The sequence below is a fragment of the Drosophila serrata genome, unplaced genomic scaffold, assembly GCF_035046125.1.
Source record: "Drosophila serrata isolate PLE 108 unplaced genomic scaffold, ASM3504612v1 contig_359, whole genome shotgun sequence".
Classification (NCBI taxonomy): domain Eukaryota; kingdom Metazoa; phylum Arthropoda; class Insecta; order Diptera; family Drosophilidae; genus Drosophila; species Drosophila serrata.
In genome coordinates this window covers 754640-898818 of record NW_028257257.1, presented here as the reverse complement: position 1 = coordinate 898818, position 144179 = coordinate 754640, and the positions used below count along the sequence as shown (strand labels likewise).

Sequence of the window (144179 nt, the reverse complement as noted above, 5' to 3'; positions counted from 1 at the left end):
AATGACTGCCATGGCAGGGTCTTTGCATGTCACACATCGTAATAATTACGGAGGGCTATTGATGGTCCTTGTACCTTTTGGGCCATAAGGTGCCAAGGCAGACGCAGAGGCAGTTGTAGTCCCTGGTTGCCTTATAAACAATTACGATAATAGCGTCCATCCATAAGAACTATAGCGTTTAATGGACTTTTAGCTAAATTAACAAAACCAACAGTGGGTCAGAGAGGCAGCAGCCACGCTAATCGCTGACCGACGCGCCCCTCTTTCGCCTTTGTGTGTGGGTTTTGTGTTGTAAGTGTGCTGGTGTGTGTTGGTGTGTGTTGGTGTGTGTTGGTGTGTGTGTTTGTGCACCGCCTAATGACACAACATTTCATTAAAAATAATTTCACAAAACATTTGACATATTACGTGCAATTGGCATTTCTAATGACAAAACTCGGCCACAAAACTGACAGATGTAGATAGTTGTCGGGTTTGTAGCTATCGCTATCGCTCTCTCTGGAGGTTTTTACACGGAAAAAATAATTTTAATTTATTTAGTTTGTTTTGTAAGATATTTTTTTAAATAAGACAAACATTATATTATTGAAAATCAGAAAATAAAGCCTAGACCTGCAGTCTTATGGCCTGAAATATATATAAAACATCCCTGGAAAATTCGTTTATATCCCAAAAGGCGATGCCATTCGGCTTCAATAGCATTTATTCCTAAATTTAAGGACTTAGACAACGTTTTAATTTGTTTATTATATATATTTATATTTAATTTAATTTAATTTAATCTTAATTTTTCTATACTAAAAAAAATATACTATTATCACTACATATGTTTTTAATAAATTACCGCTGAAGAAATCAAATCTAAACTTCATTTCAGGATTAAAAAAAATCCTAAAAAATTGTAAATAAATTTTAATCATTTCCCAATTTATCTTTAATTAATTATTGCAATTTGTTCATGGTGTAATAATTTTGTTTGTTTTGTTGTTAGCTCGTTTTTAGTTTCATTTCATTCTTATCTCTGGCAAAAATCGCTGTTAAAACGTTTTTTAATTTTCCAATCGCCGCAGCACAATCGCTTAATTATAGTACCCGATGTAAATAACAACAACTACAATAAAAAAAAACTAAAAATATTGATTTACTTGTAGATTTGTTATCAGGCTTTTCAAGCTTAAAACCATTTCCCCCAGCATATCACTTTAAGAAAACCTGTTTGGAGGCACAAAAAAACAGATCTTTGAACTCCATTAGGCATCTTGCAGATAAAGCAATTTTTGTTGTTGTATTTTGCGAATGGCTGTCAATCAAGTGTCAGATGGGAAAAACCATCAACAATATCGAATTTCTGGCCTCCGTCAACTAATTAAATTTCGAGGAAAAACTAAAGAGTATCTCTGATGCTGCATTGGCTAATTTTAAACAAGTTGAAGTTTGCTGGGTAATATATTTTAATTTATGCTCAGTTGGCAAATACTTTTGGCTTCGTAAAATGGTGCGTAACTAAACATTAATTTTAACTTAATGAATTAAATTCCAACAGAGAGAGAGACAGTGTGAGAGAGTGACTCACAGCAAGAGCAGTTTTTTGCTTTATAAATAAATATGTAAGAGGTTTCCCCTGGTCGATTATGCGCATAGTGCAAGTGTTTGTCACTATAATATATACAGATATATATAAATATATATATTTGTGGATATATCTGTGACTATATAGTACAGCTGATGCCTTGCACAAATGCACAGAAAGTTTTGTTGTCATTCATAGAAAGTGTCAATGCAGTTCATTGAGGAATTGAGTTTAATTGAATATAATTTTGTACAGAATTGATAGTATTATTGAGGGATATTTAATCTTATTTCTACTTATTTATTTTAAAGCAAAACAATTTAATTTCCCTGTAAATCAATTTGGGATTCTCCTGTCTAATTGATTTAGGCACTTGATTGAGTCTACCTTTAAATTAGCCAGCAGCACTCGCTTTGGCTCATTAAATCAAAGCAACCACTGCAATAATAATGCAGCATAATTAAATATGCAACCAAAAACTATGTACAATTAAATTAAGCTCAGCTTTGTTGCAGCCGTAGAGCTACCGTTGATGTTGATGTTGGCTCTTGTGGGCTTATCAAGCCATGCATCGCCTGTTGCAGGTTGCAGGTTTGCTGGTTGCAGGTTGCAGGTTGCAGGTTGCTGGTTGTAGGTTTGCCACAGTTGCTGGTATTTCCTGTCAGAGATTTTGCATAAATAATTTTTGATAATCAAAGTTTGCGACGGCCACATAAATTTAATTAGCGGCATATGTTGCATTTAATTAAGCAGTAAGCTCACTGACAACGGGGGGAACCTGGCACTTGGCTGACTTAGTGCGTTGTCTAACTTTTGTTGCTGTTGGTTTGCTGCTTTAATTAAAATTCACACGATGTGAAATGCTCATTTCGTAGGCCAACTGCGTGCCTCGGTTCGTTTGCCATTATTGCAACTCTCTCGGATTTGTATTTCTTATATATATGTTTTTCCTGCCTCCCCTTCATGATTTTGTTGCGGCCAACGCTGCATTATTATTATAATTTTTCGCTGTTGTTTTGTATTTTATTTGTTAGCATTGCATTGCATTGCATTGCATTGGATTGCATAAGCAGCCTGTTGCTGCCGCTGCCGTTTTTTTTTCTAATGCAAACGCATCGTGTGGATGGTGCATATGCGGTATGCATAATTAGCAGCCTCACAGCTCTCGCATTTGGGTTTTTCATTTTCATTTTTATTCATTTATTGCCAACAATAAATTTGTAATAAAAAAAAAAAAAAAATGAGTAGAGAAGGCGGAAAAGCAACAGTCTTCTACTCGCTCTTCTCGCTTTAATGAGCCATTAAGCTTTAGATTTCTGTGTTTAGATACGCCCCAACTCGCTGCCCATTTCCTCGAATCGAATTAAGTTATTAGATATGCTTCAGCTGGATACCATAGAAATGCCTCTTGGAGAATTCATGGGGATTATATATATGAACGTATATATGGATCAGATATGGAAGATGCAGTTAGGGGAAATTGTGTGGCACGCATCTAAATGAGGCAAAGATATGGCAATCTGATTAGAGATGCGATTCTAGTTTTTAACTGTGCCAATCGGGTTTGCTTTCTATTTAAATTGTTAAATATGGAAATGGTTTGATTTTAATAATTAATAAAGAAATTATTCCTTTATTTTATGAGTAGAAAAAATATATAAGAAGCTTTAAAACATTTTTTTGTGCTTAGAAGAGGGATTTTATTCATGTTCTATACATTACATGATAAATATTTTATATTCTGAGAAGAGAACATATTGTAGGAAGCTTTAAAACATTTTTTGTGAGTAGAAGAGGCTTTTTATTCATGTTCTACACATTACATGATACATTTAAATAAAATCCTTTAATACAATATAATATTTTAAACCAAATAATCCCTTTTCTTGATAAAATTCATGAAACCAATTAGTAAGCTCATCAATAAAACCTTTCCCTGTGCTTTTCTTTGTTCAAAATGACACAAAGTCCCCAAAAAATGTATATACCCCTCAAAGACTTAACTTCTCATATGATTTTCCCTTGGAAAAAATATATATTTTTCCTATATGAAAAACTCCCTTTCCACTTGTCATTCCGCCAACTGACAGCTATTTAATCCAAAGCAATCAGTCCGACAGTCGAGAGAGAACTTCATTAAATATTTCGCCACAATTACGAGCTAGAAAAAATACAACAAAAAAATTGTGGCAAATATTTTAGCGCTTGATTTTCAACTGTCAAAGTTTGTTTATTCCCCCCCCCCACTCCCCTCTCGACACTTTCTGTGTTTGTTTTAGTTAATTTCAAAGAGTTACTTTTGTTTTTCTGTTTGCGAAATGTGTTGCATGTGAAGATTTGAGCTCAAAAAAAAAAAAAAGAGAAAGAGAGTAATAATAAAATAATCAACAACAAAACATGAATTGTATTACAAATAGCAGTTAGAGCGAGTAAACAAACGAGAGGCGGTGGCGTGGAGACCCGGCAGACGGTATGACGACAACATGTGTGTGAGAGTATCTGTGTGTATCTGTGTGTGTGTGAAAAGTCATGCAAACTAACTGTCAGACTGATATGTAGATAGATAGACATTCGGAACCAGAGCAGCCAGAGGAGGAGCGATAGCGATAGCGATGGAGGAGAGATAGCGATAGGGAGAGGCACTTTCGGTGAGACAACAGGCAAGCAAGCAAACAAATAATAATAAAATAATAATTGTTTGTCAACATTCGTTTAGCATGTGGTCTGGGTCCCTCTGGCCCATACAAATATCAGTACACTGAACCCCTCAATGATGGGTTATATTATATTTGTTGCTTTTTATTTGACAAAATATAGAGTAAATATAAAAGAAAACATATTTTTACCTTTTGTATAGTTAAAGAAATTTAACACTAAAAGGAAGCATTTATTTTAGTTGGTTTTTATATTAAAAATTTAACCTTTAGATAGGGTAATATATTTTATCTATGGCAATATGCTTCAAGTTTAGAATTTGTCAAACAAGAAACCTTAGAAATATTTAAATAATTGTTTTCCGGGTTCTTTATTTTATTTTAATTATATATATTATATTAAATGTGCAGCATTGTTAAATAAAAATCCTTAAAAATATTTTTATAAGCTATTTTGAAATTAGGGGATACATATTTATATATTTACTTGAAAATTTCTAGGAAACTTCCTATATTTAATTTTATACAAACAGAAAATTTAACTAAACAATCTTTCCTTTATTAAAACCACACTTTCACTATTAAAGTACTTTATTAAAATTAAAAAAACTTGAATTTGTAATATATAAATATATAATATAAAGATTTTCCCTCTCTGTACATATATAGAAAACAAAACAGGAGAAAAAAAGAACTATAGCCAAGAGAATTGAACTGAACATGTGGAAAAAGGGGTGTAGTTGTTACAATTGACAATTGTCTGCATTTTGGCATGAAATGTCATATGGACGACTAGAGGTAGATGGCATGGTTTCCATTTAAACTGCGTTTTGTGGTCGGCAAAAAAGGCCGGGAGAGTATGATAGAGAGAGGGGGCTAAGGACTGGGAGGGTGAGGAAAGGGCATCGGACTTGGAATCGTCGTCATGTTTGGAAAATTTCAGTTTCAACTGGCAGTCAGCACGTCATTTGCTTATTCAATTTCATGACACATGAATGCTTGAATGAATGTTGCGTGTGCCTCGAAACCTGGAATAATCATTCTCCCACTGCGACACCAGCAACTTTGCGATAATTGATGATAAATGTTGTATAATTTGACAAACCCAGCTAACAGAAAAAGTATACCTAAGAAAATTCCCCCCTCTAGAAGAATGGCTATAAATGGTATATATGGTATGGTGCCACCGGCAATTATCGCTTAAAAAGCATTTCCAAATAATTACACCACCAAACGGGAAATTCTAACGCAAAACAAGAAACGGGGAAAAAAAGAAATGAAGGAAAACAGGAATGACAGAAAGAATTATTATAATAATATGCAGTTTAAAGCATATTTCACCTCGGACTTTTAGCTGGGTGGGCGTGGCTGTCGCGTAATTATGGGAATAATATGCATATGGGATATATATGGGATAGTACGTATCGGGAATATAAGAAAATATATTATCTGTCAAAGTAAAGTAGTAAATAAATCAAGATAAAGACCAGAAACAATATATTCTTGAAGATAAGATAGTAAAAATGCAGAAAAACAGAGTCTTGGTATAGAGAGAGATTTTTATAATATTTATTTCCTAGTAATAAGATCTCTAAACAACACCCTAATTATGTGTCCTGCACTGTACCTGCTGATCTGAAATTATTTGGGCAGTTTGGGTCACTCGACCTCTTTCGAGGAGGTTTCTAAGGGCCAAAGGGAGGGGCATGCCATGCCTACCCTCCTATCAATGAGCTATTATTAAAATTACGCATACGCCATGTTCCATTGATTCGTTTTGCTTCAACATTTTCTAATGTTTCTTTTATTTTCTATCGCAATTTATAAATAAACTTTTAAGGCAAACGAAACGAGAGCATCCGAGAGTAAAAGAGAGAGAGAGAGAGCGGGTGTCGATGAGTAATTGCCTCATAAAAATTATGTGGAAATTAATTTTTAGTGTTTATTTTTTTTCTATCCGCCTTTGCATTGCACCTTCCCCGCTCTCTTTCCCCATCTCTTGAGTATACCTTTCTATATATTTTTCATGCTTATTTGTTTTTCAGTCATTTCGACTCTCTCTCCCTCAGTCTTTCCACACTCTGTTCTTGGGTGATGGCTATTTTTAAAAGTGGCCAACCGAAAATATTGAAATATGAATGCAGTCACTGCATCTTGCTCCGCAGCATCCCGCTTCATCTTCACCCAAGCACTTGTCGTTCATTCCACCTGCCAAAAAATTTATGAAAAAAGCCCCACAACTTGCCTGACACTTTTAGCCCTATTCTCCTGCAGTTCCACACGGTGTTCTTTTTTACACAGAAAGTAAAACTTGTTAAATTTATAAAAGTATTTTGAACATATAGGAAATATATTTATGTATTGTATTTTGCTTCATTTCATATTGTTAAATATTGCTTTTAAGCCTTTCTTGGATTTTTCTAATGATTATTGTTGAAATTGTTGAACTTCATTGTTGCGTTGTTGAACGAATAAATCAATTGTAGACATATTTTTCGATATGAAAATACTAATATTATTAAAGATTAATATTTCCAACATTTTCTTAAACTTTTTTCCCATTCATGTTGGTGTTGTTGAAATATATTTTGTGTGTGTGTGTTTTTTTTTTCCTGTGCACACGTTTTTGATATTTTTGGCTGGCTTCAAAGTCGTCCGCGTGTTACGTATTAAAATTAGTATGCAATATTTTTGTTTCAAATGAGGGACAAAGAGAGAGAGAGCGAGAAAATGAGAAAGGAGGTGGAGAAGTTCAGGTTGCGCTTTTTCCCCCTTTTCACCAACACCCCACAAAGCACACCCCCCTTTTGCTCCACGTCACTGTGTGTGCGTTTTATTTTTGAAGTGTTGAAAATAAACCGTAAATAATCGCGTCGCTCGGGCAGCTTTACAATCAATTCACTTGCACACATGCTTCTCGGGTATATATATACCGATGGATATGAGTATGCACATCTATATGCGTTCATAAGTATCTGTGTTTATATTTATAACAAGTTGCTTGCACCCGTCCAACCAAGCAGAAGCAAAAATACAACAACAAAAAGGAAAAAAGAAAGGAAAAAAAAAATTATAAATAAAAATAAAGCAGAAGCAGCAGCAGCAGCTCGGCAGCAAGGCAACAAATTTAAAAATTATTGGTAATAAAAATCCACCTTCACTCCCTCTCCTTAGCCCCCTTCGCATTATTATGCATCGTAAAATCTTGATATTTAATATATGTTTTGAGTGCGCCTCGCTTTTGTGTGACTTTAAATATTCCGAAATGAATTATATAAGTGTGCATAAGTTAGCGTTTAAGTGATCACAAAACTGACATTTAGACGCCCCGCCAACGCAGGTGATTCGTTCGCTCGCCACAGGTGATGGGGATGCTGTTGACCCCCCCCCAATATGGTCCAGATGATTAACCCAAAGATGGCTTTTATATTCATGCAATTAGGCATTTTATTGACTTGTTTAAATCGACGGAGATATCGCTGGAGATGACACATGATGATTGCAACTAATTAGGGTTATAAATTCTTTCGGAAATAACTAGTTTCATTAGTGTATCTTCTAAGAAACCTTTATTAAATTAAGTTTGGGAGTTTCCCGAAACATATGGCTTACAAGTAAGCTTGCACTGACCAGACCTTTTCCGGTTGGACATTCTGTTGTTTGTTGTCTCCATTTTTATGACAAATTGTCACGAGTGCATTGATGCAAAAAACTTAAATGAAGCGACATGCTGTTGAAATGTCTGAACCGCCTTTTTGGGCCCTAGACATTGCATGGCCAGCAGATACAGATACTGAGGGGATACAGATACAGATACGGGACAACAACAGAGTTGCGTGCACTTGCAGATACTCGAAACGGGGGCCGTTTTGTGTATCTTTTCGGGGGCAGCTCGTCGTCACTCACATACATGATATATATCAACACAGAGCACAATATATAATATAATGCAAACGGGTCGGGGTCCGTGAAAACTAATATGGCTGGAGGACGTTACCCAGAAGTGACTAAGCCCGCAGCATGGCCTAATGTCCCCCCGGCCACAGTCTCCGGTTCTCCACACAGACGCAAAAAATGTCTGGGACATGGCTCTCGGATTACAACAGGGCCCAGAAGCAATTGAAAACTGAGCTTGACAGTTTTTTTTATTTTGTCGTTTTTCTGCTACGTTTTATTTTCGGTTTATGAATTGCCCCGAAAAAAAGAACAGGAGAAGAAATTGAACTTGTCTCAGTATTTGGCACTGGCAGAAAATTAACACCAATGGTTGATGATTATTGATGACTACTTTGTTAAATAATTAAGCTAAGACATCTCAAATCCTAACTTTAACTAAAAGAGTCTCTAAAACTATCTGCTATAAATTCTTCAAGAAACTCTTTTTAAAAAAGCCTTCTTGGTTTTTCAGAATTTAAAAAGTGTTTAGAAATACTTTAACCTCTTTGAACTTTCTTGTAATTTATTATATTATTTTCTCTCCGTGATCATTCCCCATGCCCAAATAATTCCCTTTTTTCGGTTATTTTGGGTTTTGTTATATAGCTGCTTACCGTTAGAACGGAGTCTGAGTCTTTTGTCTGGAGCATTTGTGGGTCTTCCTGGAACCGTAAGCAATATGCCCCGAAAAATGGGTTTCATTTGAGGGAAATGGAGAGAAAAGAGGTTCAGCAGAGGAGCAATTAAATGTGCAACCAGAAATGGCAACAAACGAAGCGAACTCTCTTCTTTTGTTGCAATAATTCAATTAGCACTCTTTCGGTTTCGTTCGTTCGGTTTCGTTTCATAAATGTATTAGCTGTGGATCTGTAATTTCCACTCCCTCTCCGCTTTCTTTATATATTTTTTAATTAATGTGCAGTTATCATGCAACCCGATTAACAGTCGAGTGCCGTCGCTGGCGCTGTAATTGCAACTTGTTTGTTATTTGTAGTCCAAGTCAGCAGTCAGCAGTCAGCCGGCACTCGGCAGTCGGCAGTTGCCTGTCACTGACTCTGTTCTTGTTGTTGTTATCTGCCAGGAATGCTAATTATAAGATTAGCGCCGTAGCCCAATCTATGCTCCACTCGCATGGCATATATTATATTATATATGTGTGTATATATTTCATCTGACTTTTTCCGTTGGCGGAGTGTATGTGTGTGTGTAGTTGGGTGTCTGCATATCTCTGTATCTTTGTATCTCCATCTGCGGCACTCGGGTGATAGTGTACACGCACATGACACTTGACAGTGTCATTGGAGGATCTGTTGTTGAGTGTTGGTGTATAGTTGGTGTGGGTTTTTGTAACCCGTTGGTGTGTTATATATATATTCTTGTGGTTATTATTTTAGTCAGAAGCTTATAAGGCTGTGAAGGAATCATTTACGACCCTATAAATCATATATATTCTTCCTTTTCCGTTAAGTTGTGATGTTGTTGGTGGAATTGTTGAAACTATAAGTTCATAAATATTATGTTGTTGAATAATGTTTATTGGAGTTTACTCTTTACTTACTAAATTGTTAAAAGGTTGTAGAACATCTCTGTTCCTATTAATGTTTTTCATTAATAATTGTAGAAAGTTAAGCTTATATTGAGGTTTTTTTTTATCACTGTAGTTGTTGTTGATTTTCTAACTGAGATTCAAACCCTATTCATTGTGGTTTTATGTTCAAGATCTACAATCGTTGTCGTGACCCTGCCCCTGACACATTCTAAAACTTTCCCATCATCTGCAGGCCCCAACCACAGCTTTAACATTTCGTATGCGGTTAATCAAAATAATAATATTTTCCAGAATTCTTCACTTGGCAATTGTTTTTCATGTTTCTGTGCCTGTGTGTTGTGCCTTTTGTTATCAGCATCAGTCGCTCCTCAGTAGCTCAGCAGCTCTGGCCGCAAAAAACTATGCATCAAGCATATATGCATTCTCAGCATACAGATACAGATACTTATGAACCTACGAATGTATGTATGGATGTATGTATGTATAAATGTATCTGGGGGATTGCGAGAGGCCTGGACTGCTCTCCCTGTTTCGTATCTGTCGTGTGCATCTCTTGAACTATCAATTTAAATGTCAGTTTAAATTGTAGAATTTTTCATTTCGTGGACTTCGTGCATGAAAACTATAAAAATGTTTTCATTGTTTTTTCTCTGTGCCTCTCTCTTTGGTGTTGTTTTTTTCTTTGTTTGTTGGTTTGAAGAACTTGCTTAGAGAAGGTTAAGGAACACACAACAGGGCCAAAAGGTGTGCACATATACACAGCAAGGGTTAAAATTATAGAAAGGGGTTAATGATTAAGGAGAAAGTTATTGAATTTTAATGGAGTTAGCCTTAATATTTTAGTTATATGAAGTTGCTTAAATATTTGATTTTTAATTTATTTAATAAATCAAAATCTTAAGGTTCCTATTGCCTTAACCTAGGCTGTTTTTGCCCATATATGTGGCACTATAGAGATGTTTTGGCGATATGCTTTGGGACCCCAAAAAGACTCAAAAGACTTGCAGCCTGGCCCTGGTTCTGATTCAACTCCGACTCTCAACTCTTCGACTCTTTCGTGTGTGACTTGTTTTAGATTTGTGCCGGAATGGGAGCTGGGGAGCTGCCTTTCAGCATTTGACAGCAGCTGTCAAAAAACGAAACTTGAAAGCGAACCGACCTCGAGGCCCAAAGACTGTGAGCCCTCAGATCCAAAGTAAAAGTTGCAATATGTTTGTTTTGTTTCGTAAGTTTCTGCTGCTGCTGCTGCTGTAGCTGCTGCCTTTTTTGGCCAAGTTTCTTACCTTTGAGGGCCCCAAGAAGTTGTAGTTTTAGTTTCCTTTCCTATAAATAGAAGAAGCAAAGAAAACATTTGTTAAGCTTGTTGCCAAGGCTAGGAAAAACTTATTTTCTATGCTCTAGACATATATATCTTTCTCTCCAGGTTGCTTTCTTATATCTGATATATTTTTGGTGTGAATGGATACATCCATCAATCGAACAAATATTTTTATCGAGCTCTTGAAAATCGTTTAAACAAATCGAATACATTTGCCCGACAGACATGGCCCATTAATTTCACAAAGAGGAGCTCCGAATCTGGTTTCCATTGCGGCGGCAATAATTATAATTCAGCTTTGTTTTCGCCAAAATATTTTAATATCTGACACTAATTGTTGCCACCGTTTTTGGCGATAATTGGTTGTGACTGGCCCATCAATGGCCCGAATTAACTTGTTTACAATTAAAGTGTCATTAAGTCATTATCTATTGTGCCGAGGTCTCGTTTCGTTTCTTTTTCGTTTACGGTATCGGTTTTGTTCCCCTTCTCCTGGTTTTGCCTCCTTTTATTATTGTTTTTATTGCTTTTATTGTTTTCCCTCCTTGTTTTTTTATTTTTGGCAAAATTTTTTGGCAAGCGCCCTTGACACGAGGGCGCCGAGTTTTTAGGGTCCCGAATCTCTTTCACTCACACTCTCTTCAAAAGTGGCAAAGTCAATATGGGTTGGGTTTAATACTCATGTGTCGAAAGTCGAAAGCAACCCCTGTGTCTGACTGTGTCTTTCTATAGCTTTCTTGTTGCAGTTGTTGTTGCCATTTCAAATTGCCAATTATCGATGAATTTGCAAAAACACAAACAGACAGCCGAAAAGGGGCGCGGCTGTTGTGCAGCTTAAGCGGCTCTGTGTCTCTTTATTTTCTCCTTTTCCCTCCAGGTCCTGTCAATATTTTGCTAGTTTTATTTCCCTTTGCTTTTTTTTTTTTGCATTAGGGTTGGGTCTCTCTGGTCTTCCTGCAGAATTATGCAAATCAAATGGCACATATCGATGTCGATTGCAGTATTATTGCTGCAATTCAGCAGTTTTATCCCCTATTCAAAATGCAATCAACATTTGCCGAGCTGTCCATTCAATTCCAAGCAGGCAAAGAAGGCAAATAGAAAAGTTGTAATAAATCCTGGGAGAAAGGATTATGGCTTGATTTGGTAAATTTGAAATTGTATTCCTTTTGAAGGGGTTTTTGTGTCTTTGTGGGGGTTTCTTTTGATGTTGATGTTTTCTTTTGTGCAAAAATATTTAAGGAAAATGGTTAAATCTTTTAATTGGTGATTCAGATTTTTATGGGAGATTTGTTTTTGCTATTTTGTAGGTATTTTTCAAATGAAATAACTTGAGCTGTGATTTTAATAAATATATTTTCAGAAATGTTAAATAGATAAAATTAGAATGCCTTGAAATATTTACATTCTTGAAGTTTAAATACATTTATTGCTTTAATATATTTACATACCTTCAAACCATAACTAAATTTGGGTAATTTCTTTTCCCATTTTCTATCCAAATTTCCATATTGTTTTTCCCATATTTTTCCTAATCGAAAAAAGACCGTTAAAACTAGTGAAAAACATGTTTTGTGCCTTCGCCCTACTTAATCTTTCCCTTTTTTCTTTCTTGTGGCTCCCTTGAATGATTTCGATTCTGAAATCGGAGACCAACGGCAGCTGGTTGAGCCACGCCCTGAGATTTACATATGACTGCGCCTGTCAATTGCCATTAAGCCGAAGAAACTTTGCAGAAGAAATCGGTTTTCTTAATAGATTTTTTTTTATAGATTTTTCTTGAGAGACTTGAAAGGCAGCGCGGCGCGAATTGAATGGAAATGAAAGGAAACCCTAAGCAAACGGGGCAAGTCCTTTCGGTTTCAGTTCGTTTCGTTTTTTTTTTTTTTATTGAGAAAAGTAAGAATTAATTCAGCAGTAAATACAGTTTAGAGAAATGGTGGAGGGCTGCTGCTATTTAACATTCAAATTACAAATCCTTTTTATATATTTTTTGTTTTTTTGAGCAAAGAAGAAAGGGTTCTGCGGAACAAATCGTGGTCGGTACCCTCGTCCTTGTTGACTTCAGCCGCTCGAGCTGATGATGATGATGATGCTGATGGGGATGAGAACGAGGATGAGGATGAGGAGAGGATGAGGGTAAGGGAACCCTTGTCCTTGTCCTTATTTGGGATGCAACTCATTTGCATTTCTATCTCTCTGTTTGGTATCTCCCAAGCCTTGTATCTTTCGAATTCGTGAGAAAATTGTCAGCATATTGATTCGACAATGATTATCAACAGTTATGCGCATATTTAATTATTGTCCTTCTTTTCCGCCAGCGGATTTTATTTGAATTTTGTTGCATTTGCATTTGCATTCGCAGTTTACCTTAAGTTGAAGTGCAAATACACGAGAGTGGAGTATAGAGGCAGGGATTTTTTTTGTTTAAATATTTGAACAGCTTTCGGTTGATTGACAAGCCGCAAGTTTTCGGCCCTTTAATTCCGGCAGCTGCCTTGGAATTTTTGTGATTCTGATTAGATGTGTAATTAGGCGTGACCCCGAGACCTGGCCATTAAAAAAAAGGATCAAATGCTTGCCCGGCACATGCTGCTATCTAATTTTCTTTTCCCCAACTTTTCTCCGCCTTTTCCTTTGAATGATTCGCTGTTTTTTTGTCTCACCCGCTGGGCGCTTTTTGGCACCAAAACAAATGGGGGACGTGGCTCTCCATGCGGAGAAATGCCAACGTTGATGAATGTCGTCCCACCAGAAGAACATGGGAAAACCTCACGCCCAGGACACGGAAAAGAAATTAAGGAGAGAAAAGGAGTAATCTAAGGAAAATATATATATTTTCATAGGGAAATTTATATAAATTTAACCAATATTTTTAGAACTACTTCTGTTATAGAAATAAGTTGTTTTTTTGCATGATCCTAGCTGGATTTCTTTTATTTTTGTTTGAATTATAGATTATATATTTACAGTTGATCTATTAGGTATATCTTTGTATACTTCTTCTTATTATAAACTCCCATTTTCTCTCAGTGCTTGGCTAAAATTCCAAAAGCAGACCGAAAGTTGCCGTTTGGCTGCTTGTGGCATGTTTGCTTGTTTGGCTCTTTTGGCCCCGGCATTAATCAGTCCGGTGGTGCGTCTGACATTGTCAGAGAAAGGAGAGAATTAGAGAAGCCCAGCAGAGAGAAAGAAAGAGATGGAGAAGCCCACAGAGAGAGAGACAGAGTGATGAAGAAGCGATTGCTAGAAGGGTGCATGTCGGAGGGATCTACTTATTATTTCACTGTAATTAATAAAGATTAAACGTTGTGACACGGCTAGACTGACTAAACTGCTGCTGTTGCTGCTGTTCCCCTCTGGAATGGGAAAACTTTCTAGTTGCTGCTCTGTAATTTTCAACATTTTCTCTCTAGTATATTCGCTTGATTTGTCCTGCTCGTGACAGTTGCCATATTTAAGCGTCTAACAAGCCAACTTAAGATTAATGGCTCAAAGTCAACAGGGAACAACAACAACAACCACAAGTCCGTGCAAATTAAATGTTAAACTTTAAAGTTTTTAGAAAAATATGAAGATCGAACAAGAAAAGAAACTTCATCTGGCATTTAAAATTTTTGTTCAACCATAAATATCCAATGAACCCATAAAAGAAACATAAAATCGTATTATGTTGATCATAAATTGTCAGTCTGAGAGATCACAGCTCTGATCTTTTATGCATTTCATTGGGATCGGATCAGTTTTCAGTCTTCTCAGTATTTTTTTTTTCTCCTTTTAGTTTGCATAAAATTTGATAAACAAACTAATAAACATAAACTAAGATTAATGCATTCATATATCACTCAATAAACTCGAAATTTGGGTCATCAAGTGCAGTCCGGGGTCTGTTTTCCATGTCTGCTTCTGGTATCTATGTTGGCGAGGGTGCCCGTCCCCAACCCCCACTCGTACTTATGCTTAATTGCAATGGTAATTAATAATGTTATTTATTAGACAAACATGGGCCTGCTCCTCGTTGCCTGGATGACCTCACCCAAAAAGAATTGTGTGTTTGTTGTTGCACGGAGAGAAAATTAGGGAAGCCAAAGTAATACTTTATTCGAATTTGTGGGAATTTTTCCGAGTATGAAGACTTAAATGGAGGGATTTAAAATTAATTTATTTATAACAAGAAAGGAATCTAACTACCGTAAGCCGATGTTGATATACAGTTAAATTTAGTTCCTATTGAAAATGTAGGATCGAATAAATCGATTCTATGAATACATATTTATAGATATTTTTATTTGACCATTTTTTCGACAATTTTAAATTTTAAAAACTCATAACTAAGCCAAAAATGTATTAATTTTAATTCGGAATGCAGTTCTGTGTTAGTTTTTATTAGGCTAATAGATCTGCATACTCAATTTAAAATGTAAAAAAAATTATTTTTTTTATCAATTTTTTTTGACAGTTTTAACGATGTTCAACATGTTGAAAAATTGAAAATTTTTTTATTACGCCGGAAATGGCTAGATCGATTCGGCTGTTGATGCTGATCAAGAATATATATGACTTATAGGGTCGGAAATGCCTTCGTACAGAGTTACGCTTGTCTGAATATAATTATAATACCCTTCTACCGGGAAATTATACAGTTTATAGAACTCTTCATGTAATGTTCTTTATAATATTTTATATAAAAACTCGTGTTCTGTTTTATTTAAAAAATAAATTCAAGGATTTTTCAATATTCTTTACTTAAAATATATGGCTTAATTTATATATTCTTTATTATTTTATTTAATTTTTAATAAAATATTTCTCGATTAATAGATTTCTTGTTAATATCACAATTATGTACTAGATTTTTCTCCCTGTGCTCAATTGTGTGACTCGTGGCTCCTCTCTAGATGTGTGTCATTAAGTAAATTAAGTAAATAAACATATGCCCGGGCTACCAGATATAGGAGGGGGCGAGGAAAGAGCAGGAGGAGGAGTAGAGTAACAGAGAGAGAGAGAGAGAGAGATACCATAGACGAGGACGGCAGATCGAGTGAGTGAGAATGAGCGACTTTGGGCATAATTAATTGCCAGTCAGCCGTTGGCCTCGTTGAAGTTGAAGTTGAATTAACCCCCTCGCAGGCATGGACAGCTGCCACACCACACCAAGTTCCCTTTCTGCCACCGCCACTGTGTGTCCGTCCGTTTGTCCGTTTGTCCGTCTGTCCGTTTGTCCGGCTTTATCTTTTTCGAGGCGCGTTAGTTTTTGCGCCCTTTAAGTTGAGTTTTTCGGCCAACAAAACGAGAAGGACTCACTCCTCTTGGCCTTATGCGCATTTCAACGCCTTCATTTGCATGCGTTTTATGGCTTAATAGTGCCCCGCCTTATCTGTTGCAAATTTTCAGTCAATAGATTACCGATAAGCCCCCCTCTTTCTCACATTTTACAACATTTGCATTTCATTTGCACCGAAAACAGAACGTCCGAAACCAGTTGAAAATTCCTTGGGGGCCTGGCCAAAAAAAAAAAAAAAAATACATATAAAATATAAAGGTAGAAAGTTGTGTTCTTGTTGCTTCTTTTGTATCTTTTCTGCTGCATTTTATTTTTTTGTGGCAGCTTCCGCGTAAGGTTTAGCCTTTCCTTAACCTTTCCTCGGGCCATGTCTGCGGCACCTCATCATCAAGGAGCAGCTGGAATCCTCTGGATTGGCATCGCGGCACCTCTCCAATTCCAATTCTAGTTTCTGTTTTTGGTTTTGGTTTTTTTGGTTCCACAAATTGAGACACAATTCACGAAAAAAGAGTCTCGGAAAACGTTTAATTTCGTTTTATTGCCCTAGCACGATTTATTGAAATTATTTCTCGATTGCTTCTGTTGATTTCATTAATTTAGGCCGCGCATTTCAGGTAGTGCATATATTTTTATGATTTGTATGAGAATAAGGCTTATAACTTTATTGTTCAACTTTGTTTATGACCATTGCATGTTAAATAATAAAATGTAATTTCAGTTTAGCAGTAAATCCATTATTTCTGTAAATTGCCAACAATAAATACGGAATAATATAGTTTTTACTGGGAAAACATTTAATCTTTTAATAGTTTAATGGCTTGTACAGTGTCTTGTTATCTACTTATTAATTCCTTTTCTTAACTAAATATTTTTTAACAACAAAAACAGTATTTTTTATTCAGAATTTTCTAAGCTCCAAACACTTATGTTTAATAAAAAGAGTTAATCCCAACCATTTTCCATAAAAATCATAAACAATAAGATTTGTTTCTAGACTAGTTCTAAGCTGGCTTTTATGACTTTGCTGGCATTTCACAAAATATGAAAACTCATTACCGATTATGCAAATATATCAGAAATAAAAAATGTTTGTCGCTCGTGCCGCAATCTATAAAATCGAGTAAATATAACCCTCTCTCTTAGAAGTGAAACTGAACTTTACGCGTTACTTAGATATATGGATTTCAATGGCAGATTTGTATCTGCAATCCGTTGGATCGATCGATGGAGTTTTTTCTGTAATCGAAACTGTTTTGCATATTTATAAGCCTTTTTCTCTCTGTCCAGTTTATGTTAATTGCATGGGGTCTATGAAATTAATACTTTTTATCGCGTTGCTCAATCGCCGCGAACTTGTAGCTCACATGTTAGCTGTAAATTAAGTTGACAACTTGCCGCTGCCTCTGGCTGCTGACTTGGCTCACAAAACTGGCCAGCAATTGAAAGTGTTCAATGGTTATATTTTCTTTATGTATTTTTTCTCACATGTAAAGTGCTTAAAGCTGTTGCATAGTATTCTAAAGAAAAATATGTTCTTGAGTTTGGTACTTAAAAGGTATTTGTCCAATTAAGGTTGACAATATTATGTAAATTGTTTTTAAGTGTTTGGGAAATTATTAGTGGATTCATAAGGAAATTTAGTCTTGAAAATGGGTAGAGAACTTAAGGGGTTTTTGTTGAGTTTATATATAAATTGTTTTATAGATATAAGTAAGGAAATTTAATTTCTTATTAATATATTTTGTTCTGTTCTGTATAGATTAATTTAAGATATATAGTTTAAGATTTTTTCTCTGTTTAAACATTAAAAAATATTAAACCTTTAAATAATCAAGATACTTTAGGAACTTCTTCAATATTTTGATAGTTCAAGGTAGTTTTAGAATCCAACTGAAAGCTTTCTATTTCATTGTGTTCTTTGTGATTTTTTTCTAACCTTTTTCTGCAATTACTTTTTCATTTTTTATCCATTAAAAAACAGTACCTTTCGCATTCGGTTTTGAGTTCGAGCTAAAGTCTCTTGTGGTCCCTTGGGGACTTAACTTTATTTTGTTTTCCCATCGTGCGATCGCAGCTGTGCCCGTTCACAAAAGGCGACCCATCAATGCCCATCAAGTGCTCCCCACATACAACATCATAGCCATCATGTGTGTGTTGTGTTGTGTAGTGTAGTGTACTGTAGTGTAGTGTACTGTGTGTGTGCCCATATAGTGAGCTGTCCGTACACTTTACTACGCAAATAGCCGTGGCTATTCAAACGCCAAAAGCAAAGCAACTGCCATTAGCTTTGGCTGCGAGTTGGCTCCGTTTGTGTCCGCGTTTCGCCGGTTTTGCCAATGTTTGTCTACGCCTGACTGCCTACTCACTAAAGACAGGTCTCTCCCCTCTATAGCTCCCTCCTCTATTATTTAGCAAATATTTAGAATATTTGAGCAACAGCTAACGGGGAGACTTGACCACTTTGGCTACTGCATGCGCTTCGGCAAACAAATCATGTTTGAAAAGGGGGGTTTTGGGTCGGAGAGGGGGGTTTATATTGCTGGGTGGAGGGGTGGTGGGGGGGGGGGGTGCTTTAAGCCAAACTGCATGTCAAAGTTATTGTGTGTGTGTGTGTTTTAAACTTTCTATAAATATGGACATGACTTTGGCTAGTTTCGGCCAACAAATATCATCGTCATCTTGGCCCCAAAAAGGCGGAAGAGGGTTTCAGTATATTGATTTGGGATGATTTTCGGGCTTAAGTTTAAGTATTGAAAGGGTTTATATATTTTGTATAAAAATGTGTTATCTATAAATATATTTTACATCTTATTAAAAATTGTAAATATATATTTTTTATATTTTTAAACATTACGTTCTGAAACTATTTATAACCTTGTAGTCACAGTTGAAATTCCTTCATATTAAAATTATTTTAACTTAATTTTGAACCAAAGTATTTATTTAAATTAATTTGGAGAAATAAGAAAAACAAGTTTAATGTTTAAAATATTAAAAATATCTTGCAAATATTTTCTTATATTTAATGGTTTATATTACGTTAACTGAAGTCAAGTAAAAATGTTTAAAAATATAGGTTAGGATGAGGTATTGTCAGTATTTAAAGAAATTGTTCTTACCTTGGCTTGATATTTTCCTTCTTTCTTTCTGTGCCTGTTTTTTTAGAACCGCAATCTGCAAATAAATAAATAAATGATTTAAAAGTTAGAAAATATGTCTTTAAAAATAGTTATATCTAAAGTAAATCTATCATAAATCTATTTCTAATTAATAATTAATTATTGAGTAAAAAAAATGTATAAGCTAGCTTGCACCTTCTTCTCCACCCAAAAATAAAAGTAATAAAAGTGACATGTAGAAATTTCGTACAGTGTTGGCCATCATCATTATCAACATCATGGACACATCGGCATGATTGCGGTCGTTAAAGCCACCTGCTGTCTGGTATGTTGCGTCTAGCTGCCGTATTTTGGCCTTTAACCTTTTCGTCTTTCGTCTTCGTATTTGGTTTTTTTTTTTGCTGCTTTTTTTGGCCAGGCCAAAAGCGCAGGCTTGTAGCTTGTGGCGATGGCGTTGGCCATCTGCATATTGCGGCTGCGATTTGGGAAGACTGAGACTGGGACGCTTTTTGGGCCGGGCCCCAAATGCCGATGCGCAGAGCGGACTGTTGTTAACAAGCTTGTTAATAAATTACCAACAAAATGGCCATAAAATGTGCCAAGCATAAATCATGGCGCGCAATCTGTTCCCAACCCCTGCATACATAAATAAATAATAGCAAGTGTGTGGACACACACAGCAAAAGGACGACGACCGGGGCAAAAATTAGCGACAAGAAATACTATATGTATATCGCCAAAAAAGTTCGAAATTGAAATTGATAGCGAAAACCAAAGGCAACAAAAACAATGAAAGACACACGAAATTATGAAAAACTAAATAAATTCAAATGAATCAAACGGCGGCAGCTGCATAAATCAACTCAATTAGCGGGGTATTATAAGCCGATCGCATAGATTCGCAAAAAAAAGGAAATAAATAAATAAATGGTAGCCAGAAGTCACCAGGAGTTGTCGTTGTCTCAACACGTTTGTGCCAAAAGTGCCAAAAGAAATATTAAAAAAACCAATGAGTTCACTAATAGGTTGAAAAATCGATGCTATTATATAACTTAAAGTCATAATCGTACAAGAAATATGAAAGAAAATGTATTTGAATTCAGGAAATATCTTAAAATATGGGATTTGGATTTTAAATTCAATTTCAAATCAACTTATTAGCCTTTAAATAAAGCTTATGCCAGTTAAGTCTTCTAAATGCCTAACAAAATTATTTATATCTTTCTCTTGGAAGATCTGACATATACCATTATCCCCTTAACTTGCAACCAGGTGGTAAAGACAAAAAACATAAGATCGAAGAAGGAAAAGAGCCCCCAGGAAGGCTTATTCCCGTCATTATAATGCCTTGCTCAGTTTTTGGCTTAATTTTTATAGCTGCGGTTCATTTCGTGTCATAAAAAAGGCATTTTCAACACATTTTTTAACGACACAAGTGCTGGGGCCAGACTGGAAATTGTGGCCAGCATTTGCAGCTTTTTTTTTTTTGTTTTTTTTTTGTGGCCCAAAGGCGTTGGCGTTTGCAGCTATAAACCGATCGGTGGAGAGGGATGGGGATCATAATGGACAAATTATAATAATGATATGGGAGGAATATATGTACATGTGTCACTAAATACATTCACAATTCAAATGTCAAGTTGGCTAGCATCTGCTTAAAGATACAACCGATTTGGTTAGTTGCTTGTGCTTAAATTAGTGAAAATTGCTTTAAATTTATAATGCGATGCGATATGTGAGGCAACCGTACACAAAACAGACGCCATGTCATGTCAGATCATTAAGAAAATATGGTCAAAAATGTTTCAATTAAAATACAGCACAAAACTAAGAGGCAGCTAGCAGCAACCGAACTCTCAAGCTGAAAGGAAACTCAGAAATTGTAGGCGGACAAGTTTCGTTTCATTTCGTTTTTTTTTTATTCCAAACAGTATTTTTTGTTGTTTTTTGCCATAAATTGTGTAGGCTACTTTACTGTCAAGTCATTAACAGCAACAACAATACGGCGGCAGCAAGTGAATCATTAGGAACAAAAGCCAAGGGTATAAACTATAGAAAATGTGAAATAACTTTTTGTTGGATTTCTTTTTTTTATAGCCTTAGCTTGGGGGATTGATCTGTTGGGGGAAATTTGTTTCACGACTTTCGATCATAAACATTTTTCCATTTTGGCATATTTTAATGGTCTGTCGTTAATTAGTTGAATTTAATATAGGAAAAATAATATATATATATTGTTTGTCTATGAATATCTTGTATTTTAATTAATTCACATATTTATTTCATCTTGTTTAGCTTAAGCAGGTGACTGCCTATATTATACAGACTTAACTTAAGTGCATTTTCAAATTAGTATTAATATCCGTGAGATCCGCTTAAAATAGTTTTAAGCTTTACTGAATATTTTATTAGAATTTTAATAAATTCTAATCGAATTCAAAGCTTTATATGATCTTGTTTTGAAATTAGTTATGAATGTATCAATGGTTTTATATTAAATTTATATTTATTTAGACTCTGATTTTATATGATATTTAAATAAAAAAAAATATAATTTATTTCTAACTAATATTATATTATATATATAAATTAATTAATAACTCTCTGTATCTTTCAATTTCAGAATTAAAAGAGCCTGACTTGTGGTAAGTGCAAAATAAAAACATTTATTTTATGTAATATTTTTTGCAATTGAATCTTTATTTATTCTGTTTAAAAAATACAGAAAAATTCTCTTGAAACTCTTTTAAAATAACTTTAAGCTTGGATATCATTAAACGCGGTAAAAGTCGCGTTGGTTGGTATTTATTCAAGGTTATATCTATAATTGACTTATCAGCCCACACTTTTGACTTTCAATATTTTACTCATACAAACGAACGACTTTAAGACCGCTTAAGCCAAAGTTTAAAACGAACAAACCGTTTTAACTACTTTATTTAATTATTTTTGAAAAATTCTACTAAGCCGAAAAACGTTGCGCTGTTAAAACCGCCAAAAAGTCTGATCGAGGCGCTGTTTAAACCGCTTCGGCAAGCGGTGCGCTGTTTAAACCGCTTAAAACCCCCAAACAACTTTTGGGTTTACTTGTTTTTTTGGCCCGTCATTCGACACCCACAATGCTGGCAAAGGCATGCCATAATGGAAAAATAAATCTTCGATATGTTCGGGAGGTACGGCAGAACTTAAAAGCCAAAAAAAGAACCAAGTTTGAAAAGGCGTTAGATTCGTTGCGGGCGCGCGCGTTCTCCTCTTAGTTTTTTTTTATTTTATATACACATTTTTTGTTCATCTCCCTGTATATTGTTGTTGGTGTCGGTGTTTTTTTTCACTTGCTCACATCAAAGCGTCAAAAGCCGCTAAACAAAAATGCCCACACTTGGGCTACGGCCACATAACAAATGCCTAATTGTCTTGGCGGCACTCGTAAAACCTACAAAATTATTACGGCTGCAAGAGAAGACAGCGGAAAAAAAACTATAGAAGAAAGACCAGAGCACAGGAACCCGAGAATTAAAGGGAAAAAAATAGCAGCACACATAAAATAACATAAAACTGGCAGAAACAAACGCGCCACTTCACATGTTCTTGGCCAGGCCGAAAGCCATCTAAAGTGAACTGGTTATGACGGCGACAAAAGTGCCAAAGGGTAAACTAATGACAGTTTAATTTACTCCCATTGCGATGAAGTGTAACGACGCTCAAAACTCAATTAGGTCTCCATCTCTATTCCGCGATTAATGCCACACCTGCGGTCAGGTGAATAGTTGCTAGTTGAAAGATAAGTGACTTTTTTAGGTATATTTTGTAAGAAGAAATCAAGGAATAAGTGAAAATAACTTTCGGGGAATTTAATATTTAGCAGGTTTAAATTTTACTTAAAGATTTTCAAAGGGTATTTAATAATGTTAAATATTTAGTAGCTATTTTTTAGAGCATTTTCTTAATGCTTTTAGCGTATACAAAGAAATATTTATAGTTTTATAAAGATATTTCATATTGAAAATATTTTAGATATGTATTTAAGCTACAAGATTTTTCCCACCATTTTATTTAACCTCCAAAAAGGTGGAAACAATTCTTTAATACGGATTATTATGTTTCATTCTCATTAATATTTCATATCTAATTTTTGATATCTAATTTTTGTATTCATTCTTCTTATTTTGTAGAGCATTTTCTTAATGCTTTTAGTATATACATATAAGTAATTATTAAAACTTTTAAAATATAGTTCTTATTGAAAATATTTTAGATAGATATTTAAACTACAACAATTTACACAACATTTTATTAAATTTCCAAAAAGGTGGAAATAAATAACATTCATTTATATTTTATATCTAATTTTTGTATTCATTCTTTAGAAATAAAACCCTATTATTTCACCCTCTTATGTAACTGCTGTCTCAGGTAGTAGTATTTGGCACTTTGGCCAAATGCCGCTCTAATGGGAGCCGAGTTTTTAGTCCGGTTTTTAAGGTAAAGTAAGGTTTCACTTGGCCACGGGGCAGGTGCAATCATCGAAGGTAGTACAACCACTCTTGGGGATGGCTCATGGACTTAAAAACGCATAATTTGTAGGCTTTATGAGCCGCTCTATCGGCCATATCTCCCTTCGTTTTTTTTTCTCTCTGCAGCTCTATCTCTTTGTCTCAATTAATTCGCCTAGTTTATGTTTATGACATTGGGCTCTACGCATATTTCTGGGCCATAATTTATGATAAGAGCCGCGGTTACGATGGCGTAGAGGAGGATGCATTGGCCAAACACACAGAACTCCTTCTTTTTTCTCTCAGAGCCAATGCCGCATTCTTTATTATAATGAACTTTTACGCAGTGCGTATCTCATAGATATATACGAAAAAAAAAGAACTGCATAGGATATAAAGGTTAGCCGGAGACCCCTTTTTTTGAATTTATGTTATTAGCCTCGTAATTTCGTTGAATATTATTGCATTTATGTTTCGTAGGCGCTGCGCCTAATGAGTTTTTTCGCTGAGCTCCGTCTTTTGGGTTGTTGTTCTTGAAATTTATGCATTGCCATTGTTTTCCCTCGCGAAGAGCAGCGCAGAGTTTGCCAGTGGGCGGGCTGTTGTTGTTTGTGGCCTGGTTTTGGCCTTTTTGGCCAACTCCGCCCATCAAACACAGAGAGAGTTTGTCAATTGTGTGGGTTGCCCAAGCAAGTGCCACAGTCCCAGCTTCGGTTACAGCCTCAATCTCAGGGATGCCGAGCTAATTGGGCTGCGGCCAAGCACTTGAAATACGGTTTAAGATGCTGTCTGCAGTATGAGATATAGTTGGGTTTGCTTTTGAGAATAAGGAGCGAAAAAGATACTCTTTTGGGGGGTAAGAGATACTTGTAAAAGGGGTAGAAGATACAAGGTAAAGAGTTACTCTAAGAACAGTGTATAAGATAAAGGGAATAGAATCTTATATACATGAGCATTTTCTTGTATTTTTAAGTAAACATACCATTGAACATAAGTATCTTAAGGGGTAAAAGATACAAGGTAAAGAGTTACTTAAAGAACTTTGTATAAAATAAAGGGAATACTATCTTATACTAAGAGATACATGTGCATTTTCTTGTATTTTTAAGTAAACATACCATTGAACATAAGTATCTTAAGGGGTAAAAGATACAAGGTAAAGAGTTACTTAAAGAACTTTGCCTAAGATAAAGGGAATACTATCTTATACCAAGAAATACATGCTTATTTTCTTGTATCTTTCAGTTAACTTACTACTGACCATAAGTCTCTTATACATTTTGAAACATTCCCATTGAAAGGTAAAGATAAACCCCAGTAGATACCACTTACCCAGGCGATCCCTTAACTATCCTTTCACTATCCATCACAGACATCAAAGTCAACCACAAGGCAGGGGCAATCCATCAAGCGACTGAAACTTGTCATGCTCCAATTTGGAATGCTTTTCAATGGCACCTTTTTAGGCAGAGTCCCCTCTTTGGCCTTCGGAATACCTTTCACCTTCCTTCCCTTGAAGCAAATTCAATTAGAAGACAAAGGAGGCCCAAAAACCCAAGCGATGCGATACGATCCGTTGGCATTCTAACTAAATAGCATTCACCTGTCCAACGAAATAACTTCACACACAAACACACAGAGAGAGATATTTCCTCAGTAGATACAAAGATACACCACGAGCAGCTGTCAATATGTTGGCGCCAAACAAGAATGTTTTTTTCTGTTGCGGTGGAGTTGAGGAGCCGAGGAGGCTCAAGTCAAAGATCCACGGCCATCCATTAAATGCCTACCGTCAAATCATAATTCATTTTTTTCCCTCCCGTCTGGGCTGATATTCCTCAGCTATTAGGCACCGGCCACTCCTAGACACGCAGCCTCAGGGCACAGACCATAAAGTGGCCAGGTGAGAGAGGAGGGAGCAGAGGGGAGGGGAGGGGGCAGGAGGTACACGAAACACAGGTGAGAGGATCCCAAAACGAAAAAGGTAGAATACACTGAAAGAGAGAGAGGGAGAGGAAGGTTTAGGAAGTTTAGAATAGATTTTAAGGAAGGGATAGCTTTGATAATTAATAACTGAAGATCCTTTCTTTACTCTAAGTATCCTTTTTAGGGTCAAATATAATTTCTTTCTTATCAAATATATATTTCTTTTCCTAGTAACTATAGTTAATTTTTTCCAGTGCCTCTCCTAGACCTGCAAACAGGTAAAGGTACCAAGAGTCGGACATTATATAGTTTTCTACCTTCGATGCTGCGGCAATCTGGGCTTGGGAATTTGCACCTTGCGCAACGATCAGGATGATGAGGAGGAGGAGGAGGAGGAGGAAAGGGTGTAGGGAAAAGCGGATCCTCACTTATTCGGTTGCATGGCCCACGGCGATGGGAAACTCTGGCTGGAGTTCATTGATACTCTGTTGCAGCTCAGGTGCTCAATCAAATGCAATTAAAGGCGAGTAGATGTATAAAAAAATACAATAATAATGGGGGATTGAATATATAGCCAGCAGAACGGAAGTTCGGCTGGATTATATAAATGTTGTTGCCATTGAAATGTCAGCTTGAGTTAGTTAGATTAAGTCAGTGAGAAAAATCAGAACAAGATAAAAAAGAAACCCAAAAACACTCTAGTTAATAACTTCATGAAGTAGTAAATAATCTAAAATATTATAAAAGGTTTTAGCTCTTAATTAAAAGTAAAAAAGTTCCCAGATTATCTTAACAATGTTTATACCCTTGCAGGGTATTATAATTTCAGTCAGAAGTTTGCAACGCTGTGAAGGAGGCACCTCCGACTATATAAAGTATATATATTCTTGATCAGGATCAACAGCCGAGTCGATCTAGCCATGTCCGTCTGTCCGTCTGTCCGTCTGTCCGTCTGTCCTTCTGTCCGTCTGTCCGTCTGTCCGTCTGTCCGTCTGTCCTTCTGTCCGTCTGCCCGTCTGTCCGTTTCTACGCAAACTAGTCTCTCAGTTTTGAAGCTATCTGAATGAAACTTTGTAGTTAGCCTTCTATATACTCTCACTCGTATATATGTCGGAACGGGCCGGATCGGACGACTATATCATATAGCTGTCATAGGAATGATCGGAAAAGTTTTACAACAAAAATTATAAAATTTTTAGTTTTCAACAGAATTTGATCAAATTTAAGATATAGCCATTTCATATTATTCTACAATTTTGTGTAAAATTTTATGAAAATCTGACTACTATATCATACAGCTCCCATAGGAACGATCGAGAAATTAATACAATTAGATTTATAACCTTTTTAGTTTTCAACTGATTTTCATCAAATTTTAGGTATAGGCATTTTATATTAGTCTTAAATATTGTGTCAAATTTCATGAAAATCGGACTATTATATCATATAGGTGCCATACAAACGATCGCTTGATGTAGAGGAAAAATGCAAATCTTTGAATGTAAAACTGCAAATATAATATGTATAGGTGAATACAATGAAAGCAGGTATTACTTCATTGTTTTTTAACACAAATATATATCATTTATATTGTATGGTTTTTTATTCATAGAAGTTCTATCTGCAAGGGTATATAAACTTCGGCGTGCCGAAGTTAGCTTCCTTTCTTGTTTTATTTTGTCTTTAATCATAGAAACTACAAGTTTTAGTCTTTCATTGCCATTTAAATGAACAAGTTCTTAATTTTCCAAACATATTTTATAGTTTATTCTTGAATATATATAGCCATAACAAGTATCTTTCGGTTTTTAATATGTGATGACATTTTTCCATCACAGATACAGCCAATCAGACAGATACAGATACAGATACATTTATATGTGGCTAAAATCAACTTTGTCGTGTTTGCCAAATGCCAAAATCAAAATAGAGAAAAAAATATATAGAAAAAATGGCAAAAATAGTGAAAAAGTATATAGAGAAAAACGAGAGCTAAGCACACACACAGCAAATGCCAAAACTTTATTAGCCCGTTGACGCAAATTAACGGCGACCGCTTCCATTTCGCATTTCAAAGCGTCAAATCGCTGATGTGGTGCAGAGTGGTGCAGTGGCACCACCGGAGCAGCAGAGCAGCAGAGCAGCGGTGGTGCAGAGAGACCCGTTCGCGCTGCCAGCAAAATAATTTGTAAATGTCAGAGCATTTTGACAGTTTGCGGTGATGTTTTTCAAATTACAATTTACAACAGCAACGACAAACAGCAGCGAACGGGGAACGACAACGACAACAAGCCAAACAAGCAAAATAGCAAAAAGTTAAGCCCCAAAAAAATAATAGATATATACAAAATAAGAAGGAGATTTGGGTGATTTTTAATTTGTTTTCCTCTTTGTTTAAAAGGGTGAAATACAGGGCTTACTATGGGAAATTATTGGATTGAGAATGAACTATTTTTTAACTCTCTTATTATTGAAATAAATTCCTTCATAAACTTGTTCTAAGCTGTTCTCAGATCCTTTAATGTGTATATTTCTTCCTTTTTGATGTATAAATATCTAGTTTCCAATACATATTATTTTGAAAATGTTTTCTATATCACCAGCATCACTGCTGATATTTTTAATCCCTGCTCCCGTCTTGTTATTTTTATTTTCGTGTTTGGATTTTAATTAAAATCCACAACACTTTTTTCTTGCCCCAAAAAATCCCCATGGTTGTCAACTCTTTTCGACTAAATCCAGCATCAAAAATAAAGAGAGAGATATGGGTATAAACATCTCCATTTTATCATGGGACTTTAAAGCCGCCAAAAACCAGCACAACTAAATATCTCGTAGGTCAGCTTTTATGTACGTTTTATGGGCGGACTTTATGCTTTCCCCAACTCCACTTGGACTTTTCGTAGTTATAAACAAAACGTCGAACTGTTAACGACTCCCATGCCCATAACTTGGCCCATAAATTTGATGTTTGATTTTCATGGCTTAAAAAAAAGAAAAAAAAAAACTTAAACTTAAACTTAAACTTAAACTCCGAAACCAGGCGAGGCTTTAACGACTCTTTCGCTGAGATGGCTAATCTGTTAATGTGAGAAGACTTGCACCGCGCACAGTGAAAGGTGAGCCGTAATCCCTCAGATTCTGTGGCCACTTTCCCCTGAACAAAATAAAATAAAATAAAAAATAGATAGAAATAAAATGGGAACAGAGTCGCCAGGCTTTTAATTTAATTAGCAAACCAAACTAATCAAACCAAGCTTTTGGGTGGGGCCCGGGCCTCCATGGAAATGGAAATGGAAATGGATAGGAAAATTAAAGGTAAAAACTAGACTAGGAAAATTAACTTCCAGGTGGATTAGCTGCAAGGGTTGGCAAATGGCAAACAAATGCGATAATAGTTGGCAAAGTCATTGGCTAGACAGACGACGGGATGGTCGACTTGCCATTCAGCCAGCCAGCCAGCAAAAACCCACAACAACAATGCGAAATTGAAGAAAATTACACTAAATTGGCTTCAATTATTGTATTAATTTGGGTTCCGTGTTGCTTTCCGGCTTATCCCTTTTGGCCTCGACTTCAACTTGTGTTTTTCTTCGGTGTCTTTCTGGCCGGGTCTGTGTTTCGTTTTCTTTTTTAGGTTTTATTTCGGTCCGGTTGCGATCTGCAAGCAAACATTTTGTTTTTCTAACTCGAAGCTGGCATCTTGATGAGCCACTTCTGGTCCCGGCTCTCTTAGTTGAGTTATTCGAAAACGAAATTATATTAGACAGTCCAACAAAGGTTGCCATTGTCCATTGCAAATGTGAGTGAACAGTGGTTAAATTTTCGGTTTTTAAACTTAGAAATAGGATTGCTTAGAATTTGAATTGCTCAAGGAACAAAAATCTGTTTTAAAACTATTGATGTTGCAAATGTGACTGAATAGTGTATGAATTTTGGTTTTTTAAACTTGAAAGTTAAGGTTTTTTGAATTGAATTGGGAATGCGAATTGAGGAAAGAGAGGAACTTATTTTTATAACTATATTTTGAATGTAAAATGATATATTTATTATATAAATATTGTTTCACATTTCTTTGGTATTCATTTATAATTTATTTTTACTTGTTTTTTTGTCTGTATTATTACATGTGGCAAGTATTATTGATGTTGCAGTTGTCGGTGTCGTGCAGGAAGCAAAGAAGTCTCGTCTTGACTTGGCCAAGAGGAAACTGACGATTATAGTCAGTAAGCCCCTAGATGCCTGTCTTACCAAGAGTCTCATTTTATAAAAAAAAGCAAAAAACTGCCGGAAGAACTTTAGCTAGGAAAATATACCTCATCGTGTTCATTTCTTTTTTAAATGTTACTGATTCTAAGGGAATATTTTACTATTACTTAGACACAAAATCCATAAAATTCTATTTTATATATTTCACATATTTAATCGGGGTTCTATAGGCTTTTCTTTAAGACTTTTTTAAATGCTATCAATAATTCCTCTTCTGACTCTTTCATAAGTTTCCTTTTAACAAATTTTTTGACATTTAATTTAATAACTTAACTCCTAGAATATGAATTTTGAATGGAAAACTTTTTTCTCTACCAATTTGCAATTAAAAATCCACAAAACTCACCAAGAAATTGAATCTGGAGTGGCAATAAAAACACACAGAACACACTGAGAATTGGCACAAACACTCAAGTCCACTGGGGGAAAATGTTTCTTTTTATTTTTTACTCATTTCAAGCGAAATTCTTGTTTCGAATTTCTTCTCTGTTTTCGTTTCTGGACACACGAAAAAACAGTTAAAAGTTGATTGAAAAGTTGTAGCATGAAAAGTGCGGGAAAAGTGGGTTAGCGGCAACGTCACGCACTGTGAAAAGTTTATTAAGGACACCCACCACGTGTGGCAAGGAGAGGCTCGACTCTCCCTTGAGGGATTCTTCTCCCCACAGAGCGTGTCTCTGGAGAATCCAAATGGAGCTAACTGTTCTTTTGGCAACCCGAGCGGCTTCAAAGCCGAAAAGCGAATGCGGCAATTGGCAAACTGGCGGCTAAAAAGCAGCAAACACACAGAGCAACGCCGGCGTCGGCAGCAACTTTTGGTAGGCAGAAAAAAAATGTAAGAATTGCACATATAGATATAGATATATATATATATTCGCACTCTCTCCCTCTCTGTCCGGTTGGGCCTCTCGCTCCGTTGCATGTGTACTGCGAGCTGCAGCAGCTGCAGTCAACATGTTGCTGGTGTGCTTTTGTGGCTTTGTCGCCCACCACAAAGGCGCACAGAACTCACCACAGTCTTGCGAATTCGTATCCGTATCTGTAGATGTAAATGTATCTGTATCTGTATCGGTGAGTTCGCCAAAGGGCCTGAGTGTGTGTGTGTGTGGTGTGTGTGGTGTGTTGCGTGTGCTGTGTGTGAGGGTATCTTTGTGTGGGCATGCACGTGTTTCTGCCAAAAGGATTTGAACCCGCCATCCGTAGGACCAAGCTCAGCTGTGTTTTTGTTGGCCAAAGGCACTGGGAAAAAATTCAGTTAACCTAGGAAGATTTTCTGTTATTAATATATATAAAATAATCAGGTAGAAAATATTTTGTGATATTTACAAAAATATTTTTTCAGGGTAGTACAATTTCAGTCAAAAGCTCAAAACGCAGTGAAGGAGTCGTTTCCGACCCTATAATTCATATATATTCTTGATCAGCATTAAAAACCGAATCGATCTAGCCTAATTTGGGAGAAAAAACATTTTCAAAATTATTTTCGAATTTTTTATGACAAAATTTTTTATTTCAAAGTATGAAAATTTGACAAAAATTTAATGTTCTTTAATTTAAAAACTAAATACGCAGATTTTTTAGCCCTATAAAATCTAGCACAGAACAGCTTTCCGAATTGAATTTAATGCATTTTTGGCTAAGTTATGAATTTTTAAAATATTGATTTGTAGCAAAAATTGTCTTATAAAAGTGTTGATAAATTTTGCTTAAAGAATGGTGTTATAATTTTAGTCAGAAGCTTAAAACGCAGTAAAATAGTCGTTTCCGACCCCATAAATCATATATATTCTTGATCAGCATGAACAGACGAATCGATCTAGACATGTTTGGTAAACATTTTTTTTTTTTCAAATTTATTTTCGAAATTTTATGACTAAATTTTTATATTGTTCACCTATCAAAATTTGACTAAAATTTAATTTAATAAAATTTAATAACTCAGTATGCAGATTTATTAACCTATCAAAAACTAGCACAGAACAGCTTTTCTTATTGAAATTGAGGCATTTTTGGCTGAGTTGTGAGATTTGAAAAACTTTGATTCTACCAATAAATTGACATTTTATAAAATATATAATTATCACCAATAAGCTTTAGCTTCACCTCAGCAAAATACACTTTTTGAGACTTGCTAATTATTTTTCCCAGTGCAATGTTGCCGGTGTTGCCTGTTGGTATTGCTGTTGCCGTTGTGGGCTTGTCGCCTGACTGACATTTCCTTTTGATGCGCCTACGTGCCCGCTTTGGCATATGCATTAGTTTGGATCCAAAGGGGTTAAGTGTGGGCTGGAGGGGGGGGAGGGAGGTCTGGGGGCAACTTCAATGATCGAACGTGACATTTTAGCCCCACACAACCAGCAGAACTCAGAACTCAGAACTTGGAACTCGGAACTTGGAGCTCGAAGCTGGAAGCTCAAGACTTGCGCAGAGCAGAGCAAAGTAGCGGCAAAGAAAATCGAAGGGGAAAAACACACACTGAGGCTTGAGTGAGTTTTTCCCGCCTCGAGTCTTGTTTCTTTTTTTTTTTTCTCACAGTCAATTGCATTGTTTTTGTTCAACGCCAGCACTCCGCTAATTGTGGGTGTTGTTCTTGTTTTTTGGTGATGTAACCACAAGTTATAATTTGTGTGTGTGGCTAACAAGGCAGCAGAAAAAAGCATGTCAGAAATGTCTATTAGGCTTGTATAAATTGATATTAAGAGTTAGGGGGAAGTATTAAAAATCTAGGTAAATTCTCTATTATAAAATCTGAATCATTACATATTATAAAGTAGAAATAAGAGCTTTAAAAAAAAGTACAATCTTTTCAAACTATCAGGAAGTACCTTTCTAAATCCCAAATTCAATGACTAATTATAGCCTTTACATTTTTCCAACACCCACATTTCCCAGGCAGATAATCTCAGCGTTTGTTAATGACAGGAAATATCCTTAAAAGGACCAAGGTCACGCCCTTCTTTCCCTAAGAAGTCAAAGAGTGATTACAATGCACACACCTCGGGGTCACACACCACACACACTTGTTGTCTTGTTGTTAGCTGGTTATCTTTACAACATAATCTGCTCCTTAGCGAGTGACCACAAAGTACGGTTTCTATTCTACCCCAAAAATTGTTTTTCGATTTTTCCCACTAATCAACGAGATTTTCCCTCAACTCAACGGCAATTTATGGCCAACAAAACGAGGGGCGCAAGCACATGTTCTTTCCTTTTGGCCACATAACAAAGGCCAAGTGGCAGACAAAAGGCAGGGACAGATGCAGATACAAGATACGGATCTGGGGATCACAGCAGCAGCAGCAGGAGCAGGAGCAGGAGCAGACTCTTGGTATTTATTACATCATAGCCAGAAGGGTGAAGCAATCACAGAACTTGAATACTTAAAAAACAAAACCGAAAGTGCCATGAGGCAGTGAGACCTATAGACCTACATATAGCCACGGTCTCAGGATGAAGAGGGGCCCGTCATTGTTTCCCTTTCATTCAGACTGAGACTCCTCCGATTCCGATTCCAGATTCAGATCCAGAGATTCCCGATCCCCACGAGAAAGGAAGCCAAAGGCAGGGAGCAATAAATCAAAGGCATAAAGTTGAATGCACCAGAACCAGAGGTTGAGGTTGAGCCAAAAGGCGGATGCAAAAGTCGTCACCAGGTTGGGAACCTGAAAGCGAACCTTGAGAACCAAACCGAACCGAGCTACCACCAGGTCCTACCTCAATGAGAGATCTTGAAAAACAAATCTGAATGAGTAATACATAAAATATAAAAAAGGAGGAATATAAAAAGAGGAAAAAGGAAGCGGACCATGTGACGTTTGTTTTGAGAAACGTCAGCTGAGCTGAGAGCCATGGAAAGGGTTTCAAAAAAGCGGGGAACGATAATTCTTTAGGGTTTTTTTTGCTTACTTAAATCAGGGTTAAGCGGCTGGTTTCCCTTGTATATATATAGTATTTATTATTAGTAAAATATCATAAAATATATAACAAAATTCTGGGTCGAATCTATTGTATAGTTATATTTTTCAATTAAGATCTTCTATGGCTTGTAGCCATCCCATTTTTCTTGTCTCCCCCATAAAGGGTTTCAAGATGGTTTTGGTGGAGGACAGGGAAAAAATGGCATAATTTGCTTAAGGAAACTTTTCCAATTTATAAATGACAAACACAAAAAGCGACCGTCTCGGGGTATAATGAGTAAAACTTGGAAATGAACGGCATTCTAACTCCTCCTTCGATGGACACTCTTCTGTTTCTGCTTTCTGCTTCTGCTTCTGCTTCTCTTCACTTCTTTTTTTTCTAATTAAAGAGCTTTGGAGATTTGCATAAAAGGAGTCCTCCATCCGTCCGTCCGGAGCACAAAAAAGGAGCAAACGTTTAAGCATTAATCAAAAAATCAGCTGAAAATTAAAAACGAAGCCCGGGAACAAAGTGGAAGGAAGCACAAAGCAAAAGGTACGACAGCAAAGGAAAAGGATAAAAATGTGCTGATGAAGCGATGGTTGAAAAAAGTGTACACAAAAAAGAAAGGATTGTCTGGCAATGTTTCGGGAGTTTTCCAAAAGGCAGACGATGGTGGGATTTGGGAGAGGTGGTGGGACTTAAAGTTGTTTGCCCGGAAAGGGTTCTTTTACAAGGAAAAAATCCCTTGAAAAATATTGTCCACTAATAGCTAAAGTTTTGAGTAAGAAAAAGAAAGCATTACAGAAGAAATATCTGCTTATGTTTCTCCCCAGTCTTTGTTCCATAAAATATTTAATCTCTGATTATATAATTAAGTTTTGTAATCAACTCTGATGGAATTTTAGCCTTTGATATTTTACATTAATTTCATATTCTTCTCCTACATGAATTTCTTAATTTGGGTCACCTTTTCCCACATGTAAAACCCGCCTGCATGGACTGCCAAAGTTTCAGATGCAGATGCATCCCATGCAGATACAGATACAGATGCAGATACAGATACATGTGAGGCAGCTACGCCCAGACACGTGTAAGCCTCTTGCTGTCTTCCCCCCTCAAGCCTTTCAACCTCTCTCTCAGCTTCATAAATATATGAAACACATTTCACTTGCTATTATTTGGGTTGGTTGATGTTGCTGCTGTCGTTGTTGTTTATGTATGAAATGAATGGTCTCGTTTTCTTCTTATTTTCGGTTGTTTTTAATGATGAGAGACTGGGAGTGGGTTTTTCGGTTCCCGTCAGTCCAGTTCTGAATCAACAGCGATGAAGCTGCCAATCTGCACTTCAGTGAGCTCCACATCCTACCCGATGCCACCTTTTATTTCAAGCCAAACCGCAGAGTGCAGAGAGAGAAATTAGTGTGTTTTTTAATGGGTATAAAATTGCAGATGATTCTATCTTTTAATATGTCAGTAAAAATAAATAATAATAATAAGGTTGCTTCTTGGGGGGTCTCTCGTCTTTTTAAAAAATAAGAAGAGTTGAAGATAGGGAGTCTATCTTAGGATATCAGTTATATTTTTCTACTCCTATACCAATTTTCATATCAATTGTTTTATTAGTTGAGGAATTAAAGATATTTTATATGATCTTATTATGAAAATCCCGGGTCGCTGGAAAGTATGCAACATATTTTGCGCACTAACTCATTTTAACTTCGAGATCCTTTCATCTAACCTTGTTTGCATAATTTGGAATTTTAAAAAAGAATTAATATCTCATATTAAATTAAATTAAAATTTTTTTAAAAAATCCCTCCTTTATGCAAACAATTTTATTTCCCGTGCAAATTCCCACCGACATTGACTGAGTACAAAAGCAAGACAAAGCGCTAGAGTTCTCCAATGAGAAGGATGCTGTGGATGCTGTGGATGCTGTGGATGATGTGAATGCGAATGCGAATGCGAAATTCTCGCAGTGGGTCGGCGGTTGTTTAAGTGGTCCTTGATAAGCGGCTGCCAGCTTAAAACCGTAATGCGCTTTACCAACTTCACTTCACTTCAGCCTCCAGTAGATACATATAAATGAGCACACATTCAAATATATACATATATAAACTCTGATGAATATATATTTAAAGTAAACCCTTCGAGCTGCTGATGAAATATCAATATTGAAGCAGCGGCCGAGGAAATTTTAATTCGATAGTCGTGAGAGACGACGAGAAAAAAATAAAAGGAGTATAAAAAAAGGAAAAAAGAGATTGCATTCGCGTGTTGTTCAGTTAGTGGAAGCGTTAAAAATGCCACCGATTTCGCCCCGATTTTTGTTGCTGTCTTTTCATTATTTATTTAATGGCGGACAGGTGCAGATTCGACTCGATTGCACTATTTTCCCATTAAGGAATGAAAAGAGTTAACGATTGGTCGCTATGCAGGGGGTATAAAATATATAGACAAGTGTTACAACAAAATAAAATCCAGCCTTTGAATATGTGTAAATTGATATTAATAAATGGCAAAAAATGGTCAATATTTATATGCATTTGTCAATTAGTTGAAGGTCTATTAATTTTAATTCAATTAAATGGCTTTTGTGGAGCATATTTGCAGTCTAAACTTAATTAAAATAAATCTAATTTAAATGGAAATTGTTTGGGTATTTTTTTTTAACTTTTAATAATGAAAAGAGGTGATTTTTTTGTATTAGTAAAAATAGATTAGAATGATTTTTTATAGAGTATTTAATGTAATTGAAATGGATTTGTTAAAGAAAGAAAGAATCAATTAATGAGAGATTGGTTTTGAGAAATGTATTTAAGTTTATGAGTTATTTTTTAATGTAATATTATATTTTCTATTTATTTTTCATTGAACTAAGATTTTTATATATTTGTCATTGAACTAAGTTCAGAATAAATAATATGAATTATGTTTATACCTACAATATAAATAAGATCCATTATTTGGATAAGAAATATTTATTAAAAAAAAGTAAAACTATAAGTCTAAAAACTAAAAATGCTTGCTTCATGTCTGTATATTTTTGAAGAATTTTAAATTCTTTGCATAGATTTAATTCTGACTTTTATTTCACTTTTCTCCAAACTTAATTGCTTATTCCTTAACAAATCACTTCTCAGCAAATGAAAATTCATCTACAAATGTTGCCTAAAAGCCCATTTAATTATTCACCAAATTTGAAAAAAAGCTCAACCAAAAAGTTTAAATATTTTATTTAGCAATTTGTCAGAGATAAACGTGTGGCTTCAAAACTTACTTGCTGTTGACCCAACAAAGGCTTCGCTAACTTTTGTCCCGAGTGTCGTTCTCTTATTATTTTTTGTATTTTTTGTTTATATATTTTGTTTTTTTTTCCGGCTTGCAGCGAAAGTTGTTACAGTTTTGTTTCGAGTTGATATTTATGCTTTGAGTTTTTATACATTTATAATTTATACACAAAAGTTGCACGTGAGGGGGGGTGTTGTGGGGGGTGGTGGAGCAGCCAAAAGTCAATGTCACACACATGACACGCGCACGGTACACACCAACACAGAGAGCGGCACTTTCGACTTTATTTACAGTTAGAGCGGCTAGAGCAACAGCGACTAACAGCGGCTAACAAGTTGGTCAACTGGTTCCAGACAATAAAATTTGCGCCATAAATCAATTCAGTTTGAAGTTGTTGTCGTTCCGCTACAAGTGTCACACAGCAACTGCGACTGGATTCTGGGGACTGGATTTTCATCCCAAAACAGCCATAGACCAGGCCCGATCTTGGCCTGCCGCCTGCCTGGCTGATGACTAAGATTTATTTGTCGCAACTGCCAACTGCCAAAGTAAGTGGTAAACTGGCCACTGGCAACTTGCAACTGGCAACTGGCAACTGGCGACATCGGCTGCTGGCGGGTAACTGCACAAGGACGACTGGCAGGATGAACCACGGAGCCTGCTGTCCCGGCAATTTTTCGCAGCATTTCAGACCAAAAAAGGGGGTGGCATTGGCCATGGCCGTGGTTACAAAAAAATACTCCAGTACTTTACGGGAGAAAAAATACAACAAAAATAAATAAAAATCGCTACGGATATATATATCTATATATATATATATATATATGCATACATATAGCCGCAGCACTAATACGTATGCAAATTGAAAAAGGGAGTTGAAAATAAAAATGGAGCAGCAAACCATCAACCGCAGAGACGTCGACGGCTCTTCGCTGCCGGCTGCAATATTTTTTTCTAATGAAGCGCGATTTGAGCTCAAAAAAGCGGGGAAAATGTTGTATTTTTTTCTGAGCTTCCCTGATTTTTTTGTAAGTGATTTGGAGTTGTTTTGTGAGCAAAAACAGTCCAGGGTATATTTTTTGAGAGGCTAAGTTATTGGGTTTTTGAGTATTCAAATTGAGTAGAATTTTATATAAAAATCTAGAATTATTTAATATATACTTTTGAGTTATACATCTATGTAAACATATATATATCTAGGAAAATTCTATGTTAACCCATGTATATATAGTTTTTAAGATTAAATTTCCTGGAACATCATTTGTTTTCTTAGTTATTAGTTACTGAAATAAGTTTTAGAATTAGGTTTTCAGTTTTGTTAGGTTTTTCAAATATTTATATAATTTTAAAAATCATAAAGAAAATCTGCTATATATTTCCTATTCTTTTGGATTTTTTTAAATTATATCATTAAGTCAAAATTTAGAAAAATCAACAAACCTTATAAAGTTCAGTCCTTGCTCTCTCCTCCCAAAAGTTGGGGAAATATTTCAAGATTTTACTTAGCTTTTCCTTGATTTTTTCTCCCCCCTAACTTTACTCTGAGTTCTCAATATTGAGTCGAAAAAATCGCAAGTAAATCAAAGGCGCGATAAAAGAAATTTTTACCTAGCAACAAAAACTCACCAATGCCAATGGCCCATTCTACCAGAAACAAGCACTTTGTGCCACCTCCCCCTATTCTATATACAATTTATGTGCCTGCAAAGAAGAAAAAAATGAGGAAAAATAGAGAAATCAACGCTTTTGAGCCACCCTGCAAAATGAGGGTGAAAATATAACTCCCACAGAAACCGCCGGCATTTCAGGCGAGGCGGAAAAAAAAGTGCTAAAAATCCAATATGGCCACAATTTGCCAAAAGAGAGAGAAAGACAGGGAGAGAGGGAGAGAGAGAGAGAGAGAGCGACAGAGAGAGGCACAAGTAGTGAGGAAAAAATAAGGTGGGAAACCTTTTTTTTTCCTTGCCGCTTCTTGTTCTGTTTTTCTGTGTTTTTCCTTGTTTTTCCCTCACTTTTTTTTTTGCCTACTTTTTAATATTATTTGCCTTGGCAACGCAGCGAGACGAACTAAGTAAGCGGGTGGTTTTTTTTTTTTGGGGGGGTTGGGGTAGCGGGTGGGTGGCGCTCTCTATGTGTGGGTGTCGCGCTGCCAAGAAAGTGAATAAAAAAAAACTCCGCCCCCTTTTTAAGACGAGCGTCTGCGCGAAGGTGAAGCCGAAACGCTGGCAGAACGCCAACTGAGGCAGCGAGAGCTCTCTCTTTCTCTCTCAGTCACACAGTCACACTTGCAAGTACTCACACACACACACACACGCCTCTCTTTCTCTCAGAATGAGTAATTAAATGCTTATTAACGGCTGGCTGAGTTTTTTCGCTAGTCGCACGCCATAATTAAACTCAGTGCTCGGTTTCTCGAGTGGAAATATCGCCGCCGTCGAGTATTTGTAATTGCAACCAACCCCCTCAGGCGAAATATATATATATATATATATACATACATATTGAGCCAAAGTACTGGAAAAAATGCTGATATACCCAACCCCTAAAAGTATCCCGAATGCAGTTCACTAATTTGCGGTTCTTTTTGCAGTTTGAAAAAAAAAAAACAAAAAATACTAGGATGAAGATACCGCCTTCATGTTGCGCCATTTTGGAAAATGCAATTGAGGGATTATTGGAAAATAATAAATAAAGAACATGATCTCTTGGGAAAATATATATACGAAACACTTAGGCTTGATTTAAGTTAGTTAAAGTCTTAGGGTTCCATGAAAACTGTCATTAAATAGGTGTATGAAATGTATGTTAACTGAATAACATTTTAAATACAACTTTTAATTAGAAACCTTATATTTAATCCCATGAGAACTCCTTAATACATCTTTATAAACCCTATATTTAATAAAATATATTTTAAATCATATTTATAGAAGATAAACTTGATCTAAAATCTATTACAAAACCCTTTTCAAAACAATAGCTTAAAACTACTACCATAAATAAACTATACATAAAGCCTAAGGGCCTCTAAAAATCCCTCCTTAACTACTTCCTGATTATAATTAAAATAACCCAAAAGAGTTCAATGACCCATTAAAACACACCTATAAATAGTTTTCCATCAAAAACTAAAACCCCAAACTAAACTTAATTTTCTCTCGTTCAAATTTTGTTATTTGTTACATCTTTAACGGGCTTTTGGATTTTTGGGGTGTGTGTTCCATTCCACCATAAACGTAATAATTATTCGGCCGATCAACTCCAAACGAAAATCGTTTTATAATAGGAAACGTATAAATAAAATGCATAAAATGTATTTAATTAAGTTAATTGATTTTTGGACGAAATTGAACGCTTATTTTGCGGCTCATTAAAATGCCATTAAAATTAGATCTTTTGTTTTGTGCGGTTTTAGTTTTCAATTCAAATTAGTTTTTTTTGGCCCTAAAACATTTTTGTTTCGATTTTAGGTGGAGGTTAAAAGGGGGTAGAATTTGAAATAAACCTTTGCCTGTGGCAATGTAAAATCAATTAAAATTATAGCTTCAAGGAATTATTAACATAAACAGCTGCTAAATCAGTTTATGTTTGGATTTGTAATTAATTTGTTGGCTTCATGTAGGGATTTATATTTTAATAAATAAATTTCAGCTATTACAGATTTATATTCTTTATTTAATTGCTGCATTTAATTAATATTGATTTTATTTCATTAAACTCACCTCGGAAATTCCTCGTTTAACCATAAAAATTTTTTTTTTCTCAATTAACCATCGATGCTGAGCACTTAATTTGCCTTTTGGCCCTTTGCCCATTGAAATGCCATTCGAATTCCATTCCCGCGAATGACTCATTTTTCCAATTGTTTTTCTTTTTTTTTTACTTTTTTTTCTTTCTTCTCTCCGAAAATTGACATTACACAGATTTGCATAAAAACGGAAAACTTCTTGAGGACAAGGCACAAACACACCGATATGGGAATTAGGGAAACTCAAGCCTTTTCAGCCTGAACTCTTCCCTTTTTATTTTTTTGGGGTTTTATTTTCTGAAGGAGTTTTTCCTCACAGTTCCCCGCATTTTTCCCGCTCAGTGTTCGAGGCGAGCGACGCGGACAAACTGCCGGCGTAAATGTGGAAAGTTGGCATCAATTTTTCGGAGGAGGAAAAGCAAGACAAAGGCCGAAAGCTGTGCGTGTGCCATAAACTCAGAACTTGTTCAATTCGGTTAGGCGAAAGGGTTGAGAGAACACACAATTTTAGTGGGGTGGTGGCGGGGGGATGAGAGAGAGAGCAGGGTTGGCAGCCACTTTCAAACACCAAAATGCGAAAAACAATAACACAAAATGCGTCACGCACCACAATAAAAACAGCAGCGGCAGCCGCGGCGTTGGAAAAGTGCGTCATGCCAAAGGACACTCGGCAGGAATGGCTCTCCATAAGGACACTCTTCCTCTGCCTCTGTGTGTGTGTGTGTGTGTGCGAGAGAGTGTGGTCAGCGTGGAAGTGTCAAACGTTTAAAGGGGTTAGAGGTAAAAGGGTTGCCATTCCGGTTAGTGGGGGATGCAAAGTGCCACAGGAAGCAACTAAGTGCCAGCCAGATAGAGATGCACATGGTTTGGGGTACATCGCGGCGAAGTGAACCCTATTTATGTACAGTGGTTGCAATGGAAAATGGGTTTCTAATTGGCAGAAGGACATCTTTTGCAAGTATATTCTACTATTAAATTTCAAAACTCTATGCTTTAATACCTAGTTTAATGCAGAAAATTATATTTAAGTTGAATGTTCAAGTTACTTTTGAAGATATTGTGCTGTGATCTTATTTCTTCAATATAGAATATGTTCTTCAATAAAATAGTGCACTTAATATATATTTAACTAACTTACTATAATCCTGCATATATTTTGAACACAGTTTACCTTAAAAAAATAAAAAAAAATAGTTTACTTCTAGAAAACCATTTTCCCATATTCTTTTTATTTAAAAAAGATTAGTTTAAGCTTCAACTAATATATTTATTTATTTAGAGTTTCTGAGATATTTTATAACCATTTAAAACTTAAAAAAGCATATAAATTGAGGTTTAATTACCTTTAAAATATATTTTACAGATTTTTTAAACATAAAATAAAATAAACTGTAATTTATAATTTTTACATAATTTATAATTTTCTTCTCTTTATTTTCTTTCAATTCTTTTAAATTTTCCTCCTAATTTTTCGCAACAACCACTGTAAAAGTAAACATCAAAACAAATTTAAGTGAATTTATTTATCTAATCTTGTTAAAACACAGAAACAAATACACTGCACACTCGCCTAAAGCAAAGTATATTTAACCCTTTTTGAAGATGTTCACTGATGATCGTTGATCATCTGTTGTATTTTTCTCTTTTTTTAACAATTAAACGAAAACCCGTTCTGCCGCCCGATGTTAGATATATAAGGAACTAAAAGGGTTAACTAAGGGTTGGGTTTTGTTTTTTATCTTTTTTATTTTGGGTATTGAACTAGAAAGGTGGTCGCGGTTGGGTCAGAAATTTTAAATTCACATTTTTCTCAAAAACTCACTCACTCAAAGTCAAAAAGAGGGGAAATTGATTTATATTCCACTCACTGGCGATGTTTTGCGATGTATTCGTGTTGAGCGTTTCCCTCGTTTCTCAGACTCCGCCCATTTTTTGTATTGTTTGACTTGCTTAACTCACTCGTCGTGCGATGTTTTGAGTGTGATTGGAAAGAGTGATTCAGGGGCAATGTTTTGAGTGAAAAGAAAATGATGTGAAGGGGAAAAATCTGATGCGATGTTTAGCTGTGGCACTGATTTTTAATAGAATTCTATGAGTGTTTTACTGTTTTTTAGAGGGGAAACTGTTCCCAGATCCTTGTTGCGTGATTTTATAAATTGAGATGAGGATGGGATCTGGGCTAAATAAATTTTGAAGGATTTTTAAGTTTTCAAGGAGATTTTTAAGAAACTTTTCAGTATTTTATTGAGCTGGTCTTTAATGTGTTTTCTTTTGTAATTTTTAATGATAACAATTTTCAAAGTTAGAATTTGTTCCTAAACCGAAATCTATTTAGCTATTCGAAAGACTTCTTAAGGGATTTTTTCTGGGTACTTTTGTAAGTTTTCATACTTGTTAGTTTCTTTAATAATAGATATTCGATGTTCTTTTGAATGATTTATTTTTTTAGAGTTGCAAAAATAGTTTGCTGTTGCTCAAACTTAAAATCTTTATAATAAAACCCTATATTGTTCTCGTTTTTTGGTATCTCTTCGATTTTCTAAGATTTCCCCAAACTCTTCCCACTTAGGGCTAAACTGTTCCCACATCCCTTAACCCTTATTAGAAAACATCGCCTAGGGGATGAAATCTTTGCTAGATAAGCAGTGATTCTCAGTGGGTTTTGTCTAGGCTAAAATTTAAATAATTAAAAACTTCATTTGGTTGCCTTTATTATAAATCTTAAACAATGGAATAAATAACCCTCCAAGGCTTATTATCTCCTAAGAATGCCAAAATCCCTGAACCTTAAAAAGACTTAAAATCGCATAGTTTAATTTTAAACTGCTGTGTAATTGCTGCGCTAAATTAACATAATTGATGTGCTGTGTGTTCCGTGTGGCCCCCGAGAGAGCTTCTGCTGTGCTGGGAATCCCCCCAAGTCTATGACTTGTTCTCCCCCATTCCCCTCTGTATTTTTAATGGCCAACAAAAGCCCAGCAGGTGGCTTATTCAAAGTCGAAGACGAGCCAGCAGGAGCAGTCGCATTGATTCTCATTTGCTTGTTTACTCTCCCGTCCGTCTGCCAAATCCAATAAGCATTGAACAAATTTCGCAATATCGCAATATGCGAATCTGCAGCATCACTCCCGGTTAATTGATTTTTATTTGACGCGAGCGCCGCTCGCTTTCCCCCAGGAAATTGCCATCAAATGGAAATTAATTTCTTGTACGCGGCCATTCAACCCTTGGGCAAGGACATTTGTGATGTCCTGATTTTTGCCAGCGACCTCTGTTGGGCTAGACGAGAGGGGAGAGTTTAGCTCTCCTGGCGGCAGGCATGGGAATTATTAATCCCATTTGAAGGACATTAGAAATTGGTGGGGAACTTGGCTATATGCAGGAGCACAGTGGTACAAAATTTAATTCCTACAAAAGATAAGGATTTTCACATAAATAAATACGGGATTTTTCTTTGTTTTATTTTATATTTATTAAGTTTCTTCATTTTTGTTTTAAATAAATAATAAAATACAAATACTAAAAATCGCATAACTAAGTCAAAAAAGGCTTCATTTAATTTTGGAAAGCGCTCTAATGCTAGTTTTTGCAAGGTTAACAAATCTGCAGTTTTTTTGTATAATATTTTGGCAATTTTACACCTTATAAAAATGTCAAAAAATGTATAAATTTTTGTTTACCCCTGAGATGGCTGGATCGATTTGGCTGTTCATGCTGATCAAGAATATATATGATTTTTAGGGTCGGAAAAGAGTCCTTCACTACATTATACTCTGCAAGGGTATAAATATTCGCTTTTTATAGGTCGATATTTATCTATATATTTATATGATGATTTTTCTATAGCACACAGCTTAAAAAACTCATAACTTAGCTAAAAATTCATTAATTTCGATTCGGAAAGCTGTTCTCTGTTAGTTTTTAATAGGTTTATAAATCTGCATACTTAAATTAAATATAAATATTACAATTTTTGTCAATTTTTTAAAGTGCCAACAATCAAAAACTTGCTATGAAATGTTGAAAAAATTTTAAAAAATTTAATTGCTTTCCTAGATGTCTAAAAAGATTCTCCTGTTGATACTGATCAATAATATATATGAATTATAGGGTCGAAAATGACTCCTTCACTGCTTTTTAAGCCTATGACTGAAAGTGTAATACCCTGTAGGGGTAGAAATATTCGCATTTTTTATATGACGATTTTTCTACAAATTTTAGATTAAAACCCTTATAACTAAGACAAAAATACATTAATTTTAATTCGGAAAGCTGTTTTGTGCTAATTTTATAGGGCTATGGAATCTGCATATTGAGTTTTAAAATTTTAAAACTTTAAATTTTTGTCAAATTTTCAAAGTTTAAAAACATAAAATTTTGTCATAAAATTTTGAAAATAAATTTGAAAATTTTTTTTTCTCCCAAACATGGCTAGATCGATTCGGCTTTTTATGCTGATCAAGAATATATATGATTTATAGGGTCGGAAACGACTACTTCACTGCTTTTAGACCTTTTGACTAAAATTATAATACCATTCTTTAAGCAGAATTTATCAATATTTTTATATGACAATTTTGGTAAAAATCAAAGTTTAAAATATTCATAACTAAGCCAAAAATTCATTAACTTGAATTCGGAAAGCTGTTCTGTGCTAGTTTTTATAGGGCTATAAAATCTGCATACAGAGTTTTAACATTTTGAAATATTAAATTTTTGTCAAATTTTCATAGTTTGAAAACATAAAATTTTGTTATAAAATTTTGAATATAAATTTGATAAAAAAAATTTCTCTCAAACATGGCTAGATCGTTTCGTCTATTCATGCTGATCAAAAATATATATGACATATAGGGTCGGAAATGACTCCTTCACTTAGTTACAAGCTTCTGACTGAAATTATAATACACTACAAGGGTGGTATTATGAATATATCTATATTATTTTCTTTCTATTCATTTTTGATTCTATATTACTTAATTTATAATGGAACAATATATATTTTAAATGGTATTACATTAATTATCATTGATTACATTTTATTGTGACTTATTTAACTATGCTTAATCATAAGTCAAAGCTTCACTTGAATTTTTATTTTATTTTTCCCTACAAGTACCCTATATTTTATACGGAATTTATTCAAACCCTACCTTTACCTTTACCGTTAGGCAAAGTCGTTATGAAAATCCGCAAAAAATAAATGAACCGTTATGAATTACGTAACGGTTTGCTCATCCTTGCACACACAATATTTTTCGCAATTAAACGTGCCCAATGCAAATACCAGGATATAGATAAAATGCCAGCGATATGCGTATAATACAAAAAAAGGGTTGCAGATCCTTGCGTTGAGTGCGTATCTCTAAGATGCATCCGTCAGGTCGTTGAACTTAGAGGGACGAAGGATATACGAGACCCTAAGGAGGGTTTTTATATCTGCCTCAAGAAAAGTGTCCAATTTGATGCGATCTTTTCCTTTTCCCTTTTGTAAAAAGAGATCTGTTAAGATTAAAGAAAATGTTATAGGAGGTTGCAAGGGGAGTGAAATAAATATGATTTTCAGCTCTTAAAACTTAAAGTATAGGTCAATACAATAGATTAATATAATAAACTAAAGAACAAATGTATATTAAATAAATAAAGCTTATTTAGGCTTCAAAGAGATTATATATATGTATATTCGTAGTATATAAATTTTTTTTGTTATATTAATGTAAATATTATAAAATAGTCTATTACATAATATTTCCTTTAAATACTATATTCACTTCACTTTTTCTATATTAAACTCGAATTATTCTTTAATTTGAAACACTTTATGTTGGTCGACAGCCCTCCAAGAGCACGGTATTAAGTTCCTACGACTATTTAAGGAACGTAGGAACTCTATACCTCGCTGATGGCAAAAAGGCTTCGTTTGTTTTGGCTTTTTGGTCTTCAGTCGTTGTTACACTGCACTTCATGTGTCTACTTAGGTGGCTATTTTCGGCAATGTTTGACTTGTCGCCAGACATAAGCTGCAATTAGAGTCATAAACGGATTATGCCTTGCCAAGATATTGGCTTGGGCTCAATCATGAAATTGGCTGCCAATACTTTCGGCAAATATCAAAGTCCCAAAAGGCACAGACTCCCGGATTTTCCCATCCTTTCGCCGATCCATCGCTTCCCTTTTCGGCAGCGTCTTAAAATTTTATGTTTGCACATTAGCTGGCGCCGTTGGCTGCAACAAAAAATTGGTAAAAATAAAATAAAAAAGAAAGGCAGCAAAAAAAAGGGAATGTAAGTAAAGTTGTAGATACTTTGGCTAATGCATTAGCCACAAAAAGTGAGTGTGTGTACTTGTGTATTCCCAAGATACAGATACCGCATATATAGTATGTCTGCCGCCATGATTATCGACTTGAGTGTTGGCATTTATTTGATTTGCACTCGATGTCGATGGGAATCTGAAATGAAGACAATTTCAATGGCTGAATTAACCTTGAATTGCGAGTGCAGGGAATAACCAGAGAATAAACCAACTGATTTATACACAGGAAATAAAAATAAGAAATAGAAATGCATACTTACGATATAGAAGTAAACTTATAATCACTTAATCCTCAAATAATATTAAATGGTATTCAACTGAGCTTTAAAAATATAAAAAGTATATTATTCTTGTAAATATATATTTTTACAACATTTTTAACACATTTAAAATGTATCTATGATATGGAAGTTACTGATTTTGAGGCGATAGAACTCTTAAAATATTTTTAAAACAAGTTCCCAAGCTAAATAACTATGACAAGGGTTTTCTTTCTATTAAATTATATTTTTTTTTTGCTCTTAAAATCAATTGTAAGTTATTATTTCAAGTGCACAGTACTTGTTCCTATATAGAGTCACACCCCACACGCTAATTATTGACTGCGAAACGTTAAGAAACTAATCAACTTGATTGATTTATCTGACAGAACTGCACAAGTTGACATTTCGAAAAGGCGACTCTTTAACGCCCACAAATAACTACAACTACAAAAGCACTTGACTGCACACAAATTATCATTTGAATTATATGCAAAATAAATGCATTCGATTGCAGGCAGCAGCAGCAGCACCACCATCATTGTATCCGCTGGATACATTTGCTTTGCCAATGATTTGCATTTAGTTTGCTGCCATTTCAGATTTGACTGCTCCCGCTGCCCCCTTCAGCCATTTGTCTGCCAGCGACGTAAATCAATTTGGTTTTGGCTTTGGTCTTGGCTTTAGCTTCATACAACCATCGATGTGTGTCTAAGGTAGCCGAAGTAAATGTTTAACCACCCGCTGAGCTAACACACACCAGATACTCGAATATATGTGAGTGTGCTCCCTGGGATGTCACAAGTCTGGCAGGCTGGAAGGCGAAGGTTTCACTGTCGCAAAAATAAAGTGACATCCAAAGACACGGTAGCAGAATATGGGATAATATAATTTAAGTAGGAAATTAACTAGGATTTATCTAACAAAAATATAGGATTGTTTTATATTATAATTGAGTATTTCTTTGCTTGCTGAATGTCCAACTTAATTCCTTTTCTGTCTAATTGTTCAGACTTTTTCCCCAGTGCCTTTCCGCCTTAAAGATCCTCCCCAAGATCGAGCAGCTGCTACTGTTCCCCGTGGACCATAATGGCGCCATAACTTTGAACCCTGGACGGGTACATAAACAGCCAAAGTCCTGGGCTGATTAGCATCGATGCATTTGCTGTTGGCTTCTGCTGTCTTTGATTGACAGTTTTGCATACAGAAAAGCCGAGAGGCAAAGCCAAACAAAACTCGCACATAAATCGAACCTCGGAACGCTTGGCAAACTTTCGGTTGCAGCCGCAGGACTGAGTCTGAGGTTGAGAGGTTTATATGAGAGTCTTGGATTGACAGTTTTATCGCCGAGCTTGAAGTGTTGACGTTGGCATTGCCTAATGATCTCAGTGATCTTGATTAGCCGGCTGCTTTATGAGCTGTTTAAATATAGTGAGAGTTTAGGCTTAATGAGCCTGGGAAAGACAATCGAAGATGGTAGGGAAATCGTGACTTAAGAGGTGTTTTAATTGTTTTTGTGACACTGTGATCTTTGATTTGATCTTCAAATGAAATTATGAAACGTATATGAACTCTATTAATAAGTTAATTTTCTAGGAATGTATTTTTGTATCTTTGGTATCTCCAAACACATCTACCGACATCCCACTTAAACTGAATTCCAACGCGATAGCTGAGCTCTGCCCACAACTGAATTGACTGACTGACTGACCTAACATGCTTGAAAGCCATTTCAACAATCACTTTGATTGATGCCAACGGGCACAGACAACCTCCTCCAAGCCAGGCAATTTCTCACTTAGCAAAGAATTAATTAAACCACCAAAAAACCATATCTGTTGGGGAAAAATCTCAGTGAAATAACTGAACGAACCAAAACCGAAAATTAATTAAAGCAACTAAATTAAAATGTATCAAGCTGGATACACGCCCAGACAGCGGCAAATGTGCCACGCCCCCTCCCATATGGGAGTGTCGCAAAACGTGCAGTGAAATTTTGATGAAACTCAAACAAGTATCTTGTATCTGAAAGGGGCTTTGGGGATAAGCTTATACAAAAAAAGATATAATAAAATGTAGAGGGAGAACTTTGGAGATCAGGAAATTATTAAATATAAAAGAGGAATATAATACTTTTGTATTTATAAATTATTGTATTTAATATTTACTTATCCGAATGTCCATAATCATATTCAAACTTTGAATTTGCTTGCTTAAAAAAAGTGTTGTATAAGGAAATAATGATTAATTTATCAAAGTTGCTTTACCATTTTTTGTTAAATTTGTTGTATAAATTCTTGTTACTGTTTTTTATACAACTTCTGTTGTACTTTTTTATATAGTCTCCCCTTACTGTATTTTAATTGTTATTGGGTCGGATGTTGGGTCTGGCGAGACCCGTTTTGTCGCTCATTTGTCCAGTTTCCTTAAACAATTTTTTCTTAGCCTTACCATTTTTACTGAGGAAGCTCTGCCCACATGGCTGCTGGAAACTGGAACTGGCACTGGAACTGGCACTGGAACTGGATGGAATGATGGATGTGCCCCACTCGGGTGCCGCAGATAAGCTTAGAGAGAGAGAGAGAGAGGAAGAGAGGTTCGAAAATAAGAAAAAAACTTAATTAATTCATATGCATTGAACTTTAATCAAGTGGCCGAGCTGTGCAAAAGTGAAGGCCTGACCATGGCGACGAGTTCGGCGCCAGGCCAGTCCAGCGGCTTCGGATACAGATACATAGATACAAAGATACAGATACAGGTACTGTGGTGCGGCGCTCACCTGCTGCGCGTTTTAGATACTTGTGCTATTAGTGTAAACGTGCAGTTTTATGTTATGGCAAATTGCCGTTGACAGGGCCGGCGCACATAGAATGCCAGAGCCATAACTCTCGGTACAATCCAATCTGCAATCTGCAAGATACATTCTATAATTGTTTTTTTTTTTCGCTGCTTTTTTGCTGTTTTCGGTGGTATTTTGCGCGCTCTCTTGTGCAATCTGCATGTGTGCACCGGAAGAAATTTATATATTGTATTATAGAAATATATCTAAGGTTGCAGTGATCTTTGGTTGATTTTTCTCAAGCTTCTAGCTTAATTTCCTCTTGTGTATCTCATAGATTGCACAAGCCACACAGCTGCATCCTATCCATCCCGTGTGTGTATCTTTTCAGCTCGCACATCTCTCAAAATCGTAGACATTTTCATTACGTGGTCATTACGATGCTGCCGCTATTACTATTATGCTGCATTTTTATTGCTTTATAAGCGCATTTTAATTTTTGCCTTTCGCCGGGCCACGGCCACAAAATTTATGTAGCCCAGGTTTATATAGTGCTCGTGATCTCCTGGAGTCGATCTCTTTTTTTGTTTTTATTTTTTTGTTTCTAGTCGCATCCAGCGGCCGCAAAAGCGAGCCAAATGCTCGTAAAAAATGCATAGCACATACGGACCGATGATGACCAACTGTCGGCAAATGGACAGAGCGGTAGAAACAGCTAAAAAAAAATACAAAAATAAAAAATAAAAAATACAGCAACACCAACAATAACAGCAACAGCTACGTATCATGTGCCATGTCCGTTGTCAACGCCGTCGACGTCGATGTGTCTTATGTCTGTGTCTGTCTTTCGGTCCGTCTGTCCGTCTGTCTGCGTCTTGGCCACGTCAAGTGTCTTTTGTGAAAGGCAACCAAATTACGAGCACACACAGGGACAGGTGCACAGTGAGAAAATATGTGCTTCCGAGCTTTATAATGGTTTCAATAAAAAAAAGTAGAAGATCAAAGATCACTTTCAGGATTTGTAAATCCTATTTTAAATATATAAAATACTTTCATTATAAGATATATATTTTTGATAGATTAACTTAGGTTTCAACTAGTGATTAATTTCGGGGGGAAAATTCTTTTCTTATTAATCGAAAATATTAAAAATATACCCCTCATATCTTATGTTATAAAAAGATCAATATCTCTTATATATTAAATTTTAAAATATCGAAAATTATCGTAGTTTAGCTAAACACATTAATCGGATCAAAAATATCGATATTAGTAAAATCGTATTTATTTTAGTTGAAAGTCTTGAAGAACTGGTTTCGATATATAAAATAGAATATTGGTTTCGATATATAAAATAGAATATTTATTAAGTAACATACCTATTATTATAAATAATTCGTAGTTAAGAGAATATAGTTGTAATATCTCTAAAGAATTAATATCTCGGTCAAAAACTTTGATTTGAGCCATAAATATTGTATATCTGAAAGATTAATCGAATTGAGACTCAAAGCTCTCTAATTTAATTCTCCAAAATTATTTTATAATAACACTATATATTAGGTACACATTATTTCCCCCTGTGTAGATGCTCAGTGAGTGCCACGTTTGCAATTTTGTTGCTGGAAAGGAAAGGCTGACTTTTTTGTTGCACTTGCCACTCGTCGACTGTTGCTGTTGTTGTTGCAATTATTAGCAACTCTGACAATTTAGTGCGGCTCGCCTTTGACGCTGATTGATTGCGTCTGTAAGTAATCTGTACATTTATTGAGTTATCTGCCAGGCATTTTTAATTTGTCCACCGCCTTGTGGCGCTCCTCTCTCCCATCCCCCATCCCTCCCCCTGATGATGACCAATTAAAAGCAAACGGTTTCTGAACCGCAATTAAACGGCCACCAAAACCGGGTAACTTGCAGATGCAAAAATTGCCGCGGCGTCTCGAAATCGCTTCCTCATGGGCAGCATAGAGCGCGCCCATTAAAATTCCCAATGCCCGGTGCCTGGACAAACATAAATATTCGCACTGATTTCGACCATTCCAACCTGTTTTTTTTTTGTTTGTGTTTTTTTACGGGGCTCTTTTACGGCTTGGAGCGGCGCGAAACATGTTGTGGCAGCACTTGGACACCGAACATGGCCACGCAGCACGCAGCTTATCAATCGCGCCACTGAAACTGCATTCAGGTCCTACAAGTTTGCTATTAATTTGCTCCCCCTGCTGGTGGTAGCTCCTCTCTCTTGGCCAAAAACCTAGAAACCTTCATAGAAAACCCCTTCTTGGCGCCCCCCCTCAGCTGCCAGACTTTTCCCATCTGCTTTGCATTTCAGCAGCTGCCTTGTTGAGCTGTCAGCCAGACTGGAAGTCAGAACACAGAGAGAAATTTGGGTGTGAAAAGGGGTTATTATATCTATAAAAAGAGTATAAGAGGAGGGAATATAGATTGGTTATTTTTTAAATTGATAACATACCAAATTTCAGTTTAATCAGATAAAAATTAAGGTTTTAGAAGACTTTTTATTGACTTCTGTATAATTGCACTGAAAAGTAGGCTATACTTTTAAGGTTTTAGAAGACTTTTTAATGACTTCTGTGTCACTGCCCTGAAAAGTAGGCAATACTTTTTGGTGACCATGTGTTGGGTATTTGATTATTCAAAATTTCTTTTAATATAAGTAATATACATTAATGTAAAACAGTTTACAAAATATATTTAAGTTTTAAACAATTTTCTATAATTTGATTTTAAATGTTTCCTTTGTGCCTGAGTTTAAAAATAGGGAATACCTTTTATGAACTGTGTGCCTGATATTTTTGATACATTTTTAGTCTGAAGTCTTAAACATTTTTCTATTTATAATGTCTAAATTATAGTTTTCAGTGCATCTAGACCGACTGGCTGCCTCTGGTTTGTTGTTATTGCCTGGGCGCGTGGTTATTAATGAAGTCAATCAGCAATTTTGACAGAAATTTATCTATAAGAGTCGGCATTCTGCCAGGCAACATGTTGCACGGTCTCTCCTCACTCACTTTGCTAATTTTGTGCGGCACTCAGACATGTTTTCTTGCCCCTCCCGCCTCACCCCACCTTAACTGTAGTTGCTTATCTTATTTATTTAATTTTTGTTTAATGTTAATTTGGAACCAGTTTAATTACCAGCCCGGCCAGGTTGTGCCCCGCCGCCTGGCCATTTCAATTAAAGTCCACTACACACACACCACAAACTAAGCTAAGAGACCGTGACGTGTCTAGGAATATAAATATTTTATGCTGTTTTATGTTTAATGCATCCTTGTAGCTAAATTACTTGTTTCTTAATGCAATTTAAAAAAAAGTAAACTCTGAGGAAGGGAATTAAAGAAATAGGAACTGTAAATGCATAGCTACCGCTTTGTTAGTTGTATCTCAAGATTTGTATCTGGCGGCTACCTCTTCCTACTAACGGTTCATTTAACTGCCGCCATTTGTCTGCTCGCACCGACTAATGAGCTAAATCAATTTACAGTTCAATTTTTGTTGCTTGTTTGCTGAAATTAATTTTGATATCGCGACGAAGGAAGTTTGTGGCCAAATCGAGTTTGAATAATTAATGGCGAGTCGCTTACAAAGTAGCCCCGGCATTATCTGGCGTTAATTGATGGCAAAATGAATTCAAACGGAGTTTTTCAGATAGCATTGAGAGGGGAAAGAGAGATGGTTCAATAAAGTAATTAAGTTATTTTTCGATTTCTATCGGTTGTTGTTTATCTATTGAATGCGGTTTGGTGGCATCGTTGAGATTGATTATCCCAAGAGGTAATTAATATTAGAGAGAGAAATGTTCTCTAGAACATATTTCATTGCTTCGTTAGCTTTATCTAATTTGATATCTTTATAGTTTAGGATTTAGTTAACCAGATATATTTATTTAAAAATTCTTTCTTTGAATATATTAATTCTTTTTTGTATTTTTAAAACCAAAGTTTAACGAACTAACCTTGGTTCAATGACTTTCCTTCCCACTTTGACCTTGCTCATTTCTTTTCCTACCACTAATTTCCCTGCATTTGCTTTTCTTTTTTTTTTTGTTGTACGAGCAAAGTTTCCTTCCTTTCTTTTCATTTTAATTTCACTTTTCACGGCGATTTTTTTTTTGCTTTGCTTTGCCTTTTCTGTATATTTTCTTTTTCTTCATTTCGCGCCAGACGAAGGAGCCGGGAAAACTTTTTAATGTCGCGCGGCTGCTGCAGCTAATTTAGCCCGAGGGGTGGCCGGGAAAACAGGAGGGGAAGGTGGGTGGAAAAGCCAGGCAAAATGGGGGAGGGGGAGAGGAGGTGTGGGAAAACCTGGAGGGACAGAGAGGAAAAACTTGGCGCTCAGACTTTGGGTGGCAGTGTCTTTGGCTTCATTTTCGCGCTCGCTCCTTGAGGTTTTCTTTCTCCTCTCATTTTCCCGGCTCTCAATTTTCCTTTTGCAATGAAATTAAAAACAGCAAGGAGTCGTCCTTACACACACACACACACACAGAGTAGAAAGAGAAGGCAGAAGATGGCGATGGAAAAGTTTGCTGAAGGTCCTAAATGAAAATGAGTAAAGTTCGCACCCACAATTTTGCTCTCTTGTTGATTATGCATTTCGCCGGCATCGTCATCATCGTCGTCTGCGTTTTGCTTATTAACCCAGTTGTGCCTGTGCCATCTCCCTGCTTCTTACCATAGATGGGGGATTCCCCATATTTAACCCACAGCTGCCGGCTGTCTCCTTCGCTTTCTCTCTCTCAGCTTGGGTCCTGTGTCTCGGCTTGGGTGCGGGCGAGGACGAGGACGATGACGCTTTTCTTTTGATTTTTTTTTTTTTGCTGTGTGTCCTTGTTTTAATTTTAATTTTTGTTTGGTTCGCTTTTCTTTTCTTCGTGTCCTGGCCTTTTTGGTGACGTCGTCGTCGTCTGCGGGTCTGGTGTCGTCATCGTTTTGTGCCTGCCTTTGTTTCTAGGTCAAGAACGTATTCCGACCGGCATTTCTTGGCGGTTTTTCCTGTAGGCGGAATACAAAAAAAAAGAAGCAAGTTGGCATTGAAATTTTAATTGGATTCAGAGAGGGAAATGAAAGGGAAATGTTTGGCGGGTAACTTTGTTAAAGGGAGAGCTTGAGAAAGTAGAGATTTGAATGAATTCAGAGAGATAGGGTTAGAGGAATAGGAGTTTAATTAAGAGTATAATTAAATCTTGACTTTAATAAACTAAGATCTTTACAAAACTAGAAAAATATCAATAAGATGTTTAAATTAATTCCTCTAAAATTCAAAGAGAACCTGAGGAAAGCCAATAATGTCCGCTGAACACTTAGTCCTTAGGTCCTTAGGTGCACATAGAACTCCTGCGACAAAAAGGGATATCTACTTATATATATATCGCTTAGAGATGTAGATACTTTTCGCTTAGCGTCGCTTCAGCTTCATCTTCTGGCTCCTGGCTCCCTTTGGATGCGCAACTGTCATGCAAATGACATCACGCACTATAGTCATCAATTTTGCTCCTGATGCTCCTGCTGCCAGAAAGCTGAAAGCAAATCCCCAAGCCGAAAAAAGGAAAGGAGGAGCTGGGGCAGGAAAGCTCAGGGATGTGTCGTGTGTTTGAGTTTGAAATATTTGCAATTGCGAATCCTGTCGTATTTGTCACAGGATGTACATATCTCACTCTATCCCTATATAATATACAAGTATATATATATTTCGAGTATGTATTGAGCTCAGGGTACATTATTATGATGGAATCCTATTTGTTACAAAGCGTGTAGCCGCCGTGTCGTGCCAATGACAGGACGTCAGGATGTGGGAGGATGAGTACCAGGATACTCCCCAGAGTAAATTATGCTAATGTCAAAATAATGCATATTCGATGATGTGGGTGTGTTCATCTCACAAGAAAACTTTGCTGCCTTCGATGCAGAGAGAGAAAACTAAGGCAAAAAGGATAACAATTTTAAGAGAAACTGTTATCCTTTTAATAATATTTTTCAAATAAATTCTTCTATGGGTTTCGAGTTTTAGCATACTTTCCCTTCCCTCTATATATCTCTGCTTTCCCGATTGATTATTTTCTTCAAGTGTAGGTTTGTGTGAAGCTCCAAGAAATGGAAGAAAAAAATCTTTATAAATCACATTTATGTTCAGCTTCAAGTGCCAAAACTAATGATGGAAATAAATTCACGAGAGCGCAGGACCAGAACAAGGACAATGCCGACTGCCAGAACCAGTCGCAGCCAGCAAATTCTGTACACACACAGCAGCAGAGGAGCTGGCAGAAAATCCATATAGAAGAAGGGCTGGGAAAAACTGGGGGAGAGTGGAGGAGTGGGGGTGGGAAAAGTGGAGCCTTTTGGGGATAGCAACGCGCAATTTTTGGCTGCTTTTGACGCCGGGCCAATATGCAGTAAATCTGCCAGAATGTGCCTCTAGATTTGGCATCGCCAAGCATCAGTCCCAAGTACACGTCCCCCCTACTCCCTCAGCTTTTCCAAGATTTTCCCCATTTTCCCTTTTGAAATGGGTTACATATTTTATGCTTAATATTTTGCATTTTATTCAGGCGAAGAGCAAAAGGACGAAGGACGGGGGGCAATACTGTTAACTGTACTTGAGCTTGAGTTGGCGCGGACTCGTAACGTTTGCTTTGTGAAAAAAAAATTGAAAATGCTTTTCCTTAACAGCACACAATTGTTTGTTATAGTTTTTCCCTCTTTCCCTCAATCTTACTCTCTCTTAGCTTACAAAGGAATGCAGCAAATTGTTTGTGGAAAAAGCCAAAGGAATGAAAAGCGTTGAGAGGTCTATTTTTTAGATGAGAATTTTTTGTGATTTCTGGGATTAGGGTTTACAGATATAGTTTAAGGAACAGGGCAAGGCTTAAAATAAATTTATTTTGAAACAAAATTTAAAGGAATAAAGGGAACAGATTTTGGTCTTTATACATTTATAATTAACACAAGAACTATTTGAAATTACAAGTTACCTTTAAAATATAAATCAGATACAAATCCTGACATCTCCAACTAGATTTCCCAACTATATCTGTCTAGCTTTTCGGCATTAGAAAATCAATAACAAGATTTCGCTTTGCGAATACTATTCATATATATATATGTGTATATATTTCCCCGATCAACCCTCAAGGCCCCGCGGCAAATGTGCAACCCTAACAACTTGAGCTTCATTTGCATATTTTGCCAACTCGCCTCGCCTCACTTTGAATCCTCCCTCCTTCGCAGGGAAAATATAAAAAAAATCAAATTGCAAAATTGCAGAATGTAAAAATTGTAAAATGTCGAATGCGTTCGCAGAAAAACTAATAAAGGCAAAAGCGAATTTCCCATTTCCCTGCTGTCCGTAGGTGAGTGTGGAAATTTATGCAGATTTTTTTTCGTTCGCCTAACTCGACTCGATGCTTGTTATTGATTTTGCGAAAAAATAAAAACTTGTTCGCCGCTAATTTGCATAATCTGTCCCGTCTGCCTCGTTAAAGGATTTATTCAGCGCGAAAACCTTTCACTCTCACTCACTGCAGTGGCATTGTTGACTTTGACAGACTGTCTGTCGGTCTGTCTGTCTCTCCAACTGTCTCTCTGGGTGTGTATCTGTGTTTAGTCAAGCAAATATTTTGCCAATGAAGAAAAAACCAAGTGAAAATATTTGAAAATTGGTTTTGTCGGCACACCTGACAAAGGCAAACATTCAACGAACTTTGGAGGTCACAGAAAGAGCGAGAAATTGAATGGGAAAATGTTGGAAAATAAAGAAAATGTTCTAGGAAATCTAGAAAGGCAAAAAAAAAGATGTATATGAAAATATATATAATATAATATAATATAATATATATAATATAATATCTTAAAAAGGTAATTAACTTGCCTAAACTATATATTCCTTCGTTCTTTAAATTTCCTTTTGTTCCTTAGATATTTCATATATTTTCCAACTCTGAGAACAACCTTTTGCACATCCTTTTTGAATATCTTCAAGTGTAGAAGCTTCTGGTAAAGGAAACTTCATGTATGTCTGACTATAATTCAATTCCCTTCAAAAACCCGCGACAGTTGGACAGAGAAATGGATGGCAACGGAGTTACAGCGTCAAGGATAGAGACATCCTGGAGCTAGAATGGTGTCAGACTGGGGGGTTAAAGGGGGATTTTACCAAAGGAAGAGCTTGTCGTCCTGTCAGTTATTTTCAACATTTTGATATGTATTTTTCACTGGTAGTTTTTTTTCTTATTTTTATTATATATTTTTTTCTACACAGTATTCGCTTTTTTGCTAAAAAGGATTACGCTAACACAAAGCAGAAAAGCAAGGAAAGGAGCCACAAAGGATGGAAAGTGGGTAAGTACACTTAAAGAAATTTTTACTAGAGAAAATGGGAAATAACTTTAGATGTAAGACTTATTTATCTCAATTTTTTGGCGATAAAAAATCGCACTTCATTATAGATTGTTTTACGCATTATTCCTTATTTAATAAGTATTTTTTATAGTGTAAAACTGTTGTAAAAGGGACCTGTTCAAGAGCCTCGACAGCCGCAGATACAATATTTGGTTTATTTCGCTGGCTGGCGCTGTCTCTCATTTTTTACCAATTTCATATGTATTTTTTTTGCACATGCCAATATGGAAACACGAGGCACTGAACCAACCCCCTGGAAAAGTCACCCACCCTCGCTTTTCATGTGTGTGGATCTCGTTTTTTCTATTTTCCTTTCTTTTTTTTTTGTCGTGGCTGTTGTCGTCTTCACCCTCACAACTTTCGTGTGTCTGTGGCTGTTGTTGTTTGTATTTGCATTTGTATTGGTACAGCAACCATCAAACATTTGCTCGTGTGTTGAAGAAAACGCTCCCAAAAATTTCGAGCATGTGTGTGCGAAATGCCAAAAGAAAATGGCAGTTTTCCGTGAGGACATGTGTGTGTGTATTTGGTGGGCGGCTATTTTCCCTTTTTCCATTTAGTTTCTGGGGGCGGGTGGGAAAAACCGTTTTTGGATTTGAACTATGGATGCGTTGTCATAAATGGCCAAAGGGCGGAGGGAGCCTTATCTAAAACGATTTCACATCGCGATTGATGGCGAAACGAAATCGCGAAACGCATCTGACAAAAGCCGGGTGTTAAGATATCGATTTGAAGGGTGGGGTCCTTACTTGTTTTTTGGGAGCGGTTAGATATGGGGTTTTTGTGGTACTAGAGGGGATATAATGTGAGGAGTTGGGGCTATACATATCATTTATTTAAATTATGAGTGGGTTGTTGAACGTCTAAAATGTATTGTTTTATTATTTGAATAAGTCTTGGTATAATTCGGAGTTCTTTCCAATATCTTTAGCTTTATTTTAAAGCAAATCTTTAATTTAAAGACTTTATACTATTCAAATACTTTGAATAAATGAAGTTTACGTTAGATGAAGGAGTTTGAATGGATTAACCTGAAACTATTTACCTTCTTTTAATGTTTTTCACCCTTTTACATCTCCTAAATTAATCAGCTTTAAATTCCAAACCTTGATTGACATTTTACAACCTCTTCTGAGTAACAATTCTAACCCCCAATCTTAACTCTCGTTAGTAAATAGGTTTTAAGCTTATAATTGGCAGAGTAGACAACCCTACCGCAAAATGAGATGGCAACCCCCATTCGCGAAAATTTACTCGCAGGACAAGCACTCAAGCTATCCACATCAGTCTGAAATCTGAAATCAATTCGGTAATTGACAGCAACGACAACGGAGAGTTACCCGCGGAACATGATTTGCAAATAATGCACTTGAATTTGCATAAAGAATTCCGAGCGAAATTGCGAAAAATTTATGCAAATTAGCAGGCAACTGATGAACGGATATGTGTGTGTGTGATGTGTGTTGCAATTAAATCCCAGCCAGCTGCAGCAGACCCTAAAAAAAAGAGTATACCCTCAGGTAAGGACCCCTACACACACACACAACACAACAAAAAAGAAGCTCATTTGCATAAAAAAAGAGGCAAAAAATAGAATTAAACTAGAAAGCGAAAGGGTGTAGCTATATGGGGTTGAGCTATAAACCCGACACTCATTAACATATACCGGAATAAAATCAAGCAGCGAAATTCTGATGCTCTGTGTGTCTAACAGCTGCTCTCGCTCGTCCTTGTGTCCTGTGTATCCTGTGTTTTTCCCATTCAAGTTCAACGCCCGTTTGTCTCACTAACCCAAATTAAAATTATGTTAATGAACGGCGGGGCAGGGGAGTTGGCCTCACGAACATGAGACCAAAATCACGGCCAAGGACAACGGAGTCCTGCGCTTCTCATTTGAGTAATGAGCAGAGCCCCCGGCAGAGACGTCAACGGAGGCAGAGGCAGCGACAGCGACTGCGGCAGAATTGCTCCTGTTACTCATTAATTTTGCCGTCGCATTTTTGCATATTTTCCGCAGCGAGCCCTCATTTCCGCCCAGCAAATTTCTCCTCTTGTTTAATTTTCTCTTTCTCTCTCTCTCTCTCTGTTTCATTTTTCATTTTGTACCGCGCTCATTTGGTGACGTCACAGCGGAAAGGGAACTGTGACTGAGAGCAGCCGCAGAGCCACCGAGAAAGAGAAAGAGACTCTGAATCGCTCTCTGTTGTGTATGTGGCCCGGCATAATTAAGATTTTAATTTATGCAATTATTTTGCCGGCTGCCTGGAAGTCCTTGTTTTCGTTTTCTGTTTCGCCTTTTGCCTTTGATTTTGCAGGATGTGAAGTTATTTTGGCGCGTCGCCTCGTTCGGTGCGGTTGTGTTTTTTGCTTTTTAAACGGCAAAAGATCGTTAAAATGTGATCGTAATTTGTGGTTTTTTGGAAGGTGATAATAACCCACTGAAATTAACTAAAATTGAAAAAAAAAAATATCTAGAAAATAAAACAATACAGATATATGCTGAAAACATATTCTTAAAAAATGTGAAGCCTAAAACCAAGTGACATTTGAAATTTAAGTGGCTTAATTACAAATGTAATGCTATATAAGTACAGAAATTGAACTGAGTACAACCATTTTTAGAAACAGTTCTGTAAATTCTAATACAGTTTAAATTTAATTTCATTCATTTGCATAAAATATAATCACATTTAAATAAAGCTTAATAAAGTCCTGATATTAAAAATAAAAATGTATCAAAAACTAGTTTACACAAATTTCCTATTTATTTAAATATTTTAACTCTTGCCTAAACAAATGATATCATTTTCAAACAATATTTACATTTATTTTCAAACTTTAGTTATGATTCAATCACACACCAAATTTCACAAAATTTACATTCACCATTTTCAAAAATACATTTAAATATAATAGATTACAAATTTCCTTTTAGAGCCTGATTATTTTACCAACTAAAATCTCTCGATCAAAAAGAAATAAACTATGGGTCGAAGGAAGTCGAAAAGGAAGCCGCCACCGAAAAGAAAAAATATTGAACCACTTGATCAACAATTTAATTGTCCTTTTTGCAATCATGAAAAATCCTGTGAAGTGAAAATGGACAAAGGCAGAAATACCGCAAAAATAACATGTCGAGTGTGTTTAGAAGATTACCAAACTGGAATTAATTTTCTATCAGAACCGATTGATGTTTATAATGATTGGGTGGATGCTTGTAAAAGTGCCAATTAAATGAAATATAATACATATATTCACATAATTTGTATAATATGAACTTCATAATCAAAAGTGGAAAATACAAATCCTTTGGAAATAAGAAAATATATTTTATTTAATAAAATATATAAATGTACCAATTCTTTAAAGTATTAAAATAAATTTGACAGATATTTATTTATTTCAAAGAAAATATATTGACTACCAAATTTTTATTTAATGTAAAGCCTGAATATTCATATTTTAGAAACATGAATAAAAATGTTTTAAAATTATTTTCCTATGATAATTGGAAGTAGCGACTGTAAATTTTTTAAATCACTTTAATAATGACAGTTGAAAGTGGCTACTTTGTAAATTTTTTTTATATCACTTCAAACACTATTTAGAAATACGTTTTTTACATTTTTATGTGGTAGTCGAAGTAGTTTTAACATTTTCAGTTCTAAACTAACTCTCAAAATAAATATATATTAAAATCACATAGACTGCCTATGAATTTTAAAGAATTATAAAACAACTCAATAAATCCAAATAAATTCTATATGTTTATTAAAATTCTTTAAAATATTATATTTTGTAAATTTCACTTTTTGTAAAACACTGTTGGTCACAACTTAAACTTACCCAAGTAATTTTGGATTTTTGTTAGAATTGTTGTAATTTATTTTTGATGTTTCCATTCTATATTATTTTTATTATCTTGTCCAAGAAAACAATGAGTCTTCAGTGAGTGTCACAATATTAATCCACGGATGTTGTCAAGTCTATAATATGTGTTTTTTTATTATTATTTTGGGATGAACCTGTAAGCACAACCGCACCGAGACGCGTCGCGTTAAGGAATGATTCCGCCAGCGACTCCAATAAGATACTTTGGCTTTGGTCCTCGCCGAGACTTTGGCATTTCTTATCGCACGCAGACACGAATTGGAGTAATCGCGAGGCGTCGGCGTCGACAGGATATTCAAGGAGAGGATGGACTCTTTTGGCGGGGGAGTGTCCCAGAGACCGAAGACCGAAGAACGAAGACTTGCCGGGCGCAAGGCCCAGAAGCTACTGCCCACAGAACTTACTTCTCGGTGGCATTTGTTTTTGTGGTTCAAACACACACACACTAGCACACCCTCAACGGGCACTGGAAGACCAAAAGCATTGCCACCCCCAAAAAAAAATACAATAAAAAAAATAATACATACGAGGGAGAAACATCAAGTGCTACGTTGGCAGCGCTGCTCATAAAGTTGAATTTAAAGCGCCGGCGCACTTGCTTCACGCTCTCTTTTTCTCTCTCCCATATACCCCTCTTTTTCACTCTGCGAGACCACCTCTCTTTCTGCCCTCAGGTGTTGGGTCTTTCTCCTTCGCAAAAAGCAAAAAAAGAAACTGGAAAAAAAGATGGAAAGCAAAAAAAATACGTTGAGGGGTAAAAACTTCTCTAGGCGAGAGTTTCAGGGAAAATTGAAACACAAAAAGTGCGTGAGATGCGAGTATCTTTGCCCCTCTCAGAGCATGGGATCCGTGAGATACTTGCACTTCGGGATACTCACCACGGTTTCGAAACGTTTTCTGGCCATTTGTTGAGCGGGCCTTAAAGCAAGTGGAAGCCACGTTATCAGGCAAATGCCAGGCCACGCATTTTGTCAAATTCAAAGACAAACAGGGGAAAAGAGAAAAGGGGAGAAGTGGGTAAGGGGGAAGAGGAGGTAGTGGTTGAGATACACAGAGAGAAACTAAGATACATTATGAAAATATTGAAGGGAAATCATAAAATAAGCAGGGGTGCCTTAAAAGTTTCTAGGTATTTAAACAAATATCTTATAGTTATCAATTTATTTTTAATTTAAGTATTTTAAAGACACGTTTTCAGGTAATTTAATAATAAAAGAGTGGTTTTTAGTCTCTATTTTCTTTAAAAATGATTATTTTAAAGGAAAAACTGTAGAATAGTTAAAAGAAAGCACTTAGATAATGTTGGAAACTAGAGAGATAAAATTATTTAGATCTTATTCCTTATACTAAATTTGAAAATGTTCTAAATACTCCTATTAGTTACCCTTTAAGATATCACTTTCCTTTAATACCCCATTATTTTTTCTCAGTGTAGTTCGAGAGAAGAGGTAGTGGAAATAAAAAAAAGCGGAGCTGGGGAGCCTGCTAAACTGAGCAGCGACTGAAGTAGAAATGCTTATACGCTGGGGATTTGAGCTTTACAAGCGTAACAAAATATGTAAAAAGAAATAAAGAAAAGCCCCGGCATGAGAGGTCCTCCTCCCAGGAAAATCCATCCTCCATCCCTCAGCCCCTCCCCCCCCCTTACCATTTCCTTTGCCGTCTAATATGCGTTGTATCTGTATCTGGGCCTGTAGGTTGGCGTATCTATGAAGTTCCTTCCGCTGGCGGCAAGTGTTCGCCGCCTGATGAATGATAGATGGATTATGATTTTGTTTGGCGTAAATTGAATTTCGCATATTCCCCGTAAATTCCCAGACCGCGCGTAACCAAATATTTAAACTTTAAGCGCGACTTCGATCGCTTCAAGCTGTCAACTTTTCGTTCCCTGCATTCATTTGGCAGCGGAAATCAAGTTAACGAAGTAAAAATGTAAAATGCAGCAGCTACATGCCAACAGCATTCGCCAACAAGGAAATGTCCTCGGGTAAATGGGTGGCGATTCCGGGTATGGGTCCTGCAGCTGCAAAAAAAAAGTAAAAAAAGGAAAAGGGGGTAACGAACGGATTCGAAAACCAGAATCGATAATGGAGCCTGGACCAATAACAAACAAACCAATCGAATGGGGCAGCCAAAGAGTTGAGGGATTTAACCGGCGATTGGCATACGTCAAAATTAAGGGTAAGAGGTTAATCGGGGAACTTAAAGAACTAAGGGATAACTTTTAGGATAATCAACATATTCCTTCTTTTCGAAATGATAGGTCAAAGTATATTTTAAAGCAGTAACTAGGTTAATGTTAACTTTTTAGCTTCTCAAACAAAAGGGGTTTATTAAAACTTCATTTTACCCTTTATTATTATTGTCGAAAATGCACTTTTATTTAGAATTTCAAATACAAATTGTAACTCTTTGAATTTCCAATCAAATTCCTTAATTCTCTTGCCAAATCTAAATCCTCTCAGTTTTCTAAAGCGATTTTTTTGCACTTTAAACTAATCTAAATTGCATTCTTACGCAAATATTTGCCTAAGCTCTTCAGGCTGCTTCTCAATTTTCTGTACATTTTTATAGATTTTGTGTTAGTTGTATTTTTACGTCGTCTTTTTTTTATGAGCCACAAGCTGTAAGTAGCAGTACTCGAGAATTTGTTGTTGCTGCTCCTCCTGCTGCTGCTGTTGCTGGTGGGGCTGCATGCAACATATTTTCATGGATCAGCTGCAACTTCAATTCAAAGGGATGCCAGCGTTGGTTGGAGGATGGGGGAGGGGTTTGGGGGCTGGATGCTGTGATTTTCTCGAGCCATGTCTCTCAGCCTTGGCTGCCATGCTTATTGCCATAGCTTTTGTTATGCCATCTCGCACACACTTTCACAAACTCACATCCAACTATGCACTGGGAATAAAACGTAAGATAAAACAAGAAAGGAAGCTAACTTCTGCACGCCGTAGTTTGTATTCTAAAATTCGATCACTAGGAATTAATACATTATTATATATGTTAAAAAACAATTTTCCTCAATTTTAAAATCGTTTGTATGGCACCTAAATGATATAGTATTCAGATTTTTATAAAAATGTACCCTAAATTTTAGATAAATATTTAATGGTTAGATATAAAATTTAAAGAAAATATGTTGAAAACTTGAAAAGATATCATTTTTTCTTAAAATTTTCCTATTGTTCCTATGGCAGCTATATATATGTATATATATAGTCCACCGATTCGCCAAGCTCCGACTTATATACTAGTAAAATTATATAGAAGAATAACTCCATAGTTTCACTCAAATAGCTTAATGTTGTTCCAAAACACATCTCGCACATCTGTGCATATGATTCTCAACGGGTTCTAACATCCCCGGAACGAAGTGACTGCTGCCGGCCCGGTCTCAGAAATGTGTTGTGTTACAAAAGTTGCAAGTCATTGTTTATTAGTGTTCATAGATACTTACTGGTCACTGATACTTACTGATCATAGCTGCTTACTGGTCATAGCTACTTACTAATCATAACTACTTACTAATCATAGTTACTTAATATTCATTGATACTTACTTATCATAGTTACTTGCTGTTCATAGTTACTCACTGGTCATAGATACTTGATGGTCATAGTTAATTACTGATCATAGTTCTATAAATCGTCAGATTTTTCCTATGTCAGCTATATATATGTATATATATAGTCCACCGATTCGCCAAGCTCCGACTTATATACTAGTAAAATTATATAGAAGAATAAATCCATAGTTTCACTCAAATAGCTTAATGTTGTTCCAAAACAAATCTCCCAATTCTGTCCATATGATTCTCAACGGGTTCTAACATCCCCGGAACGAAGTGACTGCTGCCAGCCAAGTCTAAGAAATGTGTTGTGTTACAAAAGTTGCAAGTCATTGTTTATTAGTGTTCAAAGTTAGTTGCTGATCATACATACTTACTAATCATAGTTATTTACTGTTCATAGTTACTTAGTGTTCATTGATACTTACTGATCATAGTTAATTACTGATCATAGTTACTTACTGATCCTCTATATTTATCAACCATTTCTCTGGCAGGCTGATATATTATAACATATAGTATTCCGATTTAAAGTCTGAAACATACTTCATAGGATCAGGCTTTTCTCAGCTATTCTTTACGTAACTTTCCCCCAGTGCATCCTACTATTCCTATATAAAAGTTGAAATCAGCTCGGATATGTTTTTTGTGTGTGTGTGCGGGTGGGTATGGTTATAGTTACCGACTTTTATAAGCAGCAAATTCTTATTTTCTTCCCCATACTTTTACTTACCATTCGCATGCGTCATAACTCAATAACCAGCTCGCAAAAAGGACGAAAGGATGGGGTTGGGCAAAAGGGGGCGTTGGCAAAACTGTAAGCTAACTGTAATCCTAATGAAACTACAACACACACTCACTCGCATTTGCATGCAACAATTTGGCAAAAAAAAAGGAAGGAAAACAGGAGTAGTAGGAGAAAGTTTCCTTCTTGCTATTGAGGCAATCCTTGTCGTTCGTCCTTTTCCCATCATCCACAACTCGTCTGCCCGTACTGGAATTTATTATAAGATCCCTTTCTTCATATATGAATGCGAGAAACTTGTAGTTGCTGCCAGCCAGCAACATGAATATTTCTACAACATCAAAAAGGCATTTCGAGTTATTTGGCTGGAGTAAAAAAAATATAAATATTTTTTATTATTATTTCCCTAGTTAGCTGCCGCATATGAGTATTTGGAACAGTAGAGGGTAATAGAGGAGGTACTCTGATTTTATTGTGATGAGAAGTTGTTGGTAATATATCATGAAATTTGTTTATGGAAAAATTGGATAGTTCCTGAAGGTCTAAAAATAAAAAAAAATTTATTAATTCTGCTTTTAAATTCGATTTAATGAAAATTATTTAAATTTGTGTGGATAAACACACCTTGATCTGATATTTAAAGTTGGTTAAATGGATTAAAGACCTCCTTAAATATATTTAATATATTTCAAACCATAAACACTAAGAAAATATCTTGAAAAGAACTAGAAATAGGAGTCTCTCATGTATCTTATTCTATAATATTGTTACATATTCCTTTATAATCTTCTTCATTTCTTTAAACCCTTTTTAACCTATATTTTATTAACCAGGCATTGCTATTATTTTATCCTTAGCTGTCTCCTTTAAGTTTGCATATGTTGGCAACTCTTGGAATTTCATAAAGCCAAATTCCTACTGAGCAAACGACTAATGACCATCGCAAAAAGCTAATCAGGTTGGCATGAGGCTGGTTTTGGTTTGGGTATTTTCGATGTTTTGGGGCTCCAAAGGGGGGAAGAGGTGTACCCGACTTCCTTCTTGTATCATTAATCTGCCACACTCGTTCAGACATCAGACGTCAGTTTCAGGCATCTTCCCGGTGGGTTTCGCTCCGCCCCAAAAAAGGAACATTAATTTCCTCCGCTGCGCTGCTTAGGAGACATTATACATTATTTGTAGTACCTAGGCTTCGATCGACTTTTGCGATAGCTTCGCCTGATTTGCGTAGCTGCACATCATGAGAAACCGCGCCCGAGAAAAAAAAAGCAACATCGTGGTTAATAATAAAAAACTCGACGAGTCTTTCGATTCCTTTGAGACTTTCAGCCGAAGCTGTCTGCATTACGTATACGCCGCGTGTGCCCAGAGAAGTTGATGCCCGTTTGATGTTTCCAACTCAGCTGTCAGCCGTGCGTGTGTGCCTGCGAGTGTGTGTGTGAGTGTGTGGTGTGTGTGTGCGGGGTCTAATGTGTGTGTTAAGTGTGTGCGAGTGTGCGTGCCTGTGTTGCTTTATGATGACATGCCAAACATTTATGCAAAATGCTAATTTAAATCCAAGCTCAAAGCCGCGGAAGTTGTTCCAGTTGCACGAACAGTGGCCAAAACGTTTTCACTTTTAATTAAATAATTAACTTGAATACAGAGTAAAGAGTAAAGTAAAAGGGTTTCTGGAAAATGTATAGTATAGTGAATTATCACTTTATTTTTATCAGAAAAATTTTGTATTCCTTTTATGAATATTCGTATAATCAAAAATAATATATAGGAAGAAAAATATATAAATTTGTAAGTGAAAAGTTCTCCTTTTTAGAAAATTTCTTTCATTAAATATAATAAAAAAATATTTAATATAAAAAATGTAAGAAATACAAATCTTGATATTTATTATTGATAAAATTAAATTTATTCTTAATCAAATATGCTGCTGACAAACCATATACAATAAACTTAATAAAATTTTTGATGACAATAATTTTCTGCTTAAGTTTTAGGCTTTTTTAATATAACTCTTAGCCTTTTATGTAGATTTTGATTGATGTTTTATAAAAAGACTACATATTAATATATATCTTAACAACTTTTTTTAATATTTTGATTATAAAAAGCAATATTATCTTTTGTTATTATTATATTGCTTGCATTTTTTTTTTTTTGTTGTTCCTATGTCAGCTATATATATGTTTATATATAGTCCACCGATTCTGCATGCTCCGATTTATATACCAGTATAATTATATATAAGAATAACTCCATAGTTTCATAGCTTGCTCTGAAATTTGCTCCAAAACAAATCTCGCACTTATGATGCATATGATTCCCAACTTGTTCTAACATCCCCGGAACGAAGTGACTGCTGCCGGCCAAGTCTCAGAAATGTGTTGTGTTACAAAAGTTGCAAGTCATTGTTTACTAGTGTTCAAAGTTAGTAACTGATCACACGTACTGACTTATCATAGTTACTTAGTAGTCATAGATACTTATTGTTCAGAGTTAATTATTGCTCATAGCTACTTACTGCTCATAGTTAATTACTGGTCATAGTTAATTACTGATCATAGTTCTATAAATCGTTCGATCGTTCCTATGGCAGCTATATATATGTATATATATAGTCCACCGATTCGCCAAGCTCCGACTTATATACTAGTAAAATTATATAGAAGAATAAATCCATAGTTTCACTCAAATAGCTCAATGTTGTTCCAAAACAAATCTCGCACATCTGTGCATATGATTCTCAACTGGTTCTAACATCCCCGGAACGAAGTGACTGCTGCCGGCCGGGTCTCAGAAATGTGTTGTGTTACAAAAGTTGCAAGTCATTGTTTACTAGTGTTCAAAGTTAGTAACTGATCATAGTTAACTAGTGATCATAGTTACTTACTGTTCATAGTTACTTACTTGCTGATCTTAGTTAATTACGGATCATAGTTACTTACTGATCATAGTTAATTACTGATAATCTCAAATACATGACAAATTTTATAGTTAACTTTCGTTTAGGTTTCATTTACAGACAAATGTTGTATTTATATGTTAATGTTTGTTATATTTTTTTATATTCTTATTCCATAAGTCTTTTCTGAATAATTTTCTCCACCTTAGTAGACACTTGACTCTGTATTTAACCCACTGTGCTGGTGTCTTAAGCGTAAACGCCTCTTCATCAGCATAACTCGTCAGGCATGACATTCCATGGCTCTGAGTCTGAGTTCTGGTTATGCTTTTGGATGTGCTAATGTCTGTCCAGGAATGAGTGACTGAGTGAGTGACTGAGTGACTGACTGACTGAGTGAGTGACCGATGGAATGATGAACCGAAAGCTTGGCCACACCTTCAGTGCATTTTGGCCATCTTCGTTCCACTTCAGCTGGCTTCCTCTCCTTGCTCACCTCACCTTTCGAAAATGGCTGCTACAGGAAATTACAGGAGATATTCGAAACCGATATGAATGGGGGGATATATCTCGGAATGGGCTTATCTAACTAAGACAAATCTTGAGGGGAAATTAGCTGCGAAAATGCTTAAAATTGGAAATTGAAATGTGAGTTTTGTAGTTGTTATTGTATTATTGTAATTTGCTAAAGTATTTGTGGAATATGAATTGCGAGCATTTGCATAAATGAAATGTGTATGTAAATGTCGAGCTCGTAATGCCAATCAATCACCCCAAAAAAGGAACTCACGCACACATATGCAGGGCGGCTCCTCCCACACACACACTCACACACACACAAAACCAATAAACTAAATTCGCAAGAAGCGAAAAAAAAGGAGGAAAAACTCCAAGCAGAAATCGTCAACAACATACATGATGTAGAGCGTGGCAGGGGAGGGTCCTTTTTGTGCCCCAGTGTGTGTGTGTTTGTGTGTGTGTGTATTCCAACCCTTATCCTTGGCAGGATATTACATGCTTCAACAATGTTGTAGCATTCCCAATAACAACAACTCCTCCGCTCAGAGCATTCCTGCCGAAAATGAAATTCTGTTTTGCATTTTATGTCGACATCTCCTGAACCCAAAATGTATAAAAAAACATACACACACACACACAAACGAAGCGAAAAAAATACGTATAGAAAGAAGAAGCAGTCAAGGAATAAAGAGAAAAAGGAGCAGGAGCAACAAGGACACACAGCGAACAACGAACAACGGGGAAAAAAATGAAATCTAAACAAAATGCGTTCGAGCGTGTGTGTTCAATTACAATGTGTGTGATTGCTTGGCTTGCTAGGACGGGGGTTTTGGCATTAAAAGAAGGGGGGTTGAGGGGGTCAGGACCTCCCACCCCCTGCTTTAGCATAAAAATTTACAATGCGAAATAAGCAAGCGAAACGAACGAACACAAAACGGTTTTTATTTTTTGTATATATATATATATTTTTTTTTTTGTTACTTCTTCTGGCTGCTGGTTTTCCAGGACCTCCGCAGGACCTTTAGGACCACGAGCCCGGCATCCTTATGCAAATAACATCAGCCCAGCGTCCTCGACACTGCCACATAAAAATAAAATAATAACAATACAATATTTTTTGATGACAGCCGAGGACGGCGGCCCCAGAAAAGCGAACAAAACAAAAAAAAAAACAAAAAACTCGCACAGCGAACACAATGAGGGTGAATCCCCCGCATCTATATCCTCTATATATCCTCCACACTTTTAAAGACCGATTTCGGTTCAAGGTTCGCCCATCAAAGAAAGGTTTAATCGATAGCTCATTTCGCAAAATGTTATCATTCTCTTTATTTTTTGTTTGCCGCCTTTTTTCTTAGTGATCATTTTTTAGGTTTCATGGATTTATTATAGGAGTGTCATCAATTTTTGTTTTATTTTTATGGATAATATACACTTTTAGACTCAAATTATATAATGGTAAATGGAAATAAGAATAGATAGAGGGGGAAAATGTCAGTAGATTAAATTGAATACATTGTATGTATCAAAAAAGGTTTCTTCAAAAAAGGTTCGTTATTTGTTTAGGTTTTTCAAAAAATATTCAAAATATATTGATATGATTTTGAAACCAGAAACAAGATAAAGGTAAAAAAAAATATATAGTTAAAAGGTTCACACTCTGTTCAAAAAAATATATTAAATTCTTTAATTACTTCTTACATTAAACTTGCTTAAGAAAATTCATAAAATCACTTCACTCTCTACATTAATCTCTTAAAATGTCATTAATTTGGCATTCTGAAACTGAAACTTCACATAAATAAAGTTATTCCGACATTAAATCAAAGATACTTGTCAATTTCTATTTCGAAATTCATCAATCTTCATTTCCAGGTATAATTAAAAATTCTAAAAATTTGCTCTTAGCATAAATTTGGCAAAACCTTCTCCCATTCTTCTCTCTCAGGATGCAACAATATAAATAATTATTTTTGCATACAGAATGTAAAGCAAACAACACGATAAACACACGGGCATGGCACATGGCACAAAGGATGCATGGGAATGCGAGGAGAATAAGAAGAGAAATCACATTTGAATAACAATCATCATCATGCGAGTTATTTCAATTGACTGGAAGGGAGGCAGGGACAGGGAGCCGAGTTGGTGAAGATATTGAAAATATGAAAAGACACGAGAGCAGAAAAAAAAACACACACACGCGAAATCACAAAGAATTCATAATAAGCGTCATTGTCGATGCGAGTGAGCGGGAAATGAATAAAAATCAAAGTACAGTGGCGGAGTCGGCAGGCTGACAAAGGTGAAAAAGGGGTACGAGTGTGGAGGGGGCGGGACAGCTCTGTGGAGGAGGCAGGATAACAAGGGGTACGTATAGGAATGTGGAATTGAATGTGTCGCACAGGATGCGTGTTTATTTTTTGTAGTTCCACAGAGAAAAATATTAAATACAAACTTAACAAACATTTTAAGATAAAATTAACAAAAAGCAGCTAAACAATCCTTTAATAAACTTCCTTAAAAAGACAATAAAACTTAATGGAACAAACTTTATAAACTTGCTCAAAAAGACAATAAAAACTTAATGAAACATTTCATTTATCCTTTAAATTTAAATAAATAATTCTTCAACTTTGATAAAATTCAAGTCTCTCTTCTTTAATAAACCCCCAGAATCAAGTACTTCATTTCATGAGAAAAAACCATTAGTTCCAAAAATAGCTATCCATAAATATAAATCACTCAATTATTTTTCCTACTGTGTTCAAGGATTTTTCCGTGGGCTGAAACCATCTGCATGTGTGAGTCGCGAGTTGAGAGCCTGCCAAAGGATGTTCCGTTCCTGGAACCGCCTGCGTGGGCTGCATGAATTTTGAATGACAATTTCCAGGCAGGAGCAGCATCACCAACCAATCCCCGACTTCAGTTATTGTTCGCTTATTGAAATTTCAGGCAAAGGGAAACGGAACGAGCCACTTGAAGAGCAGGAAGTGAGCGAAAAAATCCAAGGACAGGGATAGTGCCGCTGTTGTGATGTCCTCGTGACAAATTGTGGCAGCTAGTAAGTGGCATTTCATTTGCCAAAGCCACCAGTTGCTGCCTACTGCTATCTACTTTTCAATAATTGATGTCATTAAATGGTAGACAGAGCAACAAGTTGGTTAGGATTCTTATATTCTAAATTAAAATAATAAAAAATAAATTATAGGGGATTATAAAATTTCAAATGCTTATGGTTGCAATAGGAACAAAGGGAAATTAGGCCGTGAAATCTTAATTAAATACAATTTTTAGGAGAAGTTTTAAATTAATTATAAAGTATTTATATTCACTTACTCTTGCATACTTTTTCTGCCTCTTTTCCTGTTGAAATTCCACATCAGAAAAGCTAAACATGACTCAAAAGTAATTTCTGTACTTATGAGGGAGTCTAAATACTAATCTATTATATTCTTAACCATTTTTATGGTTTTCTAAACAAAATTCAATATTTCTTAGGTAATTTTCCCTCACTTAACCTCCCATAACTTGTCAGTAACAAATTGCGGTGGCTAACAAGTGGCACTTAATTTTCTCAGCCACCAGTTGCTTCTTCCGCAAGCAGCTCTTCATAATTGATTTCATTAAATTGCTGAGAAAGCAACAAGTTGTCAGATATAAAAAAAAAAAACAGAAACCACCCACAACTCACACCACCGTCTCTGAACTGAAAGTAAAAACAAATTAAGCTCTCCGACGACGTCGACGACGACGGCAAAATAATTGGGGGAATTCCCGCAAAACGCCCCAGACAAGCAGCGGGAGGAAAATGAAAATGAAGAAGAGGATGGAGAGGACGGAGAGGAGGAAAAACTGAGCCAGACACTTTGACATAATTTCCCTGGCAGCAGACGTTGCCGCCACCCGCACAAGGACACGACCATAACCAACCCCAACAAAGTTTTAATTAATTGCGCCCGAGACTCGCTCTCTCTCTCTCGCTTTTCTTTGGTCTCTGGGTAAAAGCCGGGGAAAATGAAAATGAGTCAAGCTGGTAAAAGTTGGGCGAGCACACACACACTCACACACACATATATATCCACATACCGAAAATGTTCATTTTCACGTTTACGAATTTCTCAGGGGGTTTCCTGAGTTTTCCATAAAGACACAGGACCTCTTACGAGGAGCATGAGAGGTGGCAGGAGCAAGCAGCAGCACAATGTGGCTTAATTTCATTATGTGTTGCCAAAGATGTTGCGCCTGCTACCGGGTTTTATTGTTGCTATAGCTACAATTGTTTTTTTTTTGTTGCCAAAAGAAGTTATTGTTGCTGTTGCAGGTGAACTTTGTTGCTGATTTTCCTTATGCAACTTGGGATATCTTTACAGGTGTAGATGTTGCAAGTTTGTGTTGCTAATGCAGGTGGCTGCTGTAAATGCCAGAGCCATATTCTTATTGAATTTTCATTTAATAAGTCAGTTTTGGGGTTTATTTGAAATATTTTAAACATATTCAGTAACTAAAATATAAAGTTGATTAATTTAATAAGAATAAAATTGGACTTTAACTGCACAGGAAAAGGTTTGACTTTTTGCTGTTCAAATAAATGTCTTTAAAATATAAAAATTAATAGGTTTTCTCATGCACAACTTTTCGTTAAGGAGTTTCCCTCATTTCAGTAGCTTTAATAAATTTTAATAACATTTTAAATTTTCCCCTCCTTCATTAAACACTCGGAAAACAAGGTAACTGTCAAGTGCTATGCTAAAGTTTTGCCTCTTAGCACTTTCCCTTTTTAATGTCTGGTCCCTGGAAAAAGTTTTCACAGAAAATCTAGACAAAAACAGAGGCTAAAAAATCACCAGTAAGATATATATGCAGAGATATATATGTATATACATATTCCAACTTCCTAAAACCTCGGTTCAATGAGGAGAAGCTGCGTAAAATGATCGAATGCAAAGCATAAAATCCTCAATCAAATTCATGATGCGTGAAGACAAAAGACAAAAGCGTTTCGAATTCGCTTCAGGTAGCCAAGGAAACGATGATATTGATATGCGGGCCTAGATTTTGTATGCAGATGAGCACATTTCGAGCCCATCCCACATCAGCAATTTGAGCATGAAATGTGTATTGAAAGTTTGGCATAAAAGTCTAATTAAGTGCAGAGCCCAGTAAACCCAGAACCGCAAACACTCGGCGAATGAGTTCAATGTTTTTTGTGGAAAGTCAGGTTCAGGTATTCCCTTTACATATCTTTTTTTTACTACCCCTATTGTCCATAAATATAGGAAAACAAAAACCAGGAGGAGGTATAGAGATAGGATGCTCTTGAAACCCTTTTTTTCCGGCTCCGGCTCATTGTCTGCTGTGGCATCCGAAGGCGATTTATTGCCGATTTGCCCCTCCGAACAAGAAAAGTGCTGAATGCACTGGGAAAAATAATAGAATAACTATTTATATATAAGAATTTATAAATAAGTTGAATGCAGGAAAAATAAATCCATTTTAGCTAGCAATACTATATATTTTATCCGTTATTGAAGCTTCAAATATTAAAATGCTGAAGTCGTTATAAATATTTCAGAATGTAAATAAAATATTTAAGGAAAAGAAAAGGACTTAAAAATAATATAATTAAATATCTCGTAGAATAGGAAATTGTACTTATTGACTAATATAAGTATTCATTACTTACATTACCAATATAGATAAATATAAAGGTCAAATTACAATCACTGCTAAATTGTATAAATAGGTTCTAATATTATTTTGAAATTCCTTCTACTTTGACCAATATTTCCTTCTATATATTTTTGTTAATAACTATATACCCATTTTTTCCCAGTGTCCCCATAAAGATAGAACATTTATCTGATCAGCTCAGGGGTCTTAGGCTAAGGGGGTGCGGTTACCCCTTTTGTGATCTACCATTGTCCTCTGGCTCTCGGGCATTATTATAAATTTGCCTTTTAATTTACGTTACGCCGATTTCAAACAATGCCCCGGCCTATGAATATTCATAATGCGCCGAATCACTACCGAACTGACAATCGCATGTTAATGGGCTGGCATATGTTAAAGATTCCCCCTTCGCCTCCTCGCAGGATCTGTAAAGGGTATATATGATAGTGCTCTGCTATGGAAATTGTTGATTTATGCCCTGGATTTCGGATATCGGCACAATGCCAATATTTCTTTATGTCGCTCTGGCATTTAACAACACATTTACATGCTGTTTTTACATGTGTGTCTCCTCTATTTTTATTTTTTATTCAGAGTTTATTTTTTTATTACTGGTATACATAGTTCTGGGTTAAAGGGTTCCGGCACATTGAATTGCCCATGAAATTTCAAGTGCTGTTTTTGCTCGGTGACATCGAGAGAGAGTTGGGTGACTCTTTCACAATAGGTTAAAGTGTTTGGATAACAAAAAATTCTATATATGTTATACGGAAAAGTTGTGGCATTCAAAATAAACAAATAATATTGACAAAGGGTAATTGAGCTTGTAGATGAGGTATTCATAGGTTCTTTTTTCTTATTTATATTATAGAAATTTATTTATTTGGTGACTATAAATATCTATAATAAAGCCTATATATCTTTAGTCAGAAGCCTGAAACGCTGTGAAGGAATCATTTCCGACCCTATGAATCATATATATTCTTGATCAGCACAAACAGCCGAATCGATTTAGCTATCTTAGACAGAAAAAAATGTTTGACAATTTTTTTTGTACATTTTCTATGAGTTTAAATATTGAAAATTTGATAAAATTTTTAAATTTTTAAAATTGTAGATTGAGTGTGCACATTTGTTACCCTGATAAAAAACTAACATAGCACTTCTTTCCGAATGGAAATTAATGCTTATTTGGCTTACTTATGAATATTTCAAAAACATAAATATGGAGAAAATATCTAAAATTACATTATGCTTAATTATGATCGATTTCCGATTCTATTTTATACTTCATTACATACTGCAAAGGTAAATAAACTTTGGCTTCCCGAAACTATTTTTTCTTTCTTGTTTAAGAATATTTTCTGTATTAATATTTGTTTTAAATATCCCTTCTTGAATCATATGTGTCATACATATTTCTAAAAACATTTCTGCTTTTTTCAAACATCGCCAAAAACTTGAGCAATATTCATGGCCTTAACAATCGTCAAAAAATAAATAATAATCAAAGGAAACAAGAGATACAAAAAAAAGGCTGCTTTGAGCCGCCACAGACGCCGGGTCATCAATCAAGCGACCGAAGGTCTTTACCAAATTTGTCAGTTTATAAGCCGAATGAAATAACCAAATGCGTGAATCTCCTTCAAACCCCGCGAAAATCCCCTGCAGAACGCCTTCCACAGAGAAGAAATCAGACGGCAGACGGCGAAGGAGAGGACAGATTGATGTGGGCATTACGTGACCAGTGCCCAAAAGGGGTTTTGATCTTTTGAGCCAGCCTTCGAATACCGCTCGCTGGGTAATTTATGCGCCGGCGTAAACGCCTCACTCAAAATAAAAAAAATAAAAATACGGAAAGAATGAACACTGAGAGCTGTTCAACCTTTTATGTTTTTTACCTGGGCAAAAGGGCATCCTCCCCTCTGATGATCCCGGGTTGAATAAATTAGAATTTATGTGCGATTTGCATGACTGAGGCAGCGAACCCTTTAAAGATGTTCGTTCTGAGGATCCTCGGAGCGGTTCAGTTTGTGAGTGAAGCTTGAGCGAGATGGTTCAGATGAAGGATAGATATAGGAAAGGAATTCAGGAACACAGGAATATAAATTGTGGAATAATAACATTAATATAAAGTGAATAATATCATTTACAATGTGTGGAATTAGTCGTATTTTATTTAAAAAGATATTTTAAAGATTTAAATATCATAAATATAAAATATAGATTTAAAAGCAAGCCGCTTTTAGCTTAAAGCAAAACCCATCTATTAACCTCTCCTTAATTAATTGTTTCTACTAAATTTATTGCCTTGTTTATAGCCAAAGATAAACCTGGGAAAACTATATTTTCCCCCGTCACTGTGTAAATCCCCTTTGGAAACAACGACCCTGTTCAGGCACGCATGCGTGACTCCTCCTTTACGGTCAAGTGGCAGTGACATGGCCATAGCTTAAAGGGGAAACCCCAAGATCTGGGAATGCTTTTGGGGAGGTGCTGCCTCAAGTTCAGTTCTAGTAGCGCTCCTCCACCGGTGGCCACTTCACATGAGCCGACTCTTCAAGCCGAAGTTAATAATATGAAAGAAATCACTTGGCAGCTTTGGTGCATTGTTAAAAGTTTTTAAGCCGCGCCTCAAACATAAGGAAAAAAAAATGGTAAAAAGGGGATACGAGAAACGCCGCCTCATATGTGGCAAACAAAGTTATTTGTGGTAGCGCTTTTATGCTGGCATTTTCCCTTACTCTGCCCCTTATTATACCCTGACAAAAGGTACTATAGATTTGCAATAGCATTTGTTAATCTTCAAATATTTTCTATATTTTTCAGTGCCTTGAAAATGAGTCCAGGCATTAGACTTAGGCTTAGTAGAAGATACAGGATACTAACTATATAGATTTTATAGTTATATATTGTTATATTTTAAAGCCTTTTAAAATTGTATTATATTCTAAATATTTTCTTTGAATTAATTTCCCCTCAAGAGTATTTCAGTCTTCAGTAACCTTTCCTTTTTTTTGGATTTCTTCCGACAAAGGTAGTGCTCATCGGGCGCCAGCAAACTTTGCTGTTTGCAAAAGTTTTTTTTTGCTCGTCGCTTTTCCTGCATTTTTTACTCAATTTCTTTGTTGGAAAATACGCAGTAGCGGCGCAGCAGCCGCTGCGTAAAACTTTTCACTTTGACTCGACTTTATTGTATTTCTAATACTTTGCCTTTTCAGCCAAGTTAGTGGCTGTGATGCCTCGTCGGCGGCAGCATGTGAACAATGTAAGCGGCCAACGGTTGCCAAACTGTAAGCGTCCATAAAAATGTTTGGTCTGGCTACTTGAGGAGATCTTCCAGGGACTTCCCCTCCCTCAAATCGGTTCACTGAGGTTCAAGCTGGAGAGCCATACACAAACACACACACACTCTTTCGCACACACACAGATTGTAGACAATTGAAAATTTTACATTTTATGACGCTGCGCAATTTGTGGCTGTTGCCAAGACTTTGGCAAATTCTTGATTCTTGAATAAGGGAAAAGTTACAGAGAGGGTTTTCTTTTGCCTTTATTTTTTGTGCTTTTTTGTTACCTTGCTACACAGCATGACAAGCAATCTTTGGGGGCAGGGAAAAGATGATAGTTTTTAGTTATTGAATGGAAGTGTACTCACACCTCTTTTATGGTTTCGAATTATTTTACAAAATATATTACATTTTAAAAGGAGTTTGAAGCTTTAAGCTGCTTAGTAATTATTATAAAAATTCAAAATTGATTGGAAATATTTTCTTTAATAAGTTTTTAAGTAAACCAACACTTTTCTTGACTTAAAGTCACAGTTACCCTTCGTAAATTGACATCCTTCATGGCTCTAAAGTTACCTTATTTATATGTACGCATATCAAGCAATTGGATTTAGCAGCAAATTGGGTAGACAAAGCCAGACGCATATGTAGGAGCTGCTACTACCTCGTGAGTTTTCCAATGGCACAAAGCTCGTTTGGAAAGCCTTTGTCGCAAAGCCCATTAAATGCTGGGGCCACCAATTTTCCTCAGAACTGAGACGGCAGCAGCAGCGGCAGAAACTGAAACCGAAACAGAAATAGAAATATAAACACAGAGAGGAAAATTGTTGAAGAGTTTATTAAAAGAAACAAGAAAGAAAGTAAGAATATAAATCAGAGATGTTACAATCTAAAGTAATGCATAAAAATAGGCTATGATATATTTCGAATCCTTTGCTTAAAGTTCAAAGCATTCTTTTAGCCAACTTAAAAAGTTATTTTTAGTAACTTTATTTTGTGATAGGCTTTTAAAAACTATTCCTTTACCTTATCTGGATTGAAAAAATGTCACTATAATTTCCTCAGTGCACGTGTGGAGGACAGCGTTTCGTCCTGGATCGACTCTGCCAAATGAAATGTGATGAATTGTATGTAATTTGGCTGGGCGACATTTGCATGAGGAAAACTCGGTCCCCCGTACTGTGCGTTCGCTCGCTTTTTTCCCGCTTTTCCAAAATGGCAAACTGTCAGTTTGGAGTTCTTCTTTCGGCCCGAGCGGTGCAGAAACTGTGTGCGGCACTCACATCTCATTAATTTGTGATTGATACGCTGACTCTGAGCTCTCATCTCCTCCCGGATCCCCCTTCTAAGCCATCCCCCTCCCCCTCCCCACACCGTTGCTTCCCTTTGGGTTGACAGTGTGTTTGTGCGTAAAGCGTCACAAATGAAATTGAAGTGTGTTTGTGATCCCATTACAAATAAGTAAAGGAAGCTTCCAGGACGAGAGATGGAAGGGGGCGGGGTGGTTCTACACATTTGATGGATTTGCATGCGCTGTGACACAAGTCACTAAAATATCTTATTACACAGACACACATCCACACATCCACACACACACATATATATATGGGGGGGGGGACCATGTGTGTGTGCTTCTGCCTTTGGCAGCCATTTTTTATTTGAAACTCATATAGGCCGCATAAACAAACAGGACCCGCCATTGGACTCAACCGGAGTCACAAATCCATCGAAGGTGCACAGGAAAAGAATTTATAAAATATTATTAGCCTAAAAAAATACAGCTTGGAAATGTGTTAATTAACACTATTGGGTTACTATTTCAATTATTTAGACCTTTGCTAGTTATTTTATATCATTTTCAAGTTATATAAAACAAGGTTTACACAATTCCTGTAGCTTTTCTTTTTCAAAGAGAACAACACATTATCAGCTTTAATCTCTGTATAATCTTCAAATACTTTATTTTAAAGTCTGATATTCATTGAAATCATTCTAAAAATAGTAATCCCTTTATTTAATGAGATTTATATATTGATACGAAAATTATACAATAAATTTGCCACTTGTTTTTATAAACAAATGTGTACAATTATTATTAATTTTGACTATTGCAAGGTATTATAGTTTTAGTCAAAAGCTTGAAATGCCGTGAAGGAGTCATTTCCGACCCTATAAATCATATATATTCCTGATCTGCAAGAACAGACGATTCGATCTAGCCATGTTTGGGAGAAAAAATATTTTCCAATCTATTTTCGAAATTTTATGACAAAATTTTATATTTTCAACTATGAAAATTTTACAAAAATTTAATGTTCTTTAATTTTAAAACTGAATATACAGATTTTTTAGCCCTATAAAAACTAGCATAGGAACGCTTTCCGAATGGAAATTAATGCCTTTTTGGCTTAGTTTTGGGATTTTAACATTTTGATTTGTCCAAAAAATATTCATATAAAAATATAGTTAATATCGATTAAAAATGGGATTGTACCTTCGGTCAGAAGCTTAAAACAAAGTGAAGGAGTCATTTTCGACCCTATAAATCATATATATTCTTGATCAGCATCAACAGCTGAATCGATCTAGCCATGTTTGGTAGAAAAAAATTTTTTAATATTTTTTGCTCAAAATTTTGGTATTAATTTGTATATTATTCAAATGGCAAAATTTGATAAAAACTTATTTTAGTTAAATTTTAAAACTTACTATGCATATTTATTAGCCTTATAAAAACTAGCACAGAACAGCTTTCCGAATTAAAATTAAAGCTTTTTTGCCTGAGTTATGAGATTTTTAAACATTGATTTATCGAAGAAATTGTCATATAAAAATGTGGATAAATTTTAATCCAAAACTGTGAATATTTTAAGCTTAGTTATGTCGATTTGGCCCTAAAATTCATTAGCAAACTGCAAGTTAGTTTCCGAAATAGATCATTTTAATACTAATTTAGAGAATAAATATTTGCTAAATTACAACCTAAGCGTAGGAATTGTATAAAGAAGCTTTTTGTAATATTCCTTCTTTACAAATATTTCTCCCAGTGCATAAGTCCTCCCATCATTTTGTCCTGACGAAATTGTCTCCCATTTATTTTTCAACTTCGATTTTTGCCTGTCGCGCTTTTGCGTATTTCCATTTCGTATTTTTTATTTTTTGTTTTCATTTTTTTTTTTTTGTATTTTGCAAATTGACACCCTCACACGCACGCACGCACACACATACAAACACACACACATTCGGCTTGTTAGTATGGTTGTTGTTGGTGGAAAGCACTGTACTTGTTGTTGTTGTTGTTATGTCTATCTGGCTGTCAAGCTGCGGCTGCCGCTGGTTTTTCAACATTTTCCGCTGCCGACTCCTTCAGCAGCTTCATCAATGCCGGAAGCGTGAAAATCTACCGCCAAAAGAAAGGGAAAAGTTCACAAATGGAAAATTACGGGTGCACACGTGCACATACACACTCGCACACATATCCATCCACACCCCCCACACACACACACACACACAACAAGCGAAATATTTCCCAACCCCCTGGACTCTGTCTCGTTTGTCATTTCAGGTTGTTTTATTCAATTTCGAGGCAAGAGAAATTCGCAAAAAATAAAAAAGGAAAGGGGGAGAAGGGAAAATGGTAGTGAGAGCCTGCGAAAAAAACTCTTTGAAAATTCAACGCGCTGAATGTCATGCGATATGTCACACATGTAGACCGCCGCTGCCTTATCGGCTGCCATATTAATGTACTGGAAATTTGCCATTTTTCCTTCTGGGAAACACCCCAAAAACAATTGTGGGCTGGGAAAGAAAGGACCGAAGCTTTTCATTTAGTTGTCAATGTTCTTTAATCTCATTTAGAGCAAAGAGCAGAAATAAAAACCATTAAGCATAAATATCATTGGGAATATATATATATATACAATATATATTTGCAGACAAAAAATAAAAAGTCGTCGGAAGAAATATTGTGTGCCAGAGGAATATGTTAAATTTGTAGAGAAAAATATATATTTAAATTGAAAAAATATTATTTAGAATGTTATAGAAGCTTTGATCAGTGAATTTTTCTAACTAATAATATAGTATAATTTTTTCTTTATATATTATTGGTTTATATATATTTATTTGTGCCAAAAAATTATTACAAAACAATTTGTTAGGAAAAGTAGCTTGGGTTTATTTATTTCCATAATAAAATTATACATGAATGGAAAGTTTCTAAGCTCTAAAAATGTCGAAGAATGTAAATTAATTGCAATATTTTTAGGAAAATAATTTTTAGCAAAGTTCGTTACATAGTTTTTAATATAAAACCCTACCAATCAATTTTATGAATACTGTCTCAAAATTGCAAATAACCTGTACTTAAATGATCTATACTAAAAGGTCTCCATAATTTCACTTAATCCCAGGTATTTTTTTTTTAATAAAAATTCCTTTTTGAAGTACAAGTTATCCCTATTTAAATGCCATCATTTGTATCTGCAGAAATTTGTGTGTGTGCTGACACTTTGGGAAAACCTTAAGCCATTCAATGGCAACGATGCGTGTCCACAGTCGATTCTAATCAGAGAACGCCACTCGGGCAGCAAAAGGCAACAAAATGGAGACCAGAATTTCCATTCCATTTTTCTTTTTTTTTTTTTTTTTGTCGGTTGCACTCGAATGAGTTTCATTCGCATTCGCAGGCATTCGGAGTCATTTCAGTCAGGGAAAAAAGGGTCAGTTTCGGTTGTCCACTTGGCTCCTGCTGATCCTTTTGTCAATTGCTTTTTCTGGGCTTCCCGCCCATTTTCCCCCCGGCTTTTCTTTCACTGATTTTTCAGTATTCAAAAGTCTCGGGGCAATGAGATTGCGAAATGTATAGATTGAATGACTGCTGATATTGTCGTCATTTTCTGGTTAAGACGATTGATTGTCCTTGTCAATGGATACGGGGTGCTTCAATGGCCATGAGTGATTGTCCCAGCCAATTTGAGATATTTGTGTAATTAAATGAGCAGAGCAACTTAGGAGAGAGATGAGATTATTTTATCATGTGATTGGGTTTAAATGGAATTAAATAAAATTGATTAAGAATAAAAGAATATATATATAGTGATGTTTTAGTGATATTTCAGGCCTTTCTTTGGGTATCAAATCATTATTTTGTGCGTGACATTTGATATGGTTTATAAGTAATTTTTTATGTCCTTAAACATTCATATTTTTGGCTTCAAATTTGGTTTAAGTAACATTTAATACTTTAACATTTAATAACTTAAAACTGTATAATTTACCGAATATAGGTTAAGCGTAATTTTGTTGACCTAAGAGCCCCTGTTTCCTTAAGTTTCACATCCTTTTTCAAGCTTTCGCAAAATAGTTCTTTCTTCCAGAACATCATAAACTTTACCCATTTACCTAAAAATGTCTTTGGTGTCTCATAAATCCTGGAATATAAATAGGGTCTCAGGTTTCCCTTGTTTTATTTTTTTTTTCGTCCTCCCACGTAGCCCATTAATTTCTTGTGCCATTTTAATTTCGCTTTCATTTCGGTAGACGTTGCAAGGCCAACTGCAACAGCAGCACCAACAACAAATATCTAAGGCTGCGTCTGGGGAAACCCCATGGAAATGAGTTCACCAAAGCAGGAGGAGCACTGGGAAATGTGGGTGGTGAAAGTGGCAAGGAAAAACTGTTGCATTAAAAGGCAACGGAGGCTACGTCATCGCTGTGGAGTAGCACATTGCGAAAATGAGCCAAGTTCGTAGTTAGTCAGCTTGCCGTTCGCTTTTCCTTGCTGCTGGGCTCCGCTTGTTTCATTTCATTTATTTCAGAGCGGCGCCGGCAAAAGTTCCACTGAATTTCCCAGTCACTCCTCCTCCTCCACCTCCTTTGGGGGCAATAATTTCATTCGCCCATTAAAAATTTACTCTGCCAGCCAGCTTGGCGCAGTTGTTGCCACTGCTGCTCCTGGATGTTGCAAGTTGTTGGTGTTGCGGGTCGTCCTTCGTCGGCGTCGGCGTTCGTTAGTTTGTTTTTGGGGCAAAAAGCCGCAAGAGAGCGAGGTCCTTTTTATTTTCCTCAGTCCACAAACTAAGAGGGACTGGCTGAAGGAAAAGCACAGAGAAAAATTAAGAAAATGATAAGCATTTCAAGGATTTAAATGAAATCATAATATGAGAGAGGTCTTTCTTTATTCAAAATTTGAGAAATAAAATTAATAATAATTCATTTATTTATTTTTCACAATTCTCATTAAAACTCCTCCAACTTTTTTATTACCGTGTGATAATGAGAGCTTTTCCAGCTGACGCCAACAGCGCTGCCTCAGCCTCGGTCGCTGCGTTGGTGTGGGAGGGAAGCTGCGCTCATTTTCATTTTCATTTTCATTTTCGTTGATGAGATAATGGTTTTGGTGTCTCTGTTTTTCTCCCTCGGCAGCGTAAGCGTGATGATGATGAAGCTGCCGCCGAAGCCGCCGCCACCGTCGCAGCCGCAGCGAGTGAATTATTTTAAAAAGTGGGTTTCAAGGTCAAGGTGACGCCGGTTATTGTTTTCCTTCTCGCGTTCTGCCCGCGTCGCTGTTGCGTTCATTAAGCGGCGACGCCAGAGACCTCCCTTCTTGTTTTTCTTTTTTTTTCCCCCCTCGCTTTTCCTTTTCTTGATTAGCATAATGAAGAGGTGAATGAACTGCGGGTAAAGTCAGCAACTGGTGGTTGTTGTTGTCTGCTTTTTTAATTGTCCTGTGATTTATCCTGGGATTTTGTTTTGCCTTTTACATCACAATTTTTTGATGGAATAAAAATAAAAAGTATTGCCTACTTGGCGAAGCCATTTTCCTGGGAAATTCTCCCAGGGCGCATTCGATAAAATTGCGAAAATTGCCGAGGGGCAAAGCGGCAAACGACAGTCAGTCGGTGAGTTGGTGGCACCGTCGAACGTCGACGACGCACATCAAAATATGCAAATTGGAATTTCAAAAATACAGCAATATTGCTGAAGCCTTCAGCTTCCACTCCACACTTCACTTTCCACCCACTGCCACCCCCTGACTCTACAAAAGCACCACATTTCCCACCCAGGACACTCGCCTTTTGTATGTGTACACTGATATCTCTGCGTGTACAGTAAACACTCGGGAAATTTTAAAGGGAAATGGGTTTTCTTAATTTTATCATAATAAGAATTTATTTTAGAATATTTCTTATAGAAAATATGGATTATTTTAGATGAAATTTGGGTTATTTTGTCCCCTTATATCAAGATACTATTACAGAGATTAAATAAATTATGATTCCAAGACTAAAATCACTCTTTTGAGTATAAAAGTGTTTCAGTTTCATGTGAATAATCTTCATCAATACCCAGTAAATTAAAATATAACAAAATATAGTAGAAAAATTAAATTAAAAGTACATTTTTATTAAAACTAAGTTGAATATGAAATATTACTTTATATTCCAATTGTCACTGTATCTTCGTTATCTATATAGTTAACCCGATTTTTGGGCGCATGCAAATTTCGTCGTCGTTGCCCTACGGCGTCGACTTCGCTGCCAGCGTCTCTGCCCGAGGTGGAGAGAGCAATAGACTCAGAGAGTGAGAGAGAGGGATGAAAAGGAGTCTCCCAAAAGAGTGTGAGAAACAGGAAATGTGGTGGGGGGGACAGGAAGAGCGAGACAGCCATTATTCCTTCTGCTCCTGTATTCCTTCAGCAGGGGAAACCCTCGTCGCTGCTGCGACGCCGGCAGCTACGTCGACGCCTGTGGCCAGTGCGCATGCGCGCTGCTTTCGTCCATCTGGCATCCCGCTTCCACACACTGTCCTCTCGCTGGCAACCCCCGTTCCATTGCCAATGTTTCGGCGTGGAAAATCGCTGGGGAGGGGAACGCTCTGGCAGTGGGAACGAGGAAATTAACGCCGGGTAATGAATGAAAATGAAAATGAGAAACAAAGACACAGGCACAGAGGCAAAGAAAATTACCCAAAATGAAGTTTTCCAGCAGCGGAAAATGCAGCTACTGCGCAGCAGTTCGGGGTTTCCCTAATGACGTAATGCGGCGGTGGCAGAGGCTGTGACGACGCCAACGTCGTTGCTTCCTCTTCCGATTCTGCCAGCAATTAAGCAACAGTTAAATTAAACGGGTTTCTAGTTCAAGGACACGACCCAGCGAGGACGTGCCGGCAAGCAACAATAACAGCAACACAGCAGTGGCACTGGAAAATGTGTGAGTGGGCGTGTGAGGCGGTTTTTGTGTCCTGGTGTCCTTGGGACTCTCCGATTTTAATTGTGTTTCTGTGGAATTTTTGGGAACTTAAGGAAAAGGAAAAGGAGGAGGATAAGGAGTTTTATTTAAGACTTTTGTATCTTAAAATGGGGTATTTTTAATAGAAATTGATTATAGATTAATTAAAAAGGGTATTTTTCTTTAATAGAAATGATTTAAAAGGTTGCTTTCGTAATGCAAATAAAAATAGGTAAAGAAAAGTAATTAACATATGAAAAGACTTAAATATATTGTATAAAGATTTTTGTATATTTATTATTAACATTTTTTGATTAAAGTATAAAATTCACTGCAAAATGAGAATTTAAATTAATCTTTCTCAGTAACTGTAAAGATTATTCATTGAAATTATGGTTTCAACTATAACTTTGGCTTAAAATCTAACAATTAATATATAAAAGTTTTTGCATGATGCAAAAATATATTCCAACTTTATAAAAACAGCGTAATTATTTAATAAAACATTTAAATATATCATAAATTAAATGCCTTAGTCTTTTATTTCAATTTCAGTATATAATTTTCATTTACAGCAATTAATAACCAGTGTGGCATAATTTTCCCACTCTGTGTTTAATTTTCCGACTCTCTTCTTACCAATTTGCTAGCCGGCAACACGTGCTTTTGGCCACGTCCAAAACACCGGCAACGTCACGATGCTCGACGCTCATTTTCATTTGTGCGATTTTCATTTTCATTCATTGCGCCCACACCAACACTCAGACAAACACACACACACACACTGTAGGAGGGATTTTCCTCTCCTCATTTTCCACCCGCGAACTCATTGCTCTCTCCACCTTTCCTTATTTTTTCCACTCTCCCGCTAATGACGATGGCAGGAGGAGGCAACAGCTGATGACGTCGCGGCACTGCCTTTACTCATTTTCTTTTTAATTTTCCGCGACTTGTTTTCGTGTGCTCTCTCCTCTTGGCTTTATTTTTATCGTTAGATTCGCGGCCGGCGGAAAAACAGCTGTTCATTAGACGGAAAAGCGAGGGAAATTAGAGCTCAAAGAGTTGAGCTTGCCAACAGTTTTTCCCGCTTAATTGTGATAGGGAAGGATAGAAAAGCTCGAAGAAGGTTGGATTGTTTTTTAGCCAAGGAAATGGAAATGGGGATTTTCACAAAGAAAAAAATTTTTAAGGTATTATTAGATATTATTCTTTAAAAATATTTTGTGTAATAAGAATGTTACGTATAATTAAAATTAAGTTATGGAAATAAGGTTTTCTTAAGATTTCACAAGTTAGTATATAAATAGAGTACTATGATTTTTTATAAAATTTATATGATAAACATTATTCTTTGATTATTATTATTAAAACCACTAATTAAAGTTTAAGTACAATTTTTAATAAAGTTCAAATTAAGACTGACATTTATGCTGTTTCAAAAATATATTACAAATATTTGTTGACATTTTTTCTGGTCGTGGAGTTGATTGCTTTCCAAGGAAACCTCTCTCAACAATCGCAACATAAAAATGTATAAGTATGCATAAAAGAATTTTCCTTTTCTTATACTTCCCCCCCCCCCCCCTCGCGTACAGCTTGCCCCCGTCGCATTTTACATATATTTTTATGAGATAAAATAGAAAATTTTGTTATCAGGCAGCGGCGGCAGCAGCAGCGGCAAAAAAAAAGGATATAAAGCAGCGGCAGATAAACACACATTCTAACACATACATGGGGCACAAAGGCCCCACTTGAAATGGCAGTCAGCCACCGCCCGAGCCCTCGCATCAACCACACTGAGTTGCCAGTGCCAACGGAAAATGTCTTCGGGTTGAGTGCTTTTCCGGGGAAAATGTAATTTTCTCATGGCAGGCCAACCTTCTTCGTCGTTCGAGGTTCGCTCACCCGTCGCGCTTTTCCCGCTTTTCCAGCGTCGAACGTGGCACGATTGAAGTGTCGGTTGGGTACCTAGGCGAGAGAAAGGAAACTTAAAGGATGCTTCTCCTTGCCGGTTTTCCCGAACGGCAGCAGCAGCAGCAGCAGCAGAAGTCCTCCTCCATCTTGACAGTTTCCTGTTGCCCTTTTTCGCCAGCGCCTTGCAAATTGCTCACGCTTGCCAAGTGTGTGCCTGTAAGTGTGTGTGTAGGCACTGAAAGAAATAGTTTTTAAACTTTAAAATAAATTTCACAATGAAGGGGAGACAATTTTATAAGTTCTAAAGTCTATAAATACTCAATCAGAGTCCTATTTACTGATTTTAAAATCTTGTTATTATCATTTTTGAGGAATTTTTAGTTTCCTTATAGTTCTTTTAATATATACATACAAATCTCTAAAATAAATTAAAAACTTAAATAAAAATCTAGCTAGAAAAGGTATTTTTTGTTTCCTAAATAGTAACATCCTTCTTCCCAGTGTTTTGTGGCATTGTCCTGACTGCTGCTCTGGTTGTCGTGGCCGCTGCTTCTGCTGATGTTGCTGTTACTGTCTTTGTCATTATCCTTTTGGGGTATTGCGACGTGTCAAAGCAACAACTTCAGCTCACCCTCCTCTTATGGGGTGGGGGTCCTTGCCTCCTTCTCTCTATATCCTGCCTCGTCCCATCCGCTATGTATGCAGTAGCATCCATCAATTTGATGGATAAATATATGCAAATTGTGTATTAGCTGTCGTTGTTGTTGTTGCTGTAGATGCTGTAGCTCCTGTAGCTCCTGTAGCTTCCACTGCTGTTGTTATCCTTTAGCAAACAGACACACAGACACATAGTAAGTAAGTAGGAGAGCGGGACAACCCACAAGAACATCAATAGTCGCCCACAAGGATGGCATGGAAATGAATTTGGCACACGTGTAGTTGAGCACTTCTTCTCTAGCGTTCTACAAATTTTCTCACAGTGCACTGTGGAAAAAATTATTGTTAAATCTATCGTTTCAAGGATAAGAAAATAAATAATTCCCATATATAAAAGTGATTGGAGTATTTTGTTTTCACTTTCTTTTAGTTTTACAATTTTAAATCATTTCTACATTAACTATTATGATATCCTTTCGTTTTAAGTAGTCGTTACTTACTCTAAGGACTCCCTTTTTTATTTGTGTATCTTTGTGTGCATTTGGCTTGTCCTAGAAAAACCTCTCACGTCCCATCCTGTTGGCCTCGACATGCCGGTTCAATAAATCATCCTAACTGCCTGTCGAAATGGAATTTCTCAAGAGCAACTTGAGGAGATGAGAACACATCCTCGCTGGCAAAAGGAGTTGCTTTCCAAACCTTAGAACCTTCTAATTGAATTACCCACGACATTCACACGATCCGGGAAGAGGGTAACTTAGCCCTTTCACTTTTTATTTTCATTTCGGGATTCTTTCCTTTGCTGCTCACATGCAAATTCCTTGAGCGAGAGGGTTGCAAAAGGAAACTTGATTTATATGCAAAATCATCAAAGACAATGGCCAGAGGATCGCTGTAGAGTAACAAAAAAAAAGAAATATTCGAAAAAACGATCAAATGTCGGCTCGATTGTTGCCTCATTTGCATGCAAATGCCGCTGCAGGGGAAAAACCTGAGGGAAGGTGAGGGAAAACCTGAGGCAGATGCCACTGCGACATGTCAAACAGCGAAAATTAATATTTTCGCTTGTTCTGGTTACTCGCACAGCTTCACAATTTCGCAATTTTGCAATTTGATGACGCTGCGCAAAAATTATGCAAATTTATTTTCGCACCGCACAAAAGAAGTTGTAACAGTTTTCCATCGCAAGGACAAGGTGTGAAAGGGTTTTCCTTTTGTTTAATTAGCACACAAAGGCCAAGGGTTAAGGCAGCAGCACGATCATTTGTTTGGGGTGCGAAATGGTGGGTTAAGATATAAAAGCTGATTGCTATGAAATTGTAGATTAACTGAGATTTAAGGAAAATTTTTAAAGAAATTTTCATTTATTATAATATAAAAAATATAGTCGTTGGATTCTTTAGTCAAATATTTAGACTTAGATTACTTTTTTCTTTTTATAAACATGAAAGTTAGCCAGGAAACCGAAATACTATATTTTTGCAGAGAAAATCCACCATAACCAAGTCAAAAATGCATTAATTTCAATTCAGAAAGCGGTTCTGTGCTAGTTTTTATAGGGATAATAAATCTGCATACTGATTTTTTAAATTTTAAAATATTAAATTTTTGTCAAATTTTTAGAATTAAAATATATAGAATTTAGTCAAAAAACTTCGAAAATAAATTTGAAAAAAAAGTTTTATCCTAAACATGGCCAGATCGATTCGCCTGTTGATGCTGATCAAGGATATATATGATTTATAGGGTCGGAAATGACTCCTTCACTGTAAAGAATGCTTCTGACTGAAATTATAATACCCTGCAAGGATATAAAAATGCTTACATTTATTCGAATTTTTCTTCATATTGTGAGTACCAACACATTTAAAAGGTCGTCCTGTATCTTACACTAAAACATTTCAATTACAATTTTCAAACAAGTTTTAAATTGAATATTATTATTATTATTAAATTTTTTAAACTGAAGAAATTAACAAATGTGCAAAATCGTAAATAAAAAAGCTGAATGCTATGCCACTTATCCAAACTAGGAATTGTGGAAAGTCAAATCATGATATCCAAACCAAAAAGCGATCACAAATGTAATTTGTTTAAAAATAAAAATAATACAAGTTATATTGTGCATATATATATAAGTGCATAATTTATATACTGCATTAAATTAAAAAAGAACCTGTAGGATAATCTTTGAAGAACCATATTTATCCGGAACAAACTCATATATTTGCAAGTAATGGTAATAAATCAACCCTTAGAAATTTGCAAATCCCAACAACAGCAGGCGCCATCTACTGAACAGCCAAAGAACCTTGTGATAAATCAAGCAGTTCACAGGATGCTGCGCTACGCAAGCAGTGCGCCAGGACCTTCCTTCAAAATATCTAAAAATAAACATGAAAAACCCTTCACCAAAGCCAATATAAATATTAATGTAATGACGGCCCCTCGAGCAATTATCATTTTGCATTTTTAAGAACGCAATGCAAAAATTAATTTCAATAATTTGCAACAAGCGAGCGAGTGCAGGACAGTCCTGATAAATTGTGCGAATATTTAGCAGACATATTTCAATGCTGTACTTGCGGCAATTATTAAAAAGCAATTAATAAACAAGTTGTGTGCGCCGCAATTATTATTATTATTAACCGAAAGGGCCACGAAATGAATTATGTTGTAAATGCCGGACATTGCCAGCTGACCAGCCGGCAAGCTCTTGTCCGATGTAATTTCCAAGGGTTAATGAGCGAATACCGCAAGCCAGGAGCAGGAACAGGAACAGGAGCAGGAGCAGGACCAGAAGCAGGCAGCTGCTCCCCGGCCTGCGCATTAATTTCAAAATAAACGCTCTTTAATGCCCAAGAACGAAGCTAACCCGGCTGCCTCTCAATATTGGCTTCGATTTGATGATTGCTCGTTAATTTGCGTTAACGATCCGGGAAAGGGATCGCCTCGGTGGGCAAAACAAACAAGTTAGCCATCGCCATTGACTTTGGCCCCGGCAAATTATCTCCTCTTTTGCGGATCGGATCGGATCGGTTGGGTTTTTGGAGGGCCAACGGGATAATCGCCAGTGTAAACACGCATCGGGGTTGCGTGCCAAAGACACGTAGCAGAAAAGGCCCCCATACGCCTCGATCGACGATTGCCGATCAACTGACCAACTGGCTGACTTTTAAATTGGCACTGAAAATATTTTTAATATATTTTATGCTGAGTTTAATAGTTAATTCGGGATGTAAAATGATAGGATGTAATTTATATGGTTTAGGAAATTTCTTAAATTATTTTTAGACGTGTTTCGATAGCTGCCAGGCTGCTTAGCAGTTACCTTTTTAATACGCTGGCTAAAGAGTTATATTTAAAGTATATTTATATATATATAATATACAAAATATTATAAAAAATAATATTAAATATTTTTGCAAGTGTCGTGAAAAGCCGGCGTTAGGATTCGCACCGTTGGGCAAACAAAGTGGATGAGCCTCGAAGAGGAAACAGAAGAACAGAGCTCTTCGAATGAAGAATTCTGCTGTTGCAGTTATAAAGGCAAAGGCCTTAACTCTTTCCCCGAAACTTCATTCTTGCCTTCAAATTAAGTGTAATTAGGCTGTGAGGCTTGTGAGAAACAAGATCGGGAGTTAAACTTTAATGTACTTGGCGCTTCCTCTTCCAAGTGTAAAAGTGAAAGTCCCCAATCAGGAAGGGGATATAAACGGGTTTTTTGCGCTTACTTAACAAGAGGGGGCACTGGACCTGGTCGAGGTTGTTCAAGGAAATTAGTTCTTATTCTGTAATTTTCGAGACTTAAGTGATTTAAAGGAAAAGAAAGAATAAAAGTAGTAAAATTAATACTAAGTTCCCCAAGTTACACATGCCTGTTTAACGCAATATTCTCCCTTGTTTTGTCTTTACATTTCACAAATTAATTTCCAAAATTAACAAAAGTTTCACATGTCTCAAAATGTGTTGTCCGAAACAATGTATGTATTCCTTTATAATGTTATGTTTTTGCAAGACATTTTCGCTTTCATGTCAGCGGCATATAAAGGAAATCCCCTTGCAAGGAATTAGCATCGAAATAAACCTGAGGCTATCCTTACTTTTCGTGTAGTGTTCGCGTTCTAATTACAATGTTTTTGGACTTATGGCAACACACACGCAACGCCAGGCAACGTATGCAAATTCCCGCATCGTTATGTCTTCATAAAGATGGCAATCATGCGCCTAGGATCCATGTAAACTGGGCCAAGACAACACCCGACCATTAAGCACTCATAATGACAGAGCCATGGGCCATGGGGTGTAATGCATGTTATTAAAATTATTCCTAAATATATTGTGCGATGGCGACACTTTGCATGATTTTCCGCCCGACTGCAGGGTTAAGTGTGCAGCTTGTGGAGTGTGTGGAAGCAAGGGGTTAAGGGTCCTCGATGCAGCCGTCGCTTGGCCAAACGATCTGTTAATAAACACCTTCCCACAGCAAAAAAAAAAACACTCCAATGGGTCTCTGCCCACATACTTCAGAGTTTCGCCAAGGTATATGCATTATTTTAATGACAGGCCACAGCTTTTTCAGCTTTTTTTTTGCTTTTGCGACAACGAGGAGAACAGCGACAGGGACAACGACAGGGACAACCATGATGACAGCTCCGAAATTCGCCGAAAATGCGAAGGACAACATTGCTGCGGCGGCACTTGGTTATTTCTTCATTTTTTCTCCGTTTTTTTTCTTGGATAATTTTTGCCGTGGTAATTGCAGGGGGACATTCACCGCCGACAGGAGGAACAGCCTCAATGAGCTGTGTGTTGTGTGTGTCACTCGATCGAAAGTTGTTGTCAGGCTGCTCCCGAAAATTAAGTAGGCTGCACGCATGCGTCCTCATTATTAGGTCGCCGAACAAAACTGGCTCGATGATGGATCGATTGTGATGAAAGTTAAGCATACAGACGAAGGTGAAATATTAGGGAAAAGTTTCAACTAAATAAGAAAATAAAATAAACATTTTAGAATCAAATTTAAATGAAGGTATATAACCTTTTTAAATGGGTTTAGGATAAACTAAATCATCTAGAATACAAGTTTAAGTAAAGAAAACTATTTCACATATTTGTACCCTTGCAAGGGTATTATTGTTATAATCAGAAGCTTGTAACGCTGTGAAGGAGTCATTTCCGACCCCATAAACCATATATATTCTTGATCAGCATCAGCAGGCGAATCGATCTGGCCATGTTTGGGCGAAATTTTTTTTTCAAATTTATTTTCGAAATTTTTAGGCTAAATTTAATATTTTAAAATTGCAAAAATTAGACAAAATTTTAAATTTTTAAAATTGTAAAACTTTGTATGCAGATTTGTTCTTGCTATAAAAACTAGCAAAGAACAGCTTTCCGAATTGAATTTAAATCATTTTTGGCTAAGTTATGCGGTTTATAAACATTGATTTGTTGTAAAAATTGTCATACAAAAATATTGAAAAATGTCGACTTAACGAATTGTATTATAACTTTATTCAGAAGCTTGTATCGATGTTAAGGAATCATTTCCGACCCCGTAAATCATATATATTCTTCATCAACATCAACCGCCGAGTTAAACAAGCCATCTCCAGCAAAAAAAACTTTTGATTAATTTGTACAACATTTAGAAAATTGTTAAAATGGTAAAAAAAATTGAAAAAAATGAATTTTTTACAATTGAGTATGCAGATTTTTTAGCCTAATAAAAACTTACTTATGTGTGCTTTCCGAATTAGAATTTATGCATTTTTGTCTTAGTTATGTGCTTTTTAAACTTTGATTTGTCGAAAAAAATTATCATATTATAATCTCTATAAATATTGATTCAAGGAATGCTAATATTAAGCTTAGTTATGATCGGTTTACGATTTGATTCTATAACTCAATTGCGAATTGCAAGTTATACAACCTTTTATTATATAATGAAATTATAATATTTCAAATACACTTTTAAAAAGTACCTTTGATCACATAGATTTTATTTATTTAACTACTATTACTAATATTTCTCCCTCCATTGTTTAAGTATCGCTTGAAGGAATTCGAAGCAAAAGACATGCAAATGGCAATTGCAAAGTTGCAGTTGTTGATTTTGGCTTAATGAGTTTGTAGTTGATGTACTTGATGATAATCATACACTGCGCTCCAGCTGTCCTTACATAAAGGATATTTTCTTATAGAAACTGCAAATTATTGAACTTTAAAACAGTTTGACAAGCACTGGAAGCACTAGCCTAACCACTCAACGCCAGAGGGCGCCGCCAAAGAGTTGATATTGATTTAGGGGTTGCTCGAAAGCGATTGGAAGATCAATAGAAAAGCGGGGAAAAGGCAGAGTGAGAGAGGAGAGGATGGAGCTAAAATCACATGACAAGGTGCTCCTGTCCCCTCAACAGTCTGACCCCTGACCTCATACAATTTCATGGATCAGTAAGCCGGATAAACAACAAGGACAAACACACATTAACTCATGCTCTGGGCTCCAATTTCGGATTTCTAAAAGCCATTAAAAGGCCCCGAGGCGAAACCAGTCCGGCAGTCGGGCAAGGCAAACAAACAAACTAAAGCGAACTCTGGACGCTCGGGGCCCAAAGGTTGGACAACCCTTTACGGGTCCTGCCTGCTGCTACCCTGTCTCTCGTCCTCGCCTGCTCTTCCCCCGGCAGCATCCCTCTCGGTCGTCCTTCCTGTCAAATCGTCATGATTTAATGAAAAAATCAAGTGAAAAAAACTTATTTGCATAGGGATATAATTTAGCATTAAACGGGGCAGGAAAAAAAGGATTTTTTCGTTTTTTTTCTACAACCTCTATTCCCATTTTTTGTGCCTTATTATTCCTGTGCCTCTGTTTGATAGGAAATGGTTCATTGCTATCTGTTTGTCTGAGATTAATATGCCGTGCATCTGTCGGTTTGTCGGGCCTTGTCCCATAGATCTCTCTCCTTTTTGCCCTGTCAGTTTTCGGTTTATCGTTTTCAGGCTTTTAGTTTCACTGAACGATGGTTGGAAATTAGCATGGATACGATTTCACTTTTTCTCTCTACTTCCCCCTTTATTTTTTAGAGCCGGTTCTCCTTGGGCTGTAATCGATAGGATTGAGTTTCGTTTCACTGGTTAAACGAACCATAAAAATGGTTTAGATCAAGATTTTATACGAGAAACTAAAAAGGAAAGCTTGGAGATATATTAAGGGTTTATTTTATGTTTTATTTTGATTGTAGAATATATAGAAAGTATATAAGTCATTAGTATTTTCTTTCTGAGAAAGCTTTTCTTGTAGAAAAACCTTCAACTTATATATTTTTTGTAATTCTTTTTGATAGCAATTTCCAAAATACCTGTCCAATCACCCTTAGCCATCTCTATGGCCACAAATCTTTTTCCCCCAAAATCCCCTTTAATCCCTGGCATATTAAAAAAAAGAAAAAAAATATTCCGAAAATTCTCTTTATTTTTTTCTATTTCGACTTCTTCACAAAGTTAAGCTGCCAACTGAAATATTTATTAGAACTTAAATTGCCTTCTAATTACAGACGACGCCTTTGAATTAGCATTTTCATCGCGTTTTCCTTACCTGAAACATGGGTTCTTTTACCTTCCTCCCCTCCTTCCTAAAATGTTTGTAATTCTGGGGTAAAAATAACATGAAATGGCCTGGCATTTACATAAGAAATTGGCTTGTAGAATTAATCCGCAATAAGCTCGCAGCGAGACGTCGACGGAGAGTTGAAATTACCGTATTAGAAAGCAATTAGCATTCGGAATCTCCTTCTATCGCGCCCACTCAAGACAATAGTATACACCATTCGCCTGGGGGCGTGGCACCTACAACGGGGGCATTAACTCTGATATATATGTATATATCCTAGAGATTCGCCTTGGACTTTGGCGTTGTCTGTGTTCGGTTGGAAATTAAATTTCCGTTAAGGTTGACGCTGACGTTTTGGCGGCGATTGGAAATTAAATTTGCCAAGACTTCAGTGAGGTTAACAGACAGAAAAAATACAAATTCCAGGTCTTAGTATAGTATTAAAATATGTCTTAAAATGTTAAGTAAATACAAGAGAAATTGAGGCTTAAAACACATTTATTTACGAACTAAGAAATAATTTACAAAGATTATGACAAGCCTTGAAATAAGTTTGTGTGAGCATCTCACAGTATTAAATATAAGTTAAATAATTTTTAAGATTTTCTGTGACTTAAAATTAGGTTTATTATTAGTTTAAATAATTTGAAAATTTCCCTCACTGTCTCTGGGCCAAATCAGCGATGTTGGCCTGCCCTGATGGTAAACAAACGCGCTCGGAAGCCATTAAAAATTATCATTTGCGCATATTGATTAGGACGACGAAGCTCCTGAGACATTGGATTAGGCGAAGGCATCGATGGTGGGTTGTCCTGGGTGGCCTGCGTGTCCTGGCAGTTGCTGTTTCTGTTTTTTTGCAGCCAGGAAAAAAACAAATATCGATTCCATCCCTTAAGCTTTGGCACCCACACACACACACACACCGCCTTCACCCTCAATGGCTGCCAAACAAAGGAAGTTGGCAGAAAAAAAATATACACATATATATATATATATATGCAGGAGTGGAAAAAAAAACCACCCACCCAAGGATTTCACCCCTCGCGGGCGATTTCCACCCCCTCAACCTTTGGCTGACAGCGCCAGACGACGGCAGCGCCGCTGACGAAGTTGACTCCGGGAATCGCAGGACCTTAGGACTACAGGACTACAGGACTCCTGGACGCAGCCAAGCAGCGAGAGCAACCATTAAAATTTCGAAAATCCATCATTGGAAAAATGGTTGAGAAAAAAAGCACAGTAACGGCAACAACAACAAGAATTCACTTCCGTGGCCATGTTTTCCTTCTTTCAGTGTGTTATATAAGTTTATATGCTCTATATTTGAGGATTATATATTTTTTTATTATTATTTAAGCAGATTTCTTAAGGCTTTATAATGGGAAATTATGGTTTTAGTTACAAACATTTTTATTTATCAATCAACCAAGATATAAAAAGGTTCTAAGGCTTTCAAAATTATTAAATCATCCAAATAGGTTTAAGAACTAGTATATTATTTATATATATATATATATATATAATTGTATATTTAATAATATTATACTTTATTTATTCATTATATTTTTAAATACAAAAGTATAAAAACAAATTAGAAGGATAATTTAAGAATTTTCTAGGTGTAATTATAAAATACCTAAATGTCTGTCTCATAGGGTATATTATAGTCGTACTATTCTAACTTTATTTCTCTTCTCTTTTTTTTTTGTAAATTTCACTTTTTTGTTCCTTTTTTTGAGGATGAGGTTCCGGCGTAGAAAATGTCGATTTAATTTTTCAATATTCATAAATTTCGGTGTGTGTGTGTGTGTGTGTGTGTTTTCCTGATGCTCTTGGCTCACTCACTTTTTCTGCCAACGGCGTGTGAGTCCGGCCAAAAGTGATTTGATTTTCTAATTTGCAACGAATTTTCGTTTCGGTCCACCCACATGTCTGGCCTCTTGCCCGTCTGTCCCATCATCAGCCAGCCGGGAGTCCTTTTATCCTGCGGAGTAGAGGAGTAGCGCAGGCAGCCATGTAAACACAAATCCAATCAAATAAACGAAATTAAGTGCCACGTTGATTGGAGGCAAATCTGTTTTTCAGCCTCAATGATGACAATCAAGCCGTCGAGCCGAAAGCCGAAGGGAAACTGCAAATCAAACTCGAAAAAGAAATCCAAAAACCAAACCCAAATCCAAATCCCAAAACCTAGCGCAGAAAAATAAAAGTAGAGAACGATGGAAATTTTCAGCAAACGCTGCTAAAATGAATATTATTTGTGTGCCTTGGCGAAATATGCCACACAAATTTGCATTAGGCACCTGTAATTTCCAGGGGATCCTGCCAGGACTCACGGCAATTTCCCCCAGGCCCTGGCCATCTTATCCCCAGTGGCAACCAGCGTTGGCCCAGGATATTTTTTGATTGTTATTTGTGGGGACAGTAAAAAAGCCAACAATGTGCGGTGCGTTTGGCTTGGCCAACTGTTGTGGTTCTCCCACCGCCAACAGGGTCCTGCCTCCTTGGTTCTTCCGCAAATCCCACGCCCACAGCAGGCAGGACACTGGCTTTTATTACAAGTTTTTGGCCAAAGAGAGATCGCGGGGAGATTGAAATGTGAAATATTTTTAAAAACCAATTTCGTTGAGCCTGAGAACCCCGGCAACGCCAAGGAAGGGGAGCTGTGTTCTGCCATAAAAGAAATTGTTTTTATGAATTTCATTGAAACGAGCCGAAAACAAAGGCTCCAAGTTAAAGAGATTCCTTGGAAGTACAATGAAATACAAGAAAAGAAGTTCACAAATAATTGTTACACCAAGAAAAATTGTTCTAGGAAGTAAACAAGAAGTCTAGGAATGAATATGTTCTATAATATAATAAAGTTCTGATTTACTTTTAATATAAATTTCCTTCAACATAAAATAAGAATCATTTCTGTTTCAATCAAATTTCATTTTGTTTTTATAATATAATTTTTCCCCCCCAATTAATCAAATCTCATTAAGAGAAAGGCGAGAAAGTAATCATAAACCTTTTCAAGTACCTTGTTTACTCGTTTAATCCTGGTTGTCATAACTTCACCTCATAATTAGTTGAGCCACCGGAAATTGGCACACTTTTAACCCTCAGTAACCCGGGAGAAAGAAAAGAAAAGCCGAGCAGATTGGCACACACAAAAGGCGAAAGGCGAAAGTGAAAGTGAAATGGCAAACAAAACGGCAAACAACGACGAAGAGAATTAGCAAACATGACGACAATGATAATGCCATTGATAGAGGGAAAGAGAGAGTGACAAAAGGGGAGTGTGACCCCTTGGAAATCGATTCGATTTTGCGACTTAATTGCTTTGACATTTGACTCTGGCAATTTGGCAAACGAATCTTTTGCAAATCGATCAGGGGTTGATCGCTCAACAAAAGCGGGGATTACAGAACCAATAGGGGCTTAGAGATTTTTTTTGGCAAATTGTTAGGGCGTCAACTGATTGATTTTTGTTTTCTGCGGTATCAACAGGTTTTTCTCGCAGCAAAAAAAGTGCAGAGTAGTAAGAACTATGTATTTTTCAAGGCAGCTGTGACAGGAAGAGCTGAATCCTTGTCTATATAATTTTCGGCCTGGGAGTTTTCGTTTCTCACGGGCCTTTTCACTTGCATTATGCATGAGATTTGCCGGATTTCTCGAGAGGCTGTAGAAGAAAGAAAAAAATACGCAGGCCCACCCCTTGGCAGGATCTGCATCCTTTCGGAACGAACGTGCCTGTCGCCTCCTTTGTGTCCTCTTCTCCCGGGGGCTGCGTGACAAGCGGAAGCAAATGTCCTGTTGTGTCACTCATATGCAAATTGCCGTCTCCGTGTTTTTCTTTTTATTTCCATTCTTTTTTCTCTGCTGCTTCTCGTCTTGCTTCCATCTGCGTCTTATTAATTAGAATAATAATTAATAAGGCAACTCCTCGACGGCGACGCACGTGCAAGGAACCCTTCGGGGCAGGGGCATAAATTAGTTACCAGGAGCCGCGTAGCCGGGATTCAAGGATACACCGAACCAATTAAATTGCAAGCCAGTCGCCAAATGATGTGTACTTAAACACGTCGACGTGATGTGGCCATGTAACCGTATACGAAGGGGTTAAAGGCTAATGGAAAACCCAATTCGAATTTGCATATAATTTATATTTAATTTAGGTGATTTTCACCCAACTGCCTTCGGGCAGCTGTCTAGCAGCTCCGTGGAAAATTTTTATTTCGGGCCAATTAATAGCGAACATTTTCACTTGGACTACAATATTTTTTTTTCTACCAAAAAGGATACTAGAAAAAAAAACATGCAGAGAGAAAAAACCAAAACCTTTCAGTGTGCACACTTCCTGAACAGACAACCACAACAACGCCATCAAAAAAAAAAAAAAAAAAAACAGTAGAAAAAAATAGGAATAGGAAAATAAAAAAGGACGCGCTTCCTGTTTCAGCTGCTGTGTATGCAAATTTTTTCGATTCTAACCTTTTTTTCCCCATATTTTCCCTCCCGGTTGCTGTGATGGAAAGAAGCGTTTTGTTGTCCCGACAATATGTAACTGACACTTGAAGGGGTGTTAGAGCAGCATCTCGATGTTTTTGCCCCGATAAAAACAACATCAGTTAAAGCAACATCAGCATCCAGTCAGCCAGTCATCCCGTCGACGGGAAGCAATCTCTAATGTAAAAACTCCATTAGCACATCCGGTTCGCCGCGATTTTCCTGCTAAAAATTGTCGCCCGTTTGATGATTCTGTACAATATAAGCCTGATTTATGATATTGCCCACGAAATTCACTTTCAGGCCGCAAAAATATACACTACAAGCTCTCCAAAAAATATAGCCAAACATTTGCTGAAAAAAAAAATGAAAATAAATATATATAAAAAACTCGAGAAAAGCAAAGGAAAGAAATCATCAGCACGTGGCCTGAGCCAAATTGATATGCGCCATTAGGGTGGCTGAGAAAGTGATTAGGGTGAGCTAGGTGGAGGGAAGAGAAGCTCTAGACTAGAGTTCACTTTTTGTGGATTTTCCTTGGGCTCAGGCCACGTGTGTGTGAGTTTGTCAGAAGTCTACAAGTTCTATAGAAATTAAGAGAGGAACAAGAAAGGTAACTAACTTCGGGAACCTGAAGTATGTATACCCTTACAATTAGCCAAAAAATCATGATTTCCATTACGGTGCCATCTTTCATAACTAAGCCAAAAATCTATTAATTTCAATTCGGAAAGCAGTTTTATGTTAGTTTTTATTAGGGCAACAAATCTGCATACTCAATTTAAAATGTAAAAAATTGAAATTATTGTCAATTTTTTGTTGACATTTTTAACGATGTTGAAAATGTTGAAAAAATTTGAAATTTTTTTTTGTGCAGGAGTTGGCTAGTTCGATTCGGCTGTTGATTCTGATCAGGAATATATATGATTTATAGGGTCGCAAATGATTCCTTTACATCGATACAGGCTTCTGACTAAAATTATAATACCAATTTTCAGTCTACATTAACAATATTTTTGTGTGACATATACAATCTTAAAAAACTCATAACTAAGCCAAAACAGCATCGATTTTAATTCGGAAAACTGTTCTGTGCTAGTTTTTATAGAATTAAGAAATCTGCATACTAAGTTTAAAAATTTAGGAAAAATAATTTTTTTTTCCAATTTTGCGAATTTAACAAGTTAAAATTTAATGACAAAATTACAAAAAAAAAATTCTAAAAAATTTGTTCTACCAAACATGTCTAGATCGATTCAGATTTTGCTGATCAAGAATATATATGATTTATAGGGTCGGAAATGACTCCTTCATTGCGTTGAGGGCTTCGGACTAAAATTAAAATATATATAAATGGAAAATCATGTGTGTCATTTAGAAAGTACTTTTATGAAAAAATATATATCTGATTCGGTTTAAAGCATTGTTTTGCATTAAATTATGTTAAATAAAACCCTTAAAATAGTATTCAATTCAAAATTACAAATATATATAGATGAGTTCTTGTAAGAAGAACAGAAAATGAATTAATAGGAACCCGAAAATATATAAAATATTTAAACATTATTAAATATATGGACAAATTCTTTAAGTAAACCAGATATATAATATTCCCCATTCGGTACATCCTTGGCAATAAGCCCCATAAGAATTTTTTCATTACCAAAATATGGCAACTCATGCGGACTTTCTTGAGGGGTTTCCACTTGGGGATGAGGAGCTGCTCCGAGTGGAGGAGGATGAGGAGGGAGGAGTAGATGGGCGGCCACCTTATCCATAAGCAATGATGAATAACGGTGCTTACGCTTCGGACATTTGATTAATGATGCGTTTACCGACCTCACCGCCGCCGCCTCCCATCATCCATCTTGTCCTGCGTCCTGCGTCCTGCGTCCTGCGCCCGCGCACTCAATTTTCAACGCCATTTTTTGTGTGAATTTCGGTGGATTTTTACTTTCGAGGCACACTATTTGGGAGCGGGCTTTTTGTTCTTTATGCCCGGACATAACTTTATTTTATTAGCACTACGTGGCAATCTGCTGGATTTGGGCGGCATTAAAAGACAATTTTTGCAACTTACCAGCGTTGCTTTTTCATACTTTTCCCTCATTTACAGCGTCTTCTTCCCTTCATCTTTATTTTTTTTTACTATTTTTCACGGTCTGCGGCCGAGCAGACATAATTTTTTTGTGGTACCATAAAAATGTGGCGGTGCTGTTTATTAAATTCCTTTTGCGGCAAGTTCATTAGACAAAGAGCAAAAAATTAATCAGCTAAAACTCACTCCTTAGGGCGCTTCTTTAGGCAACTAACTGTAGGTGTTGGTTCAGAGGCTTCATCATCATAAATATTAACTTGTTTATTTATTTTGCATATAAATGTATTTGTGAAATTAATATTCTGCTAATACTACTGCTAATTCCTTTAAATGTCTTTAAGATACTTTACTACTCTTTATAAGTTTACATTAAAGGCCTACTCTTTCTTTCCCAAATACGTAAAAAGCATCATGCTGAAACTATAGATTCCTTTGGTCAACTGAAGAGCCGTATTCATAGATAATGGGGCCATATCCGCCGCTGTCAAGGAAACCTCGTTTTGGGCCTTGGCCAGCATTAGAATAATTAGCTTTTCCTCCTTGGCAGGCAGCTCGTACCACAGACAGTTTGTGTATATAACCCTAGTGAAGGATTCATTCTTAAAGGTATAAAAAATAATTCAAGATTAATTTTAGTTTTAAATTTCCAAATAATTACCGAATTCTCTACCAAAGTGCCTAGGCCACAAAAGGTGTAGAGAGTAATGCCACTGTATACCAAATAGATGGGGGCAGCGGGCCAGGCCTTAATAAAAATGCAAGAAATAGTGCACAAAAGGCTCACACAGGTCGTAAAAAGTTGCACAAAGAGGACTATGCTGTAGATCCTTTCAGTTGCTCTAAGAAGGCTGGAAATTAAATTTTAAAACATTTTTCTAGGGTCTTAAAAATGCCCCCTCACCTGACATATTTCTGATGCCAAGCCACCAGATCGAAGAGCATCTCTCTCATCCTTTTTAAGTCATTCTTCTTGACAGCCACCTCGTTAAACTCCTCGAGCTTCAAGCAAAAGATGTCCTTGATCAGAGGTAGATGGGTCACAAAGAGGAAAAGATACATATCCCCACCATAATTGCCAAATCCACCGAATAAGATCAGGGCTATGTGCACCACCGTGAGCAGCAGGTGGCCACTGTCGGTGGTGTGATCAATCAATGGGATAAAGAACTGCATGACTAGAATCTTTTCCTTAAACACCACCAGATAGAAGATGGGGAAGAAGATGATCAAGGCAGGACCCACAGAGTAGATGGTGGCAAAACCGATGATCAATTTCCATGTTGTGCGAATTCTGGCTTCCAGGCACTTGACATACTCACTGCCACGAGAGCCATAGTCACTGGATAGAATAGAAAATATATATACATAGATATAAATCTATTGATTTTTTAACAAATCTCTCCAACCTATATATCTCCTCGTAACTGTTCTGAATATGTCGCATCAGTGGAGCCCTATAAGCCGTAATCAATAGCTTAGTTAATCCTTGGATTGCGGATCCTACCATGGCCATGGCCTGAAGGATCACAGTGAGGTCTCCATTGATCACCACACCCACGTAGATGGTGTAAATGGTGCAAGCGAAGAAGAAACCAATTGCTGCAATTACTGTATAGGTGAGCCACCACATCCGGAAGTTCGGATTTGCCACATCGTTTCCACAAAATCCCACACAGAAGCGGATCAACGAGATGACCTTTCGATAACGATCAACGGGTACAATTTTAGTCATTATTAAGGATAACGAGATACAACGAAAGGAAAGTTATTTTCAAATGTTTTCATGGGCCAAGGGAAACTCTGCTTTTATAGTGAGGTTTCCGCAGACAGTTTATGTCTTAATATTGACAAGTTAATCAGGGTAAATAGGGAAATAATTGCTGAAAGATAATTATCAGGTTAATATTTTATTTAAAAGTGTTTTGATATATAAGATATTGGTAGACATATGGAATTTTTAATAGGTATATAATTAAGAATCGGTATGTAGTATTAACTATTTAGCAGTAGGAGTGTTCTTGAACCCCTTAATATATTTTTTATGGTACCATAGTATTTTACATTAAAAATACTTTAACCTGTAAAATGTAGTAACAATATTTCCTGTATTTATATTTTATTCCATAATGGTTAGTTATCTTCTTATCGATTGATTTACTTATACCCAACCTCCTGAGCAAAACAACTTTATGCATGAACACATCTGACACCCCCAACCAGAAAAAAATACAGAAAAACAGAATATAAGAAGAAAATCTCCACGCAATTGATTTAATATAAAATTTTTTAATAAAATTTGCCTGCCAGAAAAAAAAAACGCACGAAGGAAAAGCGGAAGGCAGCACAAAAAAAATTATATCTATTTGCGGAGCGCACGAGTCCTGCTGAAAATCGGGGCAGGAAGTGAAAGTGGCGGGGAAATGCGTAAGCGCCTAAGCTTTCGGGCCAACAACTAATAAAGGCTATCAACAACAGTTCAAACAGCAGCAGCACAAACAACAACAAGCAGCAGTGAAAGGACAATGGGAAGGAAATCAGGAAACAGGACGTGAAGCGTCGTAGCCAGCGCATACGCACTCAAGTGAATATTTTCTCATTTTCTTGCATTTAAGTTTGAGTTCGCTTTGAAGTTTTGACATTTCATAAAGCAGATTTTCAACGAAACAAATTTCGTTCGTTCTTCCTCATTTCGCTTTTATTTTATTTTATTTTATTTTTTTGCTCTCTCTCCCCCCGCTCTTAAAATATATAAATATATATATTTGTGTGTTTTTCGATCGAAAATCCGGGCAAACAAAAGTAAAAGCGAACGCTCGGCGCACGCAGTTGTTTAGTCACCCCTGCGAGCGTGGAAGGTGTGGCCTGCCAAAAAAAAAATAAAAATGAAACGACCCTCGCAGGCCTACCCTCCCCCAGTAAGAGAAAAAAAGCACCACCCCTCGATGTTCTCCGGTGCGTATACTTAATGTGAAAAGCGGCAGCAGGACAGCAGCGTCGCGGCGGCTTAAAGTTGGCAAGGCAACATTAAAGGAGCTCGCAGCTCAGTTGGCCCACAAAATTACTTGCTCGTTAGTTGTCCCCCCTATACCCCTCTTTCCCACTAAAACCAGGTGTTTCCTCTGCCCAGGTATTTGTATATTCCTTCGAGTCCTGTCTGTATTTGTGCTCTCTCTCTCTCGCTCTCTAAGCGTTCAACCCTCGAAGGAAGTAAAAAAAAGGTGGGCCTTCTGACGCTAATTTCCAGGCGAACAAAAAACTTTTTCCAGTGGAAAGTGCGTGGCATTTTGCGGCCACCGTTCACCAGAGGTCGCCTTTGTAGTACACTGTAATTCATATTGGAAAAGGAGTGAGTTGTAGGGGTAATCAAATCCTTTTTATTAAGTTTTTTATTTAATTTTTAGGGTGAGTCTAATTTTGAGATCAAAAATACTTAAGAAAACTGAGATTAGAGGGTTACCTGAAAGGGACATTAAATATCCTTTTAAATATTTATTATTTAAATAAAAATTAAAAGGAAAAATAGTTAATTTCTTAATTTTCTAACTTTCCATTAACTTTTGCTTTCAACAAAGTTCCTTAAAACAGAATATCTTTTACTCAATTTAAAAAAAAGTAATTAATTCTCTTACTTTTCCTTTAAAAACATAATCACTTCCTCAGCTGAAACTCATATTTACCAATTAATTGCTGGTAAATATTGAAAATTTCTCATAATCATTTCCCCAACTCCTCCAAAACACTCTCCATTGTTTGTCTCTAATTATATTTTAATTTGCGCAATCTGCCTGTTATTATTTCTGTGCACGGCAATTGCCTCCAAGTGTTTGCACTTCCCGGCGAACATTTTAATTGCAATTATGCCGGGACCGACAACAAGACTGAGACCAAGACCGAGACCGAGGACAAGGACGAGGACAGGCCTCCAAGGAGTGTTCGTCCTTGCCGCAGGGCGTTGTGTTTGGCACGTAGAAAGTACAGAGCCCGCAGGCAGCCCCTTCAATGGACACTAATTATTCCGGACTCTGGCCGAGAAATTCGTGTCAAATCAGAAAGACTAACCTTCGTTTTTTTTTTCATTTTTTGGGTAATTACATCTGGGGAATGGAAGGAAATTGAGCGAGTGCACAAATTTGGAATTTTAAACAGCGGCTGGGTCAGGTTAAAGTGTGTGTGGGGACCCCTTTTGTCCCTTTTGGGGGCTTGAGCGGCAGCCGAAATACATATATATATTTTACATTTGCAATTTGCTCGAAAACAGGGAAAACAAGTCACGTACGGGCCAGCTCATTTCCTGTGCCATTTTGGGCCCAACAAAGGTGTCAAACGGATGCAGGCAACGTGCCGCGTATGTCCAATGTCCTGCCGGTGGCAAGGACTTGGCCTCAGCCTCAGCCTTCAAGAGATCCTGCTGCTTGTAATCAAAGGAAAGCCGCGCCCCAATTTCACCGAACTTTAAACGTTTCTTAATTGTTAAACTGCCACAGGCAATCTTCCCAGTTTCACAATTTTTTGTATATATTCTTTTTGGGAGGGGAAAACAAGACAGGACGCCCTAAAGGGCCAAAGACGTTGGTCCACAATTAAGCTGAAGAAAAAAGCCGCCAAAAGACAAGAACAACAGGCGAATGAATTGAGGAAAAACAGCAAACAAAACTGCACTAGAAAAGATTTTCACATTGAATGGGAATAATTAAATAAATGGTGGGAGAAAATTTTATGAATTTTTTTAAGAGAGTTAAATTATTATTATAAAAGATTTTAATGGATTTTAATTTTGGTTATAATGATAATCATATCATTAGGATATTTATGAATCCTTTAAAGATATTGTAGTTTTTATAAAAGTTAGGTAATATTATTATCTATTATTTTTTAAGAGATAGTAAATGTGTTCAGCAATAACTATGGGATATAGGGATATATTAGAAATTATGACTTAATTTTGATATTTTTCTGAGATTTCAGGATCTTTTTCAGTTGTACTCTAATCTAAAAACAAATAAAAACTGTTTCTGTTTTAGATTCGATCGATTCAAAAAAAGGAAATGTAATTATATTATGACAATTTCTATACCTACTCTGTTTTATTGAAATTATTAATTCAGTTACAAGTAGTACCCATTCTTTCGAGTGTCCAAAATGCTGGCAGCGAGCGCCGAGCACCATGTTAATTAATTTGCCAGGACATTCGCATCGAAGGACGGAGGACATGAAGCAAATACAGGGGACAGACCGCGTGTTTATTTTATGCCGTCGCGCTTAAGTGGTAAGCCCCATTAACAACTGCCTGTCGTTTGCCGGGGAAATAATGGCGTTAGATCATCATCGTCGCCAAGACAGTAGAGAGAGAGCAAAAAAAAAAAAAAATAGAAATGAATGAAGAAGAAAAACAGGACACTGCGAGTCCTGCTGCCGTCTGTGCGTCATTTGAGCGGTGAAAGCTTTCAGCGTAAATTGTTGGAAATTAAGAAATGCCCCCCGTTTTCCCGCCCGCACTCCCAAAGAACACCACGACACTGTTTTCCTTTCGCTTCCTGCTCATATTTCATGGGTCCTGTTCTCTGTTGTTTTATGGCCGCCATTTGCTGCTCCAGCTCCTGCTCCTGTTCCGCCGCACTTTTCCCATTGCTAATGTCCTGGCAACCGCAAATGGCGCCACCCATGTCCTGGCGGGTGTGCAGGGGCGGGCGTGTTTTTCTTTAATTTAGTCGGCAAAGAAGGCCGGCTGCCCAGTGGCTTCCTTGGCTTCCGCACAATAATTAGATGTAACGGATATTGTAATTGGTGTTAAATTGCGTCAGAGGCCGTGTTAATGTTTGTCATGCTTGTGGTTTCTGCTAACGCCCGGCGACATTTTCATTTCTTATTTATTTTTTTATATTTTTTCTTGCTGTCCCTCTTGCCAGCTTATTTTGTGGGTGGGCTTTATTTGTTTTCCATGGCTGATTGCTTGTTTTATGGTTTATTTAACGACTGCCTTCGCCTTCTGCGGAGCACTTTACGCGACAATGTCTGGGCATAAACTAAGCTCTGGCGGCAGCTTCTACCTGGGAGTCCTGGGAATCCTGGGAATCCTTTTTGCCGCAATTAGCATGACAATCGACACGGACAAGTTCGGAACAGGAAAGGTAAGAAAGGCACAAGAACCAGTTTCCTGGGGGCAACATGACAGGATATGATTGAATTGAATATGTCTGCATGGTGATGAAGATTTAAATATGAAAAAACGCCTTAGGTTGAGCTGAAAGAAAACAAAACTATTCAAAAAAGAGCAGTGGCAGCATCAATGCCTTGCGTGTGAAATTATTTTTGGATTATGTTTGAAAGGACTTTACTTTATGAGTTTCAAGAAAAGTTTAAATAATAATATGTTAATTGTAAATAAATCTTTTTCTGTTGTTAAGACAAATAATCTAAAAGAAAACTAAATTAGTAGTAGTGGTTTTAGTATTTATTCCTGTATTTTGTATTATAACTATATTTCAGTCAGAAGCTTAAAACGAAGTGAAGGAATCATTTCCAACCCCTGAAATCATATATATTCTTGATCAGCATGAACAGCCGGATCGATCTAGCCATGTTTGGTAAGAAAAAAAGTTTCGAATTATTTCTTCAAAATTTTGTCTTTAAATTTTAACTTGTTAAAATTGAAAAATTTTACAAAAAATTATTTATGTTAAATTTTAAAACTTAGTATGCAGATTTTTTAACACTATAAAAACTAGCACAGAACAGTTTTCCGAATTGGAATTAATGGATTTTTGGCTAAGTTATGAGATTTGGAAAATGTTGATTTATCTAAAAACTTAGCATACGAAAATATCGATTTAATATACCTGGTACAAATATATTTTAGGTTTTCTTATGGGTTTACGAAGGCCAAATAACAAATAATAACAAAAGTTATATATATTTCGATTTTTAATCAAGATCTTTATCAATAAAGAAAGAAACCAAAGAGGAAAAAATTCGACTAAAATTTTTAACTGATTTTTTCAAACTCTTTTTAGGGGTGACATCAATTAAATTGTCAAAAATTCACAACATTTTCATTTTTTTTAAAACATTTAAGACCAATATAGTAGTATCCTACTAAATTAATGGCTCTTTGGCTTAACTAAGAATCATTTTACATTCGAACCCATGATCCTAGGAATAACTGCAAGGATATACACACTTCGGCTTCTCGAAGTAAGCTTCCTTACTTGTTTTCTCTTACCTTAACACACCCGGTAAAGAGTTCCGCCTACAGTATTTTATGAAATTCAATTTACGGCTAAACCCCAAGGAGCAAAGTTTTAGCTTCTCTGCAAACGCAGGAAAATGCTGGGCATAAATCACGCAGGATAATTTGCATAAGTTGGCAGGCCAAAACGAAATCAGCGGCAGCTAAAAATGTTTATGGCCTTTTCGCTGGCCACGCCCACTTTCCCGCAAACGCCTCGCAGGGAAAACTCCCTAATCAAATTAGCAACAGTTAACCGGAAGTGCGAAAATCCACAAGGCTTTGTTTGCAGCGTGTTTACTTTTCCGACCTTTGTAGCAGTTTAGTTTTTAGGGTTTTCGGGCGGTGCATTTATTTTGATTTGATTGTTGCCCTCCCAGCGGGTTTTCCTCCTCGAGCATTTTCGCATTTTCGCACTTCCATGTCCATTTGCATTTTCGGATAATTTTTGCATTTTGCATTCGGTGTTTTTGCATTTGCATTTGAATGTTGCTCGCGTGCGTCGGCTGCATGAATCATTCATGGGTCGGGTTTTGGGTGTTTGTGTGAGTCTGTGCGATGATTCAAGTATCGATTTGCATTGATTTGCATTTGAATTGCAGTTTTTCGACACTTTACAATGGATTATGCTGCTGCAGTGTGATTTATTTATGGCCAGCATTACGTATCAAGTGATTTGGCAATTGTTGTTGCCCATAATGAGGCTTTGTTTTCCATTGTTTCCCTCTAACACTGGGTCCTTGGCCATTGACACACATACCCATCCACATGGATGGCTATATATTACAGCCAGATTTTAAAGTTTTAAAGTAAAGTGGTTCTCTCTGCCAAAAGAGCGTAATAAATCATGGTGGAAATTACAAAACAATATGCAGCTCGAAATGCGTTTCAGTTTTTCCTGCGGGTTGTCCTGTCGCCAGTTTTTTGTATATCCTTTTTCTGTGTGTGTTTTTTTTTGTGTTTCCTTGGCCCGAGTCCTGCAAAGTGAGTTGCCGGGCTCAACATATTGCCGGGGAACTGTAGTAAAAATTCCAAACGCATCCGCGGGTCGAGCTGCTCGCCAGCATACTCGCACAATTCCACTAACAAGTGAGCGTTGGAAAAAATATGAAAAGTCCCTGAATTGTAGTCGAATTGGGAAACACCCAAGAACTAGTTGTCAAAGCAAGAATCATAGCCAGTTTATATTTCGTTAGTCTAACAGCAAGGTTATAGCTTAAATTCTAAGGCAACTTTATTTTTTGATTATTTTGTTTTGAAACATATTTTTTAATTTATTAATTTTCTTAAGTGAATCCTTTTTAAAATGTTAACATTTTTGAACAAAATCTTTATTTCTATATCCTTCTTTAATTCTTTTTCAAAATTTTTAAAACAAAACAAATGTATTGTAAATATACGAGCTCTCAATACAACCTTCACCCATATACCCCGATTTCAACTACCCTCATCGAGGGTATCAAACGGACAGTGCCATGAGAAGCCACGGCAAATCCGTTGAATATTGGGTATGCAAATTAATTTTTTTCTTATCCACGGACCAGTCCCTCTTCCCCCTTTTTTTTTAATATTTTTTTGAACACACCCTGGGATTCCGGCGCCCTCATGTGATGCTGAGCCAGCATTTTCTTTCAGATCAGCGGTCGCTTCATGATAGCAAAAAAGTTGTTGGAAAAAACGACAAAAAATATATCGGGAGAAAAGGTAGAAAATAAAAACCTCAAAAGTTGAGCTGTCCACATTTGTGTAACCAAATATGGGCATACTAATAGTTTTAGAAAATTGGAGCCCTAGAAATTGGAGCTGTCAAGTTTCGTTAATCAAAAAAACAAAATGAATTTAAATCCCACAACAATAAATAATGTAAGAAAACCGTACATATTCTTCTTGACCCGATGTCAGAGTGTGTGCGCGGAAAATCGATTGTACTCGAAGACTTAAGCTAAAAAAGGAGCTGGCAGGACCAAAGCATTTAGCCAAATGAGCTCCCAATATTTTCTATCGGTTGTAATTTTTTCTGTTATTTTGATTCCATAACTAAACACACTAGTAACTCCTCTGACATCGGTCCTACTTACTTGCTAATTTATAAGAATGATTAATTTTAACAGCATCAGCACCAGAATTTTTACCACGATGCGGTAAAAATTAAACCAATAATCTCAGAAGAAAATGTCGACCCGAAATTAGATATTATCCTTAATTCTTACGAAGATGATGATGTCCAATGCATTGAGGATATAATGCAGACTGTTAATGAGGAAATTCAAATCATTTCCGACTCGGACTCCGATTCTGATATTGAGCTTGTCTCGGAGCTTAGAAATGGAAAATTACTCACGTACAATCGAACCGAAAAGAATCTGCTCTGTGAATTACCTGAAAATGGAGAATCCCATCCGGTTCAGAAAAACGGAAACATTTTACAGGAAGCGGTGGCTCCCGATATTGGGAAAAACGATGTGGCTGAAAGTCCGAAATCCGAAAAAGGAGATTCCGCTGCTTCCGGTACAGACAGTAAGCCAAAAATCGAAATATTATATGAATGGTCTCCGTAGAATTAATCAAGACTATAATCATTTGCTTTAGTCTCTGATTTTCCGGAAAGCTCCGATGATTACACCGACGATGATATGGAATGTGATGAGGACGACAGGTTCGAGTCTTGATATTTCCTAATTACAAAATTAAATAGCATTCTCTACTTGCAACCAGCAATGACTTCTACCAGCAGATGCCGATTACAGTCGGACCCCTGCCCTCTATGCCGCTCTATGATACAGAATTCAATTTACTTCAGGAAATAGTTCCTTTTAAACCGTGGGTTACAACATACTCGAAAATATCTGTAGCCTTATTTATTTCCCCTTCTTAAACAGAAAAGAAGAGGTTATATCCGAGGGGGAAGCCGATTCGAAATCCACCCAAAAGAAATCCCGTCTCTTCGACAGTGAATCGGATTCTAATGACAGTTTGGACGAGCTAAAGCGAAAGGCTGACGATAAAGCCGTCTATCCAGAGGTTTCTCGCCGGTCAAATGGCAAGAAATTCAAGTATTGGGCAGCCATGGCCAAGCGACCCATTGACAGGGGAGAGATTCCCGAAAAGGAAATGCAGGCCATCCTGAAGGAAGAGGAAAACCTGAAGAAGAAAACGAAATCCGCCGAGGATCAGAGTGAGGACTCAGAGGAAGAGGATTCCGGCAAGGAAGACGCTAACCGTAATGGCTTGGATTTCTTCGAGGACAACGTACAGTTCCAAATAGGTATCACGACGAGCAGCAGGCTTCTAATCGTCAAGGACGAGGCCGTGTTCCTTGAATACGAGGCGTGTATCAAGCACCTCCAGCAGATCATTCAAATAGCCCCAAGTTTTCATAAATATGAGTTATATCTGCTATTATTTCCCCTGATCGCCGTGACTTATCTGCAAATGATGGCCAGCGATAACTTTCCAAAAGCGAGGATCTTCCTGAATCGATTCACGAGCCTGCTAGATGACTCCTTTTCCCCCAGATTGTCCAAGCTCTTGAATATTTGCAGGCCAGCGGATGTTCCCCATAGGGCCAGGAAGCTGCTGGCCGGCTTTGAGAAGCTGGAGTTACACATGTCCGGGGGAGCTTACAACCAGTTATTGAATCACATGCAGGATTGGACCCTTGCAGAGCAGAACAAGGTGCTCACTCATTTCCAGATCCGGAGGTACAGTGAGAATGATGAGCCGAAGCAGCGGTTTGGACCGGGACAGCCCCTTCTGGAGATCGTTTACTGGGCTCCACCGGATCCGTTGCACAAAAAGGAGTTTTCCACACGACCCCTGCTGCGGTCACGGCGAAGGAAGAACTGCTCGCTGCCGGAAAGGAATATTCATCTTCCGCCGATCGGAAAGATATACACACCGACGCCCAAGAGAATGGATTTGCTGCGACGTAAGACCGACGAACAGTATCGCAAGAAGCTGGATCGGCATAATCTGCCTTCGGCGTACATGTACACTACTCGAAATGGCGAAGAGGTGGTTACCTGTGCCACCTTCTCGGAGAGCATCGGAATGCTGGCCGTGGGCACCCTTGGCTCCTGCATACACATCTTTTCGCTGAATCCCTCGAAGTTGGTCCAACTGAAGTCGGCCAACTGGCTGAAGGCCCTCGATACGGGAACGCCGGGGATTGATAAGGCAATGCTGGATCCCACCAAGAAGTACTCGCGGCGCAGCCTCCGGGGACACCAGGGAGCTGTCTATAGGTTGTCCTTTAACCCGGAGGATCGGTACTTGCTCAGCTGCTCGGAGGATTGCAGTGTGCGACTGTGGTGCCTGATGTCCTGGAATTGTATGGTCATATATCCTGGTCACCTCTCTCCTGTTTGCTGTGTGACCTATGCCCCCATGGGATACTACTTTGCCACCGCCTCGGACGATTGCACGGCCAGGATATGGGTGCAGGATAACAAGCGACCAGTGCGGATTCTCAAGGGACATCTAGCTGAGCTGGAGGTATGCCTATTCCATCCGAATCGTCATTACTTGGCCACAGGATCGGCGGATGCCACGGTACGGTTATGGGATCTACCCAAAGGTACACAGGTGCGTGTCTTTGCTGGCCACAAGGGAAGGATCACGGTGCTGGCCTTCTCCCTTTGTGGTCGCTATTTGGTCTCTGGCGGAGACGACAGTCTCATCATGATCTGGGACATTGCCAACGAGAGGTTAGTGCACTTTATGAACCATCACAAGTCGACCATTAATACGATTCAATTCTGTTTGGATAATAATTTGCTGATGGTCGGCGGACAGGATTGTCAGTTGACGATATGGGACTTTAAGAAAATTCTTCATAACATCAAGTCGACAAGGAATCGGGGCGGGTTAAAGCATTCAGGGAGTTTAAAATCGAAGGATTTTCTTCTAAAATCCTATTACAGCAAGGATACACCCTTCTACACGATTCGCATAACCCGTCGGAATCTTCTCCTGGCCTTCTGTGTGGCCGAACCCGTAACCGAGCCACATATACTGAAGGCCAGGGCACGACGTGAGTTTGCGAAGCGGAGAGTAGAGGATATTGATGAGTGGATGGAGTTTCTCAACTTGATCAAAATAAAGGCTGTTATGACTGGTTAGATTAGGTTCTTAGTTAGGTAATTATATTCGTTAAATAAAGACTTTATATAAAGCCTTTTTTAATTATTGAAAGTAAAGAAAGTTATTTTTCCACAGAGAAAGAAATATTTAAAGCACCTTTGAGATTTACAACTGCGAAAGTAAAATAAAATATACATTCACATTTCCCCCTTCAAAAGAAAACCATTAAATTTGTGAAATCTTTCCCAAGTGTAGGTTATTTATGTTAAAATATTGGGGATAAACATTTCGCATGACAAATATACAAGATTTTCTTCTAAACTGGAGACAAACCCCCCCGGAGCACAGGACAAAGATGCAGTAACAACAATTTGACAGTTTCCCAAAAATATAAGGAGAAAAAACAAAAAAACTGGTCAGGCCACGTGTACAGCTGCCCAGGACTCCAAGGATACCACCCCCAGCCCGTCCTGGTGGTGGGGGTTCCTTCACAATTTACAAAAGGCGTGCAAAATTTATAGAGGCACGCATTAAAAAATCCGCCCGGCACGCTCGACTAACTGCGTCCAAACGCCCACGGCACGCTGGCAGGAGAGTTTCGAATTGGTCCCGGCCGACCGCAGTCCGCAGTCTAGAGTCCGTGGTCCGTAGTCCTTAGTCCTTAGTCCACAGTCCTGTTCCGGATCTTCCCATTCCCCAAATGCCGGAATAAGCGACAGGACAATATATTTACGCAACTTCTTATGCTGCTTCTGCTGCCGGTGGTTGTTGTTCTTGCCCGACTTCGAAAACAGAACTCAAGTGCTGTCGTTGTCCTTGCTGTCCCCTGTCCCCTTGTCCTTGCCCCTGTCCCCCTGTCTCTGTTCCTGCCCCAATCTCCGCGGTATCCTGGCCACTGCAGCATCTTGCGTCTCGTTTGTAGCAGTTATCTTGTGGGTCCTGCTGCGCGAAATGAAATTGTTTACTCCACTGTCATATGCACGTGAGCCAGGCGATGTGGCTGGCATATCCTTGAATACACAGAGCCGAAAAATGGGGTTAGAATTTATAAAAGAATTTAATGAAACTAAATAAATATGCCTTAAGAGGCTATAAGAGTTTATTTTTCAAGCTTCTAGAAGGACAAACAAAATAATAAGCAAAATAATTAGACACAAACTTATGTTATAATTAAATCTCCTTGTTTTTTAGCAAATGTTTTTAATAATTATTTTATTAACTAGCAAAAATATGAATTTATTAAATTTATATAATATCAAAGACTTAATTTTCCCGACTGTATCCTTGCGGCAGCTTCTTGGACGGCTATCAAAAAATGAGAATTCTTTCGCTTCGTTTTCTTTTCCTTTTGCTATTATTTTTTTTCGGGGGAAAATTCAACGTAATAATTCTTTTCCGCCTGGATAAGGTAAGAGGGGGGAAAATGGAGGTGAGTGTTCGGTACAGTACGTTTCAGCCCCGTAATTGTGTGCAATTTTTGCCAGGACATGTTTTCTGTTTGCTTCTTTCTCTACGCCTGTGTGTCTTTATATACATATCTCTCTTTATCTTTGGCTGGGCGCCATTTTCTTGTTTCTCCTTCTTTTTTTTGGTCCACCCCTCCACACATGCCACCACACCCACACACACAGACACACATTAACACACATGTCCGGTGGCTCAGCCTCCCCCAACTTGCAACGCCTTCTTTTATTTCGACCATTATTCATGAGGCTTATTAAGGGACTAAGAAAAAATAAACAGCACAGTCCATTTAACCGATTTCGAGGAGGAGTTTGGGGCGAAAGCCTGGAGCTGGTCTGAGCAGCGCATAAAATAAATATTTATAATCATAACAATGTCCTGACTGGTTTCAGGACCAATCTCAGCCTTGATGATGAGCAAACAAAGCTCCAAGTGAGAGGGCTTTAAAATAACTCAAAGAAAACGAAGGAAAAAATAATGAGGTATTTTCCTAAAAAATTAATCATATAAAAGATGTGGGAAGAATTATTAGATAAGTCCATTTTCATTTGATTATTTCTCCATAGCTTCGTTAAATATATTTTATATATTATGTTTCTTTTTCTTAATGAAGAAATAATTTATATTCGTATTTTTTGTCCCCAAATCGTTGCTTGCTCTTTGACATGGTTCTTAAATATATTTAATTTAATTTCCTTTCAACTTTGTTATGGCTAATTAAAACTCTCTTTGAGAGTTCTTAGCCACACTCATTAAACCTAAACCGCGTATTAGCAGGCCGTTAATACAGGATGTGTGTGCATTTTGGAATCGGTACTTAAATATGATAAATGCAGCGTATTGTATTACAATTGGATTTAGGGCAGCGCCAAAGACAATAAATTAAACCCGGGACACACACTCACCAATAATTGCACTCATGTGTGTGTGTGCACCGCCACAAGACCCATAATTATGATACTACGAGGGTCCCTCCGAAACTTTGCCAAATTTATACAAATTCCAACCAAAAAGTCCGGTAGTCCTCAGCGATTGGGGAGTGCTGCCAGTGGAACGTGTTTCCAGAGCAATTACCCCGCCGAACCGCCGAGCCGCCGAGCCGCAGATCTGCGATCCGCGAACTCCACTCGGCATTATTATGGCCAACGTGGCCCCGCAATTATGTCGTCCAATTAATATCAACGCAGCGGGAGTTGAGAGCCAGCCGGGTCCAGAGCGGAGCAACTGCATTTTATGCATAAGCTATTTATGAAATTTATTGTCTTAAATGGCCAACGGTAGTCGCCGGACGAATCTTAATGTCCAGCCACTTGATGGCGGACCACCCGTGGCAATATTGGCAATGCACTTGGCCAAAAGAGGGGATAGTCTTAAAGGAAAATAATTCTTAAAAAAAATGGTTGAGGATATACAAGGAAAATATCGTACTTGGTAAAGGTAAATCAAGTTTACAAAGCATATACAATAATTCTTGAAGAAAGTCTTAGAGTTATTAATTAGAAAATAGTTGTTTAACAAGCATTATTTCTTTTTAAAAAGTATTTATAATATTTACGCAGAATATATTTTATTTCTTTTCACAAATCACCTTAAATTGATTGGTTAAGAAAACGATCCTTTTGGGACAGTGTCCAACCGGCACAGTCTCCTTCAATTTCGATTCGCTGTAAAACTACTTGGGCTCCAAACATCCATCAAGCTGTCAATATGGCAATATGCAATTGCTATTCACTGGACGGGACAAAAGGTGTCCAGGCCAGGATAATTACGCGAGAAACTGCGGGCCAAATGCAGCTAAAATTTATTATAATTTCCACACTTTGGGGCTATGGACAGATCACGTTTGTGTCAGTGGCAGAGCCATTACATTGATAGACATGGCCCGAATGGACAGCAGCTGCGATGTCAAAAGGCCTGCAGGAGCAGGACCTGGAAGCAGGACACAGAAAGGACCTGGCTTTTAATTAACAATAAACTTGAAGTTTTTATTACGCAAATGCAAAGAGCAGGATTAAAAGTTGCTTCGTCGGCCGGGACTAGTTCCAATGGCTCGCAGGCGTTGTGGCAAATGTCCTGAACCTGCTCCTAGTTGCCCTCGCGAGTTTATTAAATTACGCATTCCGCTCATTTCGCACACAATGAATCTGCAGCTGCCGATCCTGAGCCCGATCCAGATCCAGGATAAGCTAGGCTATATAGTCCTCGTCTGCGGCTTTTGTGGCGGCCACTTATCGCGCATTCCGAATGTCCTGGGTCCCTAATTGAATTTGCCAGTTGCGGCCAAAGTGCATATTCACGTACTTCATCTTATTAACATGTCGAGGCTCACATTGTAATTCATATTTTCGTCTTTTTAAAATGTATTAAATTACATATAAAGGCCCCATGAAAAATAAATGAGGGGACCCTCGGGGTGTCAATGGCGACACGCTGATGGATTACAGGCAAATTACGTGGCCTTTTCAGGATACACATTGATGCACTTTTAATGAATTTAATGGTCCCCTCATCGAGGGTCCTTTTGGATCTGGAAAGAAGAAAAAGAGAGCGTTGAAAGGATCACCGATCTCCTTTCACAAAACGAAAGCTGCTTAACGAGATGTTAAGATACCAAATTGTCGGTTGGCTTAACTTAATTTCACTTGGGAATGTGTGTACTTTGAATTTCAATTGCAGGGTCTGTCTGGAAAATAAGTACTTTGTTAACAAGGAAAGGTGGTTATCGTAGTGATAACCAGTTGCGAAATTAATTATATAAATATATTATATTATATTATTATATATAAAGTGCAGGCCAGGAATGCAATAAAGGAGACCTGAACTTTCACAAAGCTTAATTAGGTATTAAAATGGGGAATAATATACATAAATGCAGCATAAAGTTAGAGTCAAGGTAGTTTCTAGTTTTAGGAAGAAAATACCCTACAAATTTAATAAAAATACTCAAGAAAAGTAGACTTCCTGCTGCATTCATTTGGAATTCAATTTTTCAACTCCAAAGCATGATCATTAAAAGTGATAGATTTTAGCTTTTAGCTCGCACACATAAAACCCCGTGGCAATTATAATAAAAATGCATTTTGCATTAACTTAATTATTTTCCATTCCATTCGAAAAGCGACACCGGAACAGGTATCCGTTTTATGCTCCGTTTATTACCAGGTCGCACGCACTTGTCGAGTTGGGCTTTCGTTCTCCCCAGATAGTGGTCGCTGATAAGGCCAGATCCCAGATCCCAGATCCCCGGTTGTACTAGCACTATGATAGCGACAATGGCAACAATGTTGCATGCAACTGTCAGTGGTGGCTAGATAGGGCAAAAAGGAAGAAAGAATATGCAGGTTGGTAGAGAGCCTAATTATGGGCGGGCTATCGCTCATCAAATATGTATGGAGAACCGGGAGAAATACGACTGGAAATCATGAAAGCGGGAAACTCATACTTCCCTCGAGTTGCCTCTGGCAATTAGCACATTGTATGCTCCATCGGATAAATTGAATTTTGCACAGAGACTGTCATTAAATATTTATATATTTTGAAAGGTATTTACGAGCCTTACTTTTGAAGGATATTTTAGATATAGCTTACTCTCTATTTGAGTTACATTATTTCCTTTTGGCTGTGCCTCTTTTAAAATCGATATACACTCTGTCTCAGTTCCTGGCCACATTCACATCCCCAGGCTCGCATCCTGAGAGAGCCCCTGTATCCTTGTATCCTCGTATCCTTCTGCCCCCTGCATCACACCCATCTCCGGATTCGCCAGCTCTGATAGCATGACGACATGGCAGGGCGCACAGGAAACCGAGCATGGGGCCATGCCACGAATAATGCCAGACGCGACACTGTACAGTGAACCCTGCCCAGGATCACCCACTCCCCTTTACATATACACACACCCACTGGAAACATTCTGCTGACTGGCAACGTTAAAACCTGTAAATCTTCATAGAGCCCGCTGCGTGTGTTGGCCTGCAATGTTTTCCCTGAAGTGAAAAAAAGTTAAGTTCGTGAAAAGTCAGTGGGAAATGGTTGTATTCTTGGTGAAGTTTGCTACACAAGATTTTCTTGATATATCCTTAATACTATGAGGCTTATATGAGAGGTTTACCAAAAGCAATCTAACATAAAGATTTGAAAGTTATTTAATTCAGTTACTTATTAGTTTTAAAACATTTTGATGAAATATTTCACGTCTAAATTGTATCAACTCCATTTAGGAAAATTGTCAACATATAAATCCCTCTAACTAGTGTTCTTCATAGTATTTTCATAAGGCTTTTCCCCTTTTCTTGGCTAGGAAAAGTGTATCTTAATTTCGTTGAATTTTTCCTTAAAGTTTCCTCCTGGCTTTTCCTGGCAGACAACATCGTCGTGGACGATGGGGGTTTATTTCATGCTTACTTTGGCTTTCTTGCAGCCCTCCAGTAAGCCCGCCCGATCCGCCTTTCCTCCTCAATCCTCAAGCTCCATTTTCCATTTTCCCGCCCCCTTTTCGCTCTGGTTTGCTACTTTTGCACATTCTTTTCAATTTCTGCGGGGTAGCAGAAAAAAAGGAAAGCGGGTTGGAAAAATAGGGATAAGAGAAATGGGAAATGCGGGGGGGCGGGGCGGCTCACTTGGGTTGGCTCAACTCTCTGACTTGGCTGAGGCATTTTCTTTTGCAAAACTTTTGCAATTTTCTATTAAAGCAATACACACATGCATGTGGCGGTGGTGGTGTTGGTGGTGGATTTGTGTCTGTATCCCAGTCAGGCGTTTTTCCTATTTTCCATATAAAATGGAAAATTTTCTTTATGTGGCCTTTGTTAGTTTTTCCACCCATGCGAAATGGCTTTTCATTCTCCGTCCCCCCGCTGCTCCCACTCCTAAGTCGCATTCGCATTTATTCAGCATTTATTCGGCAAATGTATTTACAAGCCCAGAACTCTGTTTTCGGGACGACGGCCATGTTTGTTCGCTGGCAACCTCAAAACTTTGCACGCATTTTCCCCAAATTGCGTGGCATTTTCATCTTCTTGCCTGCAAAGTTTTAGCCTTTCAGAAATGGCAAAGCCTCGCCTTGAATAGTTTTTCCTCCTGCCTGTTTCTGTGGCATTTGCTTTTAGCTTTTAGCTGAATTTGTTTGCACTCGAATAGAGTTTAAAATTTAAATATTAAATTCGCAAGGTTGGCGCCCATGGCGTATGCTTAATCAGGCAACGTGTCCAAAGCTCGTTCATGCCTCAATGATGACATAAGCTTAACACTTGAACGCCATACGCAGCGAAGAAGGAGGTGTTATGGGGGGGTTAAGCTTCGATTGGTCACCCCAAGGGTTCGATTATGGAAAAAGGGGAAAAACCATGAAGCGTAGCTATATTTATTTATTTTATGCTGATTTATAAATCTGTGATACTCCTCCCCGAGAGACACAGTTCATTGAATCTGCATTTTGCAGTGTGAGCTACTTATATTAATTAAACAGGAATATGTTTTGTAAGTAAAATAACAACATATACTTAATGTTCTTTTTGAGATGTCTTCAAAAATTATGATCCTTAAATATATTATATTTTACAGTAAAATGCCACCTAAATCGAATTGCTTTCCATATCCATACCAATCGATTTCCCCTCTCTTTGGTAACCCCAAAAAAATCCTCTTTATTTTGCCATCAGCTATTTTCTTTGTCTTTACTTGCCATGAAATTTCCGTTGGCTTTTCCCTCTTTTATTTTTATTATTTTTGTTACTCTCTTCTTTCCATTGGACCATCAACATTTAGGGCAAACAGGTGGACCGTAGGACAATGTAGCCCCGAAATGGGTGGGGGTGCCAAAGGAGGTGGCAGGACGACTGGCAACAGGACTCTAATGTGCTCGTGTCCATGCCACCGACCCAGAGCCATTTTCTATTTTTATGTGCGCACAAAACTGTAAAAACAGGAGCGGGTACTGATGATGAGAATGGAGGCGATGCCATAAAACGGTGGCCATAACAACGTGGCCAGAACCGAGAACGGAGCTCGGAGAACGGAGAACGGAGAAACCAGAGCCAGAACCTGAACCAGAGACAGCAGAACGACCAAGTTAACTGCATTTTAACGCGCATTTCAATTTGGAACGGATATAATTTATAGACGACTGACTGGCGCGTTCCCCGCTTATGAGTTCCCAGCTCCCAGTTCCCAGTTCCCCGGGTTTGCCTCAAAATTGAACCTTGCGCTTGACTGCCTGGTTTGAAGCGAGGTCCTGCCACGCCCCCATCCTGCATCTGGGCTGGCATATTTATCTAGATTTTGTTTTTGGCCCCGCAATGCCTCCACTAACGTTGTTAATGTGCAAAATTTAATAATCAAGTATTACGAGGCGGCCAAGGTGATGGTTAAAGAGTTTACTGCAAATGAAAATTCATGGGGGAAATGCCTATGAAAGGTGGGATTACCTTTTATAATCTTAAATATTATAAATAGTATTTATTTTGTACAAAAGTACAAGTTCACAGATGCCCAATACCTTTTACTTATATATCCATATACAATATATATTCCATTATCCTTTTCCATTTGAAAATATTCTCCACGACCTCTCAGCTTCCTTTTCTTCTGCATTAAAGTGCTTCCTTCAACTATTTTCTTGCCAAATTTGTCTATGACTGCAAGTGACTGCCTGTCTGTCCTTGGGTACTTCTGTCCATCAGACTTGCCACTCGTCCAGGTCCTTTCTCCACTCTCTTATCCTGCTGATGCTGAACTTTAGCAAGCTTTTCTTTTTTTTCGGCTGTCCTGTCCAGCAGCAGGAGCAGGAGCAGGAGCGACGTGAAATTTTTCCACTCTTTTGCAGCCACTGTCTGCGTGCTTAAATTGAACAATAACCCTAAGTTGTCGTCCTCGTAATAATATTTTCTGTACCCTCCAATGTTGATTTCTCATGCGTCTGCCATCCTTTGCCTCTCTTTCTGCCCAACTCTGGTTGTCTCTGTCTTTTTCGGCGTACCTTTCTTATTCACTCCGAACAACAGCGAAAATCGCAAAGCAATCAAATAAAATTTGAATAAAAGATTTTTGTCTGCCGTTGATTTGCGAAAATGTCAGAGAAAAATGTGGAAATGGTGGCTTGGGGGTCGCGCAACAACCGAAAATGGTGGGCGGAAACTTGTGAGTTTTCCAGGGGAAATACGCATGCACACACACTTACACTCATCCAGGATAGGCAGAGAACAAGTACAAGTACAAGAAAATCTGTGTAAGGAGGCAAATGTGAGTACAGTTTTGATTCTGGCTGAAGGTAAAAGGAAGCACAAATATACATATTCTTTGAACCGAGAAGGGATCTCAAAATTGAAAGCGTTTCAAGTGCCTGAGATTGGTAGAGGGTAAAAAATAAGCGAACAAAAGTTTCAATTTAAATATGAAAATAAGAAAATTTTGTCAGGGTTGCAGAGGGAATAAGATTTTAAAATGGTAAAGTAGCTTTAAATTGTTAGAGCATTTTGTTATCCAGGATTTTGTTAGCTAAACAGTTGTTTAATCATCAAAAATTTATAGATGTAAATAGGTTACGTTTTTTTATAAGCAAAATAATGAATGATAAGAACCAGAAAACCCTTTAAAAGTTAATATTGTTCTGTAAAATCTCCCTTATTAAACCCTTTCTTCCCCCTTTAACTCTCTTAAACATTCATTAAATTCCTTGAAAAAAAGCAACATCCCTTCACAGTCTGAACCCAATTTGGCCTGACCCTGACCCGACACCCTCACAATTTATGTCGACATTGACCTTGACCAAAATACGGGAAATGCAAATTAGTGGAACCCAAAGACTCAGACCAGGACCCAGACCCAGTCCTAAACAAAATAAAAACAAAAACTCATTATAAAGCTTTGGCCAAACCCAAAGAACTCACCCAAAACAGCAAGACACCCCGCAATCCCGTCTTTCCTAATTTTATTTCATACCAAATTACACCCACAACGGTGACGTCACCAAGGAAGCCGGGGCAAAAACCTAATTAGCCCGTTTGCCTTGTCCTTGCTATCATTTTCACTGTCACGGGCGGGAAAAACGTGGAGCCCAAAAAGGAGATCTGAAGAGCAGAAAGGCAGTCGGGCGGGAAAAACCACCCAAGAACCATTCGGCGAAGGTCGCAAGTTTCAGAGATGAAAAGAACACAGTGAGAAAATTATACATCAATATTTAATAATATGTTTTTTTAGTCTTATAGACATTAAAGGAGAATTTTAAGGATTTTCGAAACTCAGATTTATTAATTTCAACAAATAAGTTCGTTAGTTTTTCGGAAATAATAAATTGATTAAAGTAAATAATATAATTAAAGTAACTATAAATATTTAACATTATAAATAATTATTAAATTTAATTTCCCAGACAAATATCTTAACTTTAAAGTGTTATTATTTACAAGAATTTCCCTTTCCAGCGATTTGCATTTCTCTCTCTGTAATAAAGCAAAGAAAACTGTCGCATTAAGCAACCCAAGAAGGAGAGGGCGCAAAAAAGTTTATTAACGCCGGGAAAATATTTTAAGAAAAATATTTCTTCTTTTTTTTTGTTGGAAAAGGGGGCGTGGGAAAGTGGGTGTGGCGGGGTGTTTCGTTCGGCAGGTGGCTCTCTCCTGACCTCGTTACGAAAGTGTTGCAAATAAAAAGAAAATAAATGCCGTTGCTGACCGCAAATTGAAGACGGGGTCAGAGTTCGCAGGCGCTAATGCAATTAACACTCTCTCGGAAAATTCTCCCACTCTCTCTCTCACTCTCTTTTTGTCCATTTCTCTCTCTCTCTCTCTCTCTCACTCGCCAAGTAAGTGGAGCAAATTGCCGTCACTTGTAACAGGCTCCCAGCACTTGCAGGCAGAGTTCTTTTAATTAATTTTAACAGTGCAAACAGTGGGCGTGGCCCCAAAGTTTTTTCACTGCCTTTGTGTGTGTGCGTGTGTTTGTGTGTGTGTGTACTGTGTGTCTCCGTGTGCGTGTCCTTGATGTCGGTATAAAAGGGCATCGCGTTGGCTGCCAAAAAGGAAAGCGGCAAACAGAAATGACAAACTGATGAAGTTTTGAGGAAAGAATAAGAAATTCATTTGCGTTGGCTTTTGTTTGGGTGGGAAAATGGGGTATAAGGGGGGCCAAGTACTCAACAATGGTTTTAAGGAGTTAAATGGAAAGAAAACAGGAATTAAATGAGAGAGGGAAAGCTGGTTAAAGGAACAAGTTGTTGAGGTATTGTGGAATTATTATCATTTGAGTTGGAAAAAAGTTGATATAATGAAAAGTCAATGAATTAAAATTAAAACAAATATTTTTTACATTAATAATAGCAATAATTGTATTTATTCTTTAAATTGCGTATTGATAATATTGCAGGGTATTAACAATTTACTCAGTAGCTTGTATCGCTGTGAAGGAATCGTTTCCGACCCTATAAAGTATATATATTCTTGATCAGCATAAACAGCCGAGTCGATCTAGACATGTTTGGTAGAAAACATTTTTTTCGAATTTATTTTCGCAATTTTATGTCTAAATTTTATACTTTAAAATTGTCAAAATTTGACAAAAATTTAAATTTCTTTAATCATAAAACTTAGTATGCAGATTATTTAGCCCTATTAAAATTAGCACAGAACAGCTTTCCGATTTTAAATTAATGCATTTTTGGCTTAGTTTTACATTTTTTAAACTTTGATTTGTCATTAAAAAATATTGATAAATTTCGCCTCAAAAAACGGTACTATAATTTAAGTCAGAAGCTTGAAACGATGTGAAGGAGTCATTTCCGACCCTATAAATCATATATATTCTTGATCAGCATCAAAAGCCGAGTCGATCAAGATATCTTTGGCAGAAAAAAAATGTTAAAATTTTTTTTTCAATATTTTAAAAGGGGTTTTTAAATTTAAAAAAATCGAGAAAAATTAAAAAATTTCATTTTTAAACTGAGTATGCAGAATTGTTAAACAGATAAAAACAAAAATAGTAATGCTTTTCGAATTGAAATTGATCAATTTTTGACCAAGTTATGAGTTTTTTAAACTTTAATTGGTTAAAAAAATATATCATATAAAATTAGAGTCAAAAATTAATGAAAAATGCAAATTATTGTGTGTTCCTGGTAGCATAAAATGCCCAAAACGTTGACGATTGCAAAAAGTCATATATATTCTGAATCGTCATCAAAATCCGAGTTAATGAGTACCAAAAACATGAGAGCCAAAATTTTTAAATTTTTATTCACAGTTTTTACATTTTTAAATTTTACAAAAAATGAACAAAAAATTTAATTTTTTTACATTTTAAGCTGAGTATGCAGATTTGTTAACCTGGTAAAAAATTAGCATGAGAACGCTTTCCGAATTAAAATTAATGATTTTTTTACTTTGTTATGCGTTTTTAAAACTGAGTTGTTAAACAATTTGTCATATAGATAAATATTGTTTTAAAGAATATAAATGAATATATTAATCTCTAATTTAATATAATTAAAGTTATTATTTATCATTCTGGAAACCTTTCCAGTTACTGATGCTACGGCTTTCTCAACGCTTTTGAAAATTCCCCAAAGTCCCTCTAAGTTGCACCCTACTTCCTCCCTACTTTCTTCATATATACTACTACTTTTTCCGCATTTTCTCTCCCTTTTCCATGCCACTATGTACTCCCGGGTGTCAGTTTCTGCCACGCAGTTCATTTTGTGGCGCGCAAAGTTTAAATTTAAAAGCCGTGGAAGTTGCAACTTGCTGTGGCCAGTGGAAATCAGCGTAACACAAAAACACCAAATGATTCGCTAACTTTGCACCGTTTTTCCCCCTCTCAGACTTGGCTGTTACAGTTCACTTGGTTTGCTTTTCTTTTCCATTTTTCCTAACCATTTTTATTGTTTTAAGCTGTCGCAGCGTGCAAACTTTGGCTAGGAAAAACTTTTGCCTGTCAATGCAGGCGCCTTTGAATATTTATAGACTGCAGAGGGAAGTCCCCGTATATCTAAGGTGCGAAAAGCATCAACCGGAGCAGCATCCGGCCGGAGAGCAGCTGTCTTGACTCTGTAAGCGGCATAAAATTTTCACACGCCGCTTGATAAAAAAAAAATTTGCATAGGCTAAGGGAAACACCGAACGAGAAACCCTTTCCCTATTGTTGCTCGAAATGTATTTTTCTAACCGGGCGACAAAGAATTATATGGAAATTATGCAAATGCAGCCGACGATATCCTCGCCGAGAGATGGATTTTAAGGGGGACACAGACACCCAGGCTTAATTGCAACGTAGCACCAGCATCCTTTGTTCGCTTTTGCAACAGGACATTGGTTTTGTGTGCCTTTTTTTTGTTGTGGCAAAGAGCCTCCTCCTGAGCTCTCGTTTTTGTGCCAATCGATTGGCAATTGGCAATTGGCAATAATCAATGGCATAAGTGCTAATTTGCATTGTCAGTTTGTCAGAATTGGCATTGCCGTTTTCCATTTTAATTGTGCCTTGCAATTGACTCTCATGAATCGTAATTACGTGTTACATTGAGCCAAGTCAAGTGGAGGATTATTACAGGGTTGGATCGGTTGGAATATATCCTGTTCTCCTTGAAATCGATGCTTCATAAAAAACGCATAAAAGAGATAATTAAGGCTTGAGGTGATAGAGGTAAGAGTATGAGGGATTTAAAGGGAACGTAAGTTATCAATTGAAATGAGAAAACTAAAAGTATTTGAAAAGCATCTGAATGAATAAAAGTAGTTTAAAGGTCATAGAAAATGACTCAAACCGAACTAAAACAAATACACAACTAATTAACTTGCTGCACTTTCCTTTCCCATTAAGATTTCCATCTCAATTCAGTGTCACAATGCCTGAAATGCAACCTGCACTTTCGGGCCAAAATCAATTTCAGGCACCATTAAACTTGCCTGGAAATCGAAAAGAAACAAAGGCGGTCTCAATTAGCAGGCCATAAACTGAATTCCGAATGCCACGAAATGCCTTTAAACTGCAGAAGCAGGAACTCGAACCCGAACTCGAGCGGCAAACGGTAGCGCCTTGCAATTAGCCAGGCTAATTAAGTCGCACCCATGAATAGGAGCCGAAAACGTGGCTTATAATGAGCCAATTTGCATGTTTAAGAGCGCATTAAGAGCTAATCGCAAAAAACAACAGCGAATGCTTAAGCAGCCAAGCTTAAAACGAGGCCAGCCTTAAAATGATTGCCAGCCTTTGTTTGATGAATACGATAAGTTGTCAAGGAAAGTCGACATCCCACAGAAAATAACTTAATTTAGTAAAGGGATTTTCCTTTAATAAAATAAGAAGAGAGAGCTTATGTGGTTTATATTATAAGCAAACAGTGATTTATTAATGCAATTAATTTATTTATAACCAAGGGAGAAACCTCTCTTAAAAATGGGACTAATAAAAGGAAGAATTTCGAAGACTTTTTAATTAGAAACAAAGCCTAAAAATTTTATATTTTTTAAAGGAATAGACTATCATATTTTCCCATTTTCTGGCATATAAATTTTCTTATTTTGCCATGTGAAAACACTCGTTCACATGTAATCAATTCGGCTTAACCCTCTGGTCCATGCCACAGACTTTGTTTCACAGGCAAAATTTCTTGACCAAGCAAAAAACTTTTCAAGAAAATATGGTTGAGTTTATAGGGGGGCGCCAAAAGGGAACAAGGAACAAGGGGGAGTGGCACTGCAGTTGGCAGTCACATTTTGGCCCATTGGCCATTTGGCCATTTGGGCAACCATTTGTCTGCGGCAGACAGCGATGACGATCCGAATGACGACGGGGCGTGCATTTTGTTTACATTTGCAGACAAAAAAAAAAAAACCCCCGAAAGGGAGCCGTTTCACCGAATTTTTTCTCCTCTTTTTTTTGGTAGCAAGCTTATGATTAATTGCCCCTTGCAGGCGCCGGTCCAACCTTCCCGAAAAAAAGTTACCATTTGAAGCGAAACCAGGGGCCAGCGACACTAAAACCTCACTTGTTAATGCCGAAAAATTAACGCAAATTATTTCAACGCACGCTGCAAATGATGGCCAAGTTAATTTCGGAGGGCGTAACGGAAAGCCAAGCGAAACAAAAAATAAATATAAGGGGAGTCCGGAGCATTTAGACGGTAATTAAAATTGATGTGAGCTCATTTCAAACGAAGTCTAGAGGAGGGAAAAAATAAGTAGATTGAAATTGGAAACCAAGTTGATAATGGTCGAGGGTAATGGAAATAGGAGGAGCATCAACGGCATTAAAATAAGAATAAGTCTTTGGTCTCAAGGCTTTCATTAAATTCCACTTAAAGTAAATTAATCAATTTTATTTACCTCAAAAGATTCTGAGAGCTTTAATTATAGTTTTTAAGAAAAATCAATACTACGGAACATTTGTTTTTTATAATCAAATACGGGAATATATTTATTTGCAGGCCTTAAATTGAGCATAAATTTAATAGATAAAATATGCTAAAATAATAAGCGAATAAGAAAGAAAACAAGGATAAGAAGTGATCAGTTTTCAGCTTACATTTCATTAAATCCATTTAAGGAAATATATTGATGTGCAAGCTTTAAAATGTATTACTTGCTCCCTATGAAGGTAAACCTTAATATTTAGAATATGGAAAAGAAAACAAGCTTACAATAAACCTTCGAATGCATAAAAATTCAAATAAATTAACCACTAATTTGAGCTCTTAATAGCATTAATTGATTGCTCTCCAAACACCCAATTCTTTCACATTTTCGCAATTTTAATTAATTTGCAGACCAACACCAAGCTGGATTCTCATTAGATTTCGAACAATATTTACTCGGCGGACCGTCATATCTGCGTTGTGTAACTGGTTTTCACATTGAATTGCATTTCGTGGCTTATTGACTCGTTTATTGGCTCCATTCAGCGGCCACTTCAGATCCGATCAGAGCCAAGCCGGGCCATTGTGGCCATTCTCAATGGACTGACGCCCACTTCAGCCGGTAAGTTGGTTACTAATTTTTTGCAATTGTATCTATCTATCTGAGGGACCTATCCCGTATCCGTATCCGCATCCATCTGGGCATCCACTTGTAATTGTATCTGTGGAGTAGTAGGAAAAGCAGGCGGCATCAGCGTTTCAATAAACCGCACTAATGAAGCCCATTCAAAGTGCAATGATGTTACCTATGTACTCTGTCTCTCCCTTTGGGGGAGAGTGGTGTTTTCCCTTTGGGGTTTTCCGCTTGGCGTCGATTTTAATGGGCGCGAATATTAATGACATTTCCATTGCATTTGCCGGAGAAGATGAATCCGCAGCCAGAAAACTCTTGTCAGCATAATTACGGGCTCTATGGCATCCTCTTAGGTCCCCCCTCTGCCTTTGTAATTGAATGTCTAGATGGTACTGACTTTCTTTATGGGTTTTTCTTTTTGCAACTTTACAGGGTTTTTCATTATTTCTGGCTTTTTTTAGTTGGTTTATTATGCGGATTATTTTCCATATGCGTTAAGAGTAAATAAAATGTGGCTAGAACCGGGTAATCATAGAATATGGAGTATTTAGGAATTACTCGGATAAGGAAGTGTAAGATGCATATAAAGATGAACCTTTTTTATCAGTTTCAATTATCATTACCTTGCTTATACTCCGTTTTTATTGTAATGAATAATTAATTTCTCTTTCTATAAATTTTTTATTTCACTCCCTTTACTTTTATCATTTTTATAGGGTTTTTAACTTATTTAAAATTGTTTTATGCTTATAAATATTTTATTTCTATTCCTATTAAAATTGTATTAGCACCACCATTATTTTTACGAGTTTCTAAATGGAGAATACCAAGTACCAAGCCTTTCTCCCCTACTATTAGGTGCCTCGATTAGTAAGCCATAAATAACCCTTTAAAAAGGCGAATATTTTAATATTAATTAACTGCCTGCATGAGTCGCTGTAAAAATTCTCAGGCTAAGTTCTCTATTAATCGGGGAATGGCCAAGATGCCTCCTGGCAGCCGGGGGGGGGCGTGGCGGCGGCCATGCGAAGTACATTTCTTATTCACTTGATCCCCTGAATTGCGCGCCAAAGTTAAAGTGCAGCTGTGGCAGTTGCCTCTGTTGCAGGTTCTGGCTGGGACTGAGGGCACTCCCTCTCTCTCTCTCTCTCTCAGTGTGTTGCATGCCTCAATGCATTTCCACTTGCCGAGCAGCCAACCAAGAGCTCGAGGGGAACAGCCGCGAAAATGGAGTCGGGCGATATGCCTTCAAGTACGAGAATTATTTTCGCTTTTCTTTATTTCCATGATGTTGCCATAATTGCGTCCCTGCAATTCTTTCATCAAAGTGCGCCTCATCAGTGAAATAAAAAAATGGGAAATAAAAAACAAAACTCGCTGGAAATCCAGAAAACATCCCATCCATCCCGCACTCTATCTCGCTTTTCGTGCGGTAATTAAAGCAAACTGCGAATTTTTTTCGGCGCTTTTCAGAGCTGTAATTAAAAATGGCAAAAGTTTTGTTTTTGTTTTCAACGCTTTTGTTGCATGCAACGTTGGGGTGGCGGGTACTCTGAAACCGCGTCAAAAGCAACGGAAATGCAATGGAACGGACCCACCAATCTTTCCCAGCCTCGGGTTTTCCACTCTTCGCTCTGTTTTTGTATGCTTTTCAGTTTTGGTTTTTATTTTTCCTGGCATTGATATGGCAAAAGTTGCTGCCGGATTGCCGTTGTTTCGCCAGAGAACTCTGGCTCTGGCTCTGGCTCTGAGGCTCTGAGTCTGAGTCTGGGGCAGTTATGACCGCAAAATCAGCTTAAAGTTGTACAGCTTGATGGAGCTGAAAAAGCCAGCAAACTGTGAGTTTTTATGCTCGGAAAATGGTAGTAGAGAAAGGCATTGGGGTTTTCCTGGAAATTACTCAACTCTTTTGGGGAATATTTTTAAGCCATATGTTATTTGAGATAATTAACTTGTGGGGATGGTTTACTAAGAACATTGTTACTGAAAAGATTTCTAGAGGAAATGGTCATTTAACTAAAAGAAAAATACTATTAAATAGATAAAAGGTTAATGGAAAGTATATAAACAATTGAAAGGAATTCTCAAAAACAATGAAAAACATGTAATTAAATAAGCAAAGGTTACTAAGTACTCCTTATTAACATATCTAAGTATTGAAAACTTAATTAAATCAATTAAACAATTAACCCTTTCTCCAATTTACATCCAATCAATCCCATCAGTTCCCACCTCCTGGGTTTTAACCAAAACCAAAACCGAACCATCAATCAGGTATTGAAGTGGGGAACTCAAATCAAGTCAAGACCGCCAACTAACCATAAATATGCTGCTTTGGCCGAAATACAAATTAAATTAAGCAGCGACGAGACAAAAGGCAGACTGCCAGCAATTTACAGAAGACAAAAACAAAGAAAAAAACTGCCAACAAATCAAATTGCCATAAAACCAGGGTCCATGGACCTGGGACCAGGAACCGGGGGCCAGGAGCTGCTCTCTGTGACGCGACACACGAGGCCATCTGACAGTGCTGGCCAATTCCCGGGTTGACAATTGCGGTGGCGGTAGTGGCGGTGGTGCTGCCTTGGCTGTTGAGTAAATAATTTCGTCTTGGCCATAAAAAGGCTGTCAACATGGGGAGCCGGCGGGTGGACTGTGAGGGGGTTAAGTGAGGTTTCTCGCGGGGTCTTAACCGGAGCGGGAGGAGCAGGGGACAGTGGAGCAGAGGCCTGTCAATTGCCGGGAGATTGATGCCCCTGGATAATAGCGACGCGAACAATTTGCAGACGACAACACGCCGCGAACTGAGAAGACAAAGATGGAGCTTTTCAGCTTGACTTAAAAAATAAAAATAAACAAGTCAAAAAAAGGTGGCATAAGTTTAAAGATCGAAGAGTTAAATACCCTTGAAAGTAGGAGAAATTAATGAGGAATAAATAAAGTGATTAGATCATCTATTAATGTTATAGGAAATATATATGTAAAAGGTCTAAAAATATTATGTAGAATTATGTGCAAGTCTTAAAGATGTTTCTGATACATCAAGGGAGTCTTTTGATTAGGAAAAACTATAATCCATAATTTATCTAGGATTTTTTGATTATATTCAAACCCCTAGAAAAAAAATACAACACTTTCCCAAAGAGTATCCAACAAAAAACACAGACAGATGGAGACCCCCTCAAAAAAAAGAGTCTGTGACACCGACAGAGAAAGAGAAGTCTCTTTGAGCTGAAATCTCCAGCGGTGGTCCGCGGCGACAACTGACTGACAACTCTTTAGGCCGTCCGCGTTTAACGGGATTTCTTGAGCAAGTTATTTGCCCAAAAATGGCCAAAAGCCGGCGAAGTGTTGACATGGCTGCGACGGGTGACATCGGCGCATGCGTGACACCCCCAAGAGATGGTCTCAACATACAATTGGTTGCGGGGGAAGGGGTACAAGACGAGGGGTAGCTCTGCTGCCTCAAATGGCAACTGGACAATCGGTGGCCAATATGGTAAACACAACCATTCTCTGTCCCACGACAAATTCTTCCACCAGCTGTCCCAGCTCAATTAGCCATCAAGATCATCGCCAGCTTGGGAATTGTTCTTGGCCAACAGCTGGATGGATAGAGAGAGAGAGAGAGAGAGAGACAGCGGGCCTAGACAAAGGCTGGCATTGTCTCGTCTCTCCGGCGGCAGGATGCAATAAAATGCAGGTGCACATCCCATTTCCCACAACCAAACACATTCATCTCCATGGCCATAGCTTTGCCTTTAACTTCAATTGCAGTTGTTTGCACTGGAAATAAAATCAGGGTTTTACAGAGAAATAAAACCTTAAAATAGCATTGAAATAACTCAAAGGAAATAGTAGAAACTAAAGGTAAAAATGAAATTAAATATAGTATAAGATATGGGATCATTTTATCAAATAAACACAATCTTAACTTACTTTATTATGATGCTTGATTGGGTTTTGTATTAATCCCTTTATATATTTCTAAGAATATTGCAATTATTTATTTATATTTTTATATTTATATAGAGTATAGCCTTTAGCTTCCTGATTTTATCAGCAGTCCTTGCAGTGCATGTCCTTTTCGAACTGCATCCGTGTATTCTCCACTCGCCGCGTTCTCAACATGTTGCCAAGTCATTAACTTGAGCCTGCTCCTGGCTTTTGTTGCATGTTTGTGATTACACATGGGGCGGAGGGGGGCAGGATGGGGATGGGGGGAGGAATGACTGTAACAAAGGCGGCCAGGACATGGACATGTCGTTGCTGCTGCTGCTGTTGTTGTTGTTGTTGCGCCTTGAGCGTTTGGGCCATTTGAAAATTGCAGTAGGGGTTGCAGTCAGCAACCACTTCGAGGCAGGTTCTCATCCCCCCTTTTGGCTACGCCATTGTCTCGGTTCTGCGAGTGTGTTTTGCTCATGTGCGAATTTTTTTTCTTGATGGCTCGAAGAAGAAAACAACCCCCAAGTGGCAGGCACACACACACACACACACGCACACACATCAGCTGCGTGTGGCAATGTCAACTGGGGCGTCTACAAGCTGCTAAGTGCACTTGCCCAGCATTTCTTTTTTGCTCCTTCACCCCCCACCACCACCCCCCGGTAGGTCTTTCTTTTAGCCATGAATACATAATGCCCTGCACTTGAGGCGGACTCCTTTCTTTTGCTGCCTTCCTTTTTGGCGTGTGTGACAAAGGCGAGAACGAGCCAGCAGGCTGGCTAATTCAGAAGCCAGAATTCAGTCGGGGGTCCGTCAGATAAATGCATTCTCTCTAAATGTTGCAAAAAGGATATGCACAGCCTCATTCAGCCCCCTTCCAGAAATCTTTGTATGCTCCTTCCGTTGCCAGTCGGCCGGAAAGTAATTAAAATCTGCGCTTAAGTGCAGCTCTTCAAAATGCTGCAATACAAAGTAAAAAAAAAATAAAAGGAAACAGCAAGAAGAGTAATAAAAAAAGAAGGTTTTGGTCGTAGACGAGCCACATTGGGTGGTAGCTAATTGTTAAAGATTTCAATTTCAAAAAGAAAGCCATATAGCTAAATAAATTCAAATTGTTAAAAAATAAAGTGTATTCTTTTAAATTCTAAACTCACCAATGTTCAAGGCGACCTCTAGTGAGCTTTGAGTGTAAACTAATAGGGACTTATTAGAATATCCTTAGAAGAGACAAGGGCGCCCTCTGCTGGCTGTCAAAAGTGTTCTCAGTTGGGTTTTCTCTTAGTCCGGACACATGCAATGTGGGAACAGTTTACAAGAGAGGAGAAAAACATGGAATATAAGATTCGCAGGGGTTGAAAACCTTGAGGAGAAGTGAAACATCGCAGAGGCACAGAAACATCGCTGGGAAATAAACTCAAACTCAAGTTAAAACTCAAACTCAAACTCACCCTCGAAAAATATTTCCCCTTAAAAGTAAGTCACTCAAAAAGGTATTTTAAGGGGAGGAAATTTATCAAGCTCAACATGACGAGTGACTCGAATCGAGTTGAGTTCAAAAAGAAGCCCCTTCCTTATGTAGACATTACTTCCATGTATTTACTCGTTCCATTTCGGGCAGCTGTGCTAATTAATCGAAACTGTGCAGTAATTGAACAGAACTAATAGAAAATGTATTTGTAGTTAAAAGACATGTAATATTAAATAGGATTTTACGAGTTAAGAGTTACATTATGTTAAAATATTAAAATCTAAAATAGAAACAGACGATTTTGATTTGAAAATTCATGAAAATCGAATAAGTCTTTGTTTATTTCAAATATATATATTTATTAATCCTCAAAAATAGAAAATAAATAAAAAAAAAAGGTATACTGAATACATTATTTTAACATAACTAATATAAAGAGTAATTAGGTTAATCAGGCATAGTAAGATCTATTAATATAAACGTTAGCATTCTGTTAGACTTACTCTCTGATATCCTTTTTTTCTCTTCTACAGCAATCAATATATTATATTTTAAATATATTTAAATCGGTGAGTAATCAGTCTGCAATAATTTTAAGTTCCTAAATATATTTTAAATAATTTCAAAGAAGTATTAGCCCCACATTTTTCCTACCTCATTTTCATATCTCCACTAAAACCTTGTCACATGACATCCGTGAAACTCTTTCTGACTGATATCCCCATTCGCTCATATTAAATCCCGAAATTAACTAAAAGTTAGAGGGCCAATGGCAAAGAATGCCCAGTGTTTTCAATATGTTGCAAACATTCTCGGCATTTTTGCAAACTTTTTCTTGCCACACGCAGCTGCCGGGATAAAGTTTCGGTTTTGCTGAGCGCAAAAAAGAAAAAATCCTGCAAGAGATTCGCCATCATCATCATCATCATTTTCATCATCATCGGAATACATCATTGTTCGTTCGCTTCGGGCACAAGTTCAATTCTCAAATGCAAACTGCAAATGAGCAAAAAATTGTCAGACTTCAAAGGGAGGAGGAGAGTGGAGGAAAGCGGAGCGGAAGGGGGGAAAACTGTGAAAATTGAAATGAAAATTACCCATTGTGGCATCGGCAGCATTTCAATTTGAGCTGCCATTTTGCACGTGCCCGGAGAAGGCTTCTTCCTTCTGACCTCCGTCCCTGCTCCGCAATCCCCTCTAATGGTCCATGGCTGGTTGAGTTTTCCCCGCTTTTCCCGCCCTCTTAGCACCCCACCTTGGGTAATCTTGGCAAATGCCTGGGAGCCTTGCATTTTATTCATGGCCTTGGTCCACGTCCGACTTTATTAGTTATTTTCCGCTCAATTTGTGCTCCTGGGGAGGCAGGATAACAAGAAAAATTATTTTCATTTCATTCAACACATTCATTATGTCCCAAAGAGTGTTCCTTTTCCACTCCCACGCACCTTTCGTTGGCCTTTTGTTACAGGTTTTTTTTTTAAAGCAAGCGAAATATTTTATTACTATGCAGATTAAATTGGGGATGATTATGAGAGATTTTTCATATATTTTTAAGCATTTTATAAATATCTATTTATTAGATATTTAATATTTACTCATAACTTAGCCAAAAAATTGATTAATTTCAATTCGGAAAGTGTTGATATGTTAGTTTTTACCAGGTTAACAAATCTGCATATTTTCCCGATTTTTACAAATTTTACCAATAAAAACTTTTGGAAAAATTTGAAAAAATTTTTTTCTGCCGGAGATGGCTAAATTGATTCTGCTTTTAATTCTGATCAAGAATATATATACTTTATATGGTCGGAAATGACTCCTTCACAGCGTTACAAGTTTAAATACCCTGGAAGGGTATAAATATAATATTGTTAGATGGCATGGTAAATAAGTTTGTTTATATAAATTTTAAAGGCTTATAAATTAAATGAAATAATATTTTGTTATAGATTTAAAATCAATCAAATAATATCCCTTACATTTTTTCATATCTAAAATTGTTTAATCAACAAGAATCCCTGTAATTTCGTTAAGTGTTCCCTGCAATTTATTCACTGGCCAAGATGGCGACATCTTTTGTTGCAATTCACGTTGATTAGCGGCCGTTGAAGGTCGTCTTCTGTCCTTACCAGCCTTTTCCTAGCTCCTTTTCCTCTTCGTTGAGAATTTTCTCAGCTGTCCTTTGAAGAGTGAGAAAAGTTCACAGCTAATTACATTGGTTAGTTGAAAAGTTTAGGCACAATTATCAACACTTTACCAGGCACGACATGATGGGGCACAAAAAAAACTTGTCAGACACGCCCACACGCAGTCAATATATAAGACTGAAGTCCAGGGATTGACCAGAAACAGTTCTAGTTCGAATTTTCCGTGGAAAGTAACCTATAAAAAATGGACAAGGAAGAGGAGGAGACTACACCGAGGACCTTTGAGGACATGATGCGGGTGCCAGTGCAGTTTTACAGGAGCATTGGCGAGGATATCTACGCTCATCGGTCGAAGAATCCACTAAAATCACTCCTGTTGAAGATATATCTTTATGCGGGATTTATCAATTTCAATTTATTGGTGATTGGTGAACTGGTGTTCTTCTACAAGTCCATCCAGGACTTTGAGACCATTCGTTTGGCCATTGCCGTGGCACCTTGCATTGGCTTCTCCCTGGTCTCTGACTTCAAGCAATTCGCAATGGCTTACCGCAAGCAGCTACTGGTTCAACTCCTGGACGAGCTCGAGGACATGCATCCGAAGAGTATTCAGAAGCAAAAGGAATACCAAATGCCAGATTTCGAGAAGACCATGAAGCGAGTGATCAATATCTTTACTTTTCTGTGTTTGGCCTATACCACAACCTTTTCCTTCTACCCGGCCATCAAGGCTACGGTGAAGTATAATTTGCTGGGCTACGATACCTTTGATAGGAATTTTGGTTTCTTGATTTGGTTTCCCTTCGATGCTACTAGTAATAATCTTATTTATTGGATTACTTACTGGGATATAGCTCATGGCGCCTATCTGGCTGGGATAGCCTTTCTCTGTGCGGATCTCCTCCTGGTGGTAGTCATCACCCAAATCTGCATGCACTTTAATTATATATCTATAAGACTCGAGAATCATCCTTGCAATCCGGAAGAAGACAAGGAGAACATAGAGTTTCTGGTTTGGATCATCAGATATCACGACAAATGCTTGACGTGAGTGTAACTATTTTTTTAGAATTTAATTTTCTTACTCAAGATAAATCTTTACCTTTTCCTACACAGTCTCTGTGAACATGTCAACAGCTTGTATAGCTTTTCCTTGCTCCTCAATTTCCTGATGGCTTCGATGCAGATCTGTTTCATAGCCTTTCAGGTCACAGAGTCCACCGTGGAGGTAATCATTATCTACTGCATTTTCCTAATGACCTCCATGGTTCAGGTTTTTATGGTCTGTTTCTATGGAGACTCTTTGATAGCAGCGGTGGGTTTAGGATGAGAAGTACTTTAAAGATTTTGCATTAAATCAATATTTATTCCCAGAGTCTTAAAGTGGGCGATGCAGCCTACAATCAGAAATGGTTTCAGTGCAGTAAAACCTATTGCCATATGCTAAAGCTACTGATAATGAGGAGCCAGAAGCCGGCTTCTATAAGACCGCCGACTTTTCCGCCCATATCTTTGGTTACTTATATGAAGGTAGTATTTTATAGTGAGTGTATTAACAATTATATAAATTGTTGTTCTTTTTATTAGGTCATCAGCATGTCCTACCAGTTCTTTGCCTTGCTAAGAACCACCTACAAAGATGGCTAATTAGTAAAATAAATAAAAACAAAATGCTTATCCTTATACTCGTTAAAGCCAGTTAGTGGCAGCGTATAAAAATGCCTTAAACACAACTTATAAGGAATTATAATACATCTATACTGACCCGCTTTTGCTTAAAACCTAAATAAAAAACCAGCTAGAGTCCCAGGCTTAATTGATTAATTAAAACACTTCTCTCTATATTCCACATAAAATTTCTCTTCTGGAAATCGATTTGCCAATAAGGGAGATTTTCAACAACGCTTGAAAAGTCCACCTTCTACTTGTATTCCCACCCAACAGCTTCCCAATCGAAGGCCTTCGAACTTAATGACGCCCTCGACACGCTTTGATAATATTTAATTAAAAATCGCATTTAAAATTAATAAGCTTAAATGGAGACCAATAGCGCCTGGCCGAGCACAAAAATCCGGCAAAAGCTGAGGGCCGCACACGAGGCAAACAAAATAATAATATTTTTTTCAAAAGGAATATTACAGCGCACAGGAGCCCAAAAAAGAGAGCCACAAAAAATCAGCAGGCAAAGGGAGTCCTTCTCCTCCGCCTCCCCAGCCTGTCCTTTGAGCCACTCCCCCGCTCTGACCTGGTAATAAAAGGAACAACATAAAACGCAATCACAATCATCGACAATAATCTGGGCAGCTGCGGGAACCAACAAAAAAATGCTTATTATAAAATTTCACAGTTTTTCAATGAGCAAAAAAAAAAATGAGAAAAACATAAAAATCCTAGTGCGCGGGGGTGGAATGGCAATGGCAATGGCTTTTCAAAATCATAATGGCAGCTAGTAACAAGAGTTTTGTGTGCAAATAGGCGGCGGCCAGTGGGAGGGTAGAAAAATTTGTTTTGCCATGGCGGCCAACCGATCAGAGTCGGAGCTGGAGCAAATACCACGTCAGCAGGAGATGGCCCCCATTAGCCGTAACTCCCACGTTTTTGTACAGCAAACACCGAGAGAAAAAATTACAATTTAAATATGAGTAAAGTTAACAATTTGGGAGATTTAAATCATTCTAAATGAAAAGTTACAAGGCTTGATATTAGACTAAAAGAACTCTGTAAACAAAAAAGGGCTTAGAAGATATATAGAAACAATTTATGATACATTCCTATAAACGGTGTACTGATATTTTATTTCAAAATATTATTTCCTAAAAAATTTAGAGATTTTTATTTTTCTAAATGGAAAAGTTATTAGGCTTAGAAGGACTAAAAGGACTATGTAAACAAACAAGCCTTTAGAAGAAATATAGAAAAAAATATATGATATATTCCTATTAAGGGTGTGTTGATATTTTATTTTAATATAAAATTTACTTAACATACTTAAGAAATAGTTTTTAAATAGATTACTTGATTTTTAAATGTCTTAAATGGAGTACAAAAATGTATATGTATTTATTTCTGTATAGTTTGTCTTGAAAATATTATTCTTCAAGTACTTCTCATCCAATTTTCTCCTTGTGTGTGACTCCGATGTTCACGTCACGCGCGACCACTTAAAAAACCTTGGGACCCCCCCTGCCACCCACTCGGCCTGTTCTCCATTTCACCCAAACCCCATGGACCCCCATCCCTGGCATTTTCCACCTCCTGCCGTCGCCCAAGCTCATTGCATTTTCCCTTAACAGGCCGTTAGTCGTTATTATTTTGGTCCATTGACGCTGCGGGCCATTGCTATATAGCCAGAGCGTAGTGTGTACACAAGGCGAAGAAGTGAGTGCTGTATATAATGGCTGAAACGATTGGGAGGGAAAGGAGAAGGACTCTCCTTATGTACCACCCCCAGGATATGGACTCGAACTCGGACCATCCACCGATCCACCCTCGGTGACGTTGATGTCCCGTATTGGAATCGCGTTCGTTTCGCTTTGGTCCTGGCCCTGGTCTCGGTCGTGGTCGTGGTCCTTGTCCTCATCGTCATCATCATCAGCAGCAGGACTCGCAGGACTCGGGGAGTGGGATGGTAGCAGGCACCACCAGGAGGGCAATTTTTATAATTTTAGTCTCGTTTGCTTTGAATTTATTTTTTATTTCTTTTTTTCTCTGCGAACTTCCCTTGGCTTGAGTTGACTCCTCCCCCTTCTGGCAGGACTTGGTCCTGGGCGGGTGGATGCTTTTTTTCTTCCCACTTCCCTTCTACTTCGTCCTTTGGCTTGTTTCTTTTCTAACATTTCTTGTCAGCCAGCAGCGGAGACAGACAGAGACAGGCCGATAAGGAGCGACAGGGAGAGAGCGCGAGCCCCTCACTGATTTACTTATGGCCTTTGTATTGGTTTCAGTTGACGGCTTTTCCCTACCATCCATTTTCCACCTCATCCTTATCGTCCTTCTTCCCAGCAGCCACTGCAAAATGGCGTTGACTGTATTGATTTTTGATTTATTGCCGATTCGCCGCCTTGTTTGTGCCCGGATTTTTTGTGTTCACTGTATAGGACCCACAAAGCGGTTAATACGAGGCTAATGTTAGGTTTATGATTAGTCAAAATGGGATAAACTGTACTGGAATAGCTTTGGAGATTTTTGGGGTCTTATTTAATATAATAATTGGGTTTTTCTGTCGAGAATTAAAAGCTAATTTGATAACAAATTGTATAATAAAATCCTTTAATGAACTTATTTAAAGTTAAAGGATCTTAAATGAATGTAAATTTAATTTCAACACACTCTAAATAATTTTAATTAATTGAAAAATATTTTTCTACAAAAACAGAAAGGTTAACAATTTTTTTAAACAAGAAAAATAAAAAATCGTATAGCTCAGCCAAAAAAAGCATTAATTTTAATTCGGAAAACG

General features: G+C 37.1%; 3 protein-coding genes and 1 pseudogene across 9 annotated transcripts; 3 read left to right on the top strand and 1 right to left on the bottom strand.

Annotated features, from left to right (window-relative positions):
• The first annotated feature begins 50053 nt into the window (after positions 1-50053).
• On the top strand, positions 50054-132148 carry LOC110184788 (transcription elongation factor 1 homolog pseudogene; annotated as a pseudogene). 2 transcript variants are annotated; one of them, XR_015272968.1, is made up of 4 exons: positions 50054-50228; positions 58686-58765; positions 110903-111000; positions 131938-132148. The product of XR_015272968.1 is annotated as a transcription elongation factor 1 homolog pseudogene, transcript variant X2 (transcript). The 2 variants fall into 2 exon arrangements; XR_015272967.1 differs by lacking the exons at positions 110903-111000; positions 131938-132148 and adding an exon at positions 61761-62602 and having other exon boundaries at positions 50078-50228.
• On the bottom strand, positions 104660-106148 carry Or67d (Odorant receptor 67d). Its single transcript, XM_020953302.2, has 4 exons — positions 105823-106148; positions 105318-105755; positions 105075-105264; positions 104660-105015 (listed from the first exon to the last, which is right to left on the bottom strand). Exons 1-4 carry the CDS (start codon positions 106146-106148, stop codon positions 104794-104796), a joined length of 1176 nt encoding a protein of 391 aa, XP_020808961.2. The 3' UTR covers positions 104660-104793.
• Positions 112829-116856, top strand: can (cannonball). Of its 5 annotated transcripts, none has more exons than XM_020953313.2 (6): positions 112829-113149; positions 113277-113504; positions 113753-114158; positions 114231-114297; positions 114357-114461; positions 114521-116856. In XM_020953313.2, the coding sequence occupies exons 2-6, from the start codon at positions 113475-113477 to the stop codon at positions 116760-116762; spliced, it is 2850 nt and encodes a 949-aa protein (XP_020808972.2). In that variant the 5' UTR covers positions 112829-113149; positions 113277-113474; the 3' UTR covers positions 116763-116856. The 5 variants fall into 5 exon arrangements, with proteins under 5 accessions (XP_020808972.2, XP_020808975.2, XP_086694853.1 ...); XM_020953316.2 differs by having other exon boundaries at positions 112935-113149; positions 113264-113504; positions 113759-114158; XM_020953312.2 differs by having other exon boundaries at positions 112937-113149; positions 113264-113504.
• Positions 132149-139964: 7816 nt separating the features above from the next.
• Or67c (Odorant receptor 67c) lies at positions 139965-141367 on the top strand. Its single transcript, XM_020953304.2, has 4 exons — positions 139965-140767; positions 140837-141035; positions 141095-141250; positions 141308-141367. Exons 1-4 carry the CDS (start codon positions 139965-139967, stop codon positions 141365-141367), a joined length of 1218 nt encoding a protein of 405 aa, XP_020808963.2.
• The last annotated feature ends 2812 nt before the right edge of the window (positions 141368-144179 follow it).

What these genes read in the sequence shown, in the direction of transcription:
- Or67d (XM_020953302.2), bottom strand. Translation starts at nt 106,148, where the DNA reads ATGACTAAAATTGTACCCGTTGATCGTTATCGAAAGGTCATCTCGTTG. An exon ending in AGTTACGAGGAGATATATAG is followed by an intron (nt 105,756 to 105,822) that starts GTTGGAGAGATT and finishes TATTCTATCCAG; the next exon opens with TGACTATGGCTCTCGTGGCA. An exon ending in GCACTTTGGTAGAGAATTCG is followed by an intron (nt 105,016 to 105,074) that starts GTAATTATTTGG and finishes TATACCTTTAAG; the next exon opens with AATGAATCCTTCACTAGGGT.
- can (XM_086838727.1), top strand. Translation starts at nt 113,117, where the DNA reads ATGAGAAGCCACGGCAAATCCGTTGAATATTGG. An exon ending in GCAAATCCGTTGAATATTGG is followed by an intron (nt 113,150 to 113,752) that starts GTATGCAAATTA and finishes TAATTTTAACAG; the next exon opens with CATCAGCACCAGAATTTTTA. An exon ending in CGCTGCTTCCGGTACAGACA is followed by an intron (nt 114,159 to 114,230) that starts GTAAGCCAAAAA and finishes CATTTGCTTTAG; the next exon opens with TCTCTGATTTTCCGGAAAGC.
- Or67c (XM_020953304.2), top strand. Translation starts at nt 139,965, where the DNA reads ATGGACAAGGAAGAGGAGGAGACTACACCGAGGACCTTTGAGGACATG. An exon ending in TATCACGACAAATGCTTGAC is followed by an intron (nt 140,768 to 140,836) that starts GTGAGTGTAACT and finishes TTTCCTACACAG; the next exon opens with TCTCTGTGAACATGTCAACA. An exon ending in GAGACTCTTTGATAGCAGCG is followed by an intron (nt 141,036 to 141,094) that starts GTGGGTTTAGGA and finishes ATTTATTCCCAG; the next exon opens with AGTCTTAAAGTGGGCGATGC.